The 116,057-nt window shown below is 43.0% G+C and overlaps 2 protein-coding genes across 2 annotated transcripts; one reads left to right on the top strand and one right to left on the bottom strand.

The window, feature by feature from the left end:
* Positions 1-11,037: 11,037 nt before the first annotated feature.
* Positions 11,038-72,683, bottom strand: FZD3 (frizzled class receptor 3). The gene is made up of 7 exons (XM_031046602.2): positions 72,621-72,683; positions 66,954-67,471; positions 39,707-39,903; positions 37,164-38,181; positions 14,705-14,853; positions 12,600-12,833; positions 11,038-11,463 (listed from the first exon to the last, which is right to left on the bottom strand). Exons 2-7 carry the CDS (start codon positions 67,200-67,202, stop codon positions 11,250-11,252), a joined length of 2,061 nt encoding a protein of 686 aa, XP_030902462.1. The 5' UTR covers positions 67,203-67,471; positions 72,621-72,683; the 3' UTR covers positions 11,038-11,249.
* A 5,628-nt stretch (positions 72,684-78,311) lies between these two features.
* Positions 78,312-107,767, top strand: FBXO16 (F-box protein 16). Its single transcript, XM_013128362.3, has 7 exons — positions 78,312-78,407; positions 84,742-84,777; positions 92,283-92,489; positions 93,737-93,901; positions 94,804-95,009; positions 101,930-102,035; positions 107,166-107,767. Exons 1-7 carry the CDS (start codon positions 78,312-78,314, stop codon positions 107,430-107,432), a joined length of 1,083 nt encoding a protein of 360 aa, XP_012983816.1. The 3' UTR covers positions 107,433-107,767.
* Positions 107,768-116,057: the final 8,290 nt, after the last annotated feature.

Genomic DNA, 116,057 nt, shown 5'->3' with positions numbered 1-116,057 from the left:
GGGCCAGGGTGGCTCAGGAGTCTCTAGGTTGAAGCCCCAACTCATCCTGCCCTGCTTTTCCCCCTCTCCCCTCTCCCCGAGCTGCTCAGATGGGCACCTTCGGTGGGTTTCATACAGCTGCTTAAAGTGAAACATTGAGGATGTTCCCTGGGACTGACCAAAGTCTCCCTTACAGGAAATTTGCCCTATAACCAATATTCCTGGCACTGTTTTCTCCAGCCTCAGGTGGCAGTTTGGACACGGATAATCCACTGTCTTCAAAGGGGCCAGCTGCTGCAATGTTCTTCCTGGCTTCGGAGCGCCCGCATCTGGACAGACCCATGACGGACAGACGGACAGGGCAGAGCGAAGGCACTGAGCCCACGGAGGAGCGGCTCCTCTCCATCACTTGCCACTGGGGCAGCTCCCAGGGTACCCAGAAAGGGTGAGTTTAATCTTTTCCATTTGATTTTAATCGGCTCATCAGTGATGGGCATTGACAGCATGGCCGGCTAAGAGGCTTACGTCTATTATTCCCAAAGGATTAGCTGTTTTGATCTGAGCAGAGGGAGGTGACTGCATCTCAAGCCTCACTGGGGTGTGCATCATGCCAGTGATCATCCATGAAACCATCTCCTTCCCGTTATATGGCAGCGTGCAAATGCTGCTCTGTATTTATTTGCACAGCACAAATAGCCTTGTGTTCAACAATTCTTCCATCAGCCTTAGGCAGACATGGTGATCCCATATGGACCCTATAAGATAGGAGGTGCCCTCCCAACAGTCTGTATAGGGTGCATGGCCATGCTCATGTGTGCCCTGCTGTGAGTGCTCACTCAGTAGGTGCTAAAATATCAAAACCTGACCCTAAAAATGCTCAGGGACACAGGGATCCTGTCCCGAAAGCTTCTTGTCGCCATGTGACACACTGAAACAGTCACTCGGGTACAGGGGCATGGAGGGAGGTGTGTTGGGATGGGTCGGGATGGATCGTGTTCCTCCAGTCTTCAGGGTGCCCTACAAACCAGAGATATTTTTGGCATCTGCAGTATCCCGAATGCTGTGGGACCAAAGGATTCCCATGGGGATGCAGCCATCATCCTTACCCTCTGCTGCCGTGCCCACGGCCATGCCTCCCACCCCAGGGTGTTCCGGTCCCCAGAGCCACCACCCTCCCGTGGCGGCGGACCCCGTCCTGTCCCTGGTCCAGCCAGGGCCACTGGATCCTCCGGTGCCACATGTCACCGCAGCCAGGATCCCAGGGCTTGCACGGGGTGGCACTATTGCATTAAAAAATCCCAGCTGGCCTCTGGGGATGCTGTTTTGGGGGATGATTCCCAGCAGCCTCTAAGGTTCCCCCCCGGGCTCCCCAAACCCAGTGAGTGCTCAGCATTGCTGGGATGAGACCTCACATTTCTCCGGTGGTTTTCCTCTTCCAGGGCGATGGGGGGGGGGGGTTCTGCCCTGGGGTTGCAGTAAAAAAGACGCGTTGGGTCCTGCCAGGCTGCCCCGAGCAGCAGCGACCCCACAGTCTGATGTGGCCCAGGACGCTGCGCAGGATGAGTCCTGCAGCTTCTCCCCATAACGTCCTTCCGTGACCTGCCTGGTTGGGTCCTGCAAAGCCATTTCCAGCACTGCACAGCTTTGCCATCCCAGGCTCATTGTCTTCACTCTAAGCAGGCAAGAGCTCAAGCTCTCTCAGAGTCCCACTCTCCTTGCCATGAGCAGGAGCATCCATCTGTCCTTGTGAACATCCCTGTATCCCCATGAGTGTCCATTCATTCCCATAAGCATCCTTCTTTCCTTAGGAACATCCCTCCTTCCCTTTGAGCATCTCTCCACTGCCATGAGCATCAGGTCCTCCTCACATCAGGTCCTCCATCTCCACAAGCATCCCTCCCTCCCTGCAAGCATCTCTCCATCCTGCAAGCATCTCTCCATCCGAGCAAGCATCCCTCCATCTCTACAAGCACCAATTCCTCCCCACAAACATCACTCCTCAAGAGTATCCATTTCTCCCTCCCTGTGAGCATCCTTCCATCGCACAAACATCCATTCCTCCCAAGAAGTATTCCTCCATCCTCATGAGGATCTCTCCATACTGTTAAGGATCCTTCCAAACCCATGAGTATCTATCCCTCCTCCTGAGCATCTCACTCCCTGTGAGTATCCCTCCATCCCCACATGGCAAAGCATTCTCCCTGCACCCAGATTGTTCCAAGAGCTCCTTCTTGAGGCTCCCAGTTCCCCACCACCCCAGGAGGCAGGAATGGCCTTTAAGGATGGTTTGTCCTTGGGGAAACAGGGCACAGGAGAGGATAAATATTTCCTGGCAAGTTCTGCTTACAGTGGGAGCAGAGGAGAACAGGAACAGGAGCTTGCCTGAGCTGGGAGCTGGATTGAGCACTCGAGCTTGCAGGATGCTGCAGCTCATTCCCAGCTCCTGTACCAGCCCTGATCCAACCAATGTGATTAATGCAAAGCCCCAGAGGGGCAGTGTTGGGAGTTTGATTTACTGCTGCTCAAGGAAGGGATGAAGATGGCTCCGTGTCAGCCCCGGTGCTGCTGAGGCCGCAGAGCTCTGCTCCCCTGAGCTTTACACAAAACCAGGGAAGTTTCAGCCCTGCCAATCACAGCTTTTCCAGCAGCAGCTGCTCTGGAGGGATCAAAATCCCTCCCTGGAGCTGGAGGCAGAAATGCCCCTGCAGACAGGCCAAGGGGTCACTCACACGCAGTGCCAGGGAGGTCAGGGTTTTGGGGTGACCCTGCACCTGTTAATGGCAGCAGCACTCAGCACCTCCTCCTTGTGCCGGCAGTGATTTATCGCAGCTCCGGAGGCGAGGCTGTCACTCCAATTAGCGCTGGGTCCCTTCACCCTGCTCCCAGCATAACAAGGTTTGGCAGGGTTCAGGGATTTTGCTCACAGCTCAAAGCACCCAAAGGCCCACATTAACCCTTTGTCTGATGAGCCGTGCCCAAGCAGAGCTGGGTGTAAGTTTCATGGGGCTGCTGCTAAGCTGAGGTCCCAGGTTCAGGTTGAGCTTTGCAGGACAATCAGATGCTTCAGAATTGCGTTTAGGGAGAAACTTACCAAGTACAAGAAAAGATTTGCAATATTAAGATGGCTTCTTGGTTTTGATGGGGTCCAAACCCTTGGTTAATCCCAGATTTTATTGCTCTTAAGTTGTGCATCAGTGCCACCTTCCCTAAGGCCTTCATATCCTTGGGGCTTGGGGACCTCCATGCAAGGGAGAACCCCAACCTCATCATGCAAGGGAGAACCAGCACAAGGAGCCAGTTCACCCTTGGAAAGTAAAAATGAGGAGCAAGGTTTGCTTCTGTTTTATCCTGCTTCTCACAGCCAAGCAGATGTTCTGTGTCTTCTGGCAGGGACAAAGCCTTATCTGATGGCAGCATTTCCATGGAAGAGCTCAGAGGGCTTTGAAGGCATCGTGAGAGCTCGGTGGAGGTCTGTCAGGGCTCGTTGCTTCTTACAGATTCCAGGTGAGATTTGTTATGTTGCAATGTAGGGCCTAAGGGTTTTTTTTTGAGCATGTTCTCCCCAAGGCAGGAACCTCTGCACCAGCACTGGGCCAACAGACTTCTTTTATGACAGAAAGGGATGTTTTGTAGATCCCAAGATCAAACAGTAAGAAATAAAGTCTGTATGTGAAGCTCTGAGAACCAGAAATGTATCTGGATCCCCTTGGTTTTGGCACTGGATAGGACCCCCACATTTCCCTCATCTTCATGTGGCTTGTGCAGATCAATGTGAAATAAAACAACACATCAGCTGCTCTTCCCACCAGCACCCATAGCCCCTGCTGCAGAAGCTGGCAGCTGAGGAGGGTGAAACCATCCTCGTTTTCTGACTGAACCAACATACTCCAAAGGACAACAGAGAAACCAACCCCCAAACCCTAAAAAATTGGAAATCAGGGAGAAAGATGATCAAGGAAAAAAACCCAAGACATCAGCTCCAACCTGGGAGCTGGAAGTGCAGAATCAATGCACCCAAATCTGGCCTCTGTGCCTTGCACAGGGTGGACTTGGTGCATTAGCTTCGAGGACACAAGTCCCTGCAGGGGCTTTGGTCTCTGTGCAGTTATGGTGTGTGTTGGATACATGGATATGTTGGCAACTATGTCTGTGTGCCATGATTATTTTTACACTGTATTTATGTAATTTTATAATTTAAAACTCTATTTTGTATAATTATATATATTACATTCCATTGTAGTGATATTATATTAAAATATTAGAAGTATTGTATAAAGGGGCTTGGGAAGAGGCTGGTCACCATTTGCCATCAGCCTGGAGAAGAGAAAGCTCCAGGGAGATCTTTAGAGAAACTTCCAATACCTAAAGGGGCTGACAAGAAATCTGGAGAGGGGCTTTTGACAAGGGCCTGTGGGGACAGGACAAGGGGGAATGGCTTTAACCTGACAGAGGGGAGACTGAGATAGGAGTAAGTTCTTCCCTGTGAGGGTGGTGAGGCTCTGGCACAGGTTGCCCAGAGAAGCTGTGGCTGCCCCATCCCTGGCAGTGTTCAAGGCCAGGTTGGATGGGGCTTGGAGCAACCTGGTCTAGTGGAAGGTGTCCCTGCCTGTGGCAGGGGTTGGAACTGGATGAGCTTTAAGGTCCCTTCCAACACAAACCGTTCTGTCATACGATGATTCTATGATTTGGCACCGCAGATCCATCCTTCTTCAGCTTCCCCACCACTTCAGGTATCACGATACCTCCAATTTACTGGGCATCTACTAAGCCCTCTCCTGCCCGGCCACCCAGGGAATTGCTAAAGCCAGTCACAGGGCAAAGGCAGTTTCTTTGAAATGAACCAGTGGGGGAGTTGCGGATGGGATGTGGTACATGGGGGCTCGGTGGAAGGTGAGATTTAATAAAACAAGATTTAATAAAAAGCTATGGGTGAGTAAGGAACAGCTTTCCCTGTGCTGAGCCCTTGGCAGCCTTTGGAGCTGCCCTTGTGGGAGAGAGACAGAGCAGGAGGTGATGGTGGGATGTGAGTGCTGGGAACAGGCACTGAAACCGAAGCCAGAATATCAATCAAATGTGCTGGGAGTATTACCATGAAAACCAGTCAGACCGGTAGCCAAGCACGTCTGAAACGTGGATCCCAGCACACGGTCCTGATATAGGGTCGGCTGCTTTGTCCGGCTGCACGGGAGCAGCACGGAGCTGGTGGGAATGCCTGAAGGAAATAGCATTTCTAAAAGATCCTTCTCTTCCCACCTATTTTGTGTCAGTCCTTTGTTCTCAAGGATTGCTTGTAGATTTTGATTTCCTTAGGATTTGTGCATGGCCAGATGCTCTTCTGTCAAACCAACAAAGAAACCACAGGGACTCCAGTTGGCAGAGCTGAGAGACAAAGCTGGACCCAAACCAACAAACAGGGTGTTAGGTGCATCAGGAACATGATAGTGACTAAAATACCCTGTCTTCCACACCTGCAGGTCACTGAAACCATGTTTGATGTACTTTCTGTGCATCCTGAGGGCTAAGCATACTCCAGGCCACCTCCGCAAGCTCTTGCCCCTGCATTAACCCCTTTGGAGCCTGCTCAAAGCAGGGTGATGGATGCCATGAGCCCAGATTCCTCAACCCTGGGGGTTTTAGCTTATTACCCTTCTAGGTGCCCCAAGAGGTTGGATAATTTCTTCAGCTGCTTGACTTTGGAGCCAGCACGTTCACAAACCCACACAGCAGCCATTTAAACTCAGGGAAGAGGGAGAAGGGATATTGTCCCTCAGGTCCCTCTGGCAGGATGGGCATCTGCCTTTATCATCCCTGACCAGCTTTTTAAGTCCCCAGCACTTGTTGGCCACAGCCCTACCTTTGTTTTTCCTAGGAGGAGCTTTCCATAGCTGACCGCCACTGCTCTGAGGGGCTCTTTGGGTGCTGCAGCTGGAACATCCCCAGGGAAGCGGATGCTTCCGGATGGAGCAGCTCTGCCAAGGATGCTGTGCAGGGGCAGGTTCCACCTCTCTGTGTGGCCTGGCAGCACCTGCATCTTAGCCAGCAGCTCCTCACATTTCATCCCTGAACTGATTTATTTATCTTAACGAGACCCAAACCAGCACCTAAACCAGCTTTGTCTGTGATTAATAAAACCAGTTATGTTAGCACCAGCTATATGAGACTCAGAGCACATGGCTTCCCAAACTGACCCCGGATCCACCTGAGAGCTGCTGAAAATAACAGCGATTCCTCCTGCTCTCTGCTCTGATTTGGCAATTGAAAGAGCCCCAATACAAACCCCCAAACCCACCTCATTCTGCTGCTGCCAACCCTGGGTGCCGCTTGTTGGCTCCCTTGTCTGTGCTCATGAAATGCTGGTGGTTCAAGTGCTGTGTTGCTTGGAAAAGGATAGAACAAACCAGAGCGTGCAGTCTGTGGAGAGCTTTGTGTTTGCTGGAAGGGTGCCCGGAGTCCACAAGTGCAGATATTAGGGAGTGATTAATTCTAGAAAGGCCTTCTTCAAATTCAGAGCACTGCCAGCCAGAGTAAAACTTAATGTCCACAAGAAAGCTGGAGAGGGGCCTTTGACAAGGGCCTGTAGGGACAGGACAAGGGGGAATGGCTTTAACCTGACAGAGGGGAGATTGAGATGAGCTCTTAGGAAGAAGTTGTTCCCTGTGAGGGTGCTGAGGCCCTGGCACAGGGTGCCCAGAGAAGCTGTGGCTGCCCCATCCCTGGCAGTGTTCAAGGCCAGGTTAGATTGGGCTTGGAGCAGCCTTGTCTGGTGGAAGGTGTCCCTGCCCATGGCAGGGGGTTGGAACTGGATGAGCTTTAAGGTCCCTTCCAATCCAAACCATTCTGTGGTGATTTAAATCTTAAATCAGCTGCCTCTGAACAGGGTTTGTGGAGGGGGATGTAGTCACTTCAGAAGGTTTGAAAACTCGGTGAGGAAGACTCAGATTTTTCCATCATTTTATTAAAAACTTGCAAAGGTCCCAAATGAAAATGTGCACCTACTACAGTATAATCAGGTTGTACACTCACAGTTAAAGTGCTAAAAATTAAACAATACAAAACCGACACTTGACTACCATGGATGAGTCTACCAAGAGCTGTGGGTGAGTTGTCAGCTATGGCCAGGCGCTACCTCACGCTAACAGCCACATGCACCTGCTACCTGCGGGTCTCATGGACATGAAAGCTTCTTCCTCTCCTGCTTGGAAGAGGATGGCATCACAACAGGATCACGAGCGCATCAAGGGAAAGCACTGGAAGTGGTTCTAGCGCTGGTGCATGCACTGAGTCCCCCAGCTCAGGGACCCGCCAGCCCTTTGCAACAGGCAAAACTGCCTTGGGCAAAACCAACTCCCGATCCAGTTATGGAAGTGGTACACTGGGACAGGAGTTAAGTTTCACATTCAATTTGACATTCTGCTGCTCAAGGTGAACCTTGGGGTGAATCCCACTCTGCACTATGGTTTCTCAGTGCTGCCAGGGCTGCCTGGTCCCCACTGCTGTCTTTCTTGGGGTCCTCAGCCCCTCCAGAGCTGCAGAGTTGGCTCCCTGGAAGGGTGGGCATTGCCCCTTCTTGCCCAGCTCTTCTTAGGGTCTTCCCAGCCCTTTCCAAAGGGGTTTCCCTCCTCTTGCCAGAATGACTCAGCAGTGCTGTTGGATTTTGGCTGGAGTGACCTAGTGCAGCCCTGTGCTCACCACCCACTTCGGGTGCAGCTTGGACCTAAACTTTCCATACCAGCATTCAGGTCTAAGCTGTAAGAAGAGGCAGAGTGCTCGGGATGTACAACAAAGTGTGGCTTTTTGCTGCTGTTGGAATTGTTTACACTTAAACCCACAAGCACTGCTGATCCAGTGTGAGCGTGGCTGCCTGAGAGAGCTTCTTCCATGCAACACGGCAGCATCTCTGATTCGGGGTATTTCACTGAATGACGAGCACCACGAAGGGATGAAGAAAGAAGGAACAGCACAAACTAGGGGGAATCTGCTGTCAGCAGCAACCAGGCTGATGTGTGATCAGGCTATCAGCTGAGTGCTAGCTGGCTCTGACATTGCCTGGAGAGGACAGCCAAACTCACAGAGCAAAGCACAAGGTGCAACATGCTCGCAGTGGGATAAACCGGGAGATTCAGTTCCCTGGGAATGCTGGGAATAAGAAGCTGTGGATTTTATGGGAAGCTTTGATATTGCAGTCTTGCAAAGCAGCATTTTGGGGCTTCGGTCATCACGTGCATAGGATGGAGACACATTAACCTGCTGTTGGGACATGCTGGAGAATCTGGGCTTATGTACAACTTCTCAGATGGCTTCGGAGTGGAGGGGGTCAGGCTTTCAGAGGCTGATGGAGTGGGACAAAGCACTACTGTTGATCACAAGGAGCATCTGTTCAGCTATAGGTACATCAGGTCAGCTGAAGTCCAAAGCATCCGAAGTGTTTCAGTAACTGCAGTGCTACTGTCCTGGGCAGGGGTTGAAGCTCCAGGGGACATTAAAGATCTGTGGTGGTCGCAGAGACCAGGCAGCTTTGCTGGCGTTGTGGCCAGTTAGCAGTGGGTGCCAAGTGGAAAAGCGCCCCAAACTCACATTGAGGTACCCCAGCTGGGCTGCATTCAAACGTGGACATGCTTCAGAGCCTCTGGGCATGATGATTTGGGAGGTGAAGCCCTGTGAGTGCCCCAGATGGGGAACTGCATTAGCACTGGTGTGGTCTTACCCAGGAAACCTGAAACAAGCGTTGGGAATGGGGCTGAAATCCCAGGAAGGACTGCTTTGCACAGAGAGAGCATGGCATGCTCACGTGTCGAAGATAAAAGGCAGGGCTCAGGATTACAGGAGTAGGGAGGGCAAAAAACCCAGCCAGGACTCGAGTTCTGCATTTTAACCACCTCTCCAGGGTGACAGGAGGTTATGGGATACACAAGCAAGGAACATCTGAGATCCGGAAACAACATGGGAACCAAACCTCACAAATTAACATAATTTCCAGCAGGATATATTTCAAATCTCCAACATTTCTCTCCCTGACTCTAAACAATTCAAATCATTGCCACAGTTTTAAAACCCCAGAAGTACTGGAAATTGAGCTGAGATGATCAACCTAAACCCTTGAGCTTATTTAGTTCAGTCATGGTACTGAACTCAGCACCATGAACTCAGCTGGTACTCAGCTACTGGCTCCTTTGCAGATTGAGGTCCCTACAACTCTCACCCCTTTGAAGCAGCAGGTTACTCAGTAGAAGCTGAATCTGAAAATATAGAAGGGTTCCACCTCTGCAGCTTCCGGATAGTTTAAGTCACTCAAAAGACTTTTCATACCCATCTGCTTTCAAAGAGGTATCCAGACAGTTATCCCACAGATGTCCCCCGGGGTGTTTGCTCAAAGCAGAGCCTGCTCTGCCCCGGGGTGGTTGGTACAGCCACTCCCTCCCTGGATTCACAATAAAGAGAGCACAGAGCCGTGGTTAAGCTTTGTTATCCCCTGTTGGGTTTGGTTTGTGCTTCTCCTTTGCAGCAAAAGCCTGGTAGAAGCAAAAGAGACGATACTGAGAAATGCATTTCTAAGACATGGTGACTCCCAGGGCAACCTGTGATTTCACAGGGTGCATGGTTCCGTGCTGTGCTGTTGTGTCATCAACTACAATTAAAACGTGTAATTGCAGCGTGGCTCCACTTCTGCTGGTGGGGAAAGCCTCTGCAAGGAGCACACAGGTTGCTGCCCCAGTCCTGCCTTCACACCTGTGCTGTCGAAGTGCGTATGAAGGTTTTTAATGTGCCTCCAACAGGTCAGAAAGGGAATTATGTAAGGACAATGAAAAAATAGGGATTAATTTCCCAGCAATGATGTGTCGTAATTACTGAGGTAGGTTTAGACGCAATCGGGGTTTCCTCATGCTGAATGCATCTTAGCAGTAGATGCTTCAGAAGATCTACTGCCCCTTCTGAGACACACCTTGGCTTTTGCCTGCAGTGTCAGCAGAGACTCTCTGTACCCCAACAGATTATTTACACACAAAAAAGCCCAAACTCACACTTCTCTACTGCAGAGCTGTAGTAGGGAATGAAAAGGAAACAACCTACAGCTGAGGTCAGTTGTTACAACAAGGTCCCTGGCTGGGAAGGAGCCAGCAACTGATTGTGGGTACCCATCTCCTCCTCAAGTATGCTTCTGAGTATTGCATCCTACTCTTCCCCACCTGCAGGCAGCAGGCAGCTCCCACCATTTCTATATTCTTCCATAAATTCTGGCTCAACACAAAGAGCATCCTCCACCAAAATAGCCCTGATGGTGCAAGGAAAGTGGGCCACCCCTGACTGAACTCCTCCTGTTCATTCTGGCCTCAGCCCTCTTCACGCAGATTATGGGGTCTGTAAACAGGTTTTGTTCTGTTTGTACATTCCTGTCTGGGCAACAAATCCAGCTTTTCTAGTATTTGTTTTAAATAGATCAGGAACAGGCAATCTCAGCTTTTGTACATTACTCTAAAATATAAGTGGCCGACTATGATCTAGAGAACTGGGTTTAAAACAGATCTCTTCCTACAGAAACTGTAAACAAGTAGAAAATTTAAATAGTCTTTTGTAAAAAAGCAAGGACAATCCAAGTCATAAAAAAATCACCCTTCCCTGCCTCACTCTTCCCACCCTCCCCACCCCATCCCAACAACCGAGCCTGAACCGCTCTGGTACGATCCTCAGCTAAGATTCTTTTCCTTTCCTTCTCCAAAATGCTCATCCCCATGTTGCATTTCCAGTGTGACCATTAGAAACACCTGCTGGTCCACGCAGACATCCTTTACAGGGCATTTAGCATGCGCCCCTTCCCCCTCGATGAAGACAAGGACGGGTGTTATCTAATCCGGGAGGTGCGGGAGGAATGCCTTCCATATTCAAGAGTTCCCTTATGCCTGGGAAGGAAAAATCTCAGCGTGACCCTGCCAGTTTTCAAGGGAACACCTACCGACAGGCAGAGCCATCAGAAGCAGGGGGAGGCTTCTCCCAGCAAAGACTAAGAAATTCAGCAACAGTGTCTGATGAGTAACAGTTATTGAATAAATAATTACAGGTAGGTTCAATGGAGGCAACCGGCTTTTTACTCAATAATTCAAGATTGCTGAACACTAGCTCTGACTCAAGTACAAGAATGCTGGCTTCTACACAAAGAAGCTTCGGCTTCCTGACGGACAAAATCAGCACCCGATGAGAGGCATGATAATACTGAGTGCCATGACATCGCTGAGTAGGGGACCGCAACCCCAGCAGCTCTGTTCCCATCCAGCGGCTCAAGCACTGGTGCCGTCCTCCTCGATAACGCGGTTCATGCTGGTCCCGTGTGTGATGTGTGTCATTGGGTTGCTGCTGAGATCCCTGATGCTGCTGTGACGTGACTGTTCATTAAGCCGATGCGAACTGCTGTGCCTGGAATGATCAGTCAGTCGTGACATGCTGCCGTGAGGTAGTCTTTCTTCTACGCCTCTGTAGCTGCAGGGAGTGTACCTGATTTAGAACAAGAGAGGAAAATGATGACTATTGTTACTGCCATAGTCATGAAAGAATGTAAATAAATCTTGGTGCCTGTGCAAGCACACGCACACAAATCCTCTGCTTTAGTGAAGAAAGTCCTGCTCTGAGTAGTTCAGCTATTTCACCAGTACAGCCCGGGGGCAAATTATTTCAACTCCTCATACAGCTTGGTTCTTACTACAGCACTATCCATAGTATTGATAATTAGGTGAGTAAAACACATGATGATAAATTGTGTTCTAAGCCTTAACTACACCCCAAGTTACAGTGGGTAAATTTCGTTACTGTTTTCTTCAGCGGGGCTAAGTCTGTTTACAGAAACAAAATAAATTTACCCACACAGAAAAGCTGCCACAAGAATATCAAGCTGACTTTATCATAGAATCATAGAATGGCTTGGGTTGGATGAGACTTTAAAGCTTGTCCAGTTGTAGCCCTCCCTGCCACAGGCAGGGACACCTTTCACTAGGCCAGGTTGCTCCAAGCCCTGACCAATCTGGCCTTGAACACTGCCAGGGATGGGGCAGCCACAGCTTCTCTGGGCACCCTGTGCCAGGGCCTCAGCACCCTCACAGGGAACAACTTCTGCCTAAGAGCTCATCTCAATCTCCCCTCTGTCAGGTTAAAGCCATTCACCCTTGTCCTGTCCCTACAGGCCCTTGTCAAAAGCCCCTCTCCAGATTTCTTGTCAGCCCCTTTAGGCACTGGAAGCTGGTCTAGGGTCTCCCTGGAGTCTTCTCTTCTCCAGGCTGAACAAGCCCAGCTCTCTCAGCCTGTCCCCATGGCGGAGGTGCTCCAGCCCTTGCAGCATCATCCCTTTTGGATGGATCTGTTTTCCCACACACTCTGATGATGTACCACAGATTACTGCCTGTGCGGGAAAACCAGCATTGAACACATTCCCACCATATAATTCATCAAGTTTAGGGCTGCCTCTGAAAATATCAAGATGTTTTTTCTGTTTTCAACCCAGACATAACAGGGAGAGGAAATGCAATCAGAGAAAGTAAATAGGAGCAGAACTTCCAGTTTTAGCAATGTGATGGCCAAACATCCAGCTGCAGAGGCTTGTCCAATTCTCTACATGATCTGAAAGGGAAGAAACGTACCTGCCATCGCGTGAGCGGTGCAGGCTGCCATGGTAGCTGCTGACTTTGCTGTGGATGCTGCCTGCCTTGCTCCTCTGGTCATCCATCATGGCCAGCTGGGTTGAGGAGGCGTGAGTCGAGGTGCCCTGGGTAGAAGTGCCTCTGGATTTCCGGATGATGGGGGTGTTGGGGTCTCTCAGAAGAGATTGAGCAAAGTCTGGCTCCTGCAGCACTTGACGACTCTCATTTACAACCCTGAACAAGACACACCATTTGAGCAGTTACCATTAATGACTGCAATAGAAAAGTGATTGCAGTAACAGCACTGTAACTATTTTATATTCCAGCTTGGCAAATAAGACCATTATTTACATTATAATGTCCCTATTTGCCTAATTCTGAAGCACGTCAACATTTGGATATTTAAGTAAAGTTCATGTTCTTGAATCCTCCCCACTCCCTGCATCTGATCCTCCAGCCTAGACATGTGGAGCAATTGTGGTGTATTTGCTTATGGCCTTAGTCTGTGAATATTGTTGCAAGAGAAATCCTTGGGCTAGTGCTGTGGCTCAGCTTGCTTGGATTACCCAGGAACTGCCTTTCAGGGAACATGGAAAGAAGCCACTTCCTTGCTCAAATAAGCATTTAAAATCTGGATTAAACCAGCAGCAGGAGAACACCAAGTGACATTCACCGTATATAATCACACATAACCGGCTGGCTGTAGCCCTTAGATCAGTGCTTACAGTCTCTGTTAGCCAAATCCCCATGCTGGGAAGGGCTGGCAGCGGGGCACACACTTGGCCGCTCCACCATGGCATGATGAAAGGAGGTGTTATCACATCCTCGACATTCCTTTACTTTTTTTTAATCTCTTTTCATGGGGAGGCCTTTTCCTCCCCTCCCATTCTCTATATGATTCTTTCATGTTCCATTTCCTCCCCCTGGTTACCTCCTCCTCTTAATTTTCTTGCTCTCAGAGGATCACAGGCTACCTAAGGAGGGAGGGTTGTAGCAGCTCTGCCTTTTACTATTCAAAGGGAAAAAAGAGGGGATGTGGCTCCAGCCACACACTGCTGTGTATGGGAGCTCCTGGGCTGCCTAGAAGCACCAGGAGAGAGGATGGCACGCTATAAGTCACTGAGATCACCAGGCCTGTAAAACAGCTTCCTCTGCCTTCACTGATTCCACTCCTGTCCTCTACCCATCAAACAAGTATGTCACCACTCTGTAAATCCTATCTAAACATACGCACATGCATTAAAACATATTAAGTTGTCACTAACCCCCTACATAACTTAGAAGGTGATCTGAATAAAAAATTTACTTTGATTTTGCAGAAGGTAATTTCATTTTAATTTGACCTCAGCAGAGGGCCAGTCCTGCTAAGGATGGATGCATCAAAGTTGTGGAGTAGTCACATAAAGGCTCATTGTATTTGTGGATCTATTCTGAAACATCTACTTAAAAGACAATATTTAGAATCATGAAAAGAGCTACTCATAGCTATTACAATATTATATAGATAGTCTCTGAAATTATGATTCATTTTTAGATAGTCTCTAAATTTATTTTAGACCGAGGTCTAAATTCATTTCAAACTTAGAGAAGCTGTAAGATGATTTTTATCCAACTGTGCTTTGGCACTAATGCATAAGGGAAGATTAAAAGCAGAGACAATTGCTTTTAACTGTGCTCATAGTGAAAAGAACCTAGGTTTAATTTCAATTTAAAGGTCTGATTCAGCTGACTATATTAGATAAGCAAGCATGCTTATAAATAAAACCTCTCAATTCCATCTCTCAGTACACGGCAAAGTTGTACTGTTCAATTGAAACCTCATTCTTATCAAAAATAGTTTGAAACCAGATGGAGCAATGCAGACGTGGTTCTGGGAGCAAACAGTACTTATGGAAAAATAAGGGACAATTCTTCAGGGTGGTTTTTTGAGCTGTTGCTTGTTTTGTTCTTCCCTCCTCCGTTTTGGACAGTGAGAGAACTCTAAGGAAACTACCCCCATCTATTCCTGTCTCCATCTCTGTGAAAAACTAACCAAAATGCTCTTCCAGGACTACGAGGGAAGAGATTATTTGCCAGTATTCAACCAGCTCTGTACCAATACGCACTCTTTTTTCCTGCGTCCATGGAAGAAACTAGCCCACTCAAAACAGGTCTTTTTGCTTCCAACCCAGAAGACAGAGGGTATCCCAACGACCAAAGCCATGAGATACTTCATGAGAAAGAGAATCAAATCTGGACGACTCATCTGAGTGACCTAGAGAGAAAAAGAAAGAGAAAAGATTATACAAGCCATCATAGTTCCCTACTCCATTTATTAACTCATTTAAAACAACTGTCTCTGCCTTGAGCCAAAGTAAACATCAACAGGGTTCCTTTGTTCCGTGGCTCTTGGGAGCACGACCAAGTGTGCTGTACAGCCCACTGTTGAGTAAAACAAAAGGTTCAACTGCTATGGGGCCTTGGCCTTTATTTGTACTTCTGGCCTTCTGTCTGTGCCCTGAATAATTGTGAAATATTTTCTAGTCTATAAATTATAAAGTCTTGTTTCTTTGATGGAATTAACCCATATAAAAACAGGTGCCACATGTGCTGTTTGGAAACATCCCAATGAAATGCTTCATGGGATGTTCAACACTGATCCTTTATTCCTTCATGGAATTTCTTCAGTGGAGGGTTATACCCGTAGTTGCCCTCCCTCAGGAGTTTGAGGTATCAACAAGGTCTGACTGCCTGATTCTTAATGAGCCGGCAGAGCCCTTACATCTCTCCATTTCTTCAGAGAGAGCAACTGAATTTGAAACCCCTCATGAGATCTATGTTCACAACCAGTTTGATATAAAAAGGGTTGGTGTGAAAAAGATGCAAAGATATTATTTTCAGGAAGGTCTGTAAGGTAGTTTTCAAACAAACAGGCATCCAGGCACTTCCTTGAATTGATAACCCAGCTCAAAAAGTGAACTTCAAGGACAGGGAACTTCAAGTGCAAGCTGAAAGAAACCACTAACTTTTATAAGAGAACAGTACAGGACCTAACTTACTCTGGAGGCATTAAGTCCTCTGTAAGCATTTTTGTGACACAGTCACACTGTGACTGTGGAAGGCACTCTTGAGTTCTAGACTTGGGTGTAAGAAGTTCTCTGCTTTCCATCACAGCTGTGGGAGAGCTCGTCAGAAAACATAAATGAAGGATCAGTCAAAGGACTCAACACATTCAGCGACTGAAGAAGGCAATAACACTGACCACAGGAAGGCTGAGTCTGAAGGAATGGGTCTGCAAAAAACCTCGAAGAATTCTGTTATAACAGGGGGTGAGGGCTGACCAGAGATGGCACAAGGAAGGGGACAAGCAGGTAGTCTTGTAAGCAGAGAAGGAAAACAAAGAGAGAATGTGAATGATAAGCAGATGACGTGAAAGGACAGAAGGCAAGATGGCACAAGCAGAAGGCAGACCAGAAGGGAGGGAAGGAGATCCTGGAGCTGGGGATTCCTTGGTAAGGACTGACAGGCCTTTAACCAGAGTGGATCCAGAGCAGATGGGTCTTCTGCCTGAAAGGAGCATGGCTGAGAGCAGCAGATGTGAGGCAGAAAAGGAACCCGTCAGGCAAGGGGAAGACATCAGTGATTGTCTCATATCGTGACACGTTGACAGTATAGGGTTCTCACTAGAATGGCTTAAGGATATGTAAAGCTAAGGCTGGAAAAAATGTTTAAACAAGTGGAAGTTTGATTGATCTTCTGCTAAATTCTCCTGATCCCAACAGAAATGAAGTAATAGGATAACAAAAGATCCACAGATGGCTCAAGGATTACTATGGCAGAAGGTTTTGGGGCTGTTTAATCATGGGGAAATGCTCACGAAATGAAGACTCTTTCCAACAAGGAGTAACTGCAGCAACAGCTCTGAGGCTGCTGGTGAGGCAGGAAGCTGATAAAACCCATTATACTTAAGAAAATGACCTGAACATCCACTGGCCTGTTTAAAACAGAAGAAAATATCAAACAAGCTGTTTCAAGCCAGGGAAACATTGCTCTGTAAGTCACGAGTGGGACTGAAATACTTTGTACAGTTCTGTGAATTCAGTTTAAATTCATCTTCCTGGAAAGCAGAGGGATATAGAGAAGGGCTGAGACATTGGGGGATTGCCTGTCTTGCAAGAAGCTTGTCTGGCTGACAAAGACTCAAAGGTGTGAAAAAAATAATTGCTATATAACAAGAAATATCTAAACACTGAAATGTGGCAAAAAAAAAAAACCAACTCAAACCCTCTTAGGAGTATTTAAGCTAAGCAACAGGAAAGAAATATGACTGCATGAGCCGTGAAAAATCCTATCCTTACAGACGGATTTTCAAACAAGAGTTGTGGGGGTGGGCACCTTTTAAGGCTGAGTGTTAACAGTTTATGAAAGATGCTGGCAGTGACAGACAGAGCTTCCCTCTGATCCTACGAGCTTATATTAATGTAGACACATATATATAATCTCCTACATCAACATCAAGAACCATTTTTTTCCTCCAAACTGAAAATCTGAATTGAATATTTCCCCTCTACTCTGCTCGGGTGAGACACACACACACACACACACCCCTGCCCCTGCAGTCCTGCATCCACTTCTTGGCCTCAACACAACAGGGATGTGGAGCTGTTGGAATGAGTCCAAAGGAGGCCACAAAGATGCTGTGAGGGCTGGAGCACCTCTGCTATGGAGACAGACTGAGAGAGCTGGGCTTGTTCAGCCTGGAGAAGAGAAGGCTCCAGGGAGACCTTAGAGCAGCTTCCAGTGCCTAAAGGGGCTGACAAGAAATCTGAAGAGGGGCTTTTGACAAAGGCCTGTAGGGACAGGACAAGGGGGAATGGCTTTAACCTGACAGAGGGGAGACTGAGATGAGCTCTTAGGCAGAAGTTGTTCCCTGTGAGGGTGCTGAGGCCCTGGCACAGGGTGCCCAGAGAAGCTGTGGCTGCCCCATCCCTGGCAGTGTTCAAGGCAAGGTTGGATGGGGCTTGGAGCAACCTGGCCTAGTGGAAGGTGTCCCTGCCTTAAAGATGAGCTTTAAGATGCCTTCCAACATAAACCATTCCATGATTCTATGAACTACATGTCCATCTTTCAACTGATGAAACATAAGAAACATAGAAACATAATGAGCGTTATTATGTGTCTTACAGTTCAGTTTTATATGGGGTGGGATCAATGCTCTCCCCATGATGAGGCAATTCTTTCCTCAGCACTTGTTTAGTGTGCTGTCCATCATCATTTGTCCCAGGAAAACTACTGATGTTGAAGGGTCTTTGACAACACTCCGCACTGTCCTCTGCTTGCAACCATTTAACCATGCACAACGAGTCTGAAAGCTTTCTGGGCGGTTTTGTAGTCAACCAGTGAGATTCCACTCAAGAAAACAAAAATTATTAACAATTATCCAATAAAAAATTACCCAGTGAAATTAAGCTCTCAAAAATTAACCTTATTATCTCATTTCATAATGTGCAAATGTGGCATTAAGTGGAATAAATGGTGAAATTTATTATTTCTTAATGAAGGTAATATTCAGGTAAAGTTTTATATTTACATATAGTGCTTGTCTGCTGGGCCAAGTCTCCCCTGGCATAACTACCAGCCTGAAGGTACTGATTCTTGCATGAAGAATAAAACAACAGTTCTAGCAGTAAGGCTCTCATTTGCTCACTGTACTATAGGCCACCATTATTTTATTGACTCAGGCATATTGCTTTATGTCAGAGCCAACAGAAATCAGGTGCTGTGATGTGTATTATTGCCCATACTGAATATATTACAAATCCCCATTGCTCTGAGTAAATTATATTACTTCCATAAAGATATTAAAGTAAATCACTTGGTATCAAAATTTCTGGCTCAACATATTCATGCTGGGTGCTGTAAATAATTCTAAGCAGAAAGGAAAACAAATTGCAAGCAAAAATTAAAATACACAGCAAATACTTTCATGTGAAAGGAAGAAAATCCTACCTTTGGCAAAGCAAGTTATTAAACATTACATACATTCCTTGAAAATAAGCCTTTTTGCACAAAGCAATTCCAGTAGGAACACACATTAGACTCTGATCATTAACACTGAAGTGACTGCACCTGTTTTAAACAACATACATCCACAGATTATGAGACATCTATAATAATTAACACAGCAAAATGAAAACATGAAATGACTATTCCAGGCTTATAGAACTGAAGATACCAGGTGTCTAAGCCCCCAAGCCCATTTCCAAGCAGCATAGCACTCACAGAACTCCAAGCCCAAAATGGTGCTATTTTCTGTCATTAGGACAGAGAACAGGTTGCATGGTTTTTAAAAGCAGTAAAACAACACAAACGCTCAATCAAAACTTAAATCCAGGGGATTTTCACTTCTGCTATACTGCCCAGCTATTGTTCCTGAGTGAACCTAAGAAGGACATGGAGATGTTGGAATGAGTTCAGAGGAGGCCATGAAGATGCTCTGAGGGCTGAAGCACCTTTGCACCAGACAGCTGGGCTCTTCCAGCCTGGAGAGGGTTCTGTGAAGACTACAGAGCAGCTTCCAGTGCCTACAGGGCTGACAAGGAGGATGGAGAGAGGTTTCTGACAAGGGCCTGTAGGGACAGGACAAGGGGGAATGGCTTTAACCTGACAGAGGGGAGACTGAGATGAGATCTTAGGCAGAAGTTGTTCCCTGTGAGGGTGGTGAGGCCCTGGCACAGGGTGCCCAGAGAAGCTGTGGCTGCCCCATCCCTGGCAGTGTTCAAGGCCAGGTTGGACAGAGCTTGGAGCAACCTGGTCTAGAGGAAGGTGTTCCTCCTCATGGGGACTTTAGATGAGCTTTAAAGTCCCTTCCAACCCAAACCAGTCTATGATTCCATGACTAAACTAGGAGACACAACTCTTGGGTAAATTTACACCATTGATAGAGTTTGCTGCAAATATCAAAGTTTCTAAAACATCCCCAAATCTGAATTACTGACATAACTAAAGCAGGAAAACGAAGTGAAGCGCAGTTGCTAAGGATTTAAAATGTTCCAGTGCAGATGCAGCCAATTAGGAAGAAAACCTCTTAAAATGAATACTACTGTTTAGGCCTGCAACGGTCACATTATCAGCTGATACCATGAATATGAACATCTACTAAGTTATTTAATGCAGTTATTTCATCTGTTTCACACTTGGCACCGTTGCCAGACTCATCTTCACATCTGTTAATGTCAGTGCTCCCTTCGTTATCAGGTATCAAAGCCTTTCAAAACATCTCTTATATTGACAAGCCACTGACTGAAATCTAAAGGCACGGCAGATCTCCCCTGGGCATTAAAAAACTTGGATAATATCTTTCTAGATAAAAGCCCGTCTTGCAAGCACACTGGTCTGCTCTGGACATCAAGAGCTGCCTTTCCGTGAGGGCAGTGTCAAAGAAACACAGACCAGACAGCAGCTAGTTGCAATATCCTTCAAGATGAGAACCTCTATTAGAGGAAAGATAATACTGGTGGTGATTCTTCATTTTCCTTCGTACCCGATCACTTTCCCAGAGATGCAAGACGGGCTCGTGCACTCCAGCAACATGAGAACCTGGCAATTTAGTGAAGCCAGCACAAATCAGTTAGCATTGTTCTTGAGCTAGCTCACTGCACATTTGGTCGGACCTGCTGCAAAGGCAGCTCATCATGAAGATGTGATTGGAAAGACTTGACAGGCTCCATGCAGACACCCGTGTGAACACTAGAGTGCATGGATCTATGTCCCTGAACTGAATTTGTCTTCCTGTGCAGCTCCAGGCCTTCAGGGGCATTCAGTTAACAAGAAAAAGCAGGCTATGAGATGCAGATGCAGGGGTTTCAGTTGTGTGCTCTACACTCTATTCTGTTCAGACACGTCTCACGAGCAGCACGGGTACTTACGTTTCACCTAGTGAAGACCAACAGACAAGTTCTGTCAGACACAAAGATTGCATATGTGATAGCGAGATTTCTGTAACCCGTTTTTTCCCATCTCCCATCTGCTGGGTGGTGTGGCAGCTGGGTTGGTACAGATTGTCAGACAGAAATGTACTTTCCTTCGTGAATACAAAAAGACATCAGTTTGAATGCGTTGTTTCCCCACTAAAACAGTGGCAGGTGTTCAGAAAGGAGGTTAAAAACATCAATTTCAGCATTCCTCCAGGGAAAAAATAATGCTTCTTTGTAGGCGCACTGTTAATTTAAGGTGCTCATATAACTAATTTCTGAATATTTTCCCCTTCTGCCCCCAAACGATCAATCACGGCTGCTTTTTAGTGACGGAGACCAGTGGCCTCTTCCCCCTAAAATGAATGAAATCACAAATTAATGAGCTTGCTGCGTATGTGAAGTGAAAGCACAAACACAACACCTGTCCCCCTCCTTTGGGGCACAGTTCCACAATAACGCTGATCATTTGATATTTCCCTAAGGATAAAAAGCAATGAAATTCAAATTAACCCATCCTTTTGTGGAAAATGGGAGAAAGACCAAAGGGGTTGAAAGACCAAAGGGAATCTGATCTAACAATCTCATAACCATTTCCATCACTGTCATTGCTTTGAGACTTAGAATATTATACTCACACTGCTTGTTTCCCAGCAAAATGTAATAGCATTTGTCACTAAATAATACAATTATTTTCTCAGGTTATTAAAACCTTGCAAGTTTTCTGTTTTATTCAACAAGCAAACCCATGCCACCATTCTGGCTACGTGGCTGCACCAGCTGAAGAACTGAGAAACTGAAAGCACCTAAGAAAAAAGGTAGTGGCTCACCTGATTTAGCCTTCATTTAAGAGCTAATGATAAAGCCAATATACACTTCATGAGCCTCAGAATAGCTTAAATCTGTATGAAACAGTCTCCACAGGATCAGGAGACCTCCCTGCATCCAAAAAGAAACAAAAGGAAACTTTTCTGGCTCTGACTACCAAAAGCCAGATGGCTCATGAGATATTCAGGCTATCCCAAGCAGAATAAATACAATAATTCAAACTGTGGGACTTCTGAAAGTGTGGCTCTGCGCTGTCATGAGAGAACATGGATGCTCTGTGGTTCTTGCTCTTAGCACTGTGCATTAACTTTGCCTACTGGCTCGCATTAAAACAATTAAATTGTTACAACAATTATGAAAAAGCATTGCTAACTATTCTCCAGACTTACTTAATAACTACTGAGTTGCTATAAAAGCAGAGTGGAAATTAAAGCAAAGAGATCAGCCTGTACAAGACTTGGGCCAGTAACAGATAGCTTGGAAACCTAACCCAAGCTGAAAATAAATAAATAAGGCACTGTAATAAAAGCTTATAAAATTACCATCTTAATGGGATGCAGGCTATTCTGGAGGAAAATTAGTCACCACAGAAGTTTATTTAGTGCCCAGGCGCTACAGATCCATCTCACCATGCTGAACTCATCTGCAACCCATTTTTTTCTCAAGATTAAATCTATGTAAGTGCCAAAAAAAAGATATCCTTACAAAAACTGCCTCTACAGAACATCTAAACTGCCATGAATTATATTTTAGAAGAATTTCTCTTGAGTTTCTCTGGCATGTTATGGGAAAGAAGTCAATCAGTTCATAGAAGAAGTGTCCTGGTTTGCACCAGAAGTCACCCCTTGTCTGTGTTGGGCCAGAACACACTGGAGTCCATAATCTCCTGGAAAACCATCTTGAATAAAGGGTAGCACAGCAGAAAGCGGCCTCTACAAGGTAATGCTGCAGGGTTTTCCTCATCTATCTCCTTCTTGAAAAGGGATCCCAGAGGACATCTAAAAAGGTCTTGACTCATGACTAGATTCTAATAATGCGCCTCCAACGCTCTTGCCCTTCAGGCCCTGCAGTTAGTCATCGTGTCAGGAAACAGCAATCCCCAAGAAGTTTGATGCTAACTGCTCTTGCACTCATGCAATGGGAATGCAAAAATGCAGCAGACTACAGCTTCAGCCATCACCTTGCAGGTACCTTGTAGCTATCTTGGGACAGGGAGATTCTGCAGCTTCAGGAGACTACTTCTGGGAGAACACCCTGCTTATCAAGAGAAAGCTGTATCTCAATGAAGCTATCAGGATGTCTGGTAATTTGTGGCTTTATCTTGAAACAGAAGACAGCATTCAATCACTGCAACTAATTTTTTAAGTGCTAGCCATGATTCGTCATTACAAAGATTGCCCAAGCACCTGCCCTCTGTTTTACCATTATGAGGAACTTGTACCACCAGTCTCTCAGCCTCAATGCCAGGCACAAAGCATGCGAAAAGCAACTCTACTTGATTGTACTACCCATGAGAGACTTGTTCCTCTCTTTCCTTTTCCTGTGGATGTGTACAAGCTGAAGGCAGATGTCCTCTGTAGAAACAAAAAGCAAACAAGTCCCCATCCACCATGCAGTTGTTTTCCCCAGCATAGCTTATCTTTCTTCTTGTCACTGGAACAGAAGAATCACATCACAATTCTTGACAATATTCCCCATTTTGGACCATTTCAGCTCCTCTCACACTTTGGTATGAGCTGTAGCTGTCTGATGTAACAGATCCAAGGAGCCTTTTTTCTGTTACAGATCTGTGACTAATGCCTGTGATAAAAATGACAAAGTATTGCTTGAAGTCAAGGCATGACTCACCCAAAGGTGTCTAACACAAAGGATGAAACAGACTCAATCTACTACAATTTCTCTTACTTAAATCCCAATGCTCACCAAAAACCTAAACCCAAAACTCATGCAGCTCTGTGGAAAGGGACCTGCAGGTCCTGGGGAACACAAGCTCAATGTGAGTGAACAGTGTGCAGGTATGGCAAAGAAAGCCAACAGGATGCTGGGAACATCAACAAGGGCATCACCAGCAGAAATAAAGATGTCACTGTCCTGTTCTACTCAGTTTCAGTTCCTACAGTACAAGAAACATGTGGGTGGGCTGGAGATGTCCCAGAAAGGGCCACAAAGACAATCCAAGGGCTGGGGAGCCATATGAGAAAAGGGTGAGAGCTGGGCTTGTTCAGCCGGGAGAAAAGGTTCAGGGTTTATAAATGCCCTTAAGACAAGAGACCTTATCACCATATTTCCAGTACTTAAGGGGTAGCTACAAAGAAGATGGAGACTCCCTTTTTACAAGGAGTCACATGGAATGGAGGAGGAGTAATGGGCACAAGTTACACCTGAGGAGATTCTGATTGAACACAAGAGAAAAATTTTTCACCAGGAGAACAACCATCCACTGGAATAAACTCCCCAGGGACGTGCTGGACTCCCCAGCATTGGACACCATTAAGATTCAGCTGGACAGTGAGCCGGGCACTCTAGTCTAGGTCATGCTTTGCCAGGAGACATTGGACCAGATGATCCTTGAGGTGCCCTCCAACCTCAGATTCTAAGATTCTGGTTCTATGATTTATGCAGTTGTCCTTACCACTGCTGTGGAACCAGATGGCATTACTGTAGTATTCTGTCTGTGCAGACAAAAGGGATTGTGATTGGAATGGGCTAAAATAGGTCAAGAAACTTAAGAGCTGCAAAAATGTTTTATCAGCAAATGCTTCTTTACTGGCACCCACAGCACATTGCTTGATATATTACCTATCTTCCACAGAGAGTAAGGCAAGATTAAAGAGATGCCTACCTGAATTACTGGCAAATCTGTCAAATCGGGGATCCTGAGGGGTGGCTGCAGTAGGATAAATTTGGCAGATCTGTCCCATGGCCAGAGAGGCTGAAAGCTCCGTATTGCCATTCAGAAAAAACAGCATTTTTGTTTTCTTCAGATATTAGCACTTCATTGGGAATCAGACAAGTCAGGAAAAAGAACTTAATGAATCAGAAAATCTGATTTCTGTCAATGCTGCTGATGAAAACATACCTGGACTAAAACCTCTACAGCTTTAATATCTATTTTGGCAGTAGATATTCTTCCTTGAATTCATTAAATTCTTACAAGACAGAATTTAGCAAGCTGATATGACTCAGGCTTGGAACATATTCCCATTTTCCCATAAATAAACTCCCACTGCTTGAATGAAGACACTTGGCATTAAGAACACAGAACAGAAGAAACATTTTTGTTTCCAATGTCTTTCATTGCTACAGCCAGCCATGGCACACAAGCCCATTCAGTAGCCAGCCTCATCCTGAAATCATGAGCTCCTCCCTCAGTTCCTCACAGTATTCTCTAATTTCCAATTAGGTTTATTCATGACCATGTGATCATTCTGCCAGTGCTGCCACTTGACTTTAACAACTCTTTTAAGTGTCCTTTATGGATCGCAGAATCACAAAATAGTTTGGGTTGGAAGAAGGGACCTTAAAGCTCATCCAGTTCCAACCCCCTGCCACAGAGGCAGGTACACCTTCCACTAAACCAGGTTGTTCAAAAACTGGCCTTGAACACTGCCAGGGATGGGGCAGCCACAGCTTCTCTGGGCAATCCGTGCCAGAGCCTCATCACCCTCACAGGGAAGAATTTGTTCCCTAATATATAATCTGAATGTCTAAAACTGCAACTGCATCCCTTGTTACTCTTCCTTTGCAGGGCTACATACACTTATACACCCTCCTTCTCCAAAGACAAGCTCCAACAGAACTTTAATCCTGGCACCGTTTCACTACTTTTCATCTATTTTTGTTTTCTTCTTACAGTCTTTTTTGATCCAGCACAATGCAGTCAGCCACATAATGCCATACAGAAAAAAAACTAGTTGCACATTAGTTTATATTTACTCCTAAATGGTTGTGAATGAGTAATTACTACACCATGAAATTGCTGGAGATGAAGTCGTAAGAAACAGATTAGTGTAATTTCGTAAAGATGCAAATAATAGCCAAAAGCAAAAGTACAGAACTCAGGAGAGAAGAAACAAAAAGCTGTTTTAGCAGACATGGGATATACGAAATATTTGTTACTCTCCTCAGTCTCCTCAGAAATATCATGTTCATTAGTCTTAAGGTCACCTTCTTCAAATTAGAGTGTGAATGGAATGAGATCAATCATCATTTACATGACTTGCTTTTACAAAATCAGTTCAACTGTGTCTTTGAAAAGTAATTTGGTGTCAGGGTTATTACATCAATTGAGAACATTTTACAGTGTTATGATAAATACTGTACTGCTGTACGGGTGACTGGAACGGGCTGGCAGAAGAGCTTGTGGAGTCTCTGTCCATAGGGATATTAAAAATTCGGCAGGACATGGCTATAAGCCCCCTGCTCTACTTGACCCCATTTTGAGAGGGGGCTTGACTAATAATCTCCACATGCTCTTTCTGCCCTCAGCTACTCTCAAAACTGTAAAAGAGTATAACATACTCATATATAATAACAAGAGTTATTAATGCCCAAGTTCTACTTAAAATTCCTCTGAGTTCTCTCTGAAAGAACTGTCTCAGGCTACAGACAAAAGTATTTTCATATATTAAAGTTAAGTTGTTAAACCTACACAATAATGCATTTTTAGAAAGATAAGTCCCAAACATCAAACACAAGGAGTAATGTAGCCTGGTCAAGTGTGCTACATCCTGGAAGACAACACAGCTCAACAGTTTTGATATTGCTCATCAGTTTTGATGTTCATCAGTCTATGACCGCTTATCAGATTTGTATTCATACTTTGACACTTTCATGGTATACTGCTTTTAGGGTTTTTGAGCATAACAGATATTTTAACATAAATAGGTCATAAACATTATATATAATTACTTCAGAAACTATTAGAAAAAAATACATAAACAAAACACAAGGAAAAATCTACCTGTATTACTAAGAACATAAGCTGTTAATGGAAAATGTGAATAACTCAAATTTTACATATACTTAAATACAGTATTTTTTGTATTAAAATAGTCTTATTTATTTTCAAAGTAATTTTAAAAAAGTATTCTTATGTTGCTCATTTGAATTTTGAAGCTGCACCTGATTCTCGGGTGGGCTGAGCTCATGTGCAAAGCAAACCTTTATACATGTTGCGAAGAGACACTGTACTCTTCACCTGCCTTTCCTTTTCTAGCAAACGGAATAATTCTCTCTTAAAAAGAAGAACTAACAGAAGGATGATGCATGGGAGTATTGTTTGTTCATGTAACTAAAGCAAAAGAATAATCCAACTTGAAATGTGCAAGTATTTGTTACATTTTCATGCTATATAGCCCAGCCATGCCTAAGTTCAGTGGAGGTTTACCAATACCAAGGAACACAAACAGCATGTCCAAGAGATCTGGACCAGTCTTACAGATGAACTTGGTTCATTTATTTCATTATGTTCCATCACTAAGATAGATCTATTATGTCATGGTTTAAACTCAGTCAGATACGCAGATGCTCTCTCACTCCCATCCCCCCACTTCCTCCCCTCCACTCCCAGAGTTGTGGGGAGGAGAATTGAAACAATGTAACTCCCACGGGTTGAGATAAGAGCAGTCCAGTAACTAAGGTATAACACAAACCACTGCTGGTGCCACCAATAATAACAATGATAAGTGAAATAACAAGGAAAGAGAATATAACCACTCACCACCCACTGACTGATACCCAGCTTGACCGAGCAGTGATCTAATCCTTCCGGGTAACTGCCCCCAGTTTATATAGTCAGCATGATGTGCTGTGGTATGGAATACCTCTTTGGTTAGTTCGGGTCAGGTGTCCTGTCTCTGCTTCCTCCCAGCTTCCCCTCCTCCCTGGCAGAGCATGAGACTCAGAAAGTCCTTGGTCAGAGTAAACATTACTGAGCAGCAACTAAAAACATTGGTGTTGTCAGTGCTGTTCCCAGGCTGAAAGTAAAAAACACAGCACAGCACCAGCTACTAAGGAGGAGAAAAAATTACTGATACTGCTGAACCCAGGAGATATTATTATTAAGTATAGTCTTTAGTTAATAATAATGATTTGGGGTCTAGAAACAAATTGTTCTAATGAAGAAAATAAACTTCTTTCTGTCTTTATGACTGTATTCTGAACTGCTTTATGTTCAAGCATGAAGCAAACCCCAATAAACACTCACAGCTGGAGTTGGTTGCTCATGTTATGCCCAGTGGTATTATGGATACAGTGACTGCAATCACAATTTCCTGAAAATCCAAAGCTTTAGAAGGAAATCTGTTGTCAGCAGTGTAACTGTCAGAACTGCTTAGTCCCAAGACTGATGACATTCAAATGGAAGTACCTTTCAGGACTGGAGTTTTAAAAATGTGTTGACAATAATAAAGATACTCTGTAATCACTAGGAATAAATGCACAGATGTGCAGTATCTCCAAAATTTATTGTACCTTGTGTTCAGTGCTGACAGGACATATCATTCAATGGTCAAGAACACTACAGAGAGCAACAAAAGCAATCATACTGAAATCCACTCAGATGTGGAATAGCTAGACTTACAAACATCCAGATTCAGCATTTGAGGAGATTTTGGCAGGGATCTACAGCTAACAGCCCATTAAAGATTTTTCTCTTCAAAAGCTGTTCTACAGCTATTGTAACATGACTGCCCAACATCTCAAAGCAACTCTGAAAGGCTCAGAAGTGTTAATGAATGCATCTCTCTTCAGAATTTTCAAATGCAAATTATAGGCAATTTCCTTTAATTTATTAAAATGAAAAATTAACCTTTTTTAGGTAAATGATTTCCTAGCACATGTATTGCAGCACTCAATTCTGACAGTTAAGAGTGACTGGTGGTTCAAAATCAGAGAAATCAGACCTCCTGACTTAAGGGTTTTGTTGTCATTTCAATAGCAATTAAAAGAGGCAGTGGGAAAAGAGCTCCCTTAATATTCAGAATTAAAGGCTGTTCTAGATATAAAGTATGCATATTAAAAAGAGAATAGAATAAAACTGAGAAGGCAAAAATAGCAAGATCTGACCTCCTTTGGCAAGTTACCCACAGCAAAGTATTGAATAAAAAGAAAGGGGGGAGAAAGAAAAAGAAAAAGGTGACCTTGAGGAGTCAGCCTTGGGTACAAGTACAAATCAACCTGTCTGAAGATAATGGTTGAGAAATCAGCATTTCCCTTTGGCTCTGGCTCAGGCAATCCAATTAAAAAAAACAGCTAGAAATGAGTCATGTGAATGAAATGATTGCTTTCAGTCAATATGCTAATTGACTGGAAATTGCATACATGCTAAGCAGAGATAAGATAATACGCTGCATCCTATGTAGGGTTTATCGAAGTCCTGGATGTGCAAGGAGGAGACAAGATTGCTATTATTAATGCCAAAAAGGAGAATTCTGAGACATTTAACTACCTGGAGTATATGCTTTTCCTTGAATATGTTCTTAAGCAGCTAAACCAGGAGAAACTGAATCACTGCTAAGAAACAGTGTGATACTGTGATTAATGCTGTTCTGAGCTGACATTACTTTTGTTTTTGAAAGAAGCCTACCTCCTAATTCAGATTTGCTCAGTCTCTTCTGAGTAAACAAAAATATGGAAAATATGTTTTTATCTCAACTTCTCCTTTTTCCTTTTAGGACAAAATAATTACATGCAACAAAAAGCAATTCCTTAGGGCAGATTTAAGCAAATCCATTACCTCTTCTAAGAGGAATTCTCAACAATAACTAATGGAAAAGAGGGGGGGAGGAGAAGTCTAGGTTTATAGACATCTTCAAATATATTCTCTTTATGCCTGTGCCACACACAAACAGTAATGTTTCTTAACAAAGCCTCTTTTCTGAATCCAGCTTCACGCACTCCCCCGCACGTTTCTGAACACCCCCTATAACACAGATGGTAAAACAGCTGAGACGTTTTGTATTTTAAAAGATAGTGTCAATACCCCTGATTAATAGAGAAAATGGCAAAAACTTGAAAATGACATATATTGCAGCCAATAAAACCAGGGAAACTGTCCCAACTTTTATCAGCATACTAAAAACATAGACTCGCCACCTCAACAGTTACTTCTTGCAACTGTTTTCAGCAAGACGTTTGCAAGCCCTGTCTTTTCTTCTCTTTGGTCCGTGTGTGCAATTGTTCTAAAGCACTTGTGCATGAAAATAAAGCCGGTGTCAACAGGGGCTACACTTCACCCGCAATGCAGCCATGGGAAAGACAGGCTGCTACAAGAGCATTTCTGAAGAGCACGCGAGTCAATTTTACCATTACAACATTTTAAAACTCTCCAGTAAATTAGTGTCTATTGAGAATTGGAGGGTTTAGGAGCTATACTGTAAAAACTGAGCACACATACAATTTATAAAGGCTTTTTTCTTTGTTTTTCTGCTCTTTTTTGGGGGGAATGGGGGAGAAATAAAGAGATGGAGCTGCAAAACCTGAGCAGGAAATTACAGCAGCTTGCCTCTGTGTCTCTTGCTTCCGCCCATTTTATTTAAAAGTAGGCACGCTGAAATATGATATTTAAGACTGAAGTAACAGCAAAGCAGATGACTAGACACCCCCATTCTCTTGGCTCTCAGCCCACCATTACTTTACCACCATAGTCGCTTTTCAGTTGGCACCTGGTCATAAGAAAGCTTCCCTGTGATGAATAGGCTCTGCGAGACAGCTATGTGTAGCCTCTGCTTTCAGTAACCTTCCTGTGGTGTTTGCTCAGGGCACCGTGTGTAAAGTAAAGGAAGGACAAAGCCAGGCCAAGAGGGAGTGAAACACATTTGGAAATGTTGCCCCTACCCCTGTTGCGTGGGCAACTTTTGAAAAGGAGGCAAAACAAACAAAGCAATTTATAGTTGTTAGTGATCCAAACCAGCCTGAAATGAAGAGATTTTTATCACAACACTGTTAATTTTGAGATATAGAAATACAGAGTAAAAAAAATTAACTGTGGTTAGATCAAAAAGCATATTTGTGAAAATGGGAAACAAGAAAACTGACAAATTCTTGAGCCAAAATTACCAGCAGATGACAGAGATTAACCCTAAAATTTAAATCCATGCCTCCAACATTAGTTGTCAAATTATGTATTAAAATAATCTGCAATGCCATATAGTTTCAATATTAACTGAAATACAACAGCAAGCTTGTACTTCGCTTTTCTTTGTGCCTGTGCTAGATACATGTAACCATCCCTGACAGACAAGAGGCACCACCAAAGAAACATTCTCTTCATTTACACTTCTGGTATCTTAGGCAACCACAATTAATCCTCTCTTCTCTATCCAACACCCTCAATGAAGAGAAGTGAGTGGGTGAGAACTCCCACCTGCAGTAAAAACCCATTTGACAACATTATACAGCATGACTGGGGCCTCATCTTAGAATGAAATAGAGCAGAAAGGAAGAAAAAATTGGCTGCATTGACTGTTTTTGTTGCTGACAGAAATGATATTTGGTATTACATCATCTTACAGCATCGCTCTTCAGAATTAAGTCCTTAAAAATACCAAGGCAGTTGGGTTTTTCTAAAGCAAAGATTAGAATGAAAATAGAAAAGATTTAGAGATAAGCTTCTCTAAACTGCTATGAGAACTCAGTTAAAATTACGTTTACAAAACTAGTTGTGTTTTGCTCATTGTTTTTGCAGAAAAAGTCTTCTCTATCAGTAGCTGAAGCATGTTTATGTGACATGTAGCAAAGCAATATTATCTGTCTGTGGAATTCCCAAACTCAAGCCTATGTCCTCCCTGGTACTGTGTTTTAGGTGCTTGATTATCTTCAAAAATGAGCAAAAACCATGTTACAAAGTTTTATTTCTGGATCAGCTTCTATTCAAGCCAAGACTTGTCAGGACCTAGAAAGAGTGTTTCAATGGTGTTGAGGCATATTCTGATTTTTGAAAGGGAGAGATTGCAGAAGCCCCATAACCTCTCCTAACCCTTCCCCCCAAAAAAACATTCCTCAGAATTTTGTAGTAAAAATCCTAACAAAAATATCCAATAAGAACAAATGTGACCTCTTCAAACAGATAGTGAATTAAGTTAGGACACAATTCATCTGAATGTCCATTGAATCACTACAGAAATGGCCGTTTCTCTGCTTCAGCTGCAAAAGTAGGCTAGGATGCCTGGCTCAGATGGAAACATCTGGAATTAGATAAATGAGTGCTGCTTTCAGTAGCTGTTCTTGATTTTCACATTGTTTTCATTCTAAAATACGTCCATTATTTTATCTCTGAAGGTCTACTGGTTTATATGAGTTCAAGCCCAAAGCCAGCAAATAGATGAGATAGTGAAGTCAACACTGAACAGGCACAGTGCCACACATTGGTTAATTTCTAAATGCACTCATCACTATATTTACTTCTGGTTCTGGACTTGGGAATCTACCTGGAGTACACTGCAGCAATGCCTGAACAAGCCCGGATGGGTATTGAGCATCCAGCACGAAACTGAGGTCCTAACAAAAAATAAAAGAGAGTTTCCAATGCAAAATCAGAGTTCGCAATTTGTTCTCAACTCCCTATCCCTGCCTAACTCTCAACTGCTATCAGGTCTTCCCCATCAACAGTAAATCGAATGTGTTATCCACATCTGCTTCCATTCCTTTAAATAATATCAAAAACATAAGCAGGGAGCATCACCTTCATCCATTCTTAGCAAGTGAGCACCAAGGTCTTCTAATCATGTGGGGCTACATTAGTAGGGAAATTATGAATATCAGATCACAAGCAAAGGTAATTCATACCACTTAGGTTCATTTCTCATGGACTCCCACTAATGTAGTGGATGTCTTTGAAATAGTTTATTTTTCCTTTTTATTTTCTCTTTAATAACTGAATTGGATGAGTCTCCCATCAGCACAGCACCTAGCCTAGCCCTAAAGCATTTGTGGAAACTGTGCAGAATCTATTTATGTTTGGATTTCAGAGGAATAAATCATAACTCAGGATCTTCTTTACTTTACAGGAAATCTGATTTTGTGGTTCAGCCCAAGAAACCTTCCCAGGCCTAAGCTACTTACAGAGTACAATTATGGGACTACAAAAAGAGGTAAAAGCTTTTAACACCACACTCTATCATCCCAAGAAAGCAGACACATTTCCTTATCTTGGGAAGATGACAGTTACCACTTTCTTACCCCTTTGAATGTTTCTGGCTTGCTGCATCCCTTCCCTTTTCTCTGTGTGAGAAAAGCTGCATTGACCATTTGAACTCCTACTTTTTGTAAGAGAAACAGCTTCAGAGACAGACTGCTGAGTATCTATTTCACTTTTTAGCCAAATTCATCCCAGTTTTGTGACATATTTTCACAGACTGGGGCAGGTCACTGTGTCCCAGTTTGTCTTTGTAATTCCTAAGAGGAACAAATTTATGCCACTCTCCTTGCAAAACACCGTAGTGCCTGGAGGACAAAAATATGTTTGGGGTTTTTTTCCCTTTTACCCTACTTTTTACCTTACACCAGCTGTATCTGATGTGAGATGTCTGACAGAAAGTAACTTACAGCTTTTATGGCACCAAGAATTCAAAAACCTGACTAGACACGGTCTTTGGCTGACCCTGCTTGAGCAGAAGGGTTGGACTAGATGATTTCTAGAGGTCCCTGCAACCTGAGTGATTCTGTGCTTCTGCAAAGTGAGTGCCCAAACTTTTATCCCTCTCCATCCTGTCATCTGAATTAGTTGCCACAGCCTGACAACCTCCATCAATAGAAAAGGTAGAAGTTGCAAAGTAAGAGGAAAGAAATGAATTTTGAAAGCATTGGTTCAGGACTGCAAATGAAGCAGCCAGGCCACGTTGGGAATACTGTGTTCAGTTTTGCTCCCCATTCTACAAAAAAGATGTAGATGGGCTGGAGAAGGTCCAGAGAAGGGCCACAGAGATGATTCAAGCACTGGGCAGCCATGTGATGAAAGGCAGAGAGAGCTGGGCTTGTTCAGCCTGGAGACAAGAAGGCTCAAGGGGAGACCTTATCACCATATTTCCAGTATTTAAGGGGTGGCTACAAAGAAGATGGAGATTTCCTGTCTACAAGAAGTCTCACGGAAAAGATGAGAAGTAATGGGCACAAGTTATTCTTGGGGAGATTCCAGTTGGACATTAGAGAAAAATTTGTCACAATGAGAACAATCAGCTACTGGAATAATCCCCGCAGGGAAATGATGGACTCCCCAGTACTGGACACTGTTAAGGTTCGGCTAGACAGGGTGTTGAGCTATCTAGTCTAGGTCATGCTTTGCCAAGAAAGATAGAGGCAGATGATCCCTGAGGTCCCTTCCAACCTGAAATTCTGTGATTCTATGAGTATCAAGAACTTGTTAAGAATTGGTAGAATTCTTAGTGCAATGATAATAACCACCCTGAACAGAACAGTAGGATGCAGAATATTATTCCCCAGATGTTCCTCCTTGAGCCAAATATAACAAGAATCCAACTCTCTGTTCTAAGGCTCTGCCATCTGAATGACAACACGATATTGGTAAAACCATCACCATTACAAAGGGGAGGAGAAGGAGGAGTGGCAAAGCATGTATTTTCAACCATAGCAAAAGAGATGACTAGATGTGATTATTTTATGATTGGATTGTGTCACGCTTCCCTGCTTTCTCCCTTCATTTCTGCATTTTACCTTGATGTAAAATTGTGCTATACTCTCATAAAAATTATTATATATGAGATGAAAGTCTGACCTGAGAAACATGTCATGCACACACCCTGGTTAAAATGCTACATTTCTGATGGAGGTACCAGATTCTAAATTAATTTCATTTTCCACTGCATGAACTCATCTTGCACAAAAAAATTAATCTATTTTTTGAGGCCAAGCATGAATTCATTTTTAATGCAATGAGTGGAAAGTGGGATACCAACATAAAACTCAGCTCTTCATTTGAATATTACTGTGTTGGAAATTGATCACAAAGGCACTGTTCCCACTCCAGAAAAAGAAGAATGTTCTGGCCTCAATGAGAATGGAGATGGACGGGTTAAGACATTTTCAGGCCACTGTGAGCAGATATTTCACAGAGAAGTAATAATGACTGGAAAGATGACACCATTGCAATTACTGCAAACAGTCCTGGCATCAGAAACAATACAAATAATAATTTGTGGCAACACCTTAGTCAATTTGTCACCATCTATATTGAAATTAGGATGCTCTAATAAAACAACCTTGATTTTTTAAACTAAGAGATTTATCTAGGCTGATAAGAAATGCAGCTCCCAGAGTTCTTACTCTCTCCAGCCTCTCTTCCCCTCCTTAGTCTTTCCCAGAAACCTGGAGTACTGAGGACACTGAGGGCAAGGCAAGGTAACAGGAGCTCTTTTTTTGCCCTGCATTTATTCCTCAAAAGAGATCGAATACTGGGACAACGATTGCCTTCGTGGCAAAAAAATTTATTTCACAAGGAAAGCAACACATGCTTTCCAGAAGTGTTCCAGAAAACATGCTGTCCCAGATCTGACAAATAACCATAATAATACACAGCCAGGTCAATCCAGGAAATATCTGGGTAGCCAGAAATCAATACTGAAGCATAAAAGTTCTTGTTGCTTCTTCCATTTTGGGAGTATTCAACCCTTTAGGTAGTCAAAGAAACATAATGTCTATTTTTCATTTTATCACCAGCTGCTGAGGCTGTCTTTGGTTTAGCAGTAGCCAGGAGAATCTGCAGCAAATGCTTAACCCCGCAGTACCTCCTGTGAGCAGCAGCCACCCAGGAGGGAGGTAGGAACACATGCCTCTAGCAGCTGTGTACCCAAACCCCCCATTAGCCACTTTCCAGAATGAGTTACTGTGGCATCTTCCTCTGATGGCAAAGATGATGCAACGGTTGAATGGACTAATGAATTCTTAACCTTAGATTTGCTGGTGCTGGCAAAAGGGTGCCTATGCAAGCAGCAAATACCAGCTACCACAATACCGTGTAAGTCTGGCACATAAAAACCTTTGTCCACTGTGGAATCAACAACAGCTCTCATTTAGGATAGTCTAATCTCAGAAACCAATATTCAAGTTAAATAACATCAAGGCTTAGAAAAAGTACGGTTTTATTTTGTGAGTGATACTTTCCACAAAGCTTTACATTTCCAAGTAATTTGATTATATATTTCACTAGTATGATCTAAGGATATAACTATTTTTCCTCACAGCTTTGGAAATCTGTTTCAATTGTAAGTCTGGATAGTTTAATTAGGAAAGCATGTTTAGTTCAAGAAAAAAAAAAGATGGGCTAGACAAAACCCCCTTCTAATACCCTCTAGGGTCTACAGGTCCTTCAACCCAATTTGATATGAAAGAAACCATTATTGTTCTTTTGACTCCCGCTGAGCCATTACAGCAACGGTTTTCTAGAGATTTGAGTAGCATTTCCTACATAGCTGCATTATTCCACCAGCCAGGATTTTAGACATCAGATGTTTCAAGGTTTAACATAGTTTTTGTTCAACATTCTCAGAATGCAACCTCTTTTTAATTCTATAGATTCTTATACAAATTTTGGATTGCCACACAGTGCATATTTGAAATGAACTGAGAGAAAACCTCATCTGCCTCTTCATCTGTCTTTTTAAGTATCAGTTTAATATATTAAAACCTGCAGCAGTGAAGACTTAATCAAGCAAATGAAACTGAACACACCCACTGACAGATATTTCCTGCCATAAAAACGCTCACACATTGGATGGGAGGGAAGGGTCACACCCTAATAAAATCTAAGAGACAAAACATTAGAAAGGGTTAAAAGGTAATAAAAGGATTATTATCAAGTTATATAGGCTAAGCCAAACCTTTAAGTGACATTTCATTGCATTAAAATGTGAGGTCTAATGATCCAGCTGGTCTTTTAACTGCTTTAGAACAAAAATAGTAACTTTTTTTTTATACCCCTGGGTGCAGCTATAGAATATACGCTTGCTGTACAACCTTCCTGAAATAAAGTTGCTTTCAAATAAACTGCAGAAATCAGCTGAGCAATATCAGACCAAAACCCATATGCCACTTTGGCTCAAAAACGGAAAGTAGGCTTCAAGTAATTAATACTTACAATATTTTCTTTGCAACTGCACCAGCATAATACTGAAGTAAGCAGTGAACAGTTTGATATCTAGTGCTCTTAGAGGCTTCTGTTCCTGTGACAACCCAATTAAATTGAGCAGATAAGTGTAATCTTCTTGAAAAAAGAAAACAACAAAGCTGATGAGCTGTACACTCTGGTTTTCTTCAGAAGACACTTCAAGCAAGATTTTATATAGATGTTTCTGACACATGCATAGACTGCTTTAAAATGAGCACAGAACCTCTAGGCTAATCAAAGCAATAAAACTGTTACAGATGAACAAGAAAAAACAGAAAAGCAGTAATCAGGCTGACGACAACTCAACTGAAATGCCAAAATTCCTTCAGAACAAAACTTCTAACACACCTCTAAGACCAAAAATAAACTTGTTAAGTCCTGTTCTTGAAGTCGGTTTAAAATAACATCTTTATATCCTGGATGGGTCCCACACAGCCCAGAAACTGCAAAAAAACACCAAGCAGCTGATGCAGGCCTCCAATTTTCCAATAATACCTACTCTTCCAGAAGGCCTAATGCATGATCCAAATATTTTGAGTATGGTAAGAACATTCCATTGTAGGAAAAGCCACACTTTCGGTTAAGGATGACAAGTAAGTCTTAACATATCCCCTCATGACCCATTTTCTGCACTCCTGAATATGTCATTATTGGTTTCCTCACCTGATAGGGACATGGGATGTGATATTCTCTGCAGCGTTCTTGAATCCACGTCGTCTCCCACACACCTCGATAAGCCTGCTCATAGAAATAGCAGCCGATTACAACCAACAGCGGCACGAGGTACAGAACACTGAACACGCCAATCCGGATCATGAATTTCACTAGTTTGTCCTGGTTCTCTTTTTCTAATGGGATTTCAATGCGAACCCGATTGAGGGAGATAATGCCAGCTAGCAAAAGGGAAACTCCAACAACAACATACAGGCAGAGAGGTGCAAGTACAAAGTATCTTAATGCATCCACATCATAGAGGCCAACAAAACATACGCCGCTAATATTGTCACCTTCAATTTTATTCATTGCTAAGAGGATGATGGTCAGAGTTCCTGGAATGCCCCAGGCGCTGGCATGGAAAAGCAATGCTTTCTTCTCGATTGCTTCACTGCCCCATTTTGGCACAGCTGCCAAGAACCACGTGATGGTCAGGATGACCCACCAAACACTGCCAGCCATGGTAAAGAAATAGAGCACCATGAAAAGCATGGTGCAGGCTTTGTTGTGAGAGCCTTGTGTCACTGTGGAAGCCTTGTACTGGGCAGGGCTAGATGCGTTACATGCTACCCGGTCTTCAAGCAGAAAGCCAATGAAGAAAATTAATGACACCATCATGTAACAGACAGCATAAAATATTATCGGTCTTTCTGGATAGCGAAATCTTGTGACATCGATCAGGAAAGTTAAAAAAGTAAACAAGGTGGCAGAAAGGCAGACGATGGATATCACTCCAATGAAGTAGCGAGCAAAGGAGAGCTCTTCACGCCGAAAGTACATATTTGGGCAAGGAGGAGAACAGTCCCGTACTCTCAGGAAAGAGTAACCCAGATCAGGGTCTATTTTCAACTCCCGAGGACACCAAAAACCATAATCCCTCTGTACTGCCATTGGAGTGTCTTCTGTGGGCTCCCCAGCTAAATTGAGGTCAACAAGACGAGGATATGGCTCATCACAATCTGGGAATCTAAAAAGTAAGAAGATAATGATTTACAATAAATATACACATACTTTGCAACAACTAGTATCCTTGTTTATATACCTGACTTTAGACACACTAACTGAAGCAAAAACAAATACACTCCAAGTAACACAAAGGTAATGCATGAAGTAATGACTATGTGTAAACAAACCCTAGAACACATTGTCCCAGAATGGAGAAATAAATGGACCAATTGGGACTTTAAGCATAAAGGTAAGGATGCAAAATCCATCTCAGGAAGTCTATAAAATTAGGCTTACTCTGAAACTGAGACTGTGTGCCTAAGGAAGCACAATTCCGTAGAACATTTACAAACCTTTCCCTAAGCAACTGTACTAGCTGCTATCAGACAGGAGGTAAGTTTGTTAGACCAAAATTCCAACCTAGAACTGCTACTAGTGTTCATAAATAGAAATGATTAGGAAGATAATTCTGTAATTACGTAAATCTCTGACTGGAGGCTAAGGGCTGCTGGAGGTGCAGTCTGAAGTTTTGAATGAGGGATTCCACACATAGCTGCCCAGTTCTTTCCTCTGTTGGGTGTTATCTAAGCCTTAGCAAGAGCAGCACAAGCTAAGCACACCTGTTACTCTGCCACCATTCATATTCTGGCACAATGGCACTGATGCGGCACCAGCAAAGTTTCAGTAGTTTTAGCTCTCGTTTCTAAATTTCACTGTGTGGGCCTTATTGAGGAGATAGGTGGACCTACAGGGCGCAGGCACCTGTTGAGAGAATGGAGTTAAAGCCATCTTTGATCCAGATTATCAAGGCCAAGAAGCATCCCAACACATTTTTTTTGCTAAAAGAAGTTTTGTTTTTAATTCTCTTCAATCCAACCATAAGAGAAACTATTTCTTCCTGTCTGTGCTCCTGCATTTTATTAGCTGTTAAAGTCACTTATAAAAAAATAAAGCCTAAATATATTGTTTTTTATTTCATGTATATCCTGTTTCAGATAGATTGGACCATCACTGAATACTTTTCTATAAAGTTGTTTGTGTAACGTAAAGCTAAAAACATCTCTTTGTACACAAGCTCAACAAGAGGCTGATGCTCTGAAAACAGAGCCTTGAAATTTTATACACTCACCAAAACCAGCCAGCTCCCTCTTCAGAAAAAGACACTGTTCATCTCTAGCATATGGAATTTTGCTTAACTCTCATGAGAAATTTATTGCAGTATCATCTATTAAACCCTATAAAACATGTGAGTGTAAATGACAAAGAAGAAAACTAGATGGGTATGTTCTTTTATTTAAGAATATGCATGTGCAGTTTACTGTAATTGGCCACCAAAATTTTCAACTTATCTCTGGGGCATATGATAGAAATATGAGCTCAGTTTCCACTGCTGGAAACTGGCTGTTACACACATGGAAGGGAAAATAAGAGCGCATGTAATGGAACATATTTAAAACTGTCTATTTCAGGTCATAAAACATCCTGGATCATACTAAAATATTAGCCTGGGATTCTGAAAAAAAACCCAACAACCCAGATCTGCTCACCTGGTGCACTCCATATCCTCAGGCCAAGAGACCCCAAACATCTCCATGAGTTTGGAGCACTCACTGTATGCTCTTTGACAAAGTCTGCGACATGGGAGAGTGACACGGCCATACTCCATGCACACAGGAGCATAGAGGGCACACAGAAATGGTCGAAAATCTCTGGAGCATTCCAAGTTCACCATCGGATGAAATGGCTAGAAAAGAAAAAGGAGAATTTAACAGTAACCAACAGCAGTTTTGTAGAACACTTCAGCATGAAGCTATGACTTGTATCATGAAGTGTTGGGGCTTTCACAATCATAACAATGACCATCTTTTTCTGAACCCTGTCTGCTGGAAGAAGTGATCATCATAACACAGCACTTACACATTTTAGGAAGACAGGCAAACAAGAGGCTTGGGGACAATGAGAAAGATTCATAAGGGACATTTAGAGACTTGATTTGCATTAAAATCAATGGGAATTAGACAGCTGAACACCTCTGAGGATTTAGGCTTAGCTTCACACTCTCCAATAACAGTCATATAAACTTGATTCCATTTAGTGTTTGTGTAACTGACACACATCATGAATTGCTAGCTGCTGATTGAGTAGGCCACTATGAAAAAATGACAATTGGTTGATGAGATTAAAATCTGAGGAATGTTAGATAATGCAAGATTGCTTGAAATACAGCCTATAGCCTACTGTGATCTTTCAAATACTATTTTCAGATCACAACATAATAACTGTAAATAATCTCTCTTGAATTTCTTCAGCAGGGCAGTGTTTATATCTGTCTACAAAATGCAAACACATGATATTTCCCATTATGTTCTTCCCATAGCATCTCATCAAGCTGAAGAGAACCCATCTGTGAAAATCTCAGTTCTACCATCAGAATACATCTGCAGAAGGAAAACAGTTCCAACATAAATACTATCATTGTTATATAAATTCTTATAGAGAGACAAAACTTTCTGGCTTCCAGAACAGGGCTGTAATCACAGTGAAGTCACATTAAGGGATGCAATTTCTTCACTAGCCATCAGAAAGCACTGTGAAATCAAAGCCTGACAAAAATTAGGCAGAACAAAATAACTGGTCTCTTATGCTACTGGGTTGGTTTACAGGAGGTGTAAGTACCAGTGATGGTAACTCCTTGGAAGCCCTGAGAGAAAATCACTGACAATTGCTCAACATACAGCTGCTCTTTAGTGTTTCTGAAGATGAAAAAGAAGGGAAAAAAGTAGGACATGGATTTACGTCTTAATAAAAACTGGTGCACGCTGATAATCCATGTGATCTTCTTATTATCCTGTGTGGGTTCATTCTGCACATGCTTCTTATGGCTTGCCTTTAAAACTCTTCAGGAGTCAATCAATATCTAACTCCAAGTTTGTGTGGCACCTACCACTATATATCTCTCCATATCTTTGGATATTACTATGAAGTCAATTCTATTAAGAGTGAAACTATGGGATATTTAAATATATGGGGACCTACAGAATAAAACAGAACAGAGTATGAATGCTCAGTTACTCTGTTACCCCCATACTTGAGAAACAGCAGTGACATTTGAGAAAGCCTTCTGTTTTCTTTACCTTATATTTCAAGTCATAGCTTGAATGGAAAAGGTGTCAGTTGTTTGATCAATGGCAATGTTAACATAAGATCTGTTCTGGAGAGATTTTTGTTAGAAGTCCATTTTCTTGATACCAGAGTTTCCTCTTCTCCGCAGCCGGGCAGGATTACAGAGCAAGACAGCTAAACTCCAGAATTTGTGGTGAAATAGCAGAAGCAAAATGAATCTGCTATATATATACATAAAACCTAAATCTCATTATAACTGAAGCTGAAGGATAGGCTGCAGAAAGATTACATTTCAAAAAGCAATTTTCTGAGATGCATTTTAAACCAGTTCAATTTTATTTTTTTTTCCAAACTATAGAACAGGACAGATCCAACACCAACAAAAAATAGGTCATCTTCTGTAGCAATATAAATAACAACTACTAAAACTGATGAGGAAAAGCTTCACATTTCAGTTCTTCCTTATCACAGAATCACAAGTTGGAAGGGACCTTAAAGCTCATCTAGTCCCAGCCCCCTGCCATGGGCAGGGACACCTTCCACCAGATCAGGTTGTCCAAGCCCCATCCAACCTGGCCTCGAACACTGCCAGGGATGGGGCAGCCACAGCTTCTCTGGGCACCCTGTGCCAGGGCCTCAGCACCCTCACAGGGAACAGTTTCTAAGATCTCATCTCAATCTCCCCTCTGTCAGGTTAAAGCCATTCCCCCTTGTTCTGTTCCTGCAGGCCTCTGTCAAGAGCCCCTCTTCAGCTTTCTTTTCGGCCCCTTTAGGCACTGGAAGCTGCTCTAAGGTCTCCCTGAAGCCTTCTCTTCCCCAGGCTGAACAAGCCCAGCTCTCTCAGCCTGTCTCCATAGCAGAGGTGCTCCAGCCCGCGGAGCATCTTCACCTCATTTCTCATCCAATTCTTCCTATGTAGTTCCTCAGTTCTGCAAAAAGTTAATTTTCTGAATACAATACACAAGCATACTGGGATTTTACTGAATTCTTTAAAAACTTCATTATTATTTACCAACCTGATTAAATTCTCTTCAGTGCTGTGCATTTTTGAAAATGTTGGCACATGACAAGAGAGCCGTGAAATTTGGCAATAGTTTGTATGCAGCCTTCAGAGCTACAGACAAGAAAAAATGAAGCAACAAACGGAAAGCTTTTACATTTACAAGCTTGTTGTTACTCAGGGAACACCTATTTGTCTGCAAGTTTATTTCAGATACATACATGTCTTTGTTTTTAAATAGTTACTGCCTCTAAGAACAATCCAAGAAATTGATTTTAGGTCATTGTGACACTGACATGATTGGAAAAACTTAAAATAATAGTCTTCTTTTATTTGCCAGAAAGGGAAGAGGAAAACTCCACTCTTATCTCAGGAAGTGTTTAACTTTCCTTCTTTTCAAAGAACCATTAGAAGAAGAAAATTAAGTTATATTCTTATGAAAAAGAGCTACCAGCTTAATGCTTTTGCCTCTGAAAGTCTTGCCTCCTGCCACTGCAGTTTTGCATGTACCCATACCGAAATTTCAATGTGTCCTGACAAATCCTCTAATACTTTTTTTGTGATACACTTTCCATCAGGAAAAGATGTTTCCAAAATTTCTCTTTTCCTGCTACTACACCTTCATTAAAAGACACATTTGCTTTTGGTTGATTAGCAGAAGGTTGTACCATTTAGAAAGATCCCAGATTATCTCAAGATGGGCAAATAAGAAAACTGCAAAGAGAGCTCCAGATCATGGCTGAAAAGCAGCAAAGCAAGTTCAAGGGAACAGAGAGGCACCAGTATTTCCTTGTATCCTGTTGATCCTGCTATGGGCAGGTGGCAGTTGTAATGGCTTTCAGCCAACTCCAAAGGACACTGGGCAACATGTCCAAGGGAATATTGGAACAGAGACAGGACATACCCAAAAATGGGGATGCAGATGGTGCTCTTTGGCAACAGCTTCAGGGTCTGAAAAAGCACTCTCAGTAAGAACAGTGAATTCCTGGGCTGCCCCCTTCAGCAGCCTGAGGGCTGAGTTACAGGGTGCTCAAACACTCAGGAAGCACTGGCTTCTACTAGCTAAGATGCCAACTGTTTTCCAAGACATCCACATCGGCCTGGATGATCAGGCACAAGATCTGTCCTCTCTTGGGCCTGACAGATGTGACACCGAGTCTATGCAGAGCCCCACTTCCTTCTGTCGTAGCAGCTGGAGCCTGGATTGAAGATGCTGAAATACCCAAAGTAACACTAGTGTAACTGAATCTTCACTGACAAAGTCCCCCCGAGGGCACATTAGCTGCACTTAGGTTTCTTGAGAGCTGCAGAAAACAATCTGGTTTTGAGCATGGGCTCAGGATACTCCTCAAAACACAGTACAGACGTATTCAGCCCCACCAACAGGGAAGAAATACGCTTAAGCAAGGGTAATTTAATAAGACTATTCTCCTAATGCTGGCTGTTGTTTCTTGGCAACTCCAGGCCTCTTTCCCACAGTTTTGTCTCTCAAAATAGCAACTGCAGGCAGACAAAAATTCTTATGAATTATATCAAATCAGTGTATTTTAGAATCCTGAAGAGGCTAAGCTAGACAACAGAAGAATTAAAACCCCTTACTGCCACTCCTTGTAATGCAGAAAAAGAGATTTCCTTGCTTTCAACCAGTAACAGCAGCATTTGTGCCTGTAAGCAGCTCAGACTCTAAGCACTCTAGCTCTAAAGTTATCTTACCCCACTGCAGCTCTAAGATGAAAAGTCACTTCCACCTACTGATGATGTTGCTTGCTATAAATAATAAAGCCAGGGAGATTAAAAGACTTTTTTATGATCTTGCCCAAGGATGCAATACAAGTTATGACATTTAGCCCTACACCACTGGTGCCTAACAAAAGGCTCTCTGTTAAAATGGAACATACTTTTGGAGAATGCCTATTGAACAACGCAACGTATGGAGGAGAAAGGAAAAGGACAAGGACAAGAGAAGACATGACAGCCAAACTGATTCCAGTAATTCCAGCCAAGCCTTGGTTAATCTGAGAAAGGGAAGAGATGTTTAAAAAGAATCACAGAACGGTTTGGGTTGGAAGAAACCTTACAGCTCATTCAGTTCCAACCCCATGCCACAGGCAAGGACACCTTCCATTAGACCAGGTTGCTCAGAGCCCTATCTAACCTAGTCTTGAACACTTCCAAGGATGGGGCATAAGAGATAAACTCTTCTCCACTCCTTAAGGTACTTGAGAATTCAAAATATGCCAGATAACAACTGTATAATTTATCTACACTTGTATGCTCATGGGTCCTTCCACCTGTAAGAACAATCTTTATGACAATGTAAATTCCTCCACAGCCAGTGATAACAGCACTGTTACCAATCTCTTTGTTCCCTCTTCCCCAGGATTTTCTTTGCTGGTAGTAAAGTTGCTTTCAGAAATTTCCTGATTCCCAGCAGTGTGGCTCTAGCTCCTTCCCTCCCTAAAATTCCTATCTGCCGAAAATACCTTAATGGCTATGGTCTAATGGAGAGTAGAAATTCCCTTCTTGCCTTTGGTTTTCTTTTGGGTTATTTTTTTTTTCAGGAAGGGGATGAAAGACAAGAGAGCTGGAATGATATTTGTAGATTTTTCTTCCCAAATAATTTTTTAGACAAATTTTCTCTTTGAGTCACAAAGCCAATAAATACACTGTGGAACCGCATTACAGCCTCAGACTTCTCACATTACTGAGAGATGAGAAACCAAATTCTACCTTTTATTTTACACAGCCATAACCATTCAGCTGACTGTTATTTGGGAAGTGACATTATTGCAGGATTTAAACGGAATTATTTTGATCTTTCACTATTCTCTTTGTTGATATAGTCCTTTCTTTTAACAGAGAACTCAGGAGGAAGCATTCTCATCAACTCATAGGCGGAAGGAGTGAAGTTTTCTTCCCTCGGGCTCATGGGAAAAGAGTGATGCTATGACTATCAGTTACTGTTGTAATACTCTGGTGGAAGCAAATGCCTCTGGGCGCATCCTGTCGCAGGCCAGCCACAAGATCTGCTCTTCCTGCCCTGTACTGCTCAAATGTTTGAATTTAGCTTGCTATTCATTAGGGAAAAAACCTTGAATTGTATCTCAAAGTGCATGGGCAATAATGCTTTTCAGGCTTCTTCCAAGGAGAACTGTAGAAGCTGTTGCTAGATTTAATTCTTCAGACAATTGCTAGTGAAACTGAACATGCAGCTGCCTCCTGCTTTTGATGAAACATCTACTCTGACTGGATGGCTCTCACAGCTCTGACATTTCATGTGAATGCTCTCTAGAGACCATTACAAGCAGAATTGGTTTCCTTGAGACAGTGCAAATTCATTCTCTGAGGGCTCTGACCTGCATGCTCCTCTGAATCTTGCTGTTTGCTGGAGCCCATAGCCAACAGACATGCTGGTACACAAACTCAACCTGAAAATATTTGTTGTAAGTTCACATCCTGAGCTGAACAACTGCTGTAGTACTTACACTGCTGAGGTTAACTTCAGCTGAGGACATACTTGAGAGTCCTGCCTTAACCTAGCTCGTGTTTCCTAAAGAAGATGAGAGAGTGCTCACACAGGGACAGCAGTGTAATCTGCAAAGAGCAGTGTTCTGGGGCACTAACTTCTTCAAAAAGCTCCAGAGCTGGATCTAACAGAAAGCTACTTCTTTTCCCACTCACTCTGGCCATGAGTTAGACAGTGGCACATAAGAAATGGATGCAGAAAGGGCCAGAAACATGCAGTCAGGTGTGTAAGAAGCCCGTTTCTTCTGGAATCAATCCATGGTTGCTCAACTTAATGTGACTGTGGAACTGCAGTTTTATTGCACAGACACTTGATTCTGTTTTCAAAAGGCAATAGGCTAATTTGCCCAAGCCTGCTTTTAATGCACAGTGCCAAGACAAATTTAGCGTGGAATACTTAGCATAATGTACATTCAAAGCTTACCTCATCATTAACTTCCTTGTCTGGAGAAAGTGAGGTATACTTTTTTTGGTAATCATTTCTAGCTTTGCATAGTGAGGCATGTGCAAAAAGCCAAATGGGGTCACAATTCTGGCTGCCTGTTAAGCTTTTCTCACCAGTATGGAAAAAAGCTATTCTCACGTTATCTGTATGGACCCATATGAACCACATAACCCATTGGCTTCTGACATCCCATGTCTCAGCATTTGATGTTAGCTGAAAAAAACATGGTTGCAATGAGGATTAAATTGAGACTATACTACTTTATGAACTGGGAAGCAAAAAAATTCATATTGTTTTACCTTGGTACAGAAAGTCTATGTCTGCATTTAGATAGTTATTAAGTCATTCCAACAAAAAGTCAAGTAATTAGTATGCTTTTAAACAGTATTTTCTCATGCTATAGACAATCACCCTGTTATTCCCTCTAAAACCTAAAACCAATTATTTTCCCTGTCTTACTTGTGAAAGGGCAGCAATCATGCAAACTACCCTAAGCTTTCTGGTCTGTAAACAGATAGCCAAGGTTAACTACTCAACTGCAGGAAAAAAAATGTAAGATAAAGATGAAAGTAGTTAAAAGACAGCAAAAGACATTAATCTCTGTCTATATGACTAAAAAGCAAAGCCATCTGCTCCTGTTCTTTGAAGAGGTCTCCTGCTTCATTTTAAATTCTGAAGTTCTTTTGGAAGACACTGAAAAGATGGCATCCATCTGTCAATTTGAACTTTGCCTAAATGTGATCTTTCTGTTTCAGGAACCGATGAATGCAAATGGGTGGTCCTGGTAACAATTTTTATTTGCAAGAAATGTTAGTTTTTATAAGACAGCTGAGACTGCTTGGACTTCCTCCTTCCTCTCCATATGCCTGCTGTGATGGGCTTGGGAGAATTCCAAAATATCACAGAGAAATATATAGTCCTCCAAACTGTATTTTAGATACTATGAAGTCAAGATGCTATGAAACACACTTGCCTGGGCAAGCCGAATACTATGGGGCAGGAGATCCAAGTCTTGATAAAATAATATATTTCATTCAAACAACACATTTTTATCTCCTGCAGTTACAGAGAAAACCTTCCAAACACAAACTGAGCATGATCACTGCTTTGATGCCTGCCAAAAAAAAATGCTCCAGTTGTCACTGCGGGAAGGAGAAAGATACCCATTACAAGAAGTGGAGCATCAGTGATAACAACCTTTTCTTTCCCTCACCTCTGCCACTGCAGACTGATCTGCATGTCAGGGACTCAGGGACTATTTCTGCAAGCTCAAGGGAGGTCTGTCTCCTTGAAAAACAACACAAGTGAAGAGTATAAACAATTCACTGTTGGAGCAGTGCTCAAAAATCTATCTTGCTGAGCAAGGGAGGAAAAGCAATTGGTATGAAGATTTGTCGGAAGACTTGACTCTAACTTGAAAGCACACAATGGAGCCAGTAGCCAGATCAAGCTCTTCATTGCTTATAAAAAAAGGAATTTCTGAAAATCAGAAACATAAGAAAAATACAAATAAGATCACAGCCAAGATTCAATCAAATTTGCTTCACCTTTTCTTATTTTACTGCAATTAACATACAGAATGACAGTGTCTGCCACATAATAACCAACATTAATACCTTGCAGAATAAAATTACACAATTTGGGTTTCTAAAATACAATGAAAGCAACACTGGACATTCCTGCTGAAGAGAATTTACTTTTATTTTTCAAAGTCTTGATGACTTCTGCTATTTCATTTGTGACTTCACTGACTGTGGTTTTTTACACAGCTGACTTAGCAGAATATCTAAGAGAGCTTAATATTGCACACCAGTGCAGACTGTGTGAAGCTCCATGTTTTCCACTGGGATGAAGATGGAAGAAGGTTTCTGTTTTCTGGATTCTGCCATTCAAGCCAAAGTGCTTCTTGACAGACTAACCAAGAGAATCTACAGTACGCTGACTCGCTTAAAAGTAAATGTGAGCTGTGGCATTATCACCCTCCTCCTCTGTGGCTTTGAAGCTGAGGACAAATCACAGTTGTTACTTCATGCACTTCAGGGGGCAGTTTCACAATGGGCATAAGTTTATCGACCCTTGCCCTCTCCCTGCCACGAGCCTCCCTTGCACTCACTTGGGTTTAAGATCGATTTAAACTGTCTGTGAAACTAACCGCAAAGCCACATGTGCTGTATTTGGACTAATAGTAGTGTAAAAAATCAGGGTAAGGTCCTGAATACTGAGAATTTAAAGTGTGAGCATCTAAATAATCTTTCCTGTATAATACACGATGGCTGATCAAATCACTTTTTTCTAAACCTTTTTTTTTTTCTGGTTTATTTCCTTAATGACTTTATAATAGGTTTGGGCAAAATCTGGTGCCAGGGCAAGAGGTGCAAAAAGGACATTTTACTGGAGGACAAAGAACGGGGCACAGCTAAGCTGACCTTACAGTTAGTTACCATTGAACCCTCAGGATATCCAGTGTGTTCATAACCATTTAAAACAGAGTTCAGCTGCCCTGGACCCAGCCAGACCCAAAAAAACATTATAAGGATATGTTTAAGGTAAACTCTTGAGTTTATAGCCTTAGCTCCATAACACAGAAGACAAAGACCTCTTGCTATGGCAGAGAAGAGGTGCTGATGCTGTTAAAACCCAGGAACATAACCTTTTGCAGACAGAAAGCTGCAAAAGAAAAAGCTTGCTAAATGCATTCAGGAAACTCTATTTGCTACTCTGTTGGCAGCCAGTCTGCTGTCAAAATTCTCTCACAGAATTCTCGTACTAGCCAAACACTTGGTTTCAAGTATGAGAATACAATGGCAGAGTCAGATGTTGTAATAAGCTTTCTGCTTGAGCTATGAATATGTGTTCTCAAAGAAGGAATTACCATTCAAGAACTCTCATGTCTTACCTGCTACATTAGGAAGAAAATCTCCTTGGGCACAGGCTAAATGACTTAATTTTGCTCCTATGAAAGCCCATAATGAATCTAACCTAAATACTTCAGAGAATGATCTTGCAATATCCACTAAGGCTACTGTGTTGTAATGTACTATTATACACACACAAAAAAAAGGCAAAACTGGTGGTGCCAAAAAGCTTTATAGACATGTTTGAAACTTTTCTGGAATCTGCCCAATATTTATTGTCCAAATTGAAAATCAAAGGAATACTCAGCTAATACAATAATGCATCTCTAACAATGGAAAAACTGGAGGTTTTGGTAGATACAGCTTGGAAAGAAGCAGAGCATGACACTGATCCCATAAAATTATGAACATAAATAATATGATGCAAATTGAGGTAAGAACATAATCTGTTGGATCAATGCTATAAAAATTATGCTGAAGAGCAACTAAAAGCTATCTGTAAAATGAATGCTAATATTTCAACAGCTGTGTCTTAACTAACATTACAAACCATCTGTTATATCGACATACCAGCAAAACCATACACAGAGACATACACACACATGTCCGCAGTTGGATAGAAGATCTGCATCTTCAGACCTCAAAATTAAGCATATGACCCAGCACATACATATATATGCATATATGACCCGGCAATGTGCGCTTTTAGCTTAGAAAGCCAACTGTGTCCTGGGCTGCATCACCAACAGCATGACCAGCAGGTCAAGGGAGTAGGGCCTGTAAGGAAAGGACAAGGGGGAATGGCTTTAAACTGGCAGAGGGGAGATTGAGATGAGCTCTTAGGCAGAAGTTGTTCCCTGTGAGGGTGCTGAGGCCCTGGCACAGGGTGCCCAGAGAAGCTGTGGCTGCCCCAGCCCTGGCAGTGTTCAAGGCCATGTTGGACGGGGCTTGGAGCAACCTGGTCTAGTGGAAGGTGTTCCTGCCCACAGCAGGGGGTTGGAACTGGGTGTGCTTTAAGGTCCCTTCCAATCCAAACCATTCTGTGATTCTATGATATCTCACAGGGCAATATTTAAAATACGTTATCTACTGGCTTGACAACTATTTATTTTATTTCCCTCATGCTTGATTGCCAGGAAAGCCACACTATCAGTCTAGTATACTGAGTTGTCTTTTGGTATAGTTAATTCTAGAATTAACAGGTTTTTCACATGCATAAGGAATACAGGACAGTTTTCCTGGATGCGTGGCCTCCACTCTACAAGCTTTGCGGCCCTGCTGTCCCCTACATGCATTCACTAGAGCAGAAACTATCCCAAAATAAGCTGCACTATCTCAATTCAACAGCATTTTCTGCCTCACTTTACAGTTACTCTGCTACAGCTGTTACCATGTTTCTTCTTTCTTTTTTACCAATTACAGTTTTCAGACTACTTTGATTGTAAAGATTCTCAGGGGATTATATCTGAGTTTGCGATTATTTTAAGCAATTTCTAACACAAGAAAAATAAAACTGAAGTACTTAGTACTCTTTACGTGCATTAATTGGGTAGGCGTGGGCAGATGATGCTATAATTCAGGAAAATGTGTAGATTTACCTGAAAGCTGAAGTGAAAAAATAACAGATTGTATCTCAGTGTTACCAGGGGCTCCATGCAGAATCATCCTGTACTGTTGTTCTTACTGCAAGAAACTATAAGAAAGCTAGGCTGAGAAAGTTGGGGCTGTTCAGCCTGGAGAAGAGAAGGCTGCGTGGAGACCTCATAGCAGCCTTCCAGTATCTGAAGGGGGCCTTTAGGGATGCTGGAGAGGAACTCTTCATTAGGGGCTGTAGGGATAGGATAACAGGCAATGGGTTAAAACTTAAACAGGGAAGGTTTAGATTGGATACAAGGAAGAAATTCTTTACTGTTAGGGTGGTGAGGCACTGGAATGGGCTGCCCAGGGAAGTTGTGAATGCTCCATGCCTGGCAGTGTTCAAGACCAGGTTGGATGAAGCCTTGGGTGATATGGTTTAGTGTGAGGTGTCCCTGCCCATGGCAGGGGGTTGGAACTGGATGATCTTGAGGTCCTTTCCAACCCTAACTATACTATGATTCTCTGATTCTATTACCAAAATCAAAGATGACCTGGGGCTAATTGAATCTTGGGATCAGTTTTCTATGTTTTGGTATTATGTATGAAATTATTCCTGTTCTAATTCTTCTATTCCTGTTCTTTTTCTTCTATTGATTTAATTCTACAGTGAGTCTATACGTACTGAACAAACCTGACTCCATTTACTGGGATGGCTTTTTTAACTTTCAAAAGAGATTGTCCATCCCAATATTTATTTCTTCTACCCAATTACAGAATTACAAGAGGGCCACTCACTGAACAGGCCTCACTACTTCATCAGACATAAACATTGCAAAAAAAGTGAAGACTGAGAAAATCTCAATCTAACATATTAAATGAAAATTCATTTCTGCTCTTCATAGAAGCTTTAAGGTAATTAGTTGATGACTTCAATCTTTAACCACTCTTAAAAAAACATGTCTGAACACAGCAGCTATAAATTAAAATTGAAGATTCATCAGTGGATACTGTCCCTCCCCTTTAGTGCCAAGTTAATGAGGTCACAGATGAACACTGCAGGGGAGGATAGGGAAAAAGAATAAAAAATAACTGCAATTGTACAGCACTTTTCCAAGTAACAGAAGGCTGCCCCCCGCCTCACAAGCATCTCAATGACCAGTTCTGAAAGTCTCACCAAAACGATCAAATTAAGAATAAATCCAAGCTCCCACAGTTGATTCTTCTTCCCTACAGTTAATAATTTACCAGAAAATATTTGACAGGAATTCCCACAGTGCCTCTGCTTCTTTGTTTCTGCAGCACCCTGAAAGCATGCTTGCTTCTCTCAAAATAGATTAAACAATATTTTGCCCTTAAAGGTTGAGAATTTTCTCCCAGTGAGGACAGAAGCTTTTGCCCAGCTCTATTCCCTATCAGTAACATAGTTTGGGAAAAGAATTGCTCCTGCAGTGCATCCTGCATGTCTTTGCAACGCTCCAGACAACTAGGACAAGACCTCACACAATAACAGGATTAACAAGACAGTGGGAGGAGAGAGGGGACACGGATGGAAGGAAAGAAAGGAAGACAAAAAGATTACGCAACTACTCTGTGAGGCCCTTACAGAGGATGATAGACACAAATTCTTTTCTAGTTAAACAGAATGAAGAGCAGCAAATATCTACAGGTACTGTGGAAAAAGTACCTCTTCAAAACACATCTCTAACAGTACATGACACAAGCATTGTAAATGTACCCTGTGCATCAGGTTCTGTATGGAATACACTGCCAGAGGGTTTGCAATGGGGGACTGATGCAGAATGGAATCAGTGGGATCAAACTATAAAAGAACAGGTCAGATAAATAGGAAAATTGCATGAAACTGCTTGGAGATGTAAACATTTGAAGGGGATGCAAGAGACAAGAAGGACGTGTTTTCCCACCGACTGCCTCTATGTAATGGCCCAGTGCTGCAAAATCCCTTTTATATATATATATATGTATATAGGGATACATATATATGGAGATATATATATGTGTGTCTAAAAGAGACATGAAGACTGCATTTGAGCAAAAACCAGGTGTGGAGCTATAAGGTAGGGAAGGCAGACAGTGCCAGAAGCCTGCTGCAATAAGCCCCATTTGGTTACCCACAGAAGGGCACAACTGTCAGGCCACTGGAGACCAGCCCCAGGGCATTTCTGCTCTGAAGAGCCATCAGAAGGTCACACAACAGAGCTGGTCTTCCAGCTCCCTTTGTCTCTTAAACCTGAAAAGCAGCAGGATGGTGTAACAGACAGGAGTGTATGTATATGCATTTGTTAATATATCATGATAAGTTCTGCTCAATAGGTCTTTGCTGATTTCACTCATACTTGGCTACCACCTAATGGATGAGGACTAACACCTAGAGATCAAAACCACATTATTTAAGCTGTCCCACTGGCTCCTCTCTGATGGGCACAACAGGTTATGTTGCAGGAATCAGCTACCACTGCAGGAGAACTATGAGCCACAGATCTTTTACAGGTCCAGCTTCAATTCAGCATCCCTTTCTTGAGTCCCCTCCGTGACCCTGCCTACTAGCAGCAACTAGTACAAAGTGGGAAGGGAACCAAAGCCTAGATTTTAAAAGCCTGGAAACTTACAATTTCCAGACAAAAGCACTCACTTCCCATTGTGTCAGAAAAAAAGTAACTGATGGATCTGAAGAATTATGTCGCCTTTTTGTGATACCACTTAATTAAGGTTATTCTGAATAATGGAATAATTTGCCTGCACAGAAAGTAGGACTAAGAAAATGTCAGTGTAGTCCTCAGCGTCTGACATGTTTCAGTGTTTTAGCCACAAGATCTTGTAAAGTGTAAGATGGCAAATCTTGAAATTGAACCATTTAAACGGTGTTTCGTCTACATGAGGCAAAGACTATTTTTTTGTTAGAACATGACAATTTATTATTCAAGAAACTACAGAGGAAAATCTGAAGACAAAGTGCTCTTTAACCAATTTGTATCAAACTTTAGTATTTAAAACATCTGTAAAACATGCAGATAAATTGTCCCAAAAGGCAGTTACTACCACATGACCCAATTTTGTTTTCTTGATGCTTTTTCTTTATTATTGACAGTAAGCATAAAAAATGAAATCCAAGGTCAAACTTTGTTACTGAGTTCTTCCCTGTAGTTGTATTTCCATATTGCACCTGCCCAAATCAGACCTTGACACTACAAAGGTACAATAAGAAACTAGAAAGAATACTCAATTCAGCTAATGCAGCATAGATTCATCCACTCCCCCCCAGAAAAGGCTGCACAGCTATTAGATAACTGACAGTATGATTGAATCATTATGAAGGAAAAAAATGTATTGTATGGAAGTTTTAAGAGAAAAATATTAGAAACATGAATGATAGGTTTGACCTGTGAGGGGAAGAAAGCTAAATGAATGGGTGAGCAGCAATCTCTCATTGGAACTTAAAAAGAAAAATGTTTCTCCTTGCTCAGCGCCACCAACATGACAACTTTTGTTCTATAAATCAAGAAACAAGGAGTATAAACAAGTTTACAAATTGAAAGCAACTTTTAAAAGATAAATTTCAGGTTTCTACAACACACAAAGATGAACTCCAAGGAGCCTTCCTCCTTTCCTCGTTCAAATTCAAATGAAGCAGCCCTTTGTGCTTCTCTTTTCAAATTTCCTTCCTCGTCTCCATGGGAACCCCCTGGCTGACAAGCCTCCGAGCAGAGCAAGAGGCCAAGCCGAGCAAGGGGTGTGAAAAGGGGAGAGAGTCAAAGGGCAGAATTTGGCTCGGGAGAATCAAGATGCCAACCTTTGTCACCCCACAAAGAGGGGGGGTAACCATAGGAACTCACTCCACAGGGCAGGGGCGGAGAGGAGGAGGGAGCAGCATGGCCAAATTCACAAGATGAGAAACAAAACACAATGCCTGGACCTAGGGTGGGGAAAAAGAATAAAGTCTTACAAATAAAAAAAAAAGATTAATAAAACTTTTAAGGACCAAGTACCCAACTTCACACTGGTTTTAAGACTACGTAATTGCATCATATTAATTTATATGCAAGCAGAGAGAAACTGGGCAGGTCTGATTTGCAAGTCTTACACATTTAATGTGCTCCTGAAGAGATGCTTAATACTTCTCTTGCCTTTGATGGCCTCTGAAGATGTTTTCTGAATGCCTCACAATAAGTGGAAGCCACACAGCTTCAGGATTGCTACTGAGCTATAGCTTCAAACATGCAGTGCCAGTTTACACTAATAGTTCTGCAGATAGTCTTGTCATTATTGTTGCTGCAAGAGCAATCTGACAGAGCAGATTTACATACAGAATATTAACATACAACTGCACTCATATCTTCATAAAGATATAAATATGGCATAATTTTATTCTTGCAGCTTGTAAAAGAGACAGCAGGAGGATGAAGCATGAAACAGCTCTATAAAATCACAAGTGATACATAAAGAAAAAATACAGTCCAGTTGTTCACTGTATCTTCAGCACAGAAAGTACAAAACATAAAAACAGCAGGTGAGCATTTGAAGAGGAAAAAAACCACAACAGCAAATTCTTCATATGACGCCTTTAACTTAGGTAACTATTTGCCACTGGTTTGTTTGAATGCTAAAATAATGTATGAGTACAGGAAAAAAACTGATGAATTTTCATAGAATCACAGAATTCCAGGTTGGAAAGGACCTCAAGGATCATCTGGTCCAATCTACCTTGGCAAAATGTGACCTAGACTAGATGTCCTAGCACCCTGTTGGCAGGGTTTGATAACATCTTTGTCTCTGCTGGTGATGCCCTTGCTGATGTTCCCCACCATCCTGCTGGCTTTCTTTGCTGCAGCTGCACACTGTTCACTCTTATCGAGCTTGTAATATTTTAGAACAATGCGTCAACGTTTACTAATGCTAGACGTCATTTCCAAGCCACAGATTGCTGAAGATGGAAGAGCAGACTGGGTAAATTTCCATGACATATCTGACCTGCTCCATACAGCACCTGCTGCAGGCCACCACTGGTTGACAGAATACTGGGCTAAACAGACCTCTGGTCGGACTTCGTATCACTGTTCTCAGATTCTCACATTGATGCATCTCCTCCCCAGTTTCATTTCTACTAGGTTGTTTGTCACACCAAACACATTCTTTTAAAGAGTATTTTATTGCCTTGCACATCCAAAGCATTGCAAGATTGAATAATGAACTCAGTTCAAGAGTACTGGGTTCCTCAACCATTTTGCAGCCCACAGGCTGCTTACTTTCAGTACCAATTTGGTGGTAGATGTAGGACAACCTACCCTGGCTCCAATTCCTTCAGAAAGTCACAAACCCCTCATGCATTTCCATCTCTTAATGATCAGGAAACAAAATGGGGAGGAAGGTGGGAGTACACAAATGAGGCACATGTGAATTTAAGATTTGTCCTTTGAACGTTAAAAACATGCTTTGTTGAATTACTCTTTTCATGCCACAAAACACAGGAGCTTCACAGCCACACAAGCACATCCCACTGATACAAAAATAATGCAAATCCATAAAACCCAGCCTAACTTTCTCTAAAGTCACCACAAATGTTTCCTGAAACAAAGAAGAAAGCCACAGCTGTAGCAGCAAGACAATAGTAAAATTTATGGTAACTGCTCCTTGGTGCTTATTACTTCATACTGATTCTCAGTCTGTTGTGGCTTTCTTTTTGAATTCAACTATCCTATAATTGGAACCATTATCACACAGGAGAGAAAGCAAGAAAAACCCCACCACTTCAAATGACCAGCAAAAGAAAAAATACATCCTAGGCAAGCCACACAACTTTTAAGTAGTAGACAGTTATTTACTGCCTACTGCCCAGGCAGTCCCTGCCCAGGCTTTGCACAAAAAAAACACTGGCAAAAGACTGGCAAGTTGAAAGAACAGAAAATTAAAGAGCTTCCAACCTGTTACATCAGCTCACAAGTTATAACTGAAATACCTAAAGAATCTTTGTATAAGAAGAGTATAAAGGAGAAAAAGTCTAACTTGGATAAAACAGAAGTGTTGACTTGATTCTATAACAGACATGCTCAGTCTCTGCCTTACAAGAGACAGAATTTCATGAATGTAAGTGCAAAATACAAGGTAGCTATTTCCGTAGCAATACAGCAGAACTATATCCTCTAAGTTACATATGTTACTAGATATAAAGCTAAGTCTACTCACTGTACAAATACTAACCTGTATTACTACAGCATTTATATACATACACAATATAAACATGTTTCTTGTCCCACAGCAGCATCATCTGCGAGAATAAACTGGCTGATCTTGATTAAGGTAGAAAAAAGCATAAAAAGACTGGAATGAATGTCTGTATGCTTGTAAGAGTAATGGTACATGGCAAAACCAATATCCCCTTAAGGCTCTGGCACAACGTTCTTCTGCCTCTGAGTTTACGCTTGCAGTTATGAAGCTACAGCTGACTATACAGCACATTGTCATTCAACTCTTCAAAAGAAATTCATGCATGTTCCAACTTTGCTGTTAAATCCTCTTTAAGCCTCCAACAGATGCGGCAGAATTAGACACACTGCAAAGCCATTTGCCTTTTTGACCCTGAAAACAAGCCCACTGTGAATAAATGTTGATTAAGATGTAGGTCTTTTCCTTTAAAATGAATCATTACATAAAATTTTTTTCATATGCTTTCACTAAACTATTAGACTAAACTTCATTTCCATATTTCTGGTTGAACCATCATTTGGAAAGAATATTTTATTCAATAAAATATGAACACTGTGGCAGAGGTCACCTTCAATGCACAGTCATTTATGGATTTAACAAAAAAAACCAAACACTCCCTCTCTTCATCTTTTCTCTCACTACTGATCTTGATTTTGAAAATATTCACGTGGCATCTTGTTCTTCTTGATAAACATAAAAGACTATAAAAGAGTATTTCTGAATTTATTCTCTGGAGCACATATGATAGCCAGACAGAAGAAAGGAAGGGTTTCTTTCTAACGCCTGCTATCTAGTTCTGTTAAAACACAGCACTGCAACAGCTACCAAGAAGGAGAAAAATGACTGCTACTGCTCAAACCAGGACAACCTTGTATTCTTTGCATCTCTTTTATAAAAATAGCATTTTTTTGTACTTTACTCTTTCATGCTACTCTGTACTGCACAGATCTGTAATACCTTTATCTAGCTTCCTGCAGTGCCAGATATTGCCCCTAGAGGTAAAAAAACAGAGACTAACAATAGCGATTGTTCACATTACATAAGCATCCATTCCACCTCAGATACCAGTTACAGTTTATATTCTCTTTGATTGTTGAACTAGGATAACCATATGCTTAGGCATGATCACAGAATCATAGAATCAAGGATGATCTGGGTTGGAAGGGACCTTAAAGCTCCTCTAGTTCCAACCCCCTGCCATGGGCAGGGACACCTTCCACTAGACCAGGTTGCTCCAAGCCCCATCCAACCTAGCCTTATACACTACCAGGGATGGGGCAGCCACAGCTTCTCTGGGCACCCTGTGCCAGGGCCTCACCACCCTCACAGGGAACAACTTCTGCCTAAGATATCATCTAAATTTCCCCTCTCATTTCAAAGCCATTTTCCCTTGTCCTGTCCTTACAGGCCCTTGTCAAAAGTCCCTCTACAGCTTTTTTGCCAGCCCCTTTAGGCATTGGAACCTTCTCTAAGGTGTCCATGGAGCCTTCTCTTCTCTAGGCTGAATAAGCCGAGCTCTCTTAGCCTGTCTCTACAGCAGAGGTGCTCCAGACCTCAGAGCATCTAGGTCCGCAAATTCATTCAGTTTGCCATTGTAGGTACCTTCACCTTGGCAAATATGCTCCTGAGTAAATATCTGACAGTCTTGATCATCAGAATTACAATGCTTTCCCAGCCACCACATGCAACAACAACCTAAAAGTGCACCTTCTGTGCATCTCTTTCTGGACGTTACCCTGTTTGGGTTCAAAAATCTGGTCTCCAGTGAGGAATTTTTTTTATTTTTTTTAGTAAATGAGTATAGAGAAGGGAAATATAAAGATGTCAGAAAAATAATGCCAGTCTTAGCATTTTTTTGTGAGATAGAGATTCTAAGGTTGGATAAAATATGCAAATATGGCTAAATGAAACCAGAGGTTCCTTGAAGAGTGAGAAAAGTTGAATACATCATTTTGAGGGATAATAGGTAGCAATGTTAGATGGTAGGAGGAAGTTTCAAGAGATTTCTAGGCAAAGAGAAGGCTTTTTCCCTTTCTTCCTTATTTAAACCTCTACCAGCTTTAAAGCAGGTGCAAATATGTAGCTCTGCTTTATCTGCAAACTATTATCTGACATGGCTGCACTTTCAGTCCAAAGAGCCTAAACACTTCAGAATTACTTGGATTTGCAATACTCATTCAGAATATCTTGAAGTTCACTGGTCCTTAATGTGAAAAGGATCAAACTGATGGTCCTAATATGAGACCATGTGAGGCTATGCTGAAGAGACAGCTTCCTCAGAAGCCTCGTTTTACAAAACTGTCAGATCATACTATTTTTTGTGCAGATCTACTTGGGAATGTAACAGCTCTAGTTCTTCCCTAATTGTTCTTACCCACTCAGGAGTTCACCTTTGCACAACACTCACTTTACACATCAAGACTGAAACCACAAGCTGATGTGTTTCAAACAGACAACCCTCGGGTGCTCCTAAAGCAAGAATTTCTAAGCATTACCTTATTAAGCACTCCTTTGCTGAGGCTGTAATCTGCAGAATCATCTTTGCAATTCCCGCTTTGAGACATTCTGGTTTAACAATAAAACAATCTAAAATCTTTACATGGGTATTTCTAAGGGGAAAATTCAGAGCGGGAATAAGAGAATATAAGTTAATGAAAGAGTAGGCTTTAATTAGCTGCTGCACTGCTTGCATTCTTATGATCACGCACAGTTCCATTGTTCTGTAGGCATCATAATCTTACACAGTAAAGAAAATTAATCCTTACTGCAAATCAGTGTCTAAGATTAGGGTGCTTACAAAATACAGCTGATTAAAACCTACTTTTTCACTGGCTTTATATTCTTATACTTCTAAGAGTTTCAGATGCAGAACTGAAGTACATAGAAAGGCAAGGCAAAGGGCTGAGATTTAGGAGGGTACAGTGCATGGGCAAGACAAAAGCAGATGGGGTCAGAAAGGAATAAGGACGGAATTAATATGAAAGAAGTTTCAGCTTTTCCATTTCCATTTCTACATTCTCTCCATCCTTGCTGGTCAGTAGGAAAGAAAGAAGCTTCCCACTTGTATCTCCACCTGAAAAAAAAAAGTCCCTTAGAAACAGGAGGAAGAATGGAGCAGCACTATGTCCCAGCTCCAGGGAAGAGAGAAATCACCATCACATAAATCAAGATCTGTTAATGTTGCATATTTCTCCCTGGCCCTTATGGAACCAAGAATTGAGAGACAATATTCCACATTGGGTCCCAGTTATCAAAAATCAATAGTAATGTATGCCTGACAGAAAAGCTGTATGAGAAACAGCACTAAAATGAGCCACTGAATACTTGACTTACCTATATAGGAAAAAAGCCTAACTCTTACCCAGATGCTAAGACCAGGCTGCGAGTAAATACAGCTATGTTGCCTGTTGATGCCATTTTTAAGCACACTTTGGTTCTTTTCCACTTAAAAAAGACCAAAAAAAAAAGTGAACTAAGACTTCAAAGATCACAACTGGGAGGAGAAGAAAAAATATACTGCCACCAAAAAAACCACAACTATGCCATACACACAGAAATATACTTAGGAGGATATGCAAATCTTGCAGTATGTATTGTGCTCTGTGGCTGGTCAACACCATTATCCTCTGCAATCAGTACAAGCAAGAAACCACTACATTCGAAACAGGGTGTGAAAAACCAGGTGTCTTCAACATCTGTAGTTGCATATTATGTGACAAAGTCCATTAAATATTCAGTAGCTCAGCTTCTAAACATTAAAAACTCCACGACTGGATGGTTTATTTATATTAATCCAACGATTCTCAGCTGGTGAATCTTGCCATACTGATGGAGTGAGGACAGACTAGCAGTCAACATTACTTCTCTCCCCTTCCAGCTACCTCCTTCACACTGCAAAAAACTGAATCAGACTATGTCTGGTTCCTATCCTTTAAAGCCTCTTTGATCCTTTGCGTTGTTTGTGAGGTCCCATAAAAATCAGGGTATGAAGGAGGAAGTGCTGGCAGTATATTTCACTGCAAAAAGGGTGGCAAACATCATAATAAACCACTGCTCTTCATCAGTGACAAAATGTTGTATGCTGTAATAGCATGCTCTCAGGCTCCAATAGGCTACCAAGTTACATGTTGTCTAATAAAAATACTTGTCTAAAAAAATTTCACTAAGATAAAGAAACTCCTGCTTGCTAGGCTGTCATGTAAATAAATCCTTCAAGCTAAAGGAATATTAAGTGAAAAAGAGACAGAAGATAACTCTTTGTAGCAATAATAAACCAAAAGTAGGTAAACAAGGTCAGATCCCTCAGGGGGATAAGGGTAATTTAACTTCCCTGCTATCACTGCTTCATTGGGCATACAACCAATGCTAGATGGTTTTTGTAATGAAATAACCCATTAGCTAATTGTAGAAAATGTAGAAAACCACCTTATAATGCGTTTCACACTATGGCACAAAGTAGATGAAAGGAATGACCCTGCAGAGTTGGGAAGCCGCGTGTGTGCACAGGGTCTGTGTTGTGCAGTACTGCAGCCCAGGACAGCTCCCGGCCCTACTCCCAGCTGTTCCTGGACAGCTCAGCCAGGCCACGGGGTGGGAGGCTCTCAATGCTCCCTTCCCAGCTCAGATCAACATACTGTGTCCTGATTAGTTTGTATTAGCTGGCATCGTTCCTTTTAAAAAGAGACAGACATAAAACAACTCCCATGTTAGTCTCTGCTATAGTCAAGCAGATGTTACCAGAGGTTGGACTAGTGCAACTGGTGTTTGTCATCTCCTAAAGGGAGTAAAGTCCTTTCAGAAACATGAGGGGACAAAATAATGCTCCAGGTCCTTGAACACACAAAGCCCTCACTTCAGTCCTCCTGAACTAAACACTCATTGCTGATGCAGCACAACAAAAAGCTAAAGGCATTATCTTTCCTAGAAGGAAATAAAGGGATAGGAACCCATTACAGTATGGACCAGTATACACTAAGATGGACTCCTGATGTCATATTCTATTTTCCTTGCTTAATTATGGTTAATACCAATATTGCTGCAACATAACAAGACAAGCTGGTGACATGACTCATTAACCTTTATTATCATGATGAAGGAATCATATTGAGACTCAAAACCACAACTGACTAGATTTTTTTCCTTAGTTTACAAAAAGTAACAAAAAATAACTTTATAAACAGTTCCTTCAATGAAGGAATCAATGGTATGAGAAGCAACCTGAATTTGTCGCTGGTAAGACAACAGCTGTAGTATTTCTCTTCTTTGCTTCAGACTCACTCTTTGTTGTATTGTTGTGTTTCAGTACAAGCACACTTAATTTTTCTAAAGGGTTCTACTGGGAACCATGGTGTAAAGGTGGTACTAAAAAACTGAGAAGTACAAAGCCTTCTCCCCCAGTACACCAAATGAATCACACTGATTCTGCTGCTACATTATTTTCCTCTTGCAGCAATAATGGAAGGCTTGGAGATGAGGGATGTTTACCAGAAAAATATCCCAACACAAGCTTTAATAGACTTCATTCAGTTCAAAACTGAAGTGCTCCTCCCATTTAACTGCATTAAAGAATGCCTCAAAAGCCAGATAATAAACACTTTCTTTGTGGTAAGCACAGGTTTAAGGTGCAATCTAGGCTAATAGAAGGAGTGGAAATATATTCAGGAAAACCTGTGGCTTTTCATTCCTTTCTTCTTGCTCAAAACCCTAAGAAGCTGCAATGGAAGCACAGGCCCCTGCACAGTGAATTTAAGCTTGAGAACAGACTTGTTTCCTTGCACATCCTTCACCACTTTTCACAGAGCATTCAGAAGTAGCCCATAGTCTATCCTCAGACTGAAACCACTGGCCTATATACTAAATATATTGGCAGAAGGGACTCATATATACACCCAAAACACCAACACACCCATGCTAAATTTAAGAGTGGCTTTGGCATCAAGCTAGTATATGAATTCCAGCACCACAATGTTCCACTCCAGCAAATTCATGCTATTAAGCTGAGCTTTATACCACAGAACACAGAGGAGTAACATTGGCTCCTCAACTGTTTCTCTCTCTGTAGCAGAAAGCTGTTTTATGGAGATAAGACCAATTACAGTGGTTATTCTGGCTCAGGCTGCGGGTCCATATGATTACTGCTCTGCTTCCAACAGTGGCCACAAACAGACTGTTAGTGAAAAGTGATATTTTTGACAGCTCTCCGAAACCATTGGTTTAACATGCAACAAAAGCCAGAAAAAAATGAACATAATGCTGGCCATTTCCAGGAAGCTATTAGCAACAAAAAGCGTGATTTTATTTGTGAATAAGTTCCCTGAGTGATCACACCTGGAGTGGTGTGACATTTCCATCTCTGCACCTCAGCAAGGGCAAGGCTACACAAAGGGACAGAGAAAGGTAACTAGAATTATTACAGGAATTAAACAGCTGAATTGCAAGAAGAAAGCCTGAACAGCTGGAACACTTCAGTTTGATAAGAGAAGCCTGGAGAGTAAAACGAGGTTTCCAAAAATCACAAGTGTAACAGAGGATTTAACTGCAGCACAAAATTGCACAATATTGGAACAAAAGGGTATTAATGGAACTAGCAGGAAAGTGATTTAAAACAGGTTAGAGAATAAGTTCTTCTTCTACCTGGTGGGTACTTAACTGCTTGACAATACTTGGGTCATAAAATAATTTTGAGAAATTTGTTGATAAAAGATCCATCAAATGATACTAAAGGGAACAGACATTCCAATATCCAGGATTCCGGGGCTATGTATATTGGGGATGCATCAGAGCAACAGCCCACAGGCAAGAGAGTTGCAACCCTTCCCTGAATAGCACTTCCTCTTGCCAGGAGCAGATTTCAAATGCATGGCAAAATGGAGCATTAGAAGGACATTTCTTACATTCCCTAGATTCTCTCCCAACCTGTGACACTTCATAGAAACACAGATTGGTTTGGACTGGAGAAGACTTTAAAGCTCATCTAGTTCCAACTCCCTGCCATGGGCAGGGACACCTTCCACCAGACCAGGTTCCACAAAGCCCAGTCCGACCTGGCCTTGAAGACTGCCAGGGATGGGGCAGCCACAGCTTCTCTGGGCAATCTGTGCCAGGGCCTCACCACCCTCAAGGGAAAATACTTTTTCCTTATAACTCATCGAAGCCTCCCCTCTTGTCAGGTTAAAGCCATTCTCCCTTGTCATGTCCCTACAGGATCTTGTCAAAAGCCCCTCTCCAGCATTCTTGTCAGCCCCTTTAGGCACTGGAAGCTGCTCTAAGGTCTCTGTGAAGCCTTCTCTTTTGCAGCCTGTCTCTATAGAAGAGGTGTTTCAGCCCTCAGAGCATCTTCGTGTCTTTCTCTGGACTTGGTCCAACCCACCCATTCTGCTGAGGAGCCTGAAGTGCTTTTTTCTACCTAGTCACCCTCATTGGCACTATCTTCCAAGTTGTGTTCCAGTCTCCTCAAACATTTTCCATCCACAGTACTATCTAAGAGTTCCACAGCTCTATACTGCTATTTATTTGAAGAACCACCTCTTCCTCTTCACTCTGACTTGGCTTCTAGCAACCTAGTTCCTGTGGTGGAAGAGACAGTATACAGTCAATTCCTGTAACCCTTTGCATGCCACTTATGATGGAAATTGTTGCTGTTGTTGTGGGAGTTTTGTTCTACTTTAAAAGTAGGCTAAAGTGCCTTACCACAGTCTAACACTCCTCATATGGGACATGTTCCACATATTCCAAAAGCCTGTGGTCATTCTTCCTGTTCTTCTCTGGATCCATTTAAATTCAAACTCATTTTCTGAGATAGCTTAGAACTTCACACAACACTCCAGCTATTTGTGAGCCACAGGGTTCTATAACATCACTGTAATGTCTGGTCTTTATTCCTTTCCTAATTATCCCATATGTCCGATTTTCCTTTTGGCTTTCCTACTGCTCTGTCAAGCTTCCACCTGACATTTCAACAGAACAAACCATTGTTAAGTTCAATGAAATAAGCTGACCACTACAATTGATATGAGGAATATTATTTCCCCTAACACACACATATTTATCCCTTTCAGTTTTCTCAACAATCTTACAGCTTAATGTATCTCAAATGTAATCTCAAGATCTCCACAGTTGTTCAGCCTGGAATAAAAAGGCTCAGGGGAGACCTTATCCCCATGTTCCAGTTCTTAAAGGGTGACTACAGAGAAGACAGAGACTCCCTTTTTACAAGCAGTCACATGGAAAAGACAAGGGGTGATGGGCACAAGTTACTCTTGGGGAGATTCCAACTGGACATGAGAAGAAAATTTTTCACCCTGAGAACAATCAGACATTGGAATAACCTCCCCAGGGAAATGGTGATTCCCTAACACTGGACACTTAAGATCTGGCTGGACAGGGTGCTGGGCCATCCAGTTTAGGTCATGCTTTGCCAAGAAAAGTTGGACCAGATGATCCTTGAGGTTTTTTCCAAAATGGGATTCTAGGATTCCCCCACCATGCAACAAAACTAAACCCCACTATCTCCACACCTCTTCAAGCCAAGTCCCAGATTTCTTCAGTCCAGTTGGTTTCATCGATTCTTTTAACATCCTAAATTCCACCTTTCAAAGCATATTAAACAGTTTGTACACACCCAGCTATGCATGCTGTTATCATACTAAACTTGCTTACTTGCTTTGACTTCATTTATCCTCCTTACAGTTAGATCTTCTAAAGTCCTCAGAACTTACCAGAACCAATTCTAAGACAAATTTCATTGCTGTTGTTATGTATTTAATATAACTAAAATCCCTAGTTACATCCAAATGAGCCATTGCAATGCAAGCCCGTAGTTCTTTAAAACAAAGCAAATTCTGAGTTCCTGGTTGGGCTTAAACCATGACAGAATCTCTATTTTCTTCTTACATTAAAAAGCCTACCAAAACTGGTTCTTAACCAGATTTCTTCCATAGGAAGACTACATAAACTCTTGGTTTTTTTATTATTTAACAAGAAGAATTAAGTTTCTATATTATCAGGAAGAGCATTCAAAGATGAAAACATGATTATTTCTTCCATTCCCAGTATACAGCATAGTACCCACGAGGATTCCCAAGCATTTAAAAAATACAAACATACCTAATCTGCACAAATCTTTCATAAAAATTTGAAGAGGCTGACAGTGAGATCTGCCTAATATTCTGAATTTCCATCAATTTCAGTCATACGACACTATACCAAGTAAGGAAACTCCTTAGGTAGGGTAGCAGGATAGAGACTAGACTGAAGTGAACTTAAAAGTCTTGCATAAATTAGTGTAGAGATAAAAAGAGACTAAGTGTGTAGCTAAAGTCCCATCAGGAAAGTTCTCCAAAGAAAGATTAGAGAGAGAAAAGTGCAAACGTGTTGGGTTTTTTGAAAAGGAAAAAATTATTATGCATCAATCCAAAGAAGGGTTTGAGGGATAATGGTAACAGTAATAGGTACCATTATTACAAATCAAGTGCAAGTTTCAAAACTTGTCTTCCTGTACATGGAACAGGAAGAAGTTAACGAAATTTTCCATAAACCAGACATTCTTGCAGCTGAGAAAAGCAGTGCTAATACATGAGCAATTTCTGTCATTTTTATAGCCTGCCTTATTATTCTCATTTTCTTCACACTGAGTTTCAGGCAAGTAAGAAAAGACCAAATATTACAAAAACCACCAAAGAATGTAGTCTGGAGAACTGAAGATCTTCTAGTCATTATTCAGTATGCTGCTTTCCTGGCATTTAGTTAAGTGACAGACCATTCAAAATACGCATTCTTGATCTAACTATTCAAAGTAACAGACTAACACACAAACATATACAGAGTATTTCACACTCAGTTATATTAAATTAGGCAAACGCTGCAGTCACAGAATATTTTAGTATATATAATACATCTTACACAAATGGCATTTGGTTTTACATTTAAAATAGTAATGATCTTATTTTTATTTTTCAATTATTTCTAATATAAATATCTTCCCGGATTCTGTTACCAATTATTTGCCAGCTAACAGCCAAAAACATATTGCTGAAAAGAAACAGGCTTACCTCCATTGCTAATGCTGCTGTTTGTTGGTCATAATGGTTCAGAAGATTAGGCATAAAGGTGGTATTGTAAGGCAGGTCCTGGCACATCCGCAAGATGATGGGCTCACAAGAAAATAAACTGTGCCCTCTCGCGTGCCCCATCAAAACATCCCAAAGCCAAAGGTAACAGAACATCCAGCTAATAGCCATCCTTCCACACTGGGAATGGGGCTGGTTGTTGAGCCCAGTCAGAAAGCTCCAACTCCTCATGTACCCCCAGATTTCAGTTCAACAGCAATGTTTTCAGTCCTTGTTTAAGGTTCTTCAAAACCGGAATCCTCTTTGCATACAACATCCTTAGCTCAGTCCAGAAGATGATGTATTAGAGACAGACATGATAGAAATCTTGCCTTTTCTTTTTGCAGTATTATATAGCAAGTGCTAGGTTAAAGTATTAAAATGCTTAACCACATTCCCAAACAATCGACCCCATTGTGACAGAAGAACAGTCAAGTTACTTTCTCCTTTTGTTAGATAACCTAGAATAAAGAACACAACAAAGAGAACATAATAAAAAGCCTTGTAATTGTTTAAAATACTTCAGCTCTAAATAGCCTGGCAGACAAATTGCTTCAAGTTTTCATGTGCAAGACTAGAGGGTCCCTTGACAAGTTTTAATCCTGGTTTCAGGCTATTTCTGACAAAAATGAAGCTGGTATGCTATAAAACTCCACCCAAAAAGGATGGAGAAAATGGGAAATGTATTTACTATGAAGGACTAAATTTAACTGTGTGAGCATTATGATTATTGACCACACTGAAACCCAACTATTTATGACTCAGCATCTCCACTGGTACATTCACATTGATAGCATCTCTCTAGCTGCATGGCCTCGTAGCTTCTGCTGAATAATTATAAAACAAAAACAAAACAGTCACTACCACCAATACACAAGTCTCAGCTTGCAGGACTGGAGACTACAGCTCTGCCCAGCAAGCTACAGTTGTGGTTTGGCTCCCTGTGTTCAAATAGATAATTTTAGCTTGGTTGTAAACAACTTATTTGTTGTCTCTAACCCATTTTAATGGCACACATCTCAGCTCTTCCTCTCCAGAAGCCACCATAACAGCCAGGGGTAATCCAGAAGACAGCATTCTTTGAGCACCCCTTTCTCCACAGACTCTTGAAAACGGAAATTGCAAAGGTATTTTGGATGGTTGCTCTGTCAGTTCCACTCTACCTATAGAGCCAGTTCAAACAACAATCATTCCCCAAGGCTGGAGCTGCATTTTCTCAGCACTAAGGGGCTGGAGTGGAACAAGCATAATGGCAACTTCAGCACATAGCGCTGAGACAGACCTGTAAAAATATAAAGAGGTCCTTTTCTTAGAATAATTCTGTCTTACAGCAATCAAGTTTGCAAAATCCAGCCTCCAACCAACTGCTTTTAAAAAAAATATGGTTATAAAAGGTAAGAATAATTTAGAAATTCTGCTTAAGTGGGAGAATCTCAAGCACTGTATCAATATTCCCAAGAGTAGGCAATCACAAACTTGAGCAGACTTGAGAGAGCGAACTTTTTCCTTGGATATTCAGGAAAGGAAATAAATTCTACATATTAGCAGAGGAGAAAGTTTTTCCCTTCTCCCTACTGCAAACCTTGTGAGAGTTAATAACCAGACTCATGCTGGTATCAGCACATCAGACAAGTTATGTATGCACACCATTGTTTACATAGGCCCATCTTATGGTCAGAAAAATTAAATAGCATATAGCTTTTGAAACTCTCATACCCTTTGAGAGCTGAACTAGATAATCTTCATAGGTTTCTTCTAACCTAAACACTTCTGTGCTTCTCTTTAAAATCATGTGTGGCAATGGTTTTGCTGTAGCTGTGCAAGACAGGCTAGGAAAAACAAATATGCAAATAGGAAAAAGACCAAGATGCTAAATATAACCGTAATAAATTAGGGCAATTGACAACTTGGTTTCATAGGCTCCTTATTCTCTCACATCTATTGATGGAGAATCCATCTTTGAGGCAGCCCTGAAGTACATAAAGAATATTAATAGTAAAACTGTTCCAAACCTAAGAAAAATGGAACATGACTAGAAAAGATCATGACAAGAACTATCCATATCTTAAGTCAGATGGCATAACCAACACAGCTCAAATCACAACATCTCACTTATATTCTGGCCAGTCAACATGCTGAATTTAAAAGATCAAAATTAGCCACAGTGTTTAAGACATGCTACATCTAACCACACCTGATTTTAGTCCAATTTTATAGAATAAAATTATAGGCTCACAGAACACTTTGGGTTTGAGGAGACTTTATTCATCCAGTTCCAGCCCCCTGCCAGAGGCAGAGACACCTTCCACTGGAGCAGGCTGTTCCAAGCCCTGTTCAACCTGACCCTGAACACTGCCAGGGATGGGACAGCCACAGCTTCTCTGGGCAACCTGTGCCAGGGCTTCATCACCCTCACAGGGAACAACTTCCTAACAGCTCGTCTAAATCTCCCCCATGTGAGTTTAAAGCGATTCCCCCTTGTCCTGTCACTACAGGCCTTTGTCAAAAGTCCCTCTCTCCTGCTTTCCTGTCAGCCCCTTTAAATACTAGGGGGCTGCTTTGAGGTCTCCCCGGAGCCTTCTCTTCTCCAGGCTGAACAAGCCTTCATAAGCTATGTCCTTCTGGTACAAAGACTTACTTTAAGAATTTGTTGTCTTTCTTAAAGAAAAAAAACCAACCCTCAAGCCCCCAACAAAGTTCTGAACTATGCCATCTGCCAGGTAGCATTACTTAAATCTGAAGACTTCTGCATATTCTCCCATCCTGACCAGAAATTACAAGTTCTAGACAGGCAAAACTGATTTCTACTTAGTTTTGTATAAGCTGCTCAGTCCCCTTCGAATCTAGTCCTTTTGATTTCAACATTTTAATAATAGTTCCCCAAATCCAGGAAAAGGAGCCTTTTCAGTTTGTTGTCATCTCCAGAACACTGGTTTCAAGTCTTTTTTTTTTTTCCTTTTTGCCCAAAACTTTGGCTGCCAGCTCCAAAAGACTTCATTCAACAACTTCAGTGAAATCAACTTGCAGTGCAGATTAGCAGTCGAGTTCCTCACATGCTCCCTGTAATTCTACTGACCACTGCAGGAATGGCACCCAAGAGGTTCAGAAGCAGTGGCAGACGAACTGCACTCACACCAATTACCATGTTAAATTCTGAAGCCCAAAGATTGGGCAAATCCCGGTCAGGATCTAGAGTCTTGGGGAAAACTCCAAGAACACTTTACACAAATCATCATATTCATGACATTCAAAGCAGAGACTCCAAACAAATCACTCCTCCTCTGACTTCCCACAACCTCAAACTGAGAAAAAACATGCAAAAACCCAGACTCAGTAAGCCACAAAAAGTTTTAACTGTGCAAAAAGCAGAAAATAAAAAAGTTGTGTCTTTTCAAGTCTTTTTCATTTTATGCTCAAGCTCTCACTACAACATAGGATCAGAAAGTAAATGAAGAATATATCTACTAGACACAGAAAAGAACATCAAATTATATAGCCTTGTCATCTAGTGCCCTTTCATGGAAGAAAAAAAAACCCACATAAATTCTAGGTAAAATTAAGTGAAAAGACAACTGTATCATTGCGAAAGAAGACAAAGGTTTTGCAAATGATGACCTATTAATTGGTGTAGACAGATGAATGCTGTAATAAGCAATCTTCAGTGTCAAGATAGTTTCTTACCACAGATCCAGTTCTGTATACTCTTTGTTAAGCCTCTACATATGAAATTTTGTGGTTATTTTTATATGTACATAGAAACAAAACACAACACCTTCGATGACACTGAGGATAAAAGAGGAGGAGTGGATTCCTCCCGATCTACCCCAAGGCACTGCAAAAATACTGCAGGCAAAAGGGGTAGGAAACAACTAGTTTGTTAGTGTGGTTATGGAATTATACATTATTTATAATCATAGGAAGCCTATACAATTCCTGATGTAAAGGATAAATTAAGACATGCATAGACAACTATTATCAAGAGTGAAAATCATGAAATGAAAGGGTTGATTCCCACAAGTGATTTTTCTTTTTCCCAAATAAATTTCAAATTACTACAGGAGAATGAGAAAAAAGTCATCAGATTTCAGAAAGAATGTAGGTGGATTAATTCACAGTATCTGTCCCAGAGAAATGGGGTGATAAAACAACAAACCAGACTCCTCCTGTACAAGTCAGGAGACAAGAGGAGAATGTCACCTTAGTCATTCCCCACCCAGTTCTGATCATGGAGAAAGGAAAGGAATTAATCCATTGCATACAAGCACCAGCAGTGCTTCCCCAGCCCATTCCCACCCACATGAAGGCACAAAAGGAGAATACATTATTATCCCAACTCTATTTTAATTAGTCAGTGGGAAAGAAACTCCAATGCTGAGCTCCCCTGTTGCACTTCTGTTATGAATTAAGGGAGGACCACATGATAATCCCTCCCATCCTCAATTTCAATTAAGAGACCATGAGGAAAGAGGACACATGCTACACTCTCCCACTCCTCACTGTACTAATAGGGCAGAATGATGAGGCGCACAACATCTCCTCTTCCCCTCTCCCTCCTCACAGAGACACCATGACTGTCCCAGCTCTACCGCAAGGAGGACGGAAAGGTAGAGCCCTTTCATGACCAGATTCTTCATGTATATGGAGGTACAGGTCTAGCATCTCTCTCTGCTTGAGTTCCTATTGCATGGCAAGCTCAAGGAACTGGAGAGGAGCTAGCTTAGTTTGGGAGAGGAGGCAGGGTACAGACTCAACTAGCATTCCCTTCCGTCTTGAATCCTCACTGTTTTAGAGGCAAAAGGAACAAGTGCACACATGGGACTCATGCATTTGGATTCCTGTTACACTGTAAAGGAAAATAATGGGTATATATATACATAAAGCTACATAAGCACCCTTCCTTGGGTCCCCCGTTGCACTGCAAAAAGGAGGAGAGCGTGTGGACAGAGACAGCATCCCCCCGGACTCTCCCTGCACTGCAAAGCGGAAAGGACGAGGGAGGTATGCATAGGACTAGCATCCCTTTCCTGCTGCTACCGCACTGCAACATGAGAGGAGGGAAGCGTGGATCTAGCAACCCCTTAGGTCCCCACCGCTCCGCAGAAGAAGAGATGCGGGAGCGAGGAGGGAGAACGGCACCTCTGCTCCTCGGGGCCCCGGTGCACTGCGGGCAGAAGAAAGATCCGCATCCTCTCCCCTTGAGTCCCTAAGAAAAAGGGAAGGAAAATGCACGGGACGAGCATCCCCTTCTGCTCTCCCGGCGCCTGGTAGGGACGGGGGAGCGGGAATGCCCGGGATGAGCATCTGCCGAGGGAGAGGGAATGGATCCAGCATCTGAATGTCGCGCGACGGAGCACAGGACGACCACCTTTCAACTCGGCCCGCCGCAGCCGAATGGGGGAACTTAACCCTCCGCTCCGCTCGCTCCCCTGCCCTGAGGGCGCTTCATGGCCGCCCCCCACAGCGCCGTCTCCGGGAGCGGGTGTCTCTGCCTGTGGCGAGCGAGGCGGCCGCTGTAGGGGTGAAAGAACGACACACCCGACGGAAACCCCCTGCCCACCTTCACATCACACCCTGCTCCGCGCCGCCCGGGGCCCAGATCCCAGCCGTTACCTCAGCACAGGGTCCCACCGCTCCAGCCCCGCTCCTCCGCCTCAGGTGGCGGCGGCAACGACCGCGCCTCCTCGCGTCCGACCCCGCCGCAGCGCCCGCCCCGCCCCTCGCCTCCGCCCCGCCCCCCCGCGCCGCCACGCCCCGCCCCTCTCCCTCTCTGCACAAACGAGCCAATCCGAGCGGCCAGAGCTGGTTGCTAGGTAGAACAGAACCTCCGGTCCGGCTGCTTTGCCGCTGGTGGGATCTGATTGGCTAGCGCGCTCCCGGGGTGTGAGGGGGAGCGGTTTCTATAGCGACGGGAAGCGGCCTGGCGGCACGAGTAGGCCGCAGCGCCCGCGGGCGGGAGGACGCAGGTGAGGGGAGGTCGGGTCTGGCCGCGATGGGGATCAGGGTCTGAGGGGACACAGCGGGGGATGGATCCCTTGGGAGAGCGTGGAGCACACGGGGTGTGTGGGGAGGGGCTGCTACTGAGGTGGGGCCCGAGGGGACAGGTGCTGAAGGACACTGAGTGACTCGGGGAGCCCACAAATACAGTGAGATACAGAGGAACAGAAAGAGGACAAACTCCATAGGGTATGTGGAAGGGTTATCAGATTCCATACGATGCAGGGAGGGAATCTGATGGGATGACAGACTGGATTGAGAGCAGTCCTGAGGAGAAGGACCTGGGGTCATTCAAACAATATGGCAGTCCCTCATGCTTCTACAGCAATATAAGGTACATGACGTTCAACAAGACTAAGGGCAAGGTCCTGCACCTGGGTCAGTGCAATCCCAAGCACAAATACAGGCTGAGACTGGATTGAGAGCAGCCCTGAGGAGAAGGGCTTGGGGGTGTTGGTTGCTAAGAAGCTCCCCATGACCTAGCAGTGTGCACTTGAGCCCAGAAACCAACCATGGCCTGGGCTGCATCACCAGCAGCGTGACCAGCAGGTTGAGGGAGGGGATTCTCCCCCTCTGCTCCGCTCTGCAGTCCTGAATCCAGCTCTGGTGCCCCAACATAAGGAGGATGTGGAGCTGTTGGAGTGAGTTGAGAGGAGGCCACAAAGATGCTCTGAGGGCTGGAGCACCTCTGCTATGGAGACAAGCTGAGAGAGCTGGGCTTGTTCAGCCTGGAGAAGGTTCCACAGACATCTTAGAGCAGCTTTCAGTGCCTGAAGGGGCTGACAAGAAATCTGGAGAGGGGCTTCTGACAAGGCCCTGTAAGGACAGGACAAGGGAGAATGGCTTTAACCTGACAGAGGTGAGATTTAGCTGAGCTCTTAGGCAGAAGTTGTCCCCTGTGAAGGTGGGGAGGCCCTTGCACAGGCTGGCCAGAGAAGCTGTGGCTGTCCCATCCCTGGCAGTGTTCAAGGCCAGGTTGGACAAGGCTTGGAGCAGCCTTGTCTAGTGGAAGGTGTGTCTGCCTGTGACAGGGGGTTGGAACTGGTCTTAAATTGTCTTTGGGTCAACCCAAACCATCCTGTAATAATGTGATTCTATGAAGATAGAAGTCCCCACCATGCACCAAGCATGGCCCATGTTGTAAGGAAGGAGGGCTCTGATGCACTCACTGAAGAAGGTATAAACACTGCAGTATGCGACACTGAGATCCTCAAAGCCAGCTGGACAAACATCTGTGTCAAAGTCACAGAGCCTTCCATGGGACTGGGGACAACCATGAGAAGATTGATGGGGGAGTGTGGAATACTGACAGTGTCATGCAGCCAGAGAGGACAAGGTGTTACTATGCAAAGTGCAGTGACAAATGTGGAAGGCTGGGTGATACTAGTGCTTTGCAGCTTGTCAGTTATGGGCTAGGTATAGGGGAAGGAGAAGCACAGTATTTGCCTCCTTGTTGTAAATCACTGAAAATATGCACTTTACCTCATGCCCTTCTCCCAGTGCCATTTTCATAGATGTCCCTCTACAGATGAGGATCTCCTTCACATTATCTTTTCCACACGGAGCTATCCACTTGAGTTTTTCCATTTTGAATGCCCTATAGTTTGGCCTCCACTTCAGTTTGCTTTTGTGTTACTGCTGTTTAAAGCATTTCTTCCGTATCATCAATCGTCACACCATTTATTGCTGATATAATAATTTACAACAAAAACTATGTTCCTGTCTGGTCTTGCGATTAAGTTAAATTCTGTTTATTCACAACTGAACTCCTTGACTGTGCCATGGTTGTCACATGGATTAACGTGATTAGGCTCTTTCTCTGCAAAATATACCCTTAAACCTCTGAGTGCACCAGGCTCTTTTGAACCACAAAGGCTTACTGCCATAGAGATGCAGTCAAAAACATTAATAAAGCAGGTTTGCTTCTGAAGGACTTATTTTGAATATGGTTTGCAACAGTCTCTGGAATGCCATTCCAGAGGGCTAAGCAAAGATTAACCCAGCTAAAGGAAATTATTCCAATGCCTTTAGTTAATATGATATGATCATTGTGTATTGTCAATATTTCTTAAATGCAGTCATATTTTTTTAAACCAAGGGCTTGACCCAACTTGTACTAAGATCAGTGAAAGTATTTCCATTGGCTTCAGCAGGATTTCGATCTTGAAATCATCTCACTGTTAGACAACGCCATTCATGTTTCCTGCCCTGTGAAGTTATGTATGTCTTCTTCATACATCTCAAAAAGCACAGATCTCTTGGATCCTCAATCAGTATAGAATCATAGAATCATAGAATAGTTAGGATTGGAAAGGACCTCAAGATCATCTAGTTCCAACCCCCCTGCCATGGGCAGGGACACCTCACACTAAACCATATCACTCAAGGCTTCATCCAACCTGGTCTTGAACACTGCCAGGGATGGAGCATTCACAGCCTCCCTGGGCAACCCATTCCAGTACCTCACCACCCTAACAGTAAAGAATTTCTTCCTTATATCCAGTCTAAACCTCTGCTGTTTAAGTTTCCCTTTCCTTCAGACTGTGAACAATCCTAGGTACTCTCTGGCTGTAGTAACCCAGGCAGTTTTGCTCTTTTTTAACAGTTAAGCTCTGCCAGGCTCACCTGCTCTCTGCAAGCTGTTTAAGGTAACTGCTTTGAAGCTGTTGGTGATCTTTGACCTACTCAAACACAACCAGCTTGAAAACATTGCATATACTCACAAAACTAGGTCTTTTCACCAAAATCTCTCTGCACTGATATTTACTATGTCTATCATCTGTTCCTACACTGCCTTTTTATTTTTCCTAGAAAAATAATAATAGATATTTTTCTTAGCATATGTGCCAATAGCTTTTCATCTTTGGTTAGTGAACCAATATTTTCCTTATATATATTTAAAGTTCTATTTCTTGTAAACCTCATTTCACAGCTTTTGCTGGTTGAGTGTTTTCAGCTTAGAATCACAGAATGGTTGGGTTGGAAGAAATCTTAAGGCTTATCTAGTCCCAACTCCTCTGACATGGGCAGGGACAACTTTCACTAGAGCAAGTTGCTCCGAGCCCCATCCAGCCTGGTCCTAATTTCACTAAAGAATCCATCCTGTAAACACATGCCTCTGAGATTTGACTTGGGGCTGCCTCCCTCCCCTTGTCGCAATTTTGAGTAGCTGGGGAGATGAGGAGCAGAGAGGACACTTCTTGTGTGACTGTGCTGGTAAAGGGGTAGCAAGGGAGGGATGTGCAGCTGTCTCATCACGTGTGAAGTTAAAATGTTTGGCTATGCTCACCTTTTTTGCCTGATGGTACCTGCCTTTGAAGTGCTGTTTACACATCATGCTCGAACATCATGTGCAATTCGGGCAGTTCTATGGCAAATATGACTTCTGCCGGGTGTGTTCTGAGCGACATTTTTGGCACTAAAGGCACATAAGAAAGTCCAGGGACATGACTGTCTCTTTGGAATTCATGGAGGTGCTTTGGGAACGCAACTGCTCCAACACCAAGAAAACACGTCTGCATAGGGAAACTGGAACATGAATCCAGCATTGGGAGTGTGCTGCGGTGACAACTGATGGTTTTGTGACTAATGTAGAAGGTTGTCCCTGAAAAACAGGACATGGTTGCCTGAACCTGTTTTTTTGGCAGTAGAGCTGTTTCTCTAGCTTGTAATATTGTATTTCTGTGCATTGAAAAGGGCAGGGACCCTTCAGAAAAACAAAACAAAACCAAATAAGTGATCCCATTGTAATTCATATCCCAAAACCACCTACTCAGTTTCACAAGAAGCCTCTAACATTGGCCAACTACACAACGTAAGACCTTAAAATCTTAGTAAGATTTTTAGCTTTCAGTGGCTTCTGTGGGAAGTTAAAATTGTAGAGTGCAGAGTGCAGACAATAAATTATTTAAGGATCTCTATTAAAAAATAAAAAAAAAAGAAGAGAGAAAGAACTCAGACTCTTGCAATGAACTGATTTGCTAACCGTGGACTACACTCCAGCACCAGGGGCAGAGAGAAAGATTGAACAGATTTTTCACTTTTTTTTTCTTTATATTTCTTTGATTCCATAATAACTTTGGAAAGAAAGACAGAAAAACCTAATAAAAAAGGTGATGTCCCCAGACAGATCCTGCAGTGGGGTTTGAAAATTAATCTTCCATTGATACAGACAGAAATTTTTTCTGGGTAAGGAATGGGGGACTGGGCTTTCATGAAGATGTGTCTTGTGAGCCTCAGAGCTAGAAATGCAGTTTGTTCAGTGGGTTTTGAGGTACCTGGGACAACACAATCTTGGAGTTACTTAGTGGATTTGCCTTTTCTTTTTTTTCCAAAAGTCCCATTATTCCCCTTGCCACCACGAAGCTTTAAAGTGCTCTGAGGTGCTTACTTAAAGAATGCCTAACAATTACATGCAGGGAACTGAGATAGTTTTTAATGTGGTAAAGAAATGACTTGGTTGTCAGGCTGCTGCAGTTTAAGCCTCCAGTCTGGAAATGGGATACCTGAGGTGAGCACTGACATAATCTGCTGAATTGCGTAATGAATTGCTGCAGGATAGAAGATGCAGGAAAAAAAAGCTTTTCCTATGTTTGGACAAGAATTTATGAAGAAATTACTGTGTCTGAACAAAGTCCAAGTATTTGGTGTCACAAAAAAGGAAAATTTAGTTAAATATCTGATTTACTCCACACAGACATTTTTGTTTAAAAGAGCAGCAGTCAGTTCAATGCTTCAAAACCAATCTGCTGAACACAGGACCCTGAGAGATTTTAGTGCATTCTCAACCATTCTGGATTTCATTCTTTCTGTTAAATGTAACAGAAACAAATTGGCCCTTTGAGAGTTGGCATTATATGCCATCAAAATTGGGGAAAATGCAGCTAGTGTCATTTAAGTAGATGAACAAGTTACCTTCAATTTTTAGTGCCAACAACTGGAAAGAAAAATTTCATGTACTTTCTGGCTTGCTGCAAATAGCCTGTTGTGATCACTCATGCAACAAAAATCAAAGGCTTATTCAATAACAGTTGCAATGGGGAAGACCTGCTTCATAATTTATTGTATGACATTAGCACACAGAGGTTCCGTGGGGAAATCTGGCCTTTACTGCCATGGTTATTGTGGGCACATGAAATAAAAGGCCTCACCCTAACTGTCTTTCAAATAATTCTACTTGTATCATTGCTATGCTATGAAATCATTGGATTCTTTCTACAAATTATTTGCTTTTCACTAACATACTGTAATGGAATAGCACAGATATAATTTTGGTCTTTGTTCTGTTCAGACTTTGTTCCTGTGTCTATGGCATTTGCATCTCCTAGAAACATGGAGGGCCCCAAGCTACAGACCAAGATGAGCACATGGACTCCACTGAACTCTCAACTTATGAATAACAAGGCAAGTGCTGTGCAAATGGGTGAAATTCATAGAATCCCAGAATTGCTGAGGTTGGAAGGGACTTCTGAAGATCCTCTAGTCCAGCCCCTCATGGCAAAGTCACACAGAGCTCAGGATTTTGTCCAGTCAGTTTGGAATGCGCTCAAATCCCAAGACAAATTCTCAAATTCACTTCACAAATTCTCAAGTCCTAGAAAAAAATAACTTATGTTCTGCCTGTGTAGGTCATGAGTACTGTAATAAGAACTTTATTATTAGAAGTATGTATATATCAAACACACATACAGTCTTTATTATATATACATATATATAAAAACTACTATTACATAAAAATTGGAAGTTCTAACATGCATTGTTTAAAGTATACAAGTATTTAGTCCAAGTGTTGTTATTTTGCCAAATCAGTTTTTTCAAACAAAAAATTTGTATTAGTTTCTTAGTGAAAGTTACCAAATCATTCTTTTTCTGCACCACAAGGCTTTAGTTTAAGATCAGAACGAAATGAATGTCAGTGTAAGCTTCTGAGTGGCCAGTGTGATCCATCTCAGCCTGTAGGAGAGGCCTCAGTACCCATGTCCTGGCTTCTCTGCTAAGCCTTGCAGTGATGAGCCTCACTTGATATTTTGGAAACTGAAGTGATGCACACAATTTATAAATAACAAGATGCGTTTCCTAACCTCCCACTCTTTCTACTATATATGTTCATGTGTCACCAGGAGCATATTATTCCCTTGGAATTCAGTTTAAATGTCTTTTGATGATTCATAACATTTAATCCAGAGAGGGCTATTACAGCAGGTAGTCTGGCTTCCTGTATTTCTTGGGCCCTCTTGTTTCACACAGTTCTCCCAGTCTTGAGTTCGGGAGCTAGAATGTGGCTAAAATATATCTTCCACAAAGGTATCCAGACTTCCTTTGGGGTTAAGAATCTTATAAAATAAAAATTTCATCACTTCCCTAATAATTTTCTCATTATTAAACCCCTATACCAAGAAAAGATGAAACCTTGGTCCTGTCTGAATACCTGTAGCATGAGCATCCATTATTTAAATCTTCCCCTGATAGCTTATTAAATTCTCCTGTAACCAGTATTTTTCCCTTATGGAAGGACTTTAACACTGCTTCAAGCCAACACTTGAACTTTTTTGATAAACTAAACAGATTGTGCTCTTTGATGTCTTTTCAATCTGGCATATTCTGCAGCCTTTGAATCACGTTAATGTCTGTCTCCTACGCCCTTTAAAACATATTTTTACAGACGCACATCACTGTATGATCTAACATAGCATGTTAGATCTAACTAGTATTAATCTAACTAGAAATGAAGTATGATCTAATTAGAAATAAATATAGGGGTGAAACCACCCCTTACCATCTTCTTAATCCTCTGCTTCTTAAGCACTCTGATGTTGCATTGGGCTGCAGCAAAACTTTTAGAAGTTCATATTGAATTGTTGTATACTCCAATGCTAAATGATGTTCCAGGTAGGAAAAAGAACATACCATAAGCTCAGTGATTAGATTCATGATAACAAATGTTTGCTTGTTTCTGATCCACGTTTTAAAGCATTGACCTGCCTGAAACTTTTTATATATCAGTGTACTGCTCTGCACTGTTAGCAGAAAAAAAAGTACTTCCAACAAAATCATTGCTGACAACTGTAATGAGGAGATAATCCAATTGATATATAGCTATAAGGAGCTAGTGAGTGAGAAGGGGACATTTTCATACAACCATATCTCTGTTTATTTCTGCACTCTTGAGTTAAGAGAAAACATAAAGAGAGAAAATAATCTATAGATAGGAAATATGTGAAAACCAGTGAGAAGATGAAAGCACAGAGAAAAGAGATGTGTGAGAAATGTACTTGTTAGTAGAAGAGGCAATGAGGGCAGGGGTGGTGGGAATTCATTCAGCTGCTGCCTCCATCTATGGTTTTCTGCCCTTACAGCAGCTGTTAAAATTAGAATGGTTTTGGTGGGAAGGGACCTTAAAGCTCATCCAGTTCCAACAACCCTGTCACAGGCAGAGACACCTTCCATTAGGCTAGGTTGCTCAAAGCCCCTGAGGTCCAATCTGGCCTTGAACACTGCCAGGGATGGGGCAGCCACAGCTTCTCTGGGCAGCCTGTGCCAGGGCCTCACCACCCTCACAGGGAAGAATCTTCTCATAATACCTAATCTAAATCTCCCCTCTTTCAGTTTAAAGCCATTACCCAGAACACAAAAGACTATTCAGGGTGTTACTACTGGGACGCAGGCAGTCATAATTGTTTTAAAGTCAGGATCACCATCAGGGACAGACAAAAAGCAAGAAATCAGAACTAGGAAAACTCAAATTATGTAGCATTCATAGTCAGAAAACAAGAGGTGGAGTCTTAGATATGTCAAAGTTGTGCTACAGTCAGTAATGACATAACAATGGGGCAGCCTGCTCACCTGCAGCAAAAACAGATAGACTTTATCATAAGCCCTGCTGAGTGCAGTGATGTGCTGCCATTAAGGAAGGGCTGGAAGTCAGATGATTTGCCTTTTGTTGGGCAGTAATCCAGATGTGGGGTAGAAGAACCACCAGTGGCATTTGCAGCAAGGGGTGGAAGGATTTGCCAGGCAGCCTTGAATTTGAGCTTATTTAAAACCACCTGAAGATATGGATATGAGATGGCAGATCTTAGAAGCAACCTAGGCTTCAGGCTGTGTCCAAGGCCAGCCAGCTGTACACTGTAGGTATAACTCCAAGGCCTTGGAGGAGAGGACAGTAAACATGGGCTTGATCAAGGCAGAGGATGATTACACCAATTTTGGGCCATTCTGTTGCTAATTACTGCTTCCAAGTGCCTGGAGTAGGCAGAACTTTCTAACTGGGTTGGCTCAGATGTATCTCCAAGAATGCTGAAAGCAAATACGTCTTTCTTTGATCAAAGACCATTAACATTGCTTGCAGTTATATAAATAGCTCCCTGCTTCACTTGAATTATCCAACCCCAAACTTAGATCTTTGACTATTCATCACTCGCTTGTGGCAAATCCTTTTCCAAGTTCTGCTTGTTAAGTTGGTTTTTTTTTTTTACACTGCCAAGTGTCCCACATGCAAATAAAGCAAAAAGTAACTGTCAACATACAAATAAAAGAAATGTCATTTACCACCCCTCTCAAGAGACACTCCTGCTGAGAGAGACAGAGCTAATACTGTCAACTGTTGCACCAGACATCTACACTGATAATATCTTTCTCTGCAGGAACCTTCTTTGCTGGCTGTCATATCAATAACATGTTTGGAGTTTATAATGATCACACATATTCTCCTAGTTGTGGTTAATAGCTGATTTTACGTGCAGTTACAAGCTCTTTGATCTGTCTTCTGGAAAAATCATGTACAGCATTTCTTCACTTCCCAGGTCATAATCCTGAGTACAGAAGGCAGCTCTGTAGTAGTGGGAAGCCATGTGCTAGTGCTTTCAGGTCTAGCTCCCTATGGATAAAGGTCAACATCATAAGTCCTCCACTGTATTTTGCTACTGATCATCCTCCATCTTACTTGTCCCTGTAGAATGGCCAGGGAATGATTGGTCTTGCTATTTTACTCCTAAGGGTCTTGCTGCATTAAGATTGAACCCATCTCTAGGGCTGTGTGTAAGGTAGCTACCAGTGTTGTATCCTTTCTGGAAGATTTCAGGCACTCAGTGTCTCCAACTCAGGAGAACTGAGCATTCTAAAATAAAGAGGTAGGAAGCCAAGCTTCTGATTTCAGCAAGCACATGAGACATCACGCATCACTGTATGCCCACAAGAGTAGGGCACTATGTTGGTACATCGTGTGGGCAGCAGCTGCAAAGCAGGAAGCTGAGAGGTAGCACATTGCAGCCGCTCTACAGAGCTGTTCTTCACAGTCCTGCACACAGAGGCCTTGAACTTTCTTCAGTGAAAGGAACTGGATCCAGCATCACAGGATCCAGGCTGTAGAGTTAAAGGTTAGGAAGAAGTAGATGAGACCTTTCTGGATGAAGCCTCATGTTCACAGGCCTTGGTCCTCGTGGAGAACTTTAACCATCCTGATAGCTGCAGGAAGGACAACACAGTGGGTGCATGCAATCCAGAAGGTTTCAGGAGTGCACTGATGATAAAACTTCCTGACATAGGTCATCAAGGAACCAACATGGGAAGATGCTCTGCTGGACCTCATACTTACAAAGAAGGAAGGACTGGTTTGGGATGTGAAGGTCAGGGACAATTTCAGCAGCAGTGACCAGGAGATGATGGATTTCAGAATACCTAGTGGAAAAAGAAAGACTATTATCAGGATCACAAACCCACACTTAAGGATAGCAGACTTTGACCTCTTTAAGGATCTATGTGGAAGAATCACACAGCATGTGGTCCTAAGAGAAGGGAGCTCCAGGAAAAAGGATTGATTTTCAGACTTTAGTGAAGCTTTCAGTACTGTCTACCATAACATCCTCATAGACGAACTGATGAAGTACAAATGAAGAGTGAGGTGGACTGAAAACTGACTTACTGGCCTCAAAGGATTGTGATCAGCAGCACAAGTCCAGCTAGAGGCCAGTCACTAGTTGAGTATGTCAGGGTTACACTGTGACCAGGATCATTTAAAATCTTCATTAACTACTCGAATGATGGAGCAGAGTGCTCCATCAGCAAGTAATTGTAGATGATACAGAATTGGGAAGAGTAGCTGATAGGCTAGATGTTTGTCTAAGTTCATAGAATCATCAAACAGCCAAGGTTGGAAGGGACCTGAGAAGATCATCTGCTCCAACATTTCAAGGGAAAGGGAACCTAGATGAGATTCTCTAGCCTCCTGTCCTGTTGTGTATCGAAAATGCCAGCAAAGGAGACTCTACCATGTCTCCAAGCAGGTTGTTCTGGTGATTAAGAACCTTGACAGGCTGGAGAAATGGTCTGACTGTCTGGAAGGCAGACAGAATGACATGGGGGGCCTGGTGAGCACCAAGTTGACCACAAGCCAGCAAAGAAGGTCACCATTTTCCTGGGCTACATTAGGAAGAGTGTAGGTGGCAGGTCAAGGGAAGTGATCCTTCCCCTCTACTCAGCACTGGTGAGAACAGATCCGGGCTCCCCAGTAGAAGACATGGACGTAATGGAACAAAACCAATGTTAGGCTGCAGAAATTATTAAGGTTGAGAGATCTGAGGCTGTTCAGCCTGGAGAAGTGAGGTTTATTGAGGACCTTATCAATGTATATAGATATCTGATGGGAGGTGTAAAAAAGACAGGGCCAAACTCTTCTTGGTGATGTTCAGTGAACAGACGAGAGGTGACAGCCACAAATTAAAACACAGGAAGTTGCATTTATAAGTATATATATAAATATCTTACTGTGAGGATGATCACACACTGTAACAAGGTGCCACAGAAGTTGTGGGGTCTCCATCAAAGAAGATATTCAAAACCCATCTGGACATGGCCTTGAGCAACCTGCTTTAGTCCAAACATCTTAGCAGGGAGTCTGGACTAAAGGATCTCCACAGGTATAGAATCATAGAATAGTTAGGGTTGGAAAGGACCTTAAGATCATCAAGTTCCAACCCCCCTGCCATGGTCAGGGACACCTCGCACTAAACCATGGCACCCAAGGCACTGTCCAACCTGGCCTTGAATATCACCAGGGATGGAGCATTCACAACTTCCCTAGGCAACCCATTCCAGTGCCTCACCACCCTTAAAGAACTTCCTCCTTATATCCAATCTAAACCTCCCCTGTTTAAGTTTTAACCCATTACCCCTTGTCCTATCACTACAGTCTCTAATGAATAGTCCCTCCCCAGCACCCTGTAGGCCCCCTTCAGATACTGGAAGGCTGCTATGAGGTCTCACCGCAGCCTTCTCTTCTCCAGGCTGAACAGCCCCAACGTTCTCAGCCTGTCTTCATATGGGAGGTGCTCCAGTCCCCTGATCATCCTCGTGGCCTCCTCTGGACTTGTTCCAACAGTTCCATGTCCTTTTTATGCTGAAGACACCAGAAATGCACACAATAAGTGAGGTCTCACAAGAGCAGAGGAGCAGGATCACCGCCTTCGACCTGCTGGTCACACTCCTTTTGATGCAGCCCAGGATATGGTTGGTTTCTGGGCTGCAAGTGCACACTGAAGCTGGCTCATGTTAATTTTCTCATCAACCATCACCCCAAAGTCCTTCTCCACAGGGCTGCTCTGAATATGGAAGTTTCTTCCAAACACTTCCATTCAGTGATTCAGTTTGTATTTTGTAGATTGGTTTTCAAGATGTGTTTTTCTTAGGACACACTGAATCCCCTTTAAATATTCAATTTTGTTTGTGTGTCTGTGTTTTATAGGTATTTGAAGAAAGAAGAGCCTTGCTTGGAAAATGGGTAAACTTTTCTCTTTAAATGTTATATTTAAATATATATATTATACTTAAATATTTCTGAATTGAGGAAGAGATTACTATAATGGAAATATAAAACCTTTCTATTTTGAAAAACGAGTTCATTTCCTTATGTGAAAGTGAGCTGTAACTGCTCTACTTTTGAGGAAGGTAAAGTTGTACATTTCCTCAGACCCCACATTCTGTGAGCTCTGAACATGGGAAATCATATCCCATCTGAAATGGGATAAGAAACCCTGGTAAAAGGTCTGTGAAGTCTTCAAAGAAGATACTGGATATTTAGCTATTGCCATTGCCTGCTAGCAGGTCTTTGAAACCTGTAACTAGTGGCATGTTATCTACCAAATGCACACATATGGCTCCTCATACTGTAACCTCTGAGCACCTCACAATTTTTTGTTGTCATTATCTTCACAGCTCAAACATAAGACAGAAAAGTGCTGTCACCCTATTTTGTAGATGAAAAAATGAGGTATAGAAAGACATGAGATGGGATTTGTCTGCCCCAGCCACACAAGAGTGCAAGTTAGGCAGTCAGGCTGGGGTTTCTCTGGCCGGGTGTCTATGTCTGAAACATAATATTTAAGCCTGTCTAGTCTGGTCATCGCAGGCTCCTTGGGGAGTCAGCAGAGAGAAAACAGTGCTTCCAGAAGGTAATTCGTCTCACTTACTGTAGGATGAAAGATCAGCCCTCTAGGGGCGCCTGTTTCTTCCCACAGCCTATGAGGGGGGAGTCATACGGGGCTGCTTGAAAGGAATACAACTCTAACTAACCTATGCTGGAAGCCGATAGCAGAGCATGCAAGGACACAACATTCGCCTGAGTCCTAAGCTCACCCATTAAATATCACATTGTGCTTTTTCTTTTATACATCAAAATCCATGTACTATCCAGCCACTATGGGAAAGCAGCTATAGTCTGCTCAGTCTCCTATGGAAAAAGGAATACAGACCCAGGGATATTATTGCAATAAATGATTCAGCTGAAGATATTAATATGGCTCAGTAGTAACTGTATGTTTGAGCCCTGTGCACGTCTTTGTAAATTGAAGCAAAGGACCAGTTATATGGTCATATATGATACAAAAGCGAAACAGAAATATAGAAATGATTCTTGATAAAAGTATTTGCATGATAACTTTATTTGAACTATGATGCTTAGTCTTTATGCCTAATAGGTCACTCGTGGAATTTTTTTGCATGTGAACTGGTCTTTACAGACAAGTATTTTGATTTGAAGCTCCTCTTGGTAGGAAATATGCTTCTTGACATGCATGCATTTTGATAACAAGGAATTTCACAGGCACCAAGAAAACAAACTGATTGAATTATTACTGTTCAAAAAACACCTTTTAGTATGACTGTTGGTAACTGATAGACCTAAAACCTGTCTCCTGAACGCGGTTGGATGTTTTAAAAAGCCCATGGGATATACCAGCAAAAGGGCAAAAATGTTTTCATTAGAACCCTCGCTGAAAGAACCAAAAACCTGGAAATATCTTTCTTCCAAACACACATTAGAGTGCTGAATCATCTTCTGAAAGGTTATATTTCTGACCCGTCATATGACACAAGATCAGTAGCTCTCATCACGCTCTTGCAGAACTAATTCTCTTGTGCTTCTGTCATCTGTAATCCTGATGCAAAGGGTGCAGAAAGCACAAAAGCTTCTCTTAACTCCCTTCAAAGCCTGTGGCATTATAGTATCTGGTATGCAAAGCCTAGAGCACTTTGAGTTTGAGAGAAACTGTGTCAAGAAATCGCAGTGCTCAGGGCAGGAGTTTTAACATTGATTCACATGACCATCTAAAGTGCTCTCAGGAAATACAGATGGAACTGTTGGGGGGATCAGAGGGGGAGGGTTGTATAGCTGGGAACCCACAGCCAATGTAGCTGTAAATGCATTATTATGAAACTGGAAGGCTGAAGTTTGTCCTAAAGTCCAGAATTGATAAGCTTTTTCAGTAACATCTGGATGATGGAATGGAAATTACACACTCATCTGCAGATGATACCAGGCTTGGGGGAATTTCATGGATTTTGGAGAGTAAAAATCAGAATTAAATGATCTGTAGTTTGATTAGGGCAAGTGAAAAGTGCTGCATATTAAGAAAGACATTTACAAAAACTGCAGATATGAGAAAATCCATTAAAAATTGCTGGGAACTATGTTGGATTGCAAATTGAACATAAGCTGACAGTGTCTTAGAATTGTAATAAAGGCAAACATCCCAAAGGGTTGTCTGAAAGGCAGAGCCATGCTCCATTCTGCTCCCTGCATTTTGGGAAAGCTGAGATCCAATTGGATATGCTTTTGAGAACAAGGCAGATGTGAGAAGAGTCTCAGGTCCAAAAAAAAAAAAGAAAATATTCTCTTTACTGTAGGGAAGATGGAGAAAAGATGTAATAGTATCTTTCCAATGACACATGAAAAATATCCAAGAAGAGGAAGGGAATGATCTGATCTCAGTGTTCACATTGGATAGGACAAGAAATCATGGACTTGTATTGCAGTGATGGAGAGGCAATTTAGACATGAGCAAATCCAGTGCTACAGATAATTCACTGCTGGAATGGTTTGCCTAGGGGTCAGGGGTAGGATCTCCATCACTGGAGTCTTTTGAGAATAGGTCAGATAAAGCCATGTCAGGAATGGTTTAGGTAGAGTGGATCCTGCCTTGTGGCAGGAGATGAACCCGCTCAGTGTTTCTCAACCTTTTTACACTAAGGACCATTCAACCGGAAAGCAGAACAGGTTGCCTTGTGTAGCATTGCCATAGCAGTTTTCCTTGACAGCCAAAAAACACTTAAACTTTGGCTGCTCATTGTTCATTTTCTTTTATCTTATCTTTATTTATATTTGTTTATATTTATTTTATTTGCATGCATCCAGGGACTATGTATGTGCATTTTCATTTGTTATTTTTCTTCCAGTTGTATCACAGAACAATGATGTCTCCCAGGCTTGTTGTGGTTCATAAAACATGGGGTGAGAAACAATGATCTTGCTTACCTGAAGGGATGTCATTTCTCTGTTCCTGCACTGCTGAGCAGTCCCAAATGGCATGGGACTGTCTGTGCCATCACTTGCACTATCCAAGATGCTCAGTGGGACCCTCTACAATTTTTTGGCTGTTTCAGATTGTGCTGAGCTCCACAAAGTGGTATTGCTGCATGAAGTGAAAGCAGTGGTGGTATGTAGTGGCAACAGACTGCCTGTGTCACGTGGCTGTTCCCGTGCATGCGTGTTTGAAGGCTTTCATCCTATTGGAAGCAATTATATATATATATGTACCAACTCATTTACCCAAGTATCCAGATGCATGTAGAAGAGAAATTGTGCTGCCATCTTTCAGTTGAAATGCTTTTGACAGTTGAACTGTGCAAGGGTTAACATATCTCTGCTAATTTTGTTTAATTCTAGTTGCTTTTATTCTGTATTGCACCCAGGGCAGATGCCTTGACATGCTGCTTCTCAGCCTCCTTTTCTGCTGTGTTCTGCAAGCCAAAAATTCCTCCCATTAATTTAAAAAACATAAAAGTATTTTGCTCTACCTTAGTGTTCAGTGCTATCATGCTGACACCCAGGTTAATAAGTTGACAGTGAAGCTGGCGTTGAACTTGTAGATTAAGACACCTTAGCTTCACTGTCTCCAGGTGAGCTGAGCATCTCAGCTTCCATTATAGCCAAATGAGATGTAGACAAGTCAGGGGAGCACAGTGATTCAGTTCACCCTGTGGGCTACACTTTCTGTTAGTAATTTATACAGCACATCCGAGTGTTCCCAGGTACTGGAACTTGCTCATTCACACTATGAAATTGTTCACACGCCCCCTGGCACGATTCTGGCCTGTGCTGGTAGCACTTTTCCAGGCATTGTTCAGACACAATTTGGCCATTAGCCTGGCCAGGAACCTTGCCAAATTCACAGTTTAGATTCAGCCACCTTGTTTTGAAGGGTGTGAGTACAATAGTGGGGACATATGTGTTATCTAGCTCTCAGTCCATTATCTATCTCTCATATCACAGCAAATACAGTGCAGGACTTGCAGACAACCCTCATCCTTGGAGTGACAGCTTTAGGCTTTGCAGGACACCCCACCACACAGGGCAATGGTCTTTGGGCAGCTTAACACCACCCCTAGTCACCGCAGACCCCCACCAAGCCTTTCTCAACAGTCTTCCCAGGATTCTTCTCTTGCAAAATTTCAGGATTAGTTGTGTAACTACAGTGGTGAAAGCAAAACCAAACAGATCCTAGGGGCTAGTTGCTAATTGCTGACATGGAGCTGCTTGGCAGCAGGGATGTTTAGGATTTGGTTGGGTGGATTAGTGTATTTTACGGATATCAGGTGCCTGCCTGCTTCATCCCTTCTCACTCAGATCCTGGGTTGCCAACAAATCCCTTCATTCGTCTGGTAGAAGATAGATAGGGAGGAAGGGAGGGGAAAATTGCTTTTCCCTAGGTAAAACATCTCCATCTACTTGCAAGCCATTCTGCATAAAAGCTTAGATGACTAGAGCATTCATTCCTACATTTCAGAGCGCAGGGATGCCTGCATGTGTTTGTAACCCTGTGAACTCAGGTTGGCACGCTGGGTTGGAGATGAGGATTATGTCTCATTTCAGTGGCTAGTTCAAGTCAGTAAAACAACCTGTCTTCTACAGCAGAGAGGGGCCTCTTTAGGTTAAGCGGTGGAGCCTCTGTACTTTGGCACTGAGGTCCTGGGCTCTCCCTGTAGTGTCAGGCTGTGTTATTTGTGTGTGTTCACTCATGGATTAATTGTAAACTGATCGCAGAAGCAAGCACTGAGCACTCTGCGTTGCCAGCTTAGCCTTATGTCATACAGTCCCTGGGGAGACATTGTTCGCCAGGGCTTTGGGAAAGGCACAGAAAAGGGGAAAAGTATTCCTAGCTGTGCATAGAGAAGGTGCAGCACCTTAAAAAGAGGAATCCTGTCCAACTGGTTGGGTTGCTGTAATCACACACAAGGGGAGGAACTGTGGCAGCCAAATGTAGGATGGGGATATACTTGTTAATACTGGAAAAGAGACAAATTATGCCTACTTAACTACTTAGCTGCTGCTGAATGCAATGGAGATGAAGCTGTGTGTTCCCATGCTCCTTACTGTGCGGTGCTGCTTTAAATGGAAATTCCCTTGCAATGTAAACACAGGCTAAGGATGCTGGAAGGAATTGCTTTGTCGCAAAACCCATGGCAGAATGGGAAGAGTTAAATATACTGTCTCAAGAGACAAGCTAGATTGGCTTGGATTAGTTCACTTAATTTCTTGGGGTGAAAGAGAGTAAGCCAGTCACCCTTATCTCTGGAACATACATGGGAGAAATTTATCTTTGCAAACTGGTGATTGCAGATTGTTTTAATGAGAAGAGGATGTAGCTGTGATCATGAATGGGGAGTGTACACAGCAGCCACTTTTCCCCTTTACCGTGTGACAGAAAAAGTCTTTTATGTCAATCTGAGGGTCAGAAGGGGACAGGCAGAACCTCCTGTGTCCTCCTCTGGTACACCTTTGTCTGATTTTATTCTCAGGGAACATATTTCTAAGCCCCAAATCCAAAGGTTTTTCCTTAGTACTCTGCTGAATGTCATTAGAGGTGAAATTTATATGCAAAACAGGGATGGGAGGAAGAGGGTGTATTCCTTAATTTACTGTCTGTGTCTGGAAAGGCACGGACATTTGGAAGCTTTTTTGTATTTGGCATTTCACCTCTCTGGGATCACTGGAATGCCAATTCCACACTTTCTTCATGCTGACTTTGTTAAAGGTCTTGCAGAGGTGTTAGCAAGAAGGAGAAGATCTACTTACTTCTTAGACTTCATTCTCCAGTACTGGAATTAAATGCATACAGGTAGAAATAAAGAAAGAAATAAAGGGTTCTTTAATATGATCTGGAAAGAAATTGCTTCTCAATTACTTTTCATCTGCACAGTATATTTTAAATTATATTCTGCCAGTCCTGCACTTGACCATAGATTTGAGGGAGGAGGAGAGCAGAGAGAAAGAAAAAAGCTGAATTTCTAGTCTGTTTTGTTCTGAAAGGGAAGGGCAGGGACACTGGACGTTCAATTATTACCCCTAATAATAAAAAGTATATATAAGAACTGCATGATTTTTCTTATTAGTTTTAATTTTTGGAGGTCACATTTAACTAAGGATTTCAAATGCCCCTGGGGTTAAATGCTGAAATGAATGTGGTGTGATTTAACCTATGAAGAGCAAGTTGCCAGCTTTCCATAGCTGGCTTCAGGAAACAGTCCTGTGAAAGCAGGGTGTGTTTTGGGGATGGCCAACAGGTGAGAAAGAAACAAACAGGGAAAAGCAGAATTCCCCAACCAGGGGAATTCCCCAGCCAGTTCAAATTTCCCTTTGAAAAGGAGGTGACTTGGGGTCGAGGCTGCTCTTGCTATGCTAGGAAGGAGGATGAAGGGGGACTTGTCTGGAATCCATATTTCACCTCTGGAAAGCCATCTTCAACCATGTTGTGGTTCTGCTGCCTGCAGTTCCCACTGGGGATTCCAGCTGATCCTGCCTGCAGCCACCCTGGTCCTTTGACTATTTCTCCCTCGCTGCACTCTGCGCTGCCCTCGCAGCCAGAACTGCTCTTGCAGGTTTTTGAGGCAGATTGCACAGATTGTGGTGATGAGGTCAGTCTCCTCCCAGGAGATTCCTGCTGACAGGACCCTTTCCATCCTCTGCTATCAACACAAGCTAAACACCAGCTACTGCCACCATTGCTCCCACCCAGTTTACATAGCTCAGCCCGGTCTGCTCAATGCAGCATTGTTTTTGCCATTGTAGAAAAGTGATACATACTTGTGTGGTTACCTGAGGCTCATTTCTTCCCACAACTGTTTTAATCCTCCTCTTTAGATACCTGTCATAAACATGGAAATGCTGTGAAGAATCTTTGTTACTATGCTGCTGGATCTGTGCTTCAGACTTTCCCTGTGAGACATAGGCAGCTGATTCTGTTTCTCTTTTCTCCACTCCTCTGCAGTTGGAATTTCTCTCCTATGCAGTGGGATTGTGAGAATAAATACTTTAAATATTGCAAGGCACTCAAATATTGCAGTAGTGGGAGCCATAGAAGTGTCAGGATAGATGAGGCATCAGCACTGAACTCATTGCAGTTTGGGACCCAATCCTGTAAACACACATCTGAGTCTCCTTTCCATGACTAAAGCCAAGTCTCAGAGCTGGTCCCAGGAGCAAAGAGTCTTTGAGCATGAGTGTGTCCTGGACTAGGCCATCCTGGATCCTTTGAGGATTATAAATCATATGTTACATGGCTTTAGAGTTTCTTTTAATGTAGCCTCTGCATTTGTTCCCAGTACCTACGTGCTTTGCTCTCGAATGAGTCACCAGGAGCTGCTGCTTATGCAGCTTCTCTTGCCTTAAATGTGTGCTTTATTTTAAGAAGCTGAATCTCTGGTTTCTCAGAACCTGAAACTCTTTTTCAGTTTGACAAGTGGACAGATGGTCAGAGGCGGAGGATCCTGGTGGACCTGTTGGAACGCTGCTCCCTATCACAGCAGAAGTTCTGTGCCAAGCAGCTACAGAATCGAGTCCCCACTGAGGCTCTAGATTTTACCACAAGGCTTCCTAGAGTCCTGTCTTTATACATCTTTTCCTTCCTGGACCCACGGAGCCTTTGTCGATGTGCACAGGTAAAAAACCCAGCACGTACCTAAGGTTCAGAAATCAGGCCAAGTAAGATTAAAGAAAAGAAATAGCACTAGTTGTCAGCAAAGACATACCAGTGCTGTTCATGATGCAAGAATGTCTTCTGACTTGGCAGCCTGGTGCCAAATTCTTAGTGATGCTTATGTGAGACCGAATGCAACACTTCCACAGATCCTAAATTAAGCTAGATTGGCCAAGATTTGCAGAAGTGAAGAGTAATTTTACATGCTCAGCTCTAAGGCATTTACTTTACAAGACTGATTCTTCCCAAAGAGGAGTCCTGGTACTTTCTGAAAATCATGTTCTTTTAAGGTACCTTGCACTGTGTGTGCAAAATCATGAATTGTTTTGAGAAATATTGGCTTTGTGCTAGTTGCAAAGAACTGCACAAGATGCTATAAGAAAACCAGATTCTTTAAAATCCTTGAAGGTAAAATGTTGGATGTGGAGAAGCAGAGAAGTTACAGATGTGCTTTTGAGCACAGTGCCTCGGGATTCAGTCTTTTGTGCAAAGTGGCTAAAACTCCAAAAATATATCTGCATAAGACAAAGTGCTATGAGGTGATGCCCAAAGTAGTTCTGAACGAATAAGTTCAGATATGGTGACACCATATGGTGACACCATTACTGCCTTAACATATCACTCCTTATAGAACTATGAATATATCAAAATCTCAGCTTGTTTAAAGCTTGCTTTACTATCCTTCTCCATCATTTCATGGTTTATATGGCTGGAAATCATGCTGTTCATTCACAGGCAGGGAGATGACAGGTTAGGAAATTGCCTACTTAGAAAGAAAAGTCTTGCCATTTTACTTGTGTCAGATCAGTGGGCAGCTGCTACTGTAAGCATGGAAGTGCCAATAGATGATATGTCCTTAAGGTGGAACAAGCTTTATCAGTGGAAAAAAAGGGTTTATTCCATCTTCTGTATTCTCATTGAGCAGCAGTGCAGGAAGTTGCCCCAAACAAATTGAAATCTTTCTTCTTGGCCCATCATTTCTGGACTATTCCACCCTGTGCTGGAGATCAGCTAACAGGCATTGAGTGTGTCATGAAGGCCTCAAATGGTTTAAAAAGTTTAATGAAAGGTTTAAATGGGACATAAACAATGCTGAAGAACTGCATCAATTTAAGGGTGTAGGAGAGCTACATCCACAACACAGAAGTCTCTAGCTGCTATTTTGGATGCTTGAGACCTCAAGGTTTCCAACTTACCAGGCATTCACAGGTGAGCTGGTACTGGAAGTACCTGTCTGAACTGGATCAGCTCTGGATGAAGAAATGCCTGCGTTTTGGCTGGCACATCAACTTCTCCCCAACCCCATTTGAGCAAGGAATCTGGAAGAAACATTACATTGAGATGGTGAAAGAGCTGCATGTCACGAGACCAAAGGTACATACCTACTACTGCTACAGATGTTTGGGGCGAGTGGGAAATGTGGGCTGGTTGGGTTCCTCACACCTTTGCCTCTTCATCTGTCTGTAACTTCCCACTTGTAAAATCGAAGATGCATCATTTTTAATTAGAATCTGAACTCTTGTGTTGCCATGTGCTCTGCTTTCCCATCAACTATCCCTGGTAGTTGGGAGAAATGAAAACCTCACTGGTTAGGAAAAGCAATCACCAAAGTCAGCCTTCTGTGCTTTCAGGATGTTCTGGAGTAATCCTGTATATTTTTCTCTCCAGCACTCAGGGCTATTCCCCTCTCTTTTTCCCCAGTTTGTAGAGCAAATGATACCTTGCCTCAACTTGATTAAGCAGAGATGGGGTACCCAGCAGCACCCCTGCTGACACTTCAGGGTCAGTTTACCTGGTGGAAAGGAAAGAAGTACCCCTTATGCCTGTTACAGCCGTTGGTGTTGTCTCTTTCTCTCCTCTTCAGAGGTGGCAGGGACATTCTGGGGAGGTGGAACATTACTCGGTAGCCATCGCTTTCTCCTGAGATTCACTGATGCCATGTCTACTTTGCAGGGCTGTGAGAGGAGATTCTTCTGCCCTGAATTCCAAATTCAGCCCTCTAGTTTTAAGCAAACTCCCCCACAGACTTTCTCTGTAATCAATAGAGAGAAGCCAATGCATCTCAAAAGCAGCTCAGGAAATTTTAATACAGATTATGGGACATGGGTGATGACACACACTGTCAAGCTGCCTATTTCTGTCCATTGACCATAATGGAACCTGAAGAGACTAATTTTGAGTTAATACCCAATTCTCAGAAGCCTAAAGTTAGGCAAAATAAATCTCATTTTCTTTATAGGCTAAAATTTATTTTCTCTTTTAACCTCTCTTATTAGACTCCTTCAAAGGATGAGTTTGTAGTTACTGATGTGCAGCCCATAAGAAGCAACATCTCAGAGGCAAAACCTTTTGTGCCAGGAAAGAGGACAAAAAAAGAGAAAAAATTGCTCCCACCATGGCGTTCATCAGACAGGCATCCTACAGACACCATCCGATTCAACTACCTCAACAACTACGATCCCATCGAGCAGGCCAGGCAGGCGTAAGTTTTTCTTTTGCTTACCTTTTGCTTTCCTTTTGCTTTTCCTGCAACATAGGGTATGTCTGTGTATTTTGCAAGCTCACTTTGCCTGTGCTTCAAGCTGCCTGAAGCCTTATAGTTCAGCAACATGGTGGCTAACCCACTTTGCTGCTCTTCTGGTTTTTCTTGGATTGATCTTGGACCAGTTCTAGTTACAGCAGCACTACTTTGTGTCCTTATAGCACAGAGCAGATTAGTGGTTGCCTGTAAAATAGGCTGTAAGTCTTGGGGATGTTACACAGCTGTAATGGGAAGAATCTGGTCAAGAGTTTGTTCAAGAGCTTTTAAATACAGCTGCAAGGTTGAGAGGCATCTGTCACTTTTGCACAGAAGAGAAAGAATTAATTGTGATGAAATATAATTTTATCACTTCAAGGATCTTCGGTCTAAAAAGGGATTTAGATGACTGAATGGGGGTGCAAGTATACAAGTATGAATATCCTATATTAAGTAATGAAAATATTTGCATCTACACTTCCAGGGACAGAGTGCCTAGATCTGTCTGATTTTGGGTTCTCAGGATTATCTGGTCAGCAACTGGCAAAAGAAAGGCACTTCCACCATGAAGGATAGTTTTGCACATTGACTTCTATTAGGACTCCCCATGCTTTCCTTCGACACATCTGGCATCAGATGTTTTCAGAATCTTTGATCTGTGGTCAAATTTCTGTGCATTAACAAACATCAGTAGAATCAATAGGAAGGAGACAGCAGTTGTCACCTGTGGGCAGTGTTTGGCCCATTTCTTGGTTAAATCTCTGTTAATACCACCTCTCATTTTTCATGGGCTCACGGCAGTTACCTCAATTCAGCTGATGTGCCATAACTTGTGAAACTGGTCAGGCTGTCATTAGTCCAAGCCTGGTGAACAAGTAATGGATTAGCGTGATAAGAGCCTAGTTCCTGTGTGGGTCCCTGTGAAAAGGACTACACAGCTTCTCACCCAACCGCATGTGAAGAGAGGAGGAGATTCCTCTTCACTGTGCCAACAAAAACCTTGGGAACCCACTGAGCCACAATGAAAGTATCCAGATTGCACTTTCAGTAAATAACAGATAGAACTAAGATTAGCCCTGTGCACAGGAACAATCAACCCATGCATTATCCCAGCTGAGTGATTAGTTGGCTAAGCAGTTGTGCACTTACGTAGTCTCTTTCTCAATGTGATTAACTTTGCTGGACCCACCATTCCTCCGGGGTGTTCCACAAAGTTCCCAGTGTCTGAGCAAAAACCTTTTATGAATCATTTTTTAATCCGCGTCCCCTAGTCCTAGGATACTGCACTACTTCAAAGAGCTTTCCAGTTTCCACCTCACCCTCTTTCTGTGGTATGTTTCCAAACTCTAGCACCACTTTAGGTAGCGTTCTTTGAGGCTTTTAAAGAAATAGTTTAACAAAATGCCTCTTGCTGCAAATGGATGTCATAGAATCACAGACCTGATACTATTTTTTAGTTGTGCTAAATGTTTCTAGGTAGCAGCTCTCGAAGGTTTCTCTGAGGTTTAGGGTTCCCTTGTGCTAGCTGTGACCAAGTGTCAAAAGTGGGACAAGCCTTGTTTGAAGAGTTAAAAAGCTGTTTGTTCCAGCATTGAGCTGTAGACACAGCTGTCAACCAGATGCAAATGATTTTGAGTTGCTAATGATACAGTAAGCACACTGACTCTTTTCTTCTCCTAAGTGAGATTTGAGCCTCTATCCATTTGTGCAGTGGAGAATACTTTAATGCCAAGCGTTCTAGCAAGTCTAGCGTTTATTCATAATTACAGAGGATTATTGCAGAGACAGAAATTAATTCTGTGAGATTTACTTGTTTATCAAGGATCTCCGTTTAATATCACTTAAGCTGAAAGTAATTACTAGTGTGTAGTCTCATCTGTAATGGTTATTCAGCAACACAGGTGTGCTGTTTCAGGTACTGACCCACCTTCCCACTCACATAATGATATTGTGGTGTTTCTTTTCTATGAACACATTGCTAACAGAGTCCCCTCTGCAGCTCCTTCCTAGAAGTGATAGAATCACAGAATAGTTTGGGTTGGAGGGACCTTAAAGGTTATGCAGCTCCACCCCCCTGCCACAGGCAGGGACACCTTCCACTACAGCAGGTCGATCAAAGCCCCATCCAACCTGGCCTTGAACACTTAGTCCTCCCACTCTATATGTTATGCTCCAGCCTTTCCTTCTAGACAGCTACCAAGGGATTAGGTCTTCAGCACTTCACATGCCTCCTATCTACGGCAGGAGCAGTGTGACACCATTTTTCATGCTTGAATGTTCCTCAAGTACAGGCTTTTGGTGGAGGTGGAAGTGGCAGCTAATGTATGGCTTGGGCAGGTGTAGGTTGCGGGCCAATGGCAGCAGAATGGTGAAGTGGTCAGAGTGCCCCTCAGGGATGCCAAACATTGACTTGGATGGCTGATGAAGGCCATGCTCAGTCAATTGTGTCTTAGTCAGTTGAGCTAGGAGTCTCATATGAATGTTATGCAAGATGATCTACCTCACTGCAGCCTACAGGCTCAGGCAGACCTAGCCTGACCAGTGCACAGAGTTGTAAAGTAGAACAGAGAACCAAGATAAAAATCTCTTCCCCCTCAGGCTGTGTTAGGAATAGTTATTCTTCAGTTTAGATGAATTCTTGGAGCTCAAGGGCATAACAACCACTCTTCTTGTAATATGAATGTCCTAAGTAATGAAATCTATGTAAAATGAGATTCCTGAAAACAATAGGAGTGATGTCCCAAAATACAGGGCTTTGCAAAGGGACTCCAGCAGAGGAAACAGGTTTTGCTGCAGTCTGAACGTATATAGAGAGCAGTGAGTCTGTTCTTGAGGTGATGAGCATGTGTGAAAAGATGCAGCAGAACTTGCAGAAAAGCAGCAGAAAGGCAAAGTGGTGGCTGAGAAAGGACTAGAAAGAGCACTTGTGGGCCTGCAGGTTGACTGGAATGCTGTGAGCCAACAAACCATCCTTTCCATTAAAGTTCTGCTGTGCTGAGGAAAACCACGCTTGTCAAAAATTTCTTTGTGAACAAACAAGATTACATCAAAGGAATACCTGATGTCATCATCAAAGCAATGTGTGAGACTAGTCACTGGCTACTCTTTGAATCAAAGTTAATCTGCACAATGCCAAGTTAAATTTTGTAGAATTTAAGAGGTAAGGAAAAAAACATAAAGTTTTTCCTGGCTCTTGGGCCTGGTAAAATCTCCTCTGAGCTGGACCTCACTCTGTATTTGCTTTTTGGTCCAAAGAGGTGAAAACACTCCTGTTCTTACCAGGCCAGGCTGGATGGGGCTTCGAGGAACTTAGTGGAAGGTGTCCCTGCCTGTGGCAGGGGACTGGAAATAGATGAGCCTTAAGGTCCCTTACAACCCAAACCATTCCATGATTCTATGTTCATCCTAACAGGGTGCCCATGTTATAGCTGAAATATTGTCATTTAAATGGCAGAGTTGTCATCTGTTTCTTTATTGGCCTTTTGAGAGGAGTCATTAGCTACATGCTCCCTTCCACAGTACCAAAACTGTGCTGCTGTGAATTCACAGTAGAGAACTTATCCTTGCTTAGCCAAAATAAGGTGAAACATGGGGAGTGTAAAAAGCTACAGTCAATTCCCAATTCTACAGGGAGCAGAGACAAAGGGAGTCCTAAGAGAGCTAACACAAAACATATACTTCAGGCTATAAGACTATAATTATATAATTTCAAAGGTATTTACCTTTGAAAAAAATAATTCTATTTCTATAGAGCAATTGGGCAAGGGTTTGGCTTGGACAGAGCTGGTGCTTCGCATCACAGGGGAGAAGAACTATAACACTGCACCACAGCTAGGTAGTGCCCCAAAATGGCAGGATGGTGTTAATTTGAAATCTGGGTTATAATTGAGACTTGATTTGTTTGGATTTTTCTAATGGATTTTTTTTTTGCTGCTGTTCAGAAAGGCATGAGCTTGTATTATAAAAACTGAATGACACACAAGAGCCTCAGTGACAAACATCGCCATGGCACAAAGGAGATAGGACAGAGATCCCCAAATATGTTCTCTGAGAGGTTATTTGATTTAGATGGAATCCTGTGGGAAAAGCTTCAGAGTCACTGAGCAATGAAATTAAGAATAGCAATGATCAGATGTGTAGTCTAGGGAGTGGTGAGGTGATAGAGAAGAGATACAGACAGCGGTTGAATTACAAATTGCCTGGAAGGGGTTATCAAAACCCGTCAGTAGAATTATAGCTGTGACTTTTGGTGCTGCTGCATGTACATGTGCAATTTATCATACGAATGATTTCTGGTAGGACTGCTTTGTTTTCTACCTGAATTGTCCAGATAGCTTTTTGTTTATATAGAAACAAAGCAGAGAGCAGTGAGGATGGATTTGTCTCTTTGGGCACACAGCAATATTGAAAAGGTGAAGTGAAAGATTTTTATCTAGAGCATAGAATCAAGTTAGCAAATTTTCCCTGGGACTCTGATCCACCTAAAAAGACCAGGAGGAGCAATTCTTTCAGTCCAAGCATGTACAGTTCTGCTGGAAGGCATCTGGTGTTTGTGCTGCTTGTTGCCAATAAATCAAAAGATTTGCCTCCCACTTTATCATGAATAATGAATTCTGATTCTAGCCTAGTGCTGGAACCTCGCCAAGATTGTGTCCCTGTGCCTCAAGAAAGAGCCCTGCTACTTCTCATGACAACAGCTCAGGCAAAATGCAGGCTCCTTCTCCCCCACTGCCCAGCCAGCTCGGGCTTCTGGAAGCCAACACTTAATTCAGTTAGATAATTTATGGACGTAGGCTGGCTCTAAAAACAGTTGCATATTGTACTGGAGTGTTTACCCAATGAGAAAATAATTACTTTCAGTAATTGTTCTGTCAGCAGCCTGGGCCCGGTTTCTGACAAAAAGGGGCTTGCTTGCGTGAGAAGGGCATGGTGTTTCACTGTCCTTCTGAATCCTAATGCTTGTCTCCTGCTTATTCATGTTTCTGAATAGCCAGCCCAGTACTTTTTGCCTATTAGGCTTGTGGGAACTCACAACATTCCATAAGGGAAGAAAGTGGGGTGAGAAACACTGAGCTCGGCACTGGGAGCAAGAGACCTGCCATTCTTCTCTTGGCTCTGATGCCCCTTTCCTTTGCAGCCTTCAGAAGCTCACTGATTACTGATCACTGATCACACTGCTTACATCTTCTTGACCTTGAAGTGAGATTATGATGGTGATATGCTGCAGGGGGATGCTCTGACACCATAAGCAAAGACAGTAGAATACAGTAGTAGAAGTTAATGTCATAGAAACATTGAATCATAGAACCATAGAATGGTATGGGTTGGAAGGGACCTTAAAGTTAATCTGGTTCCAATCCCCTGCCATGGGCAGGGACACCTTCCACTAGATCAGGTTTCTCCAAGCCCCGTCCAACCTGGCCTTGAACACTGCCAGGGATGGGGCAGCCACAGCTTCCATGGCCAACCTGTGCCAGGGCCTCAGCACCTTCACAGGGAACAACTTCTGCCTAAGAGCTCATCTCAACCTCCCACTCTTTCAGTTTAAAGCCATTCCCCCTCATCCTATACCTACAGGCCCTCTTCAAAAGCCCCTCTCCAGCTTTCCTGTTGGCCCCTTTAGGCACTGGGAGTTGCTCTAAGGTTTCCCCAGATCCTTTTCTTCTCCAAAATCTTAATTTTCTCATAAATCTTAATTTACAACCACAAGACCAGGTCTGCATTGTATCTAAAGATAATAGAATCATTTAGGCTGGAAAAGATTTTTTAAGATTATTGGGTCCAACCGCAAACCTAACACTGCCAGCTCCACCAAGATGATCAGTTCATTCCCTGTAATTTTGGACTGGATTTTCTCTCTTGACTGTTAGTGACGTGTTTATAAACAGATTGCAGTTAGCCTTAATTTCCTATTTGAAATAATACCTGATTTGTGTTTATGGCTCTTGATCTGGGTCTCAGACAAGTGTGTACCAAACATGTCCTGGTGTTGGCCACTTATGAGAACATATGTATTATGTGGTGTGACACTGTTTCTTTATAGGATAAATGTTGCTTTCAGAGTCTGTTTTCACCCTTTATATTCATGATTTTTTTATTCATACTGTGCTTTTTAGCATGTCTTCCAGGAGCCCAGAGATGCTGGTGATGGAGCTGGGAGATGCCCCCAGAGATTGCACAGAGTTTCTGCTTTAAATTCCCTAATTGTCTATTGCAGAATTTGAATATGGAAAGGGAATGAACTCCTTCAGAGCACATGTGTCTATGAACCTGCCTGAGTTCTTGGCAAACTTCCTCACTGGATGGATTTTACTCTTGATACAGGAAAAACATGGCAGCTGGGCATATTCCAGTACTTCACCTAATTTTCACTCTGGAATATTCCTGTTCTGACAGTTTATTGTATTGACTGTAGTACTAGCTGCATCTAAATTTATAAATACATACACATGCACATATACGAGAAGAATTTGGCTATAAAAACCATGAGTAAGTAACTTGTTGGAGGGGCAGTCCCCCAGCCTTATTTATGTTACATGGGCCAAAACCTCTCAAATTCATTCAGCTAAACTTGCCTTTCTGTGAATTTCCCTAAGCTGATGTAACACATGACATGGATTTAGCTAAAATCCGTAAGTCTCAGGCTAAGGGCAGGTTTATGAATGCTAGAAAATTATCATAACTTAAAAAATAGCAAGTTAGTGCCCTCCTCTGAGCCACAATACCAGAGTTTGCACTCTTGGTCTGCCCCAGGTGCAAGATAAAATGTATTTGTCTTACACCATGCCTTTTCAGGTGGACATATCAAAAGGCATTTTCTTTTTCTCAACCCCAGGGAACCAACTCCATAGCACTCATTAATAGTGTTCTGTTCTACTCTACAGGAGAAAGAAAGGAGGAGGAAAGACCCCAGACCTTAGCCGGCAGGCAGCTGAGAGAAAAATGAGGCCAGGTCGTGGATCTAATAAGCTCCAGAAGACAAAATCACTGGTAAGTATTGCCAGCTTGCAATTACACCAACGGGGGCCCAGTGTCAGACACACCCAGGGACAGTTTATCTCAGAGCTTTTACTTTACTTAAGTGACTGTGAAGCTTTGCTTCTGCTGTCATTAAGCTGCCTCTACTTAAGGGAGATACCTGGCCAGGAGCAGACACAGAGCTATGTCTGGCTGCTCCGAGGGCCATCTGTCATTGCAGCCTAGACATAGTCCGTCTGCCTCTGGTGGGAAAAGGACAGCTACTGCACGCAGAGAGTGACCTTGTTATCTGCTCCTCCCTCGCTTTGCTTACTGCACAGTGTCCTCACAGCCTGTTGCCATGTTTTACAAAGCACTGGATCAATTCTCATATGAGACTTGCATATCTTCCCAAAGCTTCTCTTCTTTGCTGTCAACTTTTGATCATTGCAGTTTGATGCTCATTTATTCTCTCTTCATTGCACTGAGCCTGAGCAAGCAGCCCCAAGGTCTTACTACTGAGGCTTCATTGTGCTCATTGCTAGTAAAATAGGGCATCCTCACATGAAAGAGTCTAGGGAAGTCAGGCTTCCAGAAAGCATCATGGGTCTGAGCTTTTGTAGATACAGCAACAAATAACTGGCAGAAGGACGTGCTCACAAGCGTATCAGGGGTTTTGCAGACCTCGAAGCGTGTTTCCTAAGTGATGAAAGCCAGGGAACACATATGAGTTGAGCTAAAGAAGGTTTACATAAAAGAGAGGCATTGTCTCCTGAGACTGGGAGCCATTCTCCTGACCCAAATACAGCCTGTTTGCAAGGAAATAGTTTCAGACAGTGTTAAAGAACAGAAAATATTCAGCCTGTGTCTTACAATTTCCATTCTCCAATAGCTTCCTCTGTAGCCCTTAGATCAGAGCGCCCTTACATGGCTTCATTCCACCACAGCTTCCCATTTCAAACTGAAAGCTGTTTTATTGTCAGTCCAGAACTGAAAGAATCTTAGTTCAGGTCAAAAAAAAAGAAGTGAACTGGATATTCTTTCCCCAGATTTTAGGAAAGTTATGTGTTCTTCAAAGTTTCTTAACCTGCAACCCCCAGTCAGGAAGGTGCAAACACCTGGTCTGACTCCCACCATGAAGTCCAAGTCATACTGCACAACATCAGTGGAGGTTTGAACAGTGTTTATGTGTGTGCCACCTCCTGTTGGCTGCTCACAGTTTAAAAGGGACATTATTCCTGTAGCAAATAGTCACCAGAAAGCATTTAGGTGAAACAAAATGATCACAGACAGATGTCTGGGAGAGCACTCAGAGTTAGTGGGTACCAAATTCACAGAATAATCATAGAATGGTTTGGGTTGGAAAGGGCCTCAAAGCTCATCCAGTTCCAACACCCCTGCCATGGGCAGGGACACCTTCCACTAGACCAGGTTGTTCAAAGCCCCTTCCAGCCTGGCCTTGAACACTGCCAGGGATAGGGCAGCCATAGCTTCTCTGGGCACCCTGTGCCAGGGCCTCACCACCCTCACAGGGAACACAGGGAACAACTTCTGCCTAAGAACTCATCTCAGTCTCCCCTCTGTCAGGTTAAAGCCATTCCCCCTTGTCTGGTCCCTACAGGCCCTTGCCAAAAGCCCCTCTCCAGATTTCTTGTCAGCCCCTTTAGGCACTGGAAGCTGCTCTAAGGTCTCCCTGGAGCCTTCTCTTCTCCAGGTTGAACAAGCCCAGCTCTCTCAGCCTGTCTTCATAATTCTGACCCCACAAAACGTCCTTGTGAAGAGCCACTACCTGCTGCCAAGGTCTGACAGGTCACCATCCTCTATAGGTCCCTCCTAGGCAGTTACCCAGCCTAATCCAGGGGTGACTCTCCTTGGGTTACACCTTGGTGACTGACAACCCAGAACAAAGATCCATGCCTTTGTGCTATGCAGTCTTGGTAGGACTGGCTTCTCTTTGTGTTATAAATCCAGCGTAGCCTGTCTTGGTGTGCCACTCTTTCCTAGACCTTTACATTAAAAACAGGCTTAGTCTGAGGTTTGTCCAAATGTCAGTAGCAGAGCTGTGTGTCTTATTCTCTGGTGTATAAGCCCGCTGTTACACTGGCCATTACTGACTACAGTGCTACATGACAACAAAGGTTAGTTATGGCAGGCTGATGCATAGAGAAAGACTATATACAACTCACTAGGAATAATCCAAAATTCATTTCCATTTATTATTAGGGTAGCATTGAGAAACATTGTTGAAATGAAGACATACAAAAAGACTCTTATTTAATAAAGTGCAAATAAAGAGGCTTAATGCTCTAATCTTTTAGTAAAACCTTAGAAGAAGAATAGACTATGATGAAAGAACAAGTGCCCCAAGCAAGCAAACACCAAGTCAAATTAAAAGGAAGCTCTTAAATAGATCAATGATCCAAGTGCAGAAAGTAGGTGAGAATGACGTATATTACAGCCAACAATGAAGATGTGAAAAGGGCTATTATATGGAGCTCCAAGCTCAGGAGGCTGCACAGCACCAGAATAAACACATAATTAAGGTGATGACCTGAGTCCTGGAATTACATGAACTGGCTCCACATTTGCATGTGGTGAATCAGTTCTCCTCCTAGGAAACTTGTGAGGTTTTGGAGTTTATTAGTAATCATGGAAACAGTAGCATACAATGTGACCAGGCTCACACTTCATTTAGAATAAATTAAAGTAAATTAGCTAAATTACAATAACTAGTACATTACAATAAGTTGTCTCTGAAGGAAGGACCATATTCTTTCTTATGAATGTACATACAACCCCCATGTCCCTACAGTGGGAAGGGAATACTTGCTCTACATTTATCCAGGGAAATGCCTTATTTTAAGGATGCAGAATAATAGCATAACAGAATGGTTCGGGTTAGAAGGGACCTTAAAGATAATCTGGATCAAACACCTTGACACAGGCAGGGACACCTTCCACTTAGACCAGATTGCTCCAAGCCCTGTCCAACCTGGCCTTCAACACTGCCAGGGATGGGGCAGCCACAGCTTCTCTGGGCACCCTGTGCCAGGGCCTCACCACCCTCACAGGGAAGAGCTTCTGCCTAAGAGCTCATCTCTATCTGGCCCTAGGAGGTTAAAGCCATTCGCATTGTCCTGTCCCTACAGGCCCTTGTCAGAAGTCATCGCCCCTCCTGTTCACTCTGACATGGAGCAGCATTGCCCTGTTTTGATTTCTGAGCTCTGGCCCATTGCAGGCGTCACTGTGGCCACACCAGTGTCCTTTGTGCAAGTCTCTGAGGACTGCCACTGAGGAGTCTTTTGCAGCTTATCATAAAAATTGGCAGCCTCATGTCCAAATGTCAGAATTTGCAGATACTTTATTAGGATGGTACAATTTGATTGATACTTTTGACAGCTTTGCAAATGACTGCCATGTCAGCAATTAGGGGCTGGTTTTTCCTTTCAGGCTGTCTGCATATTTCTGTTCCAGAGCCTGCTCCACCCTCCCAGCTGTTCCTGAATTACTGACTTATTTTTAGTACTTGATAAATACCATCTATTTGACAGGATCAGTCATTCTTGCCTTCCTGCCTATAACCTAAAGTAATAAGATTGAAGCATTTGAAGTCTGGAATAATTTTCCTATGACATATTGACAGGGAATTGATGTTTTTGAGTATGAATCACATTTATGCACTGTGTAGATCTAGCTCACATGAAGATCCAGTACTCTCAGCAGCGAGACATTGTTCTCTCCAGTGTATATTTATATCTGCACACCTTATTTTGAATTGTATTTATTCACACAAGAAAACCTGTTGAACTTCATGGGACTATTCCTAAGACTGAAAATAGCTCAATATGATGCTTGCATATTCAAATTCATATGTGTCACTCGAATTTTAAAAATGTAGCCTGGCTTTAATAGTTTATGCCTCTCTGTCCCTGTGAGCTCTAAAACAGAGCCAACAGCATACAACCCAAAAAGCCCAACATGGCCTGGCAGTATGTGCTTGCAGCCCAGAAACCAACCATGTGCTGGGCTGCATCACCAGCAGCGTGACCAGCAGGTTGAGGGAGGGGATTCTCCCCGTCTGCTCCACTCTGGTGAGACATCCCCCTGCAATTACGTGGTTTTATGATTCTACGAAAAGCAAACAACAGTCAAATGTGTGCTGCAGCTACTACCACTTCTATGGTGGTGTGCTTTTCTTACTAGGACAAAAAACCTGCAGCTGCTTTTATCACACCATCTCTGTCACAAAATAAATATTGCCAAGAACCTGGACCACTTTGGGCAATTGTATATTCTCTGGCCTTTCTTTAGATTGATATTCAGCAGTCACTGGATTGCTTATTTATAACTGATCAATTAGGCATCAAGCACCATCTATGTGCCATTGCTGCCAACTCAAATAATGGGAGGGAGAAACAGACAGTCAGGAGTTGCAGAACAGCATTGGCTTTTCTGCATAACCATTTTACTATGGACACTAATCTCACATAAGGCTATCTGCCCACATTGCTTTTTAATGAGTTGCTGTGTAAATGTTTGGGTTTGTTAATGTCTGTTCACTATTCTCACCAAATAATTTGCATCAGTCAAAAAAAAAAAAAAAGCCAAAGCAGTTGGTGTGCAGAACCTGTGCTTTGTGGAATATTTGGGAGCTTTTGCAAGTAATAAACAATCACTGTGTTGGTAATATTTTTTGCTTAACTTTTATACTGTTTAGTAAAGTGCTTATTGAATAGTGTGTAATAATAAACTTCCTCCTTTACACTGCAAGACTTCAAACAGTGAGACTGGGATCAGTCACAGCCATATGCACGGGGGAGAATTTGTGCATTAACATACGAATTGATGTGAAGAATCAATTACTGTGCATTTGGCTTTACCATCAGCAATTTCTAATTGGGTCCTTTTGTCCTTAAGGGAAACTTGTATCAAAGCACAGGTCACTGCAAATAATGCAGATTATGCTTGTATCATTTGGGTATCTAATTTAGAAATATAATTTTGGGAAATAATTTAGGAATATAATGTGTAGAATGTATATAGAATAAATATAACATGTATATAGAATGTGTAGAATTTATAGAAGTTCTTATGGGGCTCTAATGTTTTCAGTCCCTCTGAAGCAGTTGGGATGATATGACACTTATTGCCTTCTCTTTCTAGCTATCACTTCCTGCAGATCTTGAGACTGTTCCAAGACCACCAGTTTATCACTGCCAGGCTGCCCCCCAGACAGCCAGGAACCTGTCCTCCAAAGCAGCAGCAAAGACCCTGGCCCAGAGTTCCCAGTGGAATGCTGCGGTACAACAAGCACCTCTTGAAGCTCCAGTGCCAAAGCCACGGCAAGGAGGAAAGACAGACCTTACAAGAATTAACACCACATCTCCATGCCAGGATGATGCCCTGTGCAATACAGTGAAGCTATTATAGAGATTGACAGTATCTAAATTTAATGCACAAAGGGAAGGAAATGGTGCTGGCAGTATGTTTCTGTAGGCAGAGGCCATCATTCTAGATGGTGGGGATCCAGATGACAATGATCTGCTGCATCAAAGACAACATATGGCCAAACACGTCACATCTAGCACTTGCTAGATTCACCTGTCTGTCAGGACTGTCATCTTCGTACTGGCATGGGTTTAACTCACTAACACTCAATGGCAGAGCAAGAGATCTTAGATCAGAAGTGACAGTGGGCTCAGTCCAAAGTCCAGGGACTCTGCCAAGGCCTGGACAGATGCCAGGAGCTGGTGTAGTTGGGTTGGAATCAGAGCATTCAGCAAATTGCAACAAAAAGCAAACAACTCCAGGGAGACAACAGCTGAGAAATCAGCTGATCTGTGAATGCTTTCCTAAAATAAGGAGGCAGACTGACACAATCAAATAAGATTTTAGGTCATTTCAGTCTAGGGTTGGCTTGAGTAGTTATTCATGATGAGCACACCTCTTGTACACCCAGCATCTCCTAAAAGTCCTCAACATCTGCAGCCTGCTGGGCAAGTCCTTTGGTACCTTTCAGAAGCCCACAACATTGGTGTAGTTTTTGGTGAAAGTCCCAGTAGTTCACAAGTGAGTTGTTAACATAAGGATTGCGGTCTATGATCCTGATGACTTTTTATAGTGCAAGAAGGGGAGTGGATAAAAAACCTGGAGAGAACAAAGGAAAAGAGGGTTCTGATGTGAACTGTCAGGATTTTCAAAGAGTGGGGTAGAGTGAGGGGAGCTCCCAAATGGACTCCCCAGTAACTACTGAAGTCCCCATCTAGAAGGGACAAAATGGAGGAATAAGACATAAGGAACATCATCCCTCCGGATCTCCCTAGCATCTAGTGTTTATAGCAGGTCCATAGGCTAATTCCCATGAAGAGGACACACAGTGCAAAAGAGGGATGTCAAATCCTTCTATGGGGGGTGAAAAACAGGATCTAAACACAGCTGAAGGATGATACATAGGGGAAAGCACTGAAATGAGTAAGGTGAGGCCCAGGGAGAACACGTGATGACTTCTTTGTGTAGGAAGCAGTACATAAATGCATTCTGTCTACATAAATGCATTCTGTCTACAAAAGCCAAGAGAGGAAAGCAGCAGGGAAGTACAGTCTCTCATACTTCTACAGCATTATAAGGTACATGAAGTTCAACAAGACCAAGTGCAAGGTCCTGCACCTGGGCTGGGGCAGTTCCAAGCACAAATACGGGCTGGGTGAGAATGGATTGCGTGCAGCCCTGAGAAAGACTTGGGAGTGTTGATGAGAAGTTTCCCATGACCCAGCAGTGTGCACCTGAGCCCAGAAACTATGTCCTGGGCTGCATCAACAGCAGTGTAACCAGCAGGTTGAGGGAGGGGATTCTCCCCCTCTGTCCCACTCTGGTGACATTTCCTGCCCTGCAGTCCTGCATCCACCTCTGGGGTTCCAACATAAGGGACATGGAGCTGTTGGTGTGAGTCCAGAGTCGGCCACGAAGATGCTCTGAAGGCTGGGGCACCTCTGCTATGGACATAGACTGAGAGAGCTGGGCTTGTTCAGCCTGGAGAAGAGAAGGCTCCAGGGAGATCTTAGAGCAGCTTCCAGTGCCTAAAGGGGTGACAAGAAATCTGGAGAGGGGCTTTTGACAAGGGCCTGTAGGGACAGGACAAGGGGGAATGGCTTTAACCTGACAGAGGGGAGATTGAGATGAGTTCTGAGGCAGAAGTTGTTCTCTGTGAGGGTGGTGAAGCCCTGGCACAGGGTGCCCAGAGAAGCTGTGGCTGCCCCATCCCTGGCAGTGTTCAAGGTGAGGTTGGATGGGGCTTGGAGCAACCTGGTCTAGAGGAAGGTGTCCGTGCCTATGGCAGGGGGTTGGAACTGGGTGAACTTTAAGATCCCTTCTAAACCAAACCATTCTGTAATCTCTGACCGCAGAGGAGAACAAGCAGCAAAGAAACAAAAAGACCACCAAAAAGAAGAAAAATTACACAATAAAAACACAAAGTAAAACCAAACAATCTCCCCCCCAAACAAATTGACAAAAAACCCAGCAAACCCCCCAAAACAAAACTAACAAGAACAGCAAAATCCCTACCAAATGACAGACAAAACCCCATGAAGCAAGGTGCTCACAATACCTGAGCGACCTGCTCTTGTGATTTGCGGGCTGCTAAAAACCTTTCTATGAAAACCTCCTGATCTCGGGATTGACTGAAGACTTTTAGCATGATCTTCAGGACCAGTGTGTGCCTAGGGACCAAGGGGTCAGCAGGGTTTGCAGGGAGGGAAAAGGGCACATGGAAGGAGCCATAGGCTGGCTATTCTTACTACATGGACTGGTTTATAAAGCCACTGGAGCTGCTCCGGTTACTGAGGTCAGCCCACACAGTCTGGCAAGCAGCTTACATGAGGCTGTGCACACCATTCTGCTCTCCCCACCTTGCTGGGCGCGTCTGGCAGCATCCTGGCAATTCAGAGCAAGATCCCAGGATGGAACAGGTTGAAAAGATCATTTAGACCATCTGCTCCTGTTGCTACCTCTCTCCTGCCTTCAGGGCTTTTTGGAGAGCTGAATTCAGTTTTCACTTCCTACAGGATGCGCTGGGAGTGCCCTGCAATGTCTGAACCTGTCTCCACCTGGGATTTTACCTCCCTGGGGGTCTCCCAATCATTGTGTGCCAACCAACAATTTCTCTGTGGTTTGGAGATGGGTTGTGCTCAGGACACAGGCTGTACAAGCGGTTACAAAGCATCTATCCAGACATGCATCTTCTGCCATCATCTTTCTCAAGCCTGTGGTAGCAGCTGCTGTGCAGCAAGGAGCATTTCAGATGCAATCAGGGGTTTTCTGTGTCTAGCTTTGCCCTGCTTTGGGCTGGCTGGGGTGTGAAAGCAATTCCTTCCCCTGAATGGTTTGGTGGTGCATTTTCTCCGCAGCATCCACCTGGAGGATGTCTTTGCATGGTTTTGGAGACAGCATAGAGCACAGGACAGGATGGATGGCCAAGCTAGGTATGTGCATGTCCTCAGCAGGGACAAGGTGACTGATTTCAAACTAATTCCTGTCCCCACTCCTTCTCCTTAATCCACCCCCCCAACCACAACCCTTCATACTGAGTCACTGCCACCTCCTCAGCCCTTCATTATGTGAGCTGAGCTGTGCTCTCCATTCGTTATCAGCTTCATCCACCTATTACAGCAACTTTTTATCTTACATTTAGCTACTATCATTAACTGCTTTCCCTTTGCCGCAAGGTCTCCACACAATTTGGTAACCATCCTTTCACCTATTACAACCCCAATGCCACTGCTGAGACTTCGTTCCCTGAATGCACTTACTTCCCTGGCAACAGCCCACCTTCACTCTTCTTCCATCTTGCCACACAAGTTGGAAGATTCCAAAAATCCTCAGGTGTAATCCAGCCATGCTCCCACCTGCAACTCCATCAAATTCAGTTACACATCATCCTTTTCCCCAAAGCTTCTGTCTTTAGCTCTGAAAAGCAGTAATTTGCAAAACTTCATTTTGGCTACAAAGCCAAACTAGAGCATCAAACTCTGCCATTGCTCCCGGCAAGGAACACCAGGTAAGTGCAGGTGGAGTTCTGGGCAGAAGCGGATAGGAAAGCTTGGATAAGAGGGCAGCTGGCATGTGTGGGTTTGTTCCCCACATCTGAGCAGGGTTGTAGCCTAGGGCTCACATTCTGATCTTGCTTGTACTGGTGGAATTCAGATGCAGCAATGCTGATTCATTGGCCTCTGGGGTTTAAAAGGCACTTTTGGTTCTTTAATCAAAGGCTGTGGCTAATGAGAGTAGGGCAGATTCTGGAAATGCCAAGCAGTACAGGGAAACACATCTGTGAGGAAGAGCACAGGCACAACAACTTTCTTCTGTACTTGTTTAGGGATTTCTTATCACTGTCTCTGGAAGTGCACTGTAAGTAGGGGGTAAACAACGCTCTGCCCCTGCACATCAGCAGCAGGGGCACGGGTGGTGGGAGCACTTGCCTGTGGCCAGCCAGCAGCACAGTGGCAGAGGTAAGTGATGGAGACTGTCCCACTGTAGTTTTTTGTCTCCATTTCAGATTCTAACCCATTTTGTGACCTCAGGAATGATTATGAAGCATTTTGGAAGTACATATATTTTTATTGTAATAATATAATTGGTAGGAGTTACATTGAGACATTATTTAGGTCTGCTGTTCCATCAAGGATAGAGACTACTTGGCTTGGTACATTCCTGGACATTACTGTTACTTATTTTATAGCACCATAAATACAAATCCCTGGGAACTTTATGCTTCCAGTGAGTATGCTCATTGCTGAGAAAATGAAAACCATTGCTGCAGGGTCCCATAATTTCCTTGTGTAGCCATTTGCTCTTTTTAACACAGACCTAGTGCTGAACTGCCACAAGAAGCTACACGCTACCTAATGGATACTAAGAAGAAAAGAAAAAGGCAGAAACAACAGTTTGGACTTAAGAAGTCACAGAAAACATCTGTGAAACAATCAATTTAACTTGGTTTCCTGGGGGAAAAAGCTTGGGAGATTTACTGTGAGGGTCGTGAGGCCATGGCACAGATTGCCCAGAGAAGCTGTTGCTGCCCCATCCCTGCAGTGTTATAGGCCAGGTTGGACAGGGCTTGGAGCAACCTGGTCTAGTGGAAGGTGACCCTGCGTGTGGAACCAGATGAGCTTCAAGGTCCCTTAAACCCAAACCATTCTGTGATTCTGCAATGATTTGCAATACCAGAGAATGATGCTGATGAATGTTTTGGATGGGATTTGCCCCACTTCACTTTAAATGCTGAAAAGTTAGCTTTCTTAATCACAGTCAGTCTGGTCTCTTGCATAATCAACGGATACTAAGATACATGAGACAATTGCCATCTGGAGGTTCCTATTTCAGCTGATTGCTTGAGAGGTGACCAGCTCAGACTTCGATAGCTCTTAGCCCACCATGTTAGTTGAGATGAACTCCTCCTTCCAAGCATCCAGGTCAACTAGAAAAAATGAAAGAACAAAGTCTGAGAGAAGGAGATACACTGATTTACCTCATCATTGCCTTGAAGCTGGAGTTCACACAGTCTCCTGCTGGATGCTCTCCCTTCAGATCAGATATATGGTGCCTTGTGTCCCATGTCTGGTCTTGGAGATGGTCAGTGTCTCTCACGCCAAAAAACCTTGAAACCCTCAAGTGACACAGTGCAGAATAATCTGCTCACATAGCAGAGTCTCCTCCTAATCCTTGTCCATCAGCACTTTGGATTTTCTCTGAATCATGATGTCTACGTATGTTGAGAATTCATGGGTACTCTGACTCTTTCTAAGATGTGGGAAGGTTCAGTTTTATCCCAGTTCTCTCTCTCTGGGATATGATATGGCAATGAGTTACAGGTGCTGTGCATTCAGTACCCTTATCCTTAAAAACTGTAAATTCATTACATTTTCTGGGTATTTCCTTAATTGCAGAAAAGACAAATAAGAGCACATAATTTACATTCTCTTAAATAATACACTAGTGCCAGCCCTCCACACAGAACCATGTGCAGTGCTGTAATCCACTGTGGGATGTGATTTTCTTGTCACTAACAGGACTGAAAAGCTGGAGTTGCCTTGTTTAACATGGGAAAGAAATTCTGCCTTCAGTACAGGTTTTCTTGAAGCATTTTTCCTGATCCTCCTTTCTCCCACATACTAAAAGCCTTCCCTTTAAATGCTGTGGTGCTTCCTTCAGTTTCTCTGATTTGGCAGGGGCTGTAGGTTACAGCTGAGGGATCATGTTAACATCAGTGGTAAACCACTTCGCAGGTAGGGCACAGTTTGCATCATTCAGGTGGTTGGTAGTCCTCTTGTGTCATCCACAATCCCCTTGGTGCCCATAGAGACAGCCAACTTGTGTAATTCACTGACAAAGCATCACAGAATAGCTCATGCCATTGGATGTGCCCCAAGATGTCTGACATACAAGCTCACATGAGGTCCAGCAGCTCTAGCAAGGATCTACACAAGTGTCTCCATGGGGAAAAGCCTCAGTGAACTCTGCAGCAGTGATGTGTGTGGAAGAAAAAGAGAACACAGCACCAGCTTGAGAGCAGCAGCAACAGAAAACCAGGCTGAGAAGCACAAGAGCAAAACAAACTTAAGACTGTACTCCAGTTTGGAAATGGGAGATCCCATCTGGTGATCCAAAAGGCCTCCTAAAAGGCAGCTCCAATTTCTTTTGAACAGCCTAAGTGAGAACAGACACAGGACCCCCATGCCCACTTCTTTGCATGGTGTGGTGAGATCAATGAAGAAAGTCTTTTCTAGCAAGAGTTGAAAACAAAAATGAAGCTGAGTACTTATGAAGGACTGTTCTTCACGCAGTGCAGCCTGTGACTCAAGTGATATTGCTCTTGTTTCCCCAGTGCCACGCAGAGAAGTTCCTGTTTTGCTGGGATGAGAGATACAGATCCTCCCTTACTCTGTATCAGATCCTTGGTTAGATGGAGAGCTGAGCCTCAAACAGTGAGATGAAAGAGAAATAATATAAGAACCGGATTAATTTAGTCAGAGAAATTAGATTTTAAACATATTCAGATACTCAGTCAATCCTCAGGATTTTGGTGCCATTTAATACCTCAAATACTTTACAAATCTGGATTGAATGGAAAGACAGTTTCCATTCATCATCTAATTGTAGAGAAAATAATCGTCAATCAAAACATGCTTACTTTTCCAGCTCACCTTTCTGACAGTCTGCAAACATGCCTTCATAAAGCCCATCTGGAGTACTAGCTGAAGTTGGTAAGTTTACCTTGGGAAGAGCCTGACAGAGATCACAAAGGTCCCAGAGAGGTCACTGAAGGAACTAAGGTAGGATTTGTCACTGTGATGCAAAAAAAAAAAAAAAAATACAGTTTTGCCTTGCAAATTGCCCTAAACCAAATGCAATCCCTCGGGGAAAGTTTATGTTGGTAGTCTGTATGCCACACCTTTGGTGTTTGTAGGCAGCTTGCTTCCCCACTTAACTCATACCCTATCCTATGCAGTTTTTAATATTATCATGCAGAAGGCACCAAGTGCAGTGTAGGTCTAACAGGACCCTGCATGTCCCTCCATGTGCCATTAGCCCTCACCTGTACAGAACCATTAACAATCCCTGGGTGCCGTTTCCCTTATTCTATCTCCCACATCCTCTTTGACAGCACTAAACTGTGCCTCAATGGCAGTTGCAGATTGGTTCTCAGAAGTTAAGAGACTTAAATACCTTCTTCCCATTCCCAGTGCCTCCCAGAGAGCAGCAGTGTCAGAGCTGAGTGCCACATTCCTGGGAGGCCACAACATTGCTGCCAGACCAGTGGAATTCCCTTGATTGAATGGAACAACCAATAACACCGCCAAGGCCCAGAGCCTACACTTAACTCTTCATGACTTGGGCCTCATCTAGCATACAATCTTCCTAAGGCTCTGTCCAAGCAACGTGACTTCAGGATCAGGGCCCTGCTTTCTAGAGACCACGGAATCATAGAATGGTTTGGATTGGAAGGCACCTTAAAGCTCATTCACTTCCAACCCCCTGCCATGGGCAGGGACACCTTCCACTAGACCAGGTTGCTCCAAGCCTCGTCCAACCTGTCCTTGAACACTGCCAGGGATGGGGCAGCCACAGCTTCTCTGGGCACCCTGTGCCAGGGCCTCAGCACCCTCACAGGGAACAACTTCTGCCTCAGATCTCATCTCAGTCTCCCCTCTGTCAGGTTAAAGCCATTCGCATTGTCCTGTCCCTACAGGCCCTTGTCAAAAGCCCCTCTCCAGATTTCTTGTGGGCCCCTTTAGGCACTGGAAGCTGCTCTAAGGTCTCCCTGGAGCCTTCTCTTCTCCAGGCTGAACAAGCCCAGCTCTCTCAGCCTGGCTCCATAGCAGAGCTGCTCCAGCCCTCGGAGCATCTTTGTGGCCTCCTCTGCACTCTCTCTAACAGCTCCATGTCCTTCTTATGTTGGAGATTCCAGAGCTGGACACAGGCCTGAGGGGTGTCACACAAGAGTGGTACAGAGGGGGAGAATCCCCTCCCTCAACCTGCTGGTCACACTGCTGGTGATGCAGCTCAGGACACGGTTGGTTTCTGGGCTCAAGCACACACTGCTGGGTCATGTTGAGTTTCTCATCGACCAACACCCCCAAGTCCTTCTCCTCAGGGCTGCTCTCAATCCAGTCTCCCCAGCCTGTGTTTGTGCTTGGGATTCCCCGAACCAGTCTGAACCTCACTCCCTCAAAATTACGCCTATTATCTCCCGTCCTCCCACCACACACTGCTATGGAGGCTGTGGGGCTGCTGTCAGCCCCCCAAAACCCTTCCTTTCCCACCTGAAGGAGCGCCTTCCCTCACCTCTCTTTCCCACGGGCACCCTCCAACACCCCTGCACCACACCTCAGCTCTCCCCCGGGCTCCTCAGGAGCCCGCAGGTCTCCGGGCACCTCTCAGGGATGGACTTTTATCCATTTCGCAGGAAAATCCAGCTCGTTCTTCCCTCCCTCACGTCGACACTTTGCTACCATCTAGCGCCGAAGGGGCGCAGGGCCCGAAGACCGACATGGAGCG

Source organism: Melopsittacus undulatus, chromosome 3 (assembly GCF_012275295.1).
Source record: "Melopsittacus undulatus isolate bMelUnd1 chromosome 3, bMelUnd1.mat.Z, whole genome shotgun sequence".
Taxonomy (NCBI): domain Eukaryota; kingdom Metazoa; phylum Chordata; class Aves; order Psittaciformes; family Psittaculidae; genus Melopsittacus; species Melopsittacus undulatus.
This window is presented reverse-complemented; position numbering and strand designations above follow the sequence as displayed.

Bases quoted from the DNA above. Each gene is read 5' to 3' on its own strand.
- FZD3 (XM_031046602.2), bottom strand. From the start codon at position 67,202: ATGAGGAGTTGGAGCTTTCTGACTGGGCTCAACAACCAGCCCCATTCC. The intron at 38,182-39,706 runs GTGAGCAGATCT...CTTACTTTTTAG, and splicing joins GAGGATATGGAGTGCACCAG to ATTCCCAGATTGTGATGAGC. The intron at 14,854-37,163 runs GTGAGGAAACCA...TTTTCTCTCTAG, and splicing joins ACATCCCATGTCCCTATCAG to GTCACTCAGATGAGTCGTCC.
- FBXO16 (XM_013128362.3), top strand. From the start codon at position 78,312: ATGGCATTTGCATCTCCTAGAAACATGGAGGGCCCCAAGCTACAGACC. The intron at 92,490-93,736 runs GTAAAAAACCCA...AGGCATTCACAG, and splicing joins GCCTTTGTCGATGTGCACAG to GTGAGCTGGTACTGGAAGTA. The intron at 93,902-94,803 runs GTACATACCTAC...CTCTCTTATTAG, and splicing joins TGCATGTCACGAGACCAAAG to ACTCCTTCAAAGGATGAGTT.